The 144,179-nt window shown below is 35.9% G+C and overlaps 1 long non-coding RNA gene and 1 pseudogene across 1 annotated transcript; both read left to right on the forward strand.

Annotated features, from left to right (window-relative positions):
- Positions 1-8,333: 8,333 nt before the first annotated feature.
- Positions 8,334-66,359, forward strand: LOC107520881. The gene is made up of 5 exons (XR_001599453.2): positions 8,334-8,820; positions 16,483-16,681; positions 20,880-20,954; positions 42,372-42,464; positions 65,993-66,359. It is a non-coding gene; the product is annotated as an uncharacterized LOC107520881 (long non-coding RNA).
- A 3,724-nt stretch (positions 66,360-70,083) lies between these two features.
- On the forward strand, positions 70,084-73,920 carry LOC107520873 (annotated as a pseudogene).
- The last annotated feature ends 70,259 nt before the right edge of the window (positions 73,921-144,179 follow it).

The following is a 144,179-nucleotide window of genomic DNA, read 5'->3' on the forward strand; positions in this document are numbered from 1 at the left end:
ATGGTGGACTCAGTAAAGAAGACTGTGCTCTCCAGTATGGGTGAGCATCAACTAATATGCTGGAGGCCTGATAGAAGAAAAGGCAGAAGGAGGAGGAATTTGCCACTTTTCCCCTGCCTGCCTGCTTGAGCTGGACATTGCATTTCTTCTCCTCCTGCCCTTGGACTGGGATTTATACCTTTACTGCCCCCTGCTCCTAATTCCTCAGTTCTTTTGACTTGTGCTAAATTATACTACTGGGTTTTCTGAGTCTCCAGCCTGCAGATGGCAGGTTATGGGTTTTTCTAGCCTTTATAATCATGTGAGCAGATTCCTCATAATAAATTTTACATATATACACACACATACATGTGTGTATGTGTGTGTGTGTAGCTATCTATCTATCTATCTATCTATCTATCTATCTATATATATAGAGAGAGAGATAGACATAGATCTTTCTCTTTTTTTCTCTTTAGACATGTATCTCCATAGAGAGAGTGAAATATGTCTCTATAACTATATATCCTATTGTTTCTTTTTTTTTGGAGAATGCTGACTAACATAAGTTATTAAGCACTTCCTAATCCAAAACTTTTTTAAAAACATGAACATTATTTAAACTTATTTTGTCCTACCAGGTGGGTTCTATTATTATCGCCTCATTTTACAGATGAGGAAACTGAGGCACAGAGCTATTAAGTCACTTTAGCAGTCACCCAGTTATGAAGTGATAAATATTTGTCAAACTGAACTGAAATTGTTGAATTTACCATGTGGCTTGGCTAGCAAAGAAATAGGCCTTTTGTGTTATGAAAAAATCAATTGCACCCCAAGGTTATAAGAAATAGCCACAGTCAGAATTCCTCCATTCTCCTGAAGCTTGTATTACCTTATGATAACTCCAGTCTGCAGAATTACTTTACCACCATCAGCATACATAGTTGAATGTTCATTAGGAAAATTAATATATTTAAATTTGTTTAGAATTGAGATGACTACTAATAGCTTTTATCATCAGTAGAGCCTTTATATGTTATTCTACAACTTAAGATCACTTTAGTGGCCAATAAAATTGCTCTTTAGGTCCTAGCAGTTTTCAGATTCTGAAATTATCGCCAAAGATACTGTTAATCATTCTTAAATTACCAGCAGCTCAGTATTGACCTCTATATTGTCCAGTTCATCTTTACATTTGAGAAAAATAATAAATATGACTTCCTCAAAGGTAGATTATATACAAGGCAGGTATACTTTTAGATTGCTATAGAATGAAAAGCAACTGTACTATGTTTATATGGATATCATTGCATATAAGTTTATGTATTTAACTGACTTCGAGGGAAGAGATCAAAGATTTTACCATTGTAAAGTTGATTATGGTAATGGCATTATTCAAGTGTTTCCCTATATAAATGGATTTTTTTTATCAAGTTTCCAAAATATTTTTATTTATTTCTATTTTACTCAATGTATTTAGGGAGAGATGTTTAATTCCGCATTCCTACCACTGAAATATGATAGGACAGTAGGCCTTTAAATAGATCTATGATCATTTGGAGATTAAACATCAATTAAGACTGTTTATCTAAACTCAAGTTATCCCATCAAACACTTCCTAGCTATGAGTTAAAATGGAAGAACTGGAAAAAAAAAAAACAGTGCTTGTAAAAAGATGTTGTGGCCACTGTATACAAATAAAGTGATATATTCTGAACTCTCAAGATGGAGATAATGATGCTCTTGAATCATGCTTTTCAAATACTTTTAAGTATATTGACAGCAATGTGTAGTCAGCATTAGTTGAGCTTTCAATCTAGGTAGATCCATGCTGAAATTGGGGTAACTGAATATGTACTTTTAGGGATATTTCTATGACTTTAAAAAATCATATTAAGTACATACTATTTTATTTAGCTAACTATATTTAATCTGAAAATTTCATGATCATTTTTATAACTCCTTTAAATTCAATTGACTAAACATTATAAAATGCCAGTTCTGTGCAAGATAATGTATTTTGTGCTGTGATGATACAAAGTTAATCAGATATGGACCTTATCTTTAGGAGTTCAATCAAGGGAGCAGACAGGCAAAATCCTAATCATGAAATGTGTACCTGCTAAACAGAGGTGCAAAGTCTAGTAGGAATGAAGAGGAGGCAGAGGGTAATTCTTTTGATTGAGCAAAGATGGGAGTCCTTCAGGGAAGTAGCAACATTTGAAGTAGGCAACAATTTTGACATGGGAAGATGTAGTTGTGAAGACTTGCCATGAATTTGATATCTTTTCATATGAAGTCCAGAAATCTTCTAGAGATGAGGAGGGATCACATAGTATACAGATTAATAAGAGTCTGAACTAATGTAGGGCACCCATAAGCCAGCAACTTCTATTTGTGTGACCTTAATTCCAACATCTATTATTTGGCTTCTTTCTATGACTTCTTTAAATCACAGTAAATAGGCTTTGCTTTACCTGGCTTACTAACATCTCTAAGCCTCCACTTCTGATATAAAAAGTGGAAGTGAAGCACTTAGTATCACATAGAAGTAGCCTGCCATTATTAACTCATAGTCTAGGCTTTACTCTCCTTATAAGGGATGGCTTGCCATTCCTTGTAGGCAAAATTCATTAAGGCACAGATGATTTTTAGTTAGTTGTTAGCATCATGGGAGAGGCTAGAATTAGAGTATCACAGCTTGAGGCCTTTACACCCTGAAAATTGATCCGGAGACAGTCCAAGATTCCAAATCAAGGATTATTCCCTTCAAACTCCCCAAGCCTTCTCCCCTAACTGGCAATAGTAAACCAGTGAATCAGTAGATGAAGATGTGTTGGATGTGGGTTCCAACCCACTTTGACACTGAAAGGACACACCTTTATCTACTTTCTCCTTGTGCTGAAGATGTGCTCCATTTACAGTGCATTTTAATTTGGCTCTTTTTAAAAGGCCTTTGTCTAGTTGTAGCATCTATACCATCTTTGACTTAGCCCAAGGAGCCCAATATTTCTATTTAACCTATGGCTATTAACCTACATCCATAAATACCCATTAGGTTGTTACTGTACTAATTTAATTTCTTATGAATGAGAAATTCTGGGTATAAAAATTGAAATAATTTTTAGAGAATTGGTCAGATGCAGCCAGATTCATTGGTCTTGGTCTCTATCACCTCCATGGTCCTTTGGTCCTCACAGCTTTAGATCCATAAAAACTCGGTGATCTTTGTCAACTTTTCTGTATGATCTATTATGATAGAATTATGGCATTAAATTTCTCATGTAAACAAACATTACATTATAAAAACAATCATTTCTGTGACAAAATAGGGAGTTTCAGGATTATAATCATTATTTTTTTCCACTGTAATGCTTTAATAAAATTATTTTTATCACCAGAAATGAATTTTGTTGTTGCTACCTAAAAATAATACTTTGATTCATGAAAACTGACAAAACACACACCTGGATGCTTCCTCATTCATTCTTCATACCACTTCCCAGAAGTCTCTTGGTTTTCTTGGTCATCTTTAAATTTGATGTTACAATTCTGTTTATAGCTCAGTTCTCCGCAGGCAAACATAAATAGGAGAATAAAAGTTGTTGCCAGTGAAGAAGTCCATAATCAAACAATGCCATAATAGGTTTTTAATATCATAAAATATATTTTGCTACTTAGGTGGGGCTAGATCCATGTGGGGAAAACCATAGCATTCAAATTTTAGTATACATAAGAATCATTAGGATGTTTGTCAAGCATGTAAATTCCTAGCCTTATCCTAGTGTATACTAGTGGATATGGACAGCAGGTAGGAATCTGCATTTTAATTTTTTACAACTTCCCCAGATGGTTCTGGTACAGTTGGTTTGCAGAACACTTTGAGGAAAAAATGCAAAAGTGGCTACTCATAATTAATCAGCTCTTTTATATCCAGTTTGAGTTTTTTTTTATAAATTAATGCTATAGAAGGGCAATCTTGGTTTCGTGACTTCTAATGTATATCTAAATCTGCAGTTAAGAGAAACTCAACTTAAATGCCCACAGTGCCCTGTGATTTGTCTTTTCAACGACTTTATGAACCGTACAGAATCCCTTTGAAGATTTCCAATAGGCTGTAGACCACACTTTAAGAATCACTTTTCTCAGCTGTCTTAAAATTATGGAAGAATGCCCAGAAGCTGATATTTAACAACCATGGAAATATATCTACTTGAAATCTTACAAGTAAAAACAACTTTGAGAGGCCAGTTCCCACTTCAGTATTTGGCACTGGATAAAAGTTTCATATCCACATTGGAGATCCACATTCAAAGGCAGAGACACCTCAGTATTCACATTATTTTTATTTACCTAAAAATAACAGCTAAAGAATGCACAGCTGATGTTGATCCCTGGCGGCATTTAGTTTGTTTACGCTCTCTCTTGGCTGCGCCCATTATCATGTCTGCAGCCCAGCCTTTGGACATACTTAGGGGAGCCATACAGATTACAATCTAATTACAGAGAAGTATAAAAACAAAAATCTCTGCAAGCAAATACTGAAATATTCTAAGTGAACAAAAGCTATAATTGCTCAGATTTAAAAGTAGCAAGTGAGTAAGCAAATATATATAATATAAAGTGATATAACCTCAGGTTATTTCTGTGTTTCATTTTTATATTCTTAAACTTTTTTTTTGCAGTGTAATTGACATACAATAAATGGCACACATGTAAAATATATAATTTTATGTTTTGACATATATGTATACTTGTGACACTACCACCATTAAAGTAATGGACGTATCTTTTTCCCTCTTCCTTGTCCTCTACTTCGTTTGTCCTTAAGCAAGTGCTAATCTGCTTTCTGTTTGTACATATTAGTTTATACTTCCTAAAATTTTATATAAGTGAAATCATACAATATATACTCTTTCTGTCTTCTTTTACTTAGCAATTCTTGTCATACAGTTTACTTTTACATGTTATAACCCCCACACTAGTTTTATTTTTGTTTAACGAATTATCAGCTAGAGATTTAAGTGATAAGAAAACTGTATAATTTACCCATTTCCAGATTTTTAAAACTTTCCTCAAGTCTTTTTATTTGATCCATGGATTATTTAGTAGTGTGTTGTTTAGTTTCTAAGTTTTTGAAGATTTTTCTATTATTTCGTATTGATTTCTAATTTTATTCTGTTGTGGTTGGAGAATGCACTCTGTATGCTTTCAATTTCTTTACATTTAAGGACCAGGGTATGGTTTATCTTGGTATCTATTCCACAGACCCTTGAAAATCATGCGTAATCTCTTGTTGAGTTGATTATAAATGTTGATTAGATTCTGGTAGTTGATGTTGAATTCTTCTACTTCCTTGCTCATTTCCCATGTAGCCGTTCTATCAATTATTGGGAGTGGTGTTGAAATATTCATTGTGGATTTGTCTATTTCTCCTTTTAGTTCTATCAGTTTGCTTCATATATTTTGCATTTATGTTAATTGGTGCATACACATTTAAGATTGCTCTGTCTTCTTGGTAGATTGACTCTTTAATTATATAATGTTCATTTTGGGGGGAGGTAATTTTTTTTGCTCTTCAGTAAACTATTGATATTAATATAGCCATCCTTGTTTTATTTTTAATGTTTGTATGATAGTATGATAGATTTTTTTATATCCTTTTATTTTCAACCTATGTCTTTGTATTTGTAGTGATTTCTTGTAGTTAGTATATAGTTGGGTGATTTTTTAAAAATTCTAATCTGCCAATCTCTGCCTTTTAATTGATATATTTAGATCATTTAATGTAATTATTGATATATAGGAACTTAAGATTGCCATTTTATATTTTGTGGGTTTCTTTTTTTTGTTGGTTTTCTGTTTCATTGCTCTGCTTTTTTCCTTGCCTTTTTGTAGGTTACTTGAATATTTCTTAGAATTTTCTTTTGATTTATTTATGTTTTTGAGTCCCTCTGTCATCTGGCTTTTGGGTGGTAGTTCTGTATATCTATATTTATCTCTATCTCTATCTGTATCTTGTTGCAGTCTACTAGTGTTGTCATTTTATCCTTTAGAGTGAAGTATAAAAATCTCACCTCCCTTTATGCTTATCTACATTTCTCCATTTATAATTCTTAAATGTTTTCTCTATATACATTTAGAATCTCATCAGACAGTGTTATGATTATTGCTTCAATCATGAAGCATACCTTAGAAAATACAAGAAAAAACTCTTGTATTTACCTAAGGTTTCGCTTACTAAGTTTCCCCCCACCTTCCTGATGTTCCCAGCTTTCTTCTTTTATTATTTCTTTTTGTTTAGTGAATTTCTTTAGTCGTTATTTTAGGGTAGGTTTACTGGTGATTAGTTTTTTTTCTTCATCTGAGAATGCCTTGATTTTACCTTGCTTCCTACAGTATATTTTTACTAGCTATAGGATTCTAGATTGACAGGTATTTTCTTTTAGAATTTGAAAATATCGTGCCATTTCCTTGTAGCTTCCATGGTTTCTGATAAAACTGCTGTCATTAAAAGAGGTTCCCTCTATAAGATGAGATATTATTTTTTTCTGGGTGCTTTCAAGGATTTTTGTTTTAGTTTTCAGAGATTTAATTATGTTATGTCTTGGCATGGATTGGTTTTACCTGTTTGGTGTTCACTCCTCTTCTTGAATCTGTATGTTCATGTGTTTTGCTATTTTCTGTCATATTTACATATTTTCTTTTGAGCATATCTCATTCTCCCCTTTTGCTAGGACTCAGTGACATGAATGTTATATCTTTTGTTATAATCCCATAAGTCACTGAGGCTCTCTTTATTTTTATTTTTCAGTCTATTTTCTCTCTGTTGCTCAGAGTGGGTAATTTTAATTGTTCTATCCTCTAGTTCACTGATTATTTCCTATGCCATCCTCCATTCTGCTGTTCAGCCCATTTACTATGTTTTTATTTCAATTATTATATTTTCACTTCTAAAATTTCTATTTGATTTTTCTTTATATCTTTTATTTCTTTGTTGAAAACAACTTTTTAAAAATGAAGCTTCTCTCTTCATTTGTTTCAAATTTGTTCTTAGAAATTGTTTTTTAAAAAAGCATTTTTATCAGGGCTGCTTTAAAATCTTTGGCAGGTAATTTTAACATCTCTATAATGTCAGAGCTGGAATTTGATTATATTTTTAAATTCAGTTTGAGATTTCCCTGATTCTTGTTATGATGAGTGATATTCAATTGGAATATGAATATTTTTGTATTAGGCTATTAGACTCTGGATCTTATTTAAACTTTCAGTTTTAGGTAGCTTTCTTTGACACCACTCATGTTGGAGAAAGGGCGCTTCATTAGGGTGGGAGTTTTATTTTAGCTTCTTATTCAGTCTCTGGTCACACCATGGGGGAGGAGAGACTTGTTACTAGTTTGTGGAGATGAAAGACCTGGCTTCCTTCGTGGCCTTCTCTGATACCACTTTCCCCCCAACTCCCACCCCCAGCAGGGGTGTTAGAGTGCCCCATTAGGGCCTCACAGGGGTGGAAACCTAGGCTTCCCACTGGCCTTTTGCTGGTACGGATGTGGAACTGCAGTTTTTTCTGTGCTGTTCCGCCAGAGTAGAGAGGTTGTCTAACGTTGTCTGTCTTGCTGAGCTGCCCCTTTCATGGTCTTCTGGCTGAAAAGAAGAGATTTTGGCTGATTTTTTGTCTGCAGGTGTTTCTGTTTTTGGCTTGTGCACTTGTTCAGCATCAAGTCTGGGATATATGAGGCAAAAAGAAAACCCAGGGAACTCATCACCCTGTTTGTTCCTTAGGTCCTGAGTTCCCTAGCTGGTTTGCCACCTTTTCTCTGCCTTCCAGAGTTGTCTTACGTTTGTTTTATACATAATGTACAGAGTTTTTAGTTGTACTTAGTGAAATGAAAAGGGAAAAGTCTAGGTCAGTTTCGATTGATGGCATTTTTAAAATTATTATGGGTGATATTTTCCTGCTTCTTTGTATACCTGATAATTTTTTATTGGATACCAGGCTGTGATTTTCATTTCATTGGTTACTGGATATTTTGCATACTCGTAGATATTCTTGAACTTTGTTCTGGGACTCATCTAAGTTACTTGGAAAGAACTTCAACCTTTTAGATCTTGCTGTTAAAATATTTTAGGCAGGGCCAGAGCGGTATTCCACCTAGGACTAATTATTCCCCACTGTATACAAAGTATACAAAGACAGACCCCTTTGTATACTCTACCCAGTGCCCCATAAATCTTAATCCATCCTCCTCTTCTGGCTTATGGGAACAGGCACTGTTCCTGGTCTAGTGTAAGTGCTGGGTACATCTTCCTAGTATTCTTTTGGGTGTCCCTTTCCACATCCTTGGACAGTTTCTTCACAAGTATATAAAGATAGGACTCAGCATAATACTACAGGGGACCTCTGTTGATCTCCAGAGTTCTGTCTCTGTGCACCTCTCTTCTTTCTGGTGCACTGACTTGCAAACTCTAGCTGCCTTGGTCCCCTGGCCTCTCAGTGCCACATCCACAATTCAAGCATACTATTGGGCTCTGCTTCGGTTTCTCCTCCCTGCACCATAGTCTGGAAGCTCTCTCAAGACAATAAGCTACGGCAATCATAGGGCTCATCTGTTTGTTTCCCATCTCTGTAGGATCACTGTTTTTGATTGACTAATGTCTTAGTGAAAACTGTTGTTTTATGTAATTTTGCTTATTTCAGGTGAGAGGGTAAATCTGGTTCCTGCTACTCCTTTACGGCCAGAAGCTCAATATCTGTTTTTGATGTCTGCAAAATGTGTGACTGGAATAAATCATCTCTCAGCCTGCTTCTAGCTCTATTATCCTATGGTGTTATAATTTGAGGTGAGTCTATGGTGTGAATGGGATCATTGCTCTCCCTTTCTATATGTGGAATGCCTAGTCACAGGATAGACTTTTAAAAACAAATACTTAAATAGCCCAGCTAAGTGCTAGTTACTGTTTTAAGTTCACAATCCTTTATCTACAACCCTTCAAGCCAATTTTGTATTTTTCTATTTTATAAAGGTCAGTATACCAAATATAAGTTTATACTCCAAGCTGAGTCTGAGGCAGCACTCTGTAATCAAATACATTCATATTTCTGAGGAAAAAAAAAAAGTGAATGTTAACACTTAGTGGGATAAATAAGGATTATATATTAGCCTAATTTTAGTTCAGGTCAAGTTCTGCTGCTAAATAATCTTGTCAGTTCTTTAGGTTTTTAGCTGTTTGGTTTGAAAATTTTGGGGTGTACTAATTTAATTTTCACGATCAACCTTTGAAATAGGTGGTATACTTATGATCATTTTATAAATGAAGCATAGGGAGTTAAGTAACTTGTTCAAGGTTGTACAGCTAGCAAGGGATAGGGCCAAGATTCAAATCCAGATATCTTGGCCTCAGCATCTGGGGTCTTCATCCATTGTATATTACTGCTTCTCCTCAGGGTTCTTCCAGCCAGGGAAATCTATGAAGTCAAGCCTGGCCCTCAGTATTTTTCATGGCAAAGAGTTTCTTAAGGACTAGATTAGTCTGCACTAATCTAAACATCAAGCAAGCTTTACATGCCACATTCCTAGAGCTCTAGCATTATGCCAGACCACACATAATACTATACATTATTAGTTACCGAAGAGAGAAGTAGAGAAAATGTGGACAGTTAAATTCAGTTTACTTTTGGAGGACCATTTGGATTTGCATTTACTATGTTAGGGAAAAGGGATCCATATTCATCTTGCAACATTTTAAATCAGTTGACAGGCATATTGTCTCTTTGTCTTCATCTCTGCTAAGAAAACTAGTTTGGACACTTGTTTTTCTATAAACTATTTTCCCATAATTTTATCTTTGCAACTCACTTTCTTTAATTTAATTCTGTTACTTAAAATTTATTCAACAAACATTTCCTTTTTGGTTCCTCCCTTCTATCCTTCTTAGGGGGAAAAAGTACATTTCTAGATCTCTTACATTAGGAAAATGTTAATTGTATATTATGGCCCCAGAGAACACATCACTTTATCAAACAAATACTATGGTTTCTCTCCACCTGTGGGTTTGTGTATAAGGTTAGAAATATCAGAAGTTAGGTGATGATGGCACATGCGATATGTTATTGGTGTTAAGCTTTCCTTATTTTTTCAGGTAGAAATGTAATTGTCTATCAATGTTTATTTAAGAATCATCTAGGAGGGTCTTGATAAAAATACAGATTTCTGGACTCATCAGGGGCCTACTAAATCAGACAAGAGTCCAAGAATCTGATTTAAAACTCAAATGCTGAGAAGGCAGGTGCCATTTCTTTACTGTTCCTACCATCTCCTTAATACTGGAAATAATGCTACACATAGGACGGTTGCTGAACAAATGTTTTTTTGTTTGAATTTTCTTTTGTTACATTAATGTTAGGTAAGGTGGAGCTATTTGAGTAAACAACTTTCTTTGCTTTCAGACTGAGTTTTAGAGGTCTATTAACTTCCTTCTGCATAATTAGTACTAGAAAATATCCTTTACCAGCTTGCCATTATTGACAATGACAAAGAAATTTGCTTTTCAATAATGCATTATCACAGTATGTGAAAGTGTTTGGAGGGTGGGGAGCAAACCGTTTTCTATTCCAGACAACAATGCCTTGCCATAACCTTGACATGATGTACATTAATTTTACATTATACCCAGGAGTCAGGGAGAAAATTAAAGCTCTTGTTATTATCTCTCAAAAAGGACTGATAACCTTCTGGCAGGAGGCTTAGGCATGCCAAGACTGTGCCTATCTATCCATCTCATTATGATCTATTAACTAGAATGCCAGCTCTTGGACTGAAAATCTCTAACATAGTCAGCTCTCTGGCTTTCTCTTTAATGAGCATTTATTTAGCCTTTGGTTAGAAAACAGTAAGTTCAGAGCTATGAAATCTGATTCTGACCTATACTCCACGTTTTTTTTTTTTTTTTTTTCACAATTCCTCGCATACCTAGATTTAATTTTAACCTGGGAACTATATGGTACAGGGAAACTGAAAAATAACGATGACTGGATTTTTTAACACTAGGACTAAATAAATCAACTTCATGAAATAAAAAAATTGAGTAACCTACACTTCACTGATTCATCAGCCAAAATGTCTATCGTTAAAAAGGAAATAAAATAGACAATTTAGATTCTCAACTCTAAGCCTAGATATTTGCTGAAAAATAGTAGTATATACTTGATGAAAGGAAAATAATCTTTTACAAGAACTGAACCAAAATACTTAGCAGTTAAGAAGATTGTAGCATTATGCGGTTTTCCACTAATTATTCAAATAAAAAAGCTTTCTTTGTTAGTAAAAGTGTAGTATAAGGTGTCAAGGATTTCTGAATGGCATGTGACATTTTGCACTGAGACTACTAACAATTTCTTAGAATAAAAAGAAGTTTAAAATATAGATATAAAAAAAATGTTTATCTGCTCCTTTCAGTTTCCAGAGTTAACATAACAACATTCCTTTTGTCTGGTTTTTTGGGTTGGATGTTTCTATTATAAACATGTACTAAATTATTTTGTAATCCATCCAGAGGCAACACATTATCAACACGGCAAAAGTTTGGGCCAAATTTGTACACACTTAGCCTGGGAACAGACAGAATGACTCCACCAAAAGAAACAGTGATGGTCATCCCCTCAAAATGCATTTTAGCTTTTGTAAGTTCAAAGAGACACTTCTTAAAATAGAATTCTTCTTCATGAAATAGACTTCTTTACTTTTTTTTTTTTTAACTGATGAGGTTGTTTGTGTCTATATTGGATGTGCCAGATGGAAAGGTTTACTCATTAGAGGCAGCTGTTTTAGCAAATTACCTCACTATAGCATAATGACAGAGTTACAACAGACTATTGAAGAAAATCCTTTCTCTTCCCAGTGAGATCATGAAAACTAGAAACAATTTCAATGAGAGTTTTGATTTACTTTGGAAATGGCTCAGTTGGACACTTGGGTGATAAGATGAGGCCTTTTTTGTTCATATTTCATTCAATATTTATATATAACCGTGTAAATATAGGATATAGATTTACAATTTGATTTCTTTTTCAACTAATGGATTCATTATCTTTGGCGGATGATCTCATTAGTTCCTTAAGTATGAATGATTCTACTGGGGAAGATTTCTCCCTTTACAGTATCCCATTTAAAATATGTGTGCCTTTCACATGATCGTAGATCTCCCTTTCATGTTGGAGCCGCACAATTATAGCGTTACTCTTGAGAGTCTTATAAGGTAGAAATTTTCCACTCAGGGTTTCCTTGCCTGGCGAAATCCCTTTAGTTCTTAAGGTAAAATTTTCTCAATAGGATGCAATACTTAAATAGAATTTCCACTGATGCACATAGAATGTTAACAAGGAGGTAGAAATAGTATTTATGTGTATATGTTCCTACATATACAAATTTAACTACAAATTTAAGTTATAGTGTTTGTGTGTGTATACCTATTCTCTTGTATTCTCATAATAACCTTGAGATGTAATTCTTCCTATCTAACAGGTGGAAATTTCAAGTTCAGTTATATTTGATGACTTGTTAGGCCAAAGAAGCTATTAGGTGGTGAAGCCACTCTAGGTAATTTTCAACAGTGGTCAAAATCTAACATTATCTATAGGCATCCAATTAGAGCCATAATATCAGGAAGCATTCACCTGAGATGTGAAGATGCTTCATTTCTTTTTTAAATAACAGACACGCATATGCATATTACTGCTGTGAACATCATGATATGGTAAACTTGGAGAGTCTACTACTATGTGTGTAAATTTTTATGATTATGGTCCATTTTGTTTTCTATAACACGTTGTGAGTGTCCATGACAAATATCACATAGTTTAGTGGGAGGGTGGACACCGGGGTGCCATAACTGAACATCCTGAACATCAGAGTTTATCCACATGACTTTAAATGTCGAAACGTGGCTATGAGAATTCAGGTTGTCATTCAGGGTTCATTATTTTCCCCAAAAGCTCAATTATTGTTATAATAATTTAGACTCTAACTCTAGTTACTTCCTTTGATGGCATTTAGTAGAACTAAATTTTATAAATCTTATATCTTTATGAGGAATCAAGTTTATGTGATCTCTCTGCATATATAGAAGCTTCAGTCTTATGCATCAGAGTAGTCTCTCACCTATAGAAACATATAAATAGATAGAGATATATTTGTAATGGCCAAAAGATAAGCAGTTGAAGGTATTAAAATTCTTTTATCCTCTTACTCCTTAATGGACATTAATCTTTTGGGCTCCTATCCAAAGAAATGATGGTTTTTCTCCAGAAAATGTGGAAACTCTGCCTCAGCAGGCTGTCCAGAGCATCAACACAGCAATAAGGAACACTGGCTCACTAAAGCTAAAGAAGCAATGGAGGTGAAATCAAATCAAATGAGTGTCCTACAAGGCCCTGCAAATCAGGACAAGTCACATGGGGAAGTTCTACCTCACTCCTGAGGGACCCCTATTGCTATGTCTCTTTTCTCATGCTTTCACATTCTCTTGAAATATAAGAGCTATCGGAGCCCCAGTGCTGTGTTAGGAGCTTTCCTTGGGGTCATGGTTACTACTGACAGCAGTGGGACAAACAGGGAACGATGCCTCCCAGACCCAGTGATCACGAAGGTTAAAAAAAGAAGAAAGAGCTCCACCCAGGCTAGCAAATTCTACTGCTGGGATTATGAGCAATTTAAGAAGGTTCCATATTCGCTCACAAGTTAAAGTTTCTAAGAAAATTTTCAAAATGCAAAGTAGCTTAACATTCAGTACAGCAAACACTTCATACTTTCTTTCCTATCTTGATCATTCAGGAAGCAGGGTTTCATTCTTTCGGTCCCAAATTGCTTTGAAGTGTCTTGCATGAGAAGGCCATAGCTGGGGGGGGGGGGCGGGTACACTGTGGAGATTTTTAGCTGGGTTCGGTTCTGGGTGTCACATTTAGGCACAAATTAGCAAAGTCGGAGGGGTAAAATAATCGTTGCAGGGAAGTCTGACATGGTGGACAAATTAAGGAAGAGTTCTCAAATACTAGAGGCAACAGGGCACTTAAAATTCAGTCACAACTTGGCTGGAGTTGAGTTAGTTTTATACAGAATATCTACTAGTTCAGCTAGTGCTTATTTATCAACAAAAGTATTACAGCAATTATCTGAGTTCTTAATCAAATTTAGTCTGCTCCTGAATATTCAGAAATGATTCTTCCTGAATAATGCATAGTTTCTCTCATCATTTTCTTTTTCTCTGAGAGGCTCCAATGCATCCAAATCCTTTTTTATTTTTTTCCAGCTTGTTCATTTTAGTTTAATATGTGGTTTCCTTAGATTTTTTTCCTACAATAGTTCATTATCTTCCTTAATCTTTTAATTTTGTCATCGACAAATTCAGCTACTTCTCACCTCATCCATCTTCTAGGTTGTTAATATACTGAAGAATAGTGGTCTTGGTATTGATTGATCCCAAGGGAGCTTTCCTATTAATCACTTCAATCCTAAGGTTAGCCATTTTTTCTTACTCTCTGTGTTCTCCCCATTAACTACTCTTTATACTATGTGCAGATTTTAAATATTCACATCAAAATAGTTTCTTTTTACTACATTCTTAGTATTTCTCATCAACAATTGTCTAGCACTTCCACAATTTTCCTGAATCTTATGAAACTAAGCCTATGTATAATGAGGGGTTGGACTGGATGACCTCCTTACCCTAATATTCTGTGATCTATCTTTGTCCCAACTAGAAACCAAACAAGTGCTAGGGTCTGTCACAGAAAAGAATAATTAGCACGTCCATTAACTTGGGTCCTGTTGGCACATCGAATGTTAACTCTAATTACCAATAGATTTCAACTGAGCTCTACTGTCTATAAGTGACTGTGAGTAAATGATAATATATTTTATTTGACATCATACAGACTAATCCTTGATCTAATCCTCAGTCAGCTTTCACAGAACTACTGATAAGAAGCTGAAGGTTCTAAGCTAGCAGATTCAAAATAGACATGAATGCCAGTGATACAAGAAAATGAAATTAAAACATATGTTGCTTTTTTTGATAAATCAGAACATGGAACTTATCTATAATACTCTGCTTTTTAAAGTGTTTATTAAATTGGTTCAATTTTTTGTTTTTTAAGAAGTGATATAACCTATTATTAGTAACACAAACCTATAGACTGGCCAAATATATATATATATATAATTTAATATGTATATAATTTAATATATATAATATATACATATATATAATTTAATATGTGTATAATTTAATATATATAATATATACATATACATATATATGTATATATGTATATGTATATATGTATATACACACACACACACACACACACACACATATATATATAATTTAAAACCACTTTTTTTCATTGATTTTGGAGATAACATATGCATTCCTGCCATCACAGGAAATTATGATGATGCCCTGTGGTTCTCCTGTAGAAAGGTTTGCTGAGCCCTGGTATGATGACAGGTACAAATCACAAACCATGTCTTCCTGGCCCAGAAACTAAGGCTTTTTTTAGGATCACCTCCCCAGGCAGATACCAGAGACTACCAAATTCAAAATCACTCTTGACCTTCTCTCGGAAATATAGTGTCCTTTGGAAGGGAGACCCTTGCCCCACATGTGCTTGTAGTTCTGATTTATTTATAGTCTGCAGATCATTCTAGCCACTAATAATATCATTGTTGGTGGTTATAGTAGTAAAGCACTCTCTCAGTCCTGATCTGCTCATTTCATATCACTAGCTGACTGGGCCTATGGTCACACTTATAAAGTCAATAGTGCTTATTGTTATGTTGACAGTGATAATTCTAAGCACCAGGTATTGAGGCCTTTGGGCTAAGTGCTGCCATACATTATTTCAGTATTCCTGACAACAGCATTATAAACAACATATTGTTATTCCTATTATTTGATATTGAGTCCAGTGAGGTACTGAAATGCTTAACTACTTGTCCAAAGTCTGAAATTTAGGCCTTCGTGTGGCTGGGTCTGGAACTCTAGCCAGTCTGATCCTAATGTAGGTCCTTTACACTTGACCAAACTGTGAGGGGCTTTTAGAAAATAGCTCTATGAAGACAGATGAATTATAAGTAGCAGTGTTTATATCTTCCTTTTTTAAAGTATCATTAAAAATATTTCACAGAAATTGTTCTAAAATGTACACTGCCTTACATAATTGAACAGAAACTTCTCAGGGTCATCCCCAAGGAGAGCATCACATACACTTTGACAATCTGGGCTTCAAAGCGGAGCTTCCCAGTTGTGTGACTGAGCAAGGATTTAATCTCTTGGAACCTCAATTTACTTATCTGTGGAAACTGGAAACAATATCAGCCACTTAGTGACACTTCTTTTTTTTTTTAAGAGATGAGATGATGTGTGTCGAGTGCTCAGATGAAAATAACAATTATTCTCCATTATTGTAAGTCTGAGCTACAGTGATTATTTCCATTTGCCTTACAGATCTTTTTGTCTTAGAAAGCTATACAAAGTATGGATTTATGTGTCCTGGTGCCAGAATTGGTCAGATTGGAATATATGGTGCTCCTGTTTGTTTGTGAGCCACTGTGGAATTGGAGCAGCACCCAGCAGAAAACAGGCGAGAAATACTCTGGCATCCATCATCCCTCCAGCCCTGCAGAGCCCACTATGACCAGAGCCAGTGAGTGATTTCATTCCCCAGACATTTGAAGCCTCAGGATCCCCCAGCTAGTTTCTCCGACTGTGGCAGTCCCAGAATCCCCTCACAGAAGTGGGTCTATGCTAGAGTGAGGGGCAGGGGACTTTTGGGAATTTGATCAGAGCCTCCTCGGCAATTCAGCTCTGTGATGCACTTTTGGGTCCACTAGGTCAAAGCCTAATCCTGCTGCTCAAAGAGGGGGATGATGGTCATTGCTCATGGTTTATAGCTCAGGAAGTGTACCGGGGGGGATGTGCTGGGTCCAGGCTCAGCATTTCTATGATCTGGCTCTGTGACCTGGGGTAAATAACTGTGCCTTACTTTTCTTCTCTATAAAATGGGTATAGCAAGGTCCATATCACTGAGCTGTGAAGAGAATAAATGAGTGAATGTGGAAGCTCTGTAAAGTTAGTTGCTGTAACAATGCACTACTTTCCATTGTTCCAGCTCCACCTGACCCACTAAAAATCTTATGAAGTAGTAAATTATTATTATGATATTTGCTGTTTTACAGGGTAGGAAATAGGGGCTAAGAGAAATTAAGTGATTTTCTCAGGGTTACATGGTGAGTTAATGTAGGGTTGGTTCTACCGCAGCCTGTTTTCTGACCCTGGAGGCTGTGCGTGCTCTTACCAGAGCAAGGAGATCCTCTTGAAGTTGACCTTGCACAGTTAGTTGTCTGGCATGCTCCATGTGCATCTTCCCAGAGCATTTGGTTGCTTTGTGCTGCTAATGGTAGCAGTTCCTATGCACAGATGTCTGAGAACTCTTGCCGTGGATCATACTCTGGAGCCCTGCTCAACAACCCTTCTCTGATCTCTCCTGTCAATAGCAATTAACCTGGGAATAATCGCCAGACCTGGACCTCTCTTTAACTACTGCATCTCCTCCAGTTACCTTCTCTTCCCTATTGCACACACATTGTGCAAAATTCCAATTTTAGACTCTGTGGAGCTCAACCCAATGCCCTATGCTTTTAGCTCTCTTTATTCTCCCACCACATCCAGAACACCTGCACCTTCTGTGTGTGTGTGTGTGTGTGTGTGTGTGTGTGTGTGTGTGTGTGTTTAATTAATTAACTTTATTTTTTAGAGCAGTTTTAGGTTCATAGCAAAATCAAGCAGAAATTATAGAGAGTTCCCATATACCTTTTATCTCTACATGCCACCTTCCTTTTTTGGAGCTAAGATAACAATGCAACTTTCCTTATGGGCTCTTTGTACATGAAATGCTACTTCTCAATTGAACCACCATAGCGCAATGCAATAAAGAATCCATAACAATAGCTGTTGAACTGTACCTTACTATTCTAATCATATACTTCATTGGCAGCCTTATACCTCCTAAAGCCAGCATTTTATTAGCCTCCTTTGACTTATAGAAACCCTGCCGCTGTGACAACGGGTAGTAGTAAAGCTAATGGTCTTTTCCAAATTCCTTCTTCAATTCAGAGCAAGAGAGAAAGAAAGACAGAAAAATCATACAGTCATTTCCAGCCATTTATGTTAAAATACAAAGAAAACAAGGCACATTCAAAAATGGTGTGCCGGCCAGCCTCCATTAATATTTATTTTGGCATTAATATTGATAAGAAAGTACTTTGTAGCTGGGCTTTGCTGTCTCCCCCAGTGTCCTCAGGCTCCCTGTTCTTGAAGCTGGTGGCCATTAGCTCACGTCTTCCTCTGTACCCAGAGCCTCTGAGAGGCTTGGCAGGCCTCCAGCTCACTTACGCTTAAATGGACACTCAAGCTCCGACGGACACACAGCTAAATAGAGGCCAATAATTCAATACAGTATGACTGTACTGGGGCTGCTAGTAAATCCATCAAGCAGTAAATATCATCTGAAGCCAATGCAAGCTTTTATCTTTCCAATTTTTTTGTATGTCTGAGCGAAGCCCAGGCATTCAGCGAATCATGTAATTTATTCTGCAGTGCTGAGCCTCGGCTGTCTCAGACATCATATTGACTTTTTTTTCCCCCCCATCTGTCAGGGGCAGTCAGCAGCTCTGCTATTGTGAGAGCGCATCACATTACATCTATTTATTTATTTATTTCTGCTGCTGCTTTGTAGCATGATTGGGCAAGAACGCATTATCTCAGATCAACGAATACTAAGAAAAGCATCTGAACATCATTACGACAGCATGTTAAACATTTGTCCTATCCAGTTTGTTAAATCAGCAAATGTATTTCCAGCAAATGCTTGTAATTGTTCATAAAGGGCTCCCTACTGCAGGGTTTTATTAAGCTGAAAATATGGCCTGTTATTTTCTTCAGCTCTTTAGGTCAGCAGTGAGGCCAGTATATTGTAAATAATGCTGAACAGCTGTTGTATTGACTGTGTCTCTCTGTGTGTGTGTATGTGTGTGTGTGTGCGCGCGCGCGCGCACACAGTCACATACCTAGCTGTATCTCTGAATGTTGCACACATATTTTGTGCACATGTGTAGGTCAATATGATATAAAGTACTATATGTTTACTTGGCAAAGTTAATGGAATGATTAGGTTAATGATCAGGTTATGGCTTACAAAGGCTAGAAAATCTGCTTCCTAGTCAATCAAAATTCAGACCGAGAATAAAGCTCTTTTAGTTACTATTACTGTCTTACTAAAAATGTAAAAAGCATAGACCTTAAATTTGAATGTTCTGTAGGACTCTCTTAGTCTTCCTTCTGAAAAGAGGCAAAAAGAAGATAGATGTCCCCAAAGTCCTTGCTTCACAATGCTATCTAAGACTGCTAAGGACAGACCTAACCTGTTGTACATGAAATGATAGGATGGTGACACCCCAAGTACAGCCTGCTTCCCCCAGAAGATATTTCTCAAAGTTACAAGCCCTTTCTTAAAGGGCAACTGTTTTGTTTCTCAGATTCAGCTGGACTTTGAGTTGATTCAATTTGGATATCATTAGTGTCCTACTCTAGAAGCATGCATCACAAAAAAGTATTTTAAATGTAAGTTTCTTGATCTTCTGTAAGTAAATATGCATTATAAATATACTTCCTAGAAGCACCGATACAGAATGTATAAATGGAGTAGTGCCTCAGAATTAGCCGCTTTGTTTGTCCAACTTCTTAAAAATAATGTTTAAAACAAAAAGAACAGACCTTTTTATATATGGCTATAAGTGAGGCAATACATATTTTTAAAAGCAGCAGAATCAACATTGTTTTGAGAAACCGGCTCCTCCATATGTATGATCAGATTTTTAAAAAGATAACATTTCATTTCTTTGGAAGGCTTTGCATTCTTTGAAAAAATACTCATGGGTTGTACTTGAGAGGAAATATCTCCCTGTGGACTGATCGTGAAAAATGACTTTGTATTTCATGCTCCATTATTAGTGTCACTACCTCAGAAAATATCAAATTGGTTTCTACCGCAACATCTGAACAGAAGAAATCTGGGTAAACATAAGTCTTTTTCTGAGATAGGATAAAGTCATTGCTCACATCCTGGGTTGAATAGTTAGAAATATCCTTTTCCTCCACGTGGCAGAGAGCATCAATGCATATGTTTAGTTCCCCTTTATTAACCTCCAGTTAGAAAGTCCTACACAGTACACACTGCTTTTAGTATTCCAAAGAGCAGCCACACTGTCTTTCCAAAGAAACACATTTAAAGGCAACTCACCGAGCCGTTTTCTAACACCTGAGAGCAATTAATGTAGGCAGAGACAGGAAACATCATCAATTATTTAAAATAAAATGAATATGTAATGCCGACCTTCTCCAACTGCCATCACTTTTATACTTACACCTGAATAAACTCAAGGGAACACAAAACCCACAAGGCACTTCCCACTGCAATCTGAAGCAAGGCTGGTGCTGGTCATAGGAAGAACTGCCTGGTGGCTGCATTCAGCCCAGAGAGGGCAGTGTGGGAGCCTGAGACACCTGCTGAGGGTGGGTGGGACCTCCAGCTGCGGGAATGCATTGCCACCTGAGATCGGCAGCTTCATGTATGAACTCTCGCTGCCCACCAGCTTTCCCAACTGTTTTCACTTGTTTCCAATTTATTTCATATTCCTGCCATCTTAAAGGAGCGGGCTAATATTTCTGTTATATATTCTGAATATATTTATATATATACATATATTCCATTACATTTATTTATATTCATATAAAGTAATTAGGTTTTTTCTTTCTTTTTTTTTTTCTTTCTTTTTTTATTTTAGAGTTAGCCTTCTCTATCCTGGAATAAAATGAGAAGTGGTAAATGTGGAGCATGCTTATTTGGAAACCCCAGAGTGGTATGTTTATATAGCTGCACTAGCCAGTTGCTGGAATTAAATGATTCATCTGCATTCTGAACAGAGGGTCTTTCTGCAAATAGGAGAGCCTAGACATTCTCTAAGGGCAATATCACTGACTCGTGATGGGGGAGGGTACATCACAGGAACACGGAGTTTATTACCTAACATAATTGCTGTGAGTGACATATGGCGTAAGCCAGGATTTGGCACAGTAATGGTGGAAGATTTTCAGAGCGAAGCGTAACAGAAGACAAAGTACAAAAAGTCCTTTGTGACTGTGCAAGCTAAACGAGGCTCGAAGTGCTGGTTCTGTTTTTCCCCTGACTTATATTAGTGATTCCAATAACTCACAGAGGGTCTTATGCAGAATGACACAAACTTCTGACTGTGTCATCCTCTTATGATTCTCCTATAGACATTCTTGGACTTAGGCTAAGAGTGTCAATTGCAGGATTCAGTCATGACTATAGAGGCATAGTTCATTATTAGTTTCTGGGACCAGATTTATCGCAGATCTGTTCCTCGGGCTGTTATTAATAATCATCCTGATTTTCTGTTATAAAGCTTTTATTATTTTTTTTTTTAGGAAGACAACCATTCATATTGGCATGGAGCCAAATGGCAAACAGGTTTCATCTGAGAGGCTTAAAAAATCAAGGAGAATCATTTGCCAAATTATAGATAATCAACAATAAATTTTTAATGCTATTTCCATAATCTTATGGCCAAAAAAGGCTTTGTTCCTTTTAACATGACATTATACATCTTAAACTTTAATGTGTATAAATGACTTAGAGGGAGAGCTAACATGAAACATGTTTTCTTCATTGCTTTCTTTATCATCACCACAATGATGTTCCCTCTCCTGTAAAAAAGGGGTGCTAGGTTTTAGAAATCCATACTAAGAAGCAGAGCTGGGATAGCGTAAACAAAATTCATAGACAACACAAAACTATCTTCCTACCCAGAAATTCCTGGTTAATTAGCCATTGGTGCAGGGATATTCACCACTAAAATGTTATGAATTCCTATTACTTTAGATGAAAGCACAACTTCAAGGTAAGTGATAGATTCTTAAATATCATATATCCAGTTATTTGAATGACATGTACATGTCAGTGTTCATATCTAGGCATGAATGGTTAAAAAAAAAAAAACTCCCCAAATCAAAACTCTAGGTTATTAAGGTTGTGGAATAAATGTAGAAAAGAAAAAATGTAGTTTAAATATGTTAGAGACAAAGTATGATAGTTTATAATTCTGAGAAATTGGGAGTTTTATTCAGGATAAACAACTAGGAGGTTGATTATACCTCCATCCAAAAGCCAGAGTTTAATATAGAATTCTTTCATAGATTCTGTGTCACTCCGAACTACTGAGTCCAGGAATCAGGTAATTAGAGAGAGGGACATTTCCCAGGTCATGGAATCTCAGCCAGAATTGTAAGGGACATATTAAACAAAAACTCAGTTTTTTAACTGCTATCATTGCAGAAATCTCTGCAGAAACCATTACTTAAAAGCATAGCCCCTCACTGTGGCCTTGAGTCAACTCAGAACAACTCAGCACATGGAGAGACAGAATTCTTTGTGACCAGAATCTTCCCAATGCAGAGCAGGTGTGTGAGGCAGATGGCGGGGGCCAGGATGAGACAAGTGAATGAGGGACGGCACTGGGATGGGAAGGACATTTCCTTTAGTCGTACAGGGAAGAATCCTTTCCATAAAGAGATGGTGCTACCAAAAATTTTTTGCCAACCAGAGGAGCAGCTTAGCTTGGTCTTAATATCAGGGAAAGTAAGAGTGGAAAGTGGGGAGAAGGGGTGACAGGGCCATAAGGGACAAGAGCCTTTGTCGTTTTTTCCGACATTTATGGAGGAGCCAGCGCATAAGAGACACCGACCTTTGTATGGTCTTTGCATTTGAACTTGGAATGATGTACTTCGTTCTGCCTCATTTGATATTTTCTTTATCACAGATTAGCATCACATCTGTGTATTTGTGTTTTGTTTGTTTTTGAAAAAAAAAAATGCTATTTGGTATTACAAAGGTGTCCCAGCCCTTCCAACTATACTTCTGGCTGAGGAGTTATATCCCCGAAAAGTATGCTAGTTGACAAAATCACCTTGAAAAGACCAAGGTCTCTTGAGAATTAGTAGATTAAGGGAAAAACGAAAACACATAAAGGTCCTGGAAGGCATCCAATCCCCAAATCAAACAGCTTTACAGCATCGTGAAACTTCCATCTCCTTCAGCAGTTCAGGAACTGTGGCACTGTGGGTCCCTCAGCCCTCTCACCTTTTATATTTCATGCAGGCTAGACCATTTCTTAATGTGTTTGCAAATAAGAGAACAAATTGCATGTTAAAATTTTTTGATGTAAAATATAAAGCTGCATTATCTCAAAGCAACACTTTACTGGATGGAAGATTACTATATATTATTGTGGCATATAAAGCTATATACTATATTCATGCTTATATTAACTACTGAGTTGATATAGTTATTTCTCTTTTTAGGATATAATTTAACCATTACAAATTAATGATGCTATATTTCTAGTTCTGAGTTGGAGGCCCCTTCTAGATATTGCTACAGATTGCAAGGTCCATCCCACTGTAGAAGTATTCCAAGAGAGTGAAGAGCATGTGCGAAAGAATGGAGGGAAGTAGCATGATATATTGGAAGGATTGAAAGGAAGCCATGTGGGGTAGATGGTCTCAAACGGAGTGAGGAAAGATGGGATCTGAGCAATAGGCATGTTGAGACCTTGCAAAGTCCAACTAGACTTTTAATAGCAGTGGGAGAGTAGTGAAATAATTCCAAGCCTAGGCTGGGAAGAAGGCACATATACCAATAGAACTTGGTGCTGGATTGAGTATGGGGGTAGAGGGGAGAGAGAGCTCAGGGAAAAAATGCTCAGATCTCTGTTTGATTAGCTATATGTAGAGTGTCTTCATGTGATACAATAGAAAACTGAAAGTAGGCTTCCAAGAAAGACCCTGACTTTAGTTTTGGATGTGATGGACAGCTTTGGAATATCCAAGTGGAGATGGCAAGGGGCAGTCAGAAAATAATGAAGCCTATCAATCCCCATAACACACAGAGCTACATATCATGTAACCTGCTAGGCAGAGAAAGAAAAATTCTCCAGAAGACAAAAGCCTTAATACTTGACCAGTAGTTTGGATGTTTTTAAATGCATATCAGCTCCCCTTTTAAATGCCTCTTTCTAAGTTTGCTAGTGTCTGGAGCCATCCTTTCCCTTTCTAGTCTTTTATTAGACTCCTTTCTTTAACTTGAGTTTCACACCCTTTGTTTCTCCTGCTTACCTCAAGCATTTTTCTGAGAGCGTATTGATTTTACCTGATAAAAGAGAGCCTGTCATTGTGAAGAAGCTGAGGTGTGATAGTCAAAGGACTTTTGGCTGGCGAAGGTCTCCCTTTATTTAAAGTTACATTCAAATTCTAAATCTAACCTTATTTTCCCACAACGAACAAATCTGGTCAGAAGCTCAAAGTAGATATACATTTTAAATCACCTATGTGTAAGTGGTAATTGAAGTTGGGCCCTGGATGAAATTGCCTAAGAAAAGAGACTAGCATGGTAAGAAAGAAGCTTCCAGAGTTACCACCAATTACTTTTAACCCCTCGTATTTAAATATACTGGTCATTGCATCATCTAGACATAATGTTCCCATGTTGAATTTTACCACATATTCAAGTTATCAGCACCACATGATGCTAGCTTAATGGCCTTATAGGTATTCTATTAAAAGCATCATGCTGCTTATATTATTTTATTAAAATACATTTTTTTATATACTTTAGTATTTTATTCTTTGGCGAAGAAGAGGAAGCATACAGACGCTGCAGCTGCCATTAGACCTTTTAAACAGGGGATCTAGATACTAGTATATGCAAGGATTTTATTTTATACACTATGGTAACTGCTACCAAAATGAAGAATCGACTGTAAAAATGTATCTCTTTTTCTCTTTCTGCTGAAACCTTTTAAAAACAGAAACAGAGAGCATTGATAATCTGAAAATTAGATACTCTATTACAGGATAATCAAGAGGTGATTATATAAGCAAATATTAAGGATTTTATAGATCATTACCCATCAGAACTCTTATCCTTTGAGCTTTTCAATACATGCACTCTCTTTAGTGCATATACTCACGTGAAGGTGAAGACTCCCATGGGGATCCTGTAAACTACTTTTCGAAGAAGCAAATAGAGAAAGCCTCATTGGTCACAGAGCACTGATTGTTTATGAATGGAGGCTAAAGACATCAAAATAACTGTTGCTATAAAGTGAGCTTTAGTGAGCACATCTTCATTAGGCAAGCCCAGTCTATGATACAATTATTATTGGACCTGGATTTTAGAACTAGGTCTGCTGAAAACTGTGTGAAACGGACCCTTATACACCATTTCTGTACCTGTGTTTTCATCTCTCAGATAATGGATTTTGTTTAAAAGTCTCTAAAGATTCTTTCAGTCTGGATGTTATCCAATTTAAATACTTAAATATAGAGGATATTTGGAACATTCTAATGGGCTCATGGATATTGCAGACCATCCTACCTTGCCTCCTTTTTGCTCATATTGAATCATCTTTGTCCTCAAACATTTGTGCAGCTGGTAGCTGAATTGGCCTATTGTGTTACTAACCAACCATGTTCATGGTTATTTGGTTGATAATAATTTCCATCATAGATAAGTTGTTATTTTAGGATTTTAGAGTGACTGGCCAAGATAACCATAAGCACCTTCTTCTTTGCTTTGATTAGTTAATCTAGCCTGGAAATATCTTTTTTCATTCTTTCTGATCTCATTATTTCCATATTGCCTCAATTTTCTGTCTAACCCAAATGTTATTACTCTACTCAAAAACTTAAATTGGTACCTCGATTTGGCTAAATACATACATACATACATACATACATACATACATACATACATACATACATAAATAGGGGAAAACTCCTCGGCATGCTGTCCTAGGCTCTTTACTCTTAAATTTCAAAGCACTTCGAAAGTTTCTGCCATCTCTGACCTTAAACTATTCTAGGCTCCTCACCTTTCCCAAACAAGGCCCTTACCTGTATATCATTCTGTCAGCTCTGCTTCGAACGTTCTTCTACTTTTTTTTTTTTTTACCAGCAAAACTCTGCTTATTCTTCCATGTTTTACTCAAACATCACCTCTTCTGTGAACCTTTCCTTACCTTGCAGATTAATTTCCCTTTCTGCAGTTGAATATCACTTAGTTCATATGTTCATCCCTCTGGTCCATTACTTATCACAATCTGAGGTGTCTTATGTCCATTGTGCCATGACTCTTTTGGTGGAATATGAGTTCTTTGGAGACAGGATTGGTGTCTTATTCATTTTTGAACCCTTGGCATGTAGAATAGGGCTCACAAAAAACAAATGTACTGAATTAGTTCAAGCTCCTAAAAGAGTACTTGGAGTTGGGGCCGGAGTTTTGTTCTCATTTGTAACTGATGCCATGGGAAAAACTGTTGGATGAATCTTTCTTGGGGCACTTGCTGATTCTGTTATTTTGAGGAAATTATTTATTGCTAATATTAAGTTTCATCATCTATAAAATGGTCTCAAGATAATGATTACTGACTGATATCCTGATTCTCTCTAATTCTACAGGTACAATTGCATTTATTAGCCCCTATGAAGATCGGTGGAGTCATGTGACTAATTCTGGACAATGATTTATGAAAGGGAGGGGCATGCATTGTTTCCCACCAACACATTTAATTGTTGGTACAAAACTCTCAAAGCTTTCTCTTTTATAGCAACTGGTGGCATTCAAGCTAGTGGCTGCTTTATAAATCTGGGATGCTGTGTAACTAAGACAGAAACCACTTTCTGTGACCCACGATGCACATATGGCAGGAACAAGAAACAAATACTTGTTGTTTTTAAACCACTGAAATCTAATCCTTGGAGATCAGCCTGATAAAGATCTCTTAGTTAAGGAATCTCTTCTCCCCTTCCATCCTGAGCTCTTCCTGTCACGAGGCTCATACTGTATTGTAAGGACTTGTTCTCACATACATGGATACATGGTCTTTGTTGACTTTTTGTTTTTCCTGGACCAACTGTGTCTGTATTACCAGGAAAGGTTATCAAAGGTCAGATTCCAGGGCTCCAACCAAATACTAATGAATCAAATTCTTAGGAAGTCTTGCCAAACAATCTGTATTTTCAATAAGACCTCTCACCATTACACGTTTCATGAGGAACCATGTGTCTTGCTAGGTTGAATTAAATGAGAATGTCGGCTCCTGGAGGGTAGGAGTCTTCTTTCTCTTGTTTGCATCCTATTCCAGCATATAGCACCAGGGTGAGCACATGGTAGCTAGGTATTTATAAATATTCATTGGACAGATAGAGGACTATAATTCCTGCCCCTCATATGTCAAAGGCATTCTGTAAGAGAATGTCATAATGTGTGAGTCTTAATATAATTCAGAACTCTGCCTCCAACAGAAGGCAGCTAGAATTCTGGGGTTATGTTCAAAATGCTAACCAACTCACGTAGCACAAGTAGCAACACAGTACAATAAACCCTTGCTGTATGCCATACCAGTGTTTACAGATAGGAGTCCAGTCTTCTGCCCTTCCCACTTTTTCCACATGAATACATGGCTTTGACCCAGTCAACTGGGTCTTCCTGCCTGGGATTTTCTGTATTGGGCGAAAAATAAAAAGGTAGAGGGCTTGTTCAAATTCATCCAAGCAACTGCATCAGTGTCCGGTGGGAACAGTATCCAGTGGTAGGTAACGATGCTGCAGCTACTCGACAATGCCCAATGTCTGTTTGTCCTGGCAAAACTATTTTTGTTGAAAAATCATTTCAGTGCTTCCTGCTTCTTGGTTCTGCCTTAGTTCCTGCCTTTTTCCAAGCCTGCTTCTCCCTTCCCATATGCTCTGTAAACTTGCGACACTTTCTCAGAAAATCTCTTTGCTCTTAAGATAATCGGGTCTTATAAGTTTATGCTTTTGTGACCAAGAATTCTGGCTAATAATGAACTGGACAGGCCTAAACTGTCTGCTTTATGCCTCCTTTCTCCTTGGCCAAGCCTTGTCCTAGCAAATCTTGAGAAAGTAGAAGGAAGACCCACACAGAAGGAGACCCACACAGAAGGCTATCTTTCTGTACCAATCACAGGGATTTCCAAGAAAAAAAAAAGTGATTCCTCTCTGCATTCCTCCTCTCTCCTCTGTCAAGGACTATCCGCAGGAAATGTCTGTGTATCTCTAACTGAAAGCCACATGTTGTTTTTGGGAGATGTAATAGGAAAATTTTATTTGATGTCTTCATAGACATTAGAGTTTGTCATTAATAGCAAATAATTTTGCTTTTGAGGATTGATTGCTTAGAAAACATTTACCCACTATTTGGCTACAGTATCTTATTTACTATGGCATCCAAGTAGATATTCTATATAAAAATCATGTTATTTCAAAAACTTATGACAGAAAAGATGCATACACTCCATAAAAATATAATTTGAAAGAAGAAAAATGAGGGTAAGGAAAAATATACATAGACATGAAATTGGGACACAAATTATATGCCAAGAAGTCTTATATTTACTAGAAGTGAGCCATGAGTTCTACAAGTCAATTTTATAGAACAAAACATAGTGTGATGTGTATATTAACCTATCAAGATAAATTTGAAGATTTAGGTAATAAGTGTTTTCTTAAATAGACTGGGCAATTTGTTTTCTTTCCCCCTACAATTAGATATCTAATAACTACCGCCCCTCAACATTGTCTAAGCATTTTCCAGCCCTGTAATCTTTAGCTGTCTAAACCGTTTTATGATTTGATGGTAGTACCTAAATATAGCTTTATCATGAATTAAAATTTGTTGTTCCAGTGTTATTTCATGTGACTCATTTAGTTTGGTTCGTTGGATTTGGTTGGGGTTTTGGAGAGTCTAACGGATTAACATAGTCCCTTTTCCCCTCAGAACCCCATAACTTATAGGTGACAGTTGTCAAGTTTTAGGTGTATGTCACCTTGTTTTTAAGGAGCCATCAGTTAAAAGTCATATTAACTTATGGAAAAGTTACTCGACTATAAAGAAGCAAAATTGATATTTGAGAACATTGTAAATCAATCTAAATTCCACCTGACTCATCATGGAAGTAGTTACAACACCCCTTACTAAAAGGGCATGCCATAATCATGCCCACTAAGACCCAGGCAAGCAGGGGACTTTGGTAACAAGCAGTCCTGTGAGTAAGTTTCTGTGTGACACAGAGAAAATCACTTTACTCTCTGACCCTTGATTTTTTCATCCATAAGTGAAATGAGTAATATATTCCTCAGAGAGTTTTGAGGACTGAACTAAATAACATATTTTTAAAAACTACCCTCTACGGTCTCTGGCACAGAGTAGGTGATCTTTGGATGTTTCTTTTTTCTCTTACCCAATGGAACAAACCAACTCTTCAGTAACTTATACCTAACAATGTGGTTCTGTTGTGAAGAGGCTTTAATTAATTAATTAATTATTATTATCATTTTTTGCAAAACAAAATCCCAAATGTTTTTTGTGGGTAGTATTGTCAGATTTGTACAGAAAATGTTCAGGTTTGATAGTATAATTAATATCTTCCATTAGAAGTGATAAACTGTTTACCACTTCTATGAATAGTGAAGAAAAGATACATTGTAGCAATAAAACAATGATATCTTTTTCTGTTCTTTGTGAAGTTTATATATGTCACTCAACATAAGGTAGAATCCTTGGCTTGTGTATTTCTGTCTCTGTGTTTCTCTCTCAATGCTGTTGTGTATTTTAAATTTCTGAAGAATTTAGAAAATTTAGAGACTTCTAGCAGCATTCTGAAGAGGAAAATTAATATCAGGAGTTACTGAGTGACAGCACTTCATTTAGAACTTATTTGCCTCTATACTGATCTGTGGATACTGATCTACTGTAACTCTCAACCTTAGTTGCACACTAGAATCAGCTAGGGACCTTTTGAAGAATACTTATGCCTGAGCACTATCCCCAGGAATTCTGATATGAATGGTATGGGACCTGGACTTCCTGAGATTTAAAAGTGCTTCAGGAGTTTCTAGTGTGCAGCCAGGGTTGGAATCTACTTCCACAAGTTTGTAGCTGACTCGTCTCTTTTATGTCTCTTGCTCCCCAGATAATTGAAGGAAGACTATCCCTTTCACAGGTGTCCTCTACACACTCTCCCCCCTCCCGATGGGTACCTGTGCTACTTGCTTCCCTAAGACTCTGCACTTTCCCTGTCATAGCACATATTACATTTACTGTGGTAGTTTTCCCCCCACACTAGACCGTAAGCTCTGTAAAGGCAGGGACATGACAGTATTTTTCACCATTATCTTCTTGGCATGTGGGAGAAACCCAATGACTACTAATTGATGTTTACTGTTGAAAAATTCTGTAAATGCTTTTTTCTCAAAGGAGTCAAAGTACTTCCCATGTCTTCAAATATTTTAGTGTGAAGATGTTCAAAGACTGGCTGCCAAGGAGAGTGAAGATGAGGAGATGATGGGGATGGGATGGGGAGGAGGAAGAGTAGCCGCCGCAGCAGCAGCAGTGGGAGAAGGGGGTGAGGGCAATTAATGCTGACACAGCTAGCTTAGAGAAATGAGACATGGGCATGAATTATTTAGAAATGAATGTGCTGGAAACTATGTTTCATACTCTGCAGAATGAACCCCACAGAGAGTCTCAAGATACTGATTTGGTGTCTCTGTGGTGAATTAGGATAGAATAAAGTTGGTGAATTTTTCATCACCTACCTAGGTGCCTCTCAATTCCTTGATTTAGAACCTTAATTAAATCTGTTCCACTTTGCAAAGGAGTCACCAGGGACAACGTGAGTTTGGTGTATCGGGGACCTTGGTGGTCTATTTGCAAGTCAACTATTGACTCTACCTCATCAAGGGATTGAATTTTCAATGTCTCAGTTTACCCACTTGTAAAAGAGTAATATCTGCAGTTAAGCAGAGCAAATCCAATTCACTGTTGGCAGAATATCTACAGAACTTCTGACAGATTCATTTAAAAAGTGAATAACATTTTACTGATTTGATTGCAATTTAGCAGATACGCATTTAACTCTTCAATTATATTAATCAAAATGGAAGTTTTCACATGACAGTTTCAAGCCAACAGTCTCAGTATTTGAACCTATTTCTCCCTCTTCATTAGAGCATTGAGTTTGATAACTGCATAATTATAAAATAAAAACTAAGATCTCTGTTTCTGAGATTTTTTTTTTTAAAAAATTTACTTTTATTTGTCTCCTAAGCAAATGAAAGAGTATTTCTATGTTGTCCATGGAAGAAAATGACTATCTTTCTCATTTGTGTCACCCTTGCCCTGTGGTGCACTGCTCTGTGTTATTTCTATGCACATTGATTTTGCTGACTTGACTTAGAGGTTTCTCTCAGGCAGGAGCCGTGGCAGTGTTTCAATTCATTTCTACTAACTTGAGTCAAACTTGGAAGTCCTTTTGAACTCTTTGCTCCTCGGTTCCTACATCACACAGTCCTGCTTATTTTTTAAAATTTGGCCACCTCTTCTCTCCGCTTTTTAATGACAACCATTCTAGTTAAGTACTTCATCATTTCTCTCCAAGGAAAATTCAATAGTCTCCTAACTGGTTTCCCTGCTTCTGTTCTTGTCTTATCTGCGGAATTTTATCTTCCATAGATACCTTAGATACTAATCTATAATGCAAATTGTAAAATACACCTAGGGATAGCAATTACTTGAAAGTTCCATATTTGTTTTTCTTAATGGGTTTCTGCATTAGCTTTACTTGAACAAAAGTTGCTGAGATCAAGGCACTGTATAATCCCAGCTTCCTGGGCAAATGGTCCAGGGGACTATCCTTGTAGTCTCTTGGCCAGACAAGGAAGCCTCCCAATTATATGAACTGCCTGTCATTTCACACATAGCTCCCAACACAAGCAGCTTACACATTCTCATTCCCACCAGCTGGAAGACCCCTATCCTCTTTTCTTTGCCTAATTCCTACTCCCCTTCATCACCCATTTCAGGTGTAATGTCTTCCAATTGGCTTTTGCTGTTTACTTCTTCCAGAACCCAAGCCAAGTCAGGTGAGGTCAGGTGAAGTCATGCCAGGTCAGGCCACATAGCTCTCATCACACAAATGCATGCCCTTTACTGTACTTGACATGTATTGAAGACACCTGGTGATAGATCTGTTTCCATCATTAAGTTATATACTCCTTACAGACCTAGGACCTAGTTTTATTCCTCTCTATATCCCCAGTGTCTAGTACATGGAGTCATTAAGAAAATGTTGAATGAATCAGGCTTGTTATTCACAGAGTCTAGTGAATATGAGGTAGTGTTGAAAAACTATTGAAATTTTTAGGTTTGTAGACTTTTTGCATAATATAAGAAAGGAAACAACATCTTATCAGAAATGTTAAATCATAACGTGACATCCATTTGTTAGAGACAGTACAGGGGTGGATTGGAGAAGTTTAAGGTGTATTAATCTCTGGTCTTCCCTATTCTAAGATTCTGTGAGTCTTGGAATATTCCAAATTGAAGGATATTATAATCAACTTATTAGTCTGTATCTTCACATTAAGAACACTATTAAGAAAGTATATAACAACAACAACAAAAAGCGCTTGTAAAAGTGGAGTAAAGTGGACCCTCTCTCTTTTCCTTCTTGGCCCATCTTCTAGTCCTCCACTGTTCTTCAATCTACTGAGCTTTCTATTTCAGCCTTTAGTGGGCTCCTTTCAGGCCTTGAAATGCTGATTTTCTCCTCCTCTGTTCAATGTATCTGCTCCTTCAGTAGATCCTCAGCCATCCTTCTAGCTTCAATCTACTCACACTGACAACTCCTTAACCTAATTCCAAATCAAAATATCCAGCAAAGCATAAAATGAATATCTAACTATTTCAAGTCTTTACTTGCACGTCCCACAAGCTCCTCAAACAACATTCTATAAACTGTAATTTTGTCTCTCCCCTAGACTTTTCCCTCATTATTTGATCACTATTGTGAATGGGAACAGAATTAATTTAACTTTTTTTCTTTCTCTCATGTACTATACCAAATTAATTTCAAAGACCACTGATACTACCTCCTTAACATTTTAATTTCCTTACAGCCTTAATAAGCCAGGAGTTGTAAACTGGTGATCCTAGGGCTAGATCCAGCTTACAGATAAGTTTAGTTTAAAATTTGGATGTAAATGTGTTCAGATGGGCATATGCTCTTCAGTTTGCCGCTGGCCCCCTTCACTCCTTGTTGAGTGACCCTAGTCCACTACCTGCAGTTACATCATCTACCTGGTCCATTTAGGTTTCCCTTGGCTCACAACCACACTCTCTCTCCTATGTGACTAAACAGTCTGTCAAACTGACTTCTAGACACCCACAAAATGATCATATCCCCTATTCTCCTATTTAAAAACTGCCAAAGGCTCCCCAGTGCCCTAAACAATGATCTCAACCCACTCTGCACATCTGAATTATCCAAGGAACTTTAAAAAAAAATCTCGCCCCAGATCAATTAAATTAGAATCTCTGAAGACAGTGCCTAGGTCTCTATTTTTTAAGTCCCCACAGTGATTCTAATTTGCAGCTAGGATTAAATCACAGACCCATAGAATAGACTCCCAGTTCCTTAACTGACCTAGTGTTGGCTAGACTCATCCACGCATGTGTTCTAGTATTGTCTGCGATTCCCTTTGGTTCTCAAGAGCACTGAGTGTTTCAGGCCTCTACAGAGGTCACAGCTCATGCTTCCCTTCTCCCTACATTACCTTTACTTCTTATCACCTGAGCAGACATCAATACGTGTCATAAGACCCAGCTTAGGCATCATCCCCTAGGAAGCATCTCCAGAAAACCTACTCCCACTCCTGGGGAAGTGACTTCTGCTCCCTTTGTGTCTCATGATGATACTGGCTGGCTGTACATCTATAGCAATACTATATTGCTGGGCTTCCTGCATTTTAAGGTACACGCCAATGCACATTTGTTAAATGCAGAATGTGATTCAGTAGGGATGGGTCCTACCACTGCATCTTTAACAAGTTCCCAGGTGAGCCACACATTGAGTACTAAGGCTTTATTGCATTTATGTTTTTAATACCTACCTTGCTTGGCTTTCTTGTATGCTTCCTGAGAACAGTGACCACACTATAGTCATCATTTTATCTGAACTCAATGCCTGGCACATAGTAGTCACCCACTGAGTATTGCATACATGAGAAAGAAGTGCATGGCAAATGATTAAGTGAGCTAGAAAAAGAAGGAAGGAGAGAAAGAAGGAAGGAAGGAAGAAGTAAAAAGACAGGCAGTTTTTACGAATCTCTCTCCACTGAGGCAAACAAGTACACCTTCCCTCAAACCAAATTTTTGCAGAGCCCTTTTCAGTAGCATTTGAATGATCGTGCCACAAATGATAATCTCTCAGAAAGCAGCTTCTTTCTGCCCTTCAAAGGAAATAGTAGTAATATTTCTGAGAAAGAAGGATGCTGGATTATGGAAACCAAGAACTTTAAAGCACAAGATATTTTATGGCTTTGGAGGAAAAATATACATTGCCAAGAAACCATGAATGATGATAAAGTACATGATACTGACTTACAGCCAGACAGCTACATGGCTAGTATTTTTAAGCAATGTCTTCATTTTCCCTGGAAGAGTATGTTTATGTAGTCAGACAGGAGGCAGTGAGGCAGGGTGCACCAGCTTTGGTGCTCCTGCATGATTTTTGATTCAGTGAAATACAAGCTATGTGACTTTACCTCTACATTACCTCTACAAGCTGTAGTTTCTTTATATATACAACAGAATAATATAAGATTAACATTAAAAATTTAATATTAAAGAATTTGGTAAGGATCACATGAAATACTGTGTGCAAAGGACTTGGGTATATTAAAAAAAAGAAAACTTTCAGTAAATGTTAGCAATGGTATCTGTAGGATCTAGAAGTTAAGATCATATTGATTCCTCATTCCATGTAGATACACTGATGGCACACTTCAGTTGAAGAAGTATAAGCATTGGGACCGAGCAACTCCAAGCTAAAATACTAATTTTTGCTATTTATTCACTGTATGACTATGAGCAAGTTACTTAAATTCTGTGAAGCTCAGTTACTATGAAATGGGCAAAATGGTGTCTATCTGGCTGCATTCTTGCAAGAAAAAAAATAGGTAGCATTACATAGGTTTGATTTATTTGTTAGACTTGAAGTTATCATTGGAAAAATTTAGATGTAGCTTTCTTGCTACTTACAAAGAAACAGCTTGAAAAATAAATGTATTTTATAATATAATGATATAACGTACTATGACATATGATGGCAGAAAGTATATGTTCAGTTCATTGGAATGATTTAAAATGACTGGCCACTCTGTTAATATAGACTAGTAACATATAGGGCAGTGGAGATGCGAAGTGATCTCAACTAGGAGTCAGCAAAGTCTCCCATATGTCAAATCTGGCCCACCACCTATTTTTGCAAATAAAGTTTTATTGGAACACCCACACGCATTCACTTATGTATTACCTGTGGCTACTTTCTTGTGCAAAGGAAGAGCTGAGTAGTTGTAACAGAGACTGGCATACAAAGCCTAAAATGTTTACTGTTTTACAAAAAAATTTGCTGGCCATTGATCTAAATTAATAAAATACATAGAAATATTTCTGTAAAACAGAAAGATGGTGGGTTATAAATATATCAAGATTAAAATTCCCAGGATAATGGTACTGCTTCAGAAGATCTAGTGGTATAAGAGCCTTGGAACTCTACATGGGGACTTGAAAAAGCTGTACAGACCCTGATTTGTAACCTGTCTCACAATTCTTTATCTACAATCAAGATACTCAAAGAATCAAAAACTAACATTTTATGCTGCAGTTTCGAGAGAATGGAATTCAGAAAAGGTTTTATTCAGCAGAGACATTTCTGTAAACCTTCAATTATTTTCTGTGATTGATCTGTCAATAAGGTATGAATCTGCCTCCCTTTCCCCATCCCTGCTTCAGGGTACTAGATCTCCTTTTATGGTTAATTCATAAGAAATTAAAATCTGCTTATTTAAAAAAGTGATTTTTTTCTTTTGTAAACAGATAATAATCATCACTAATGATCAGGGAAAAAATGAAGCTTAAAATCAGAGACAATTTTTACCTCTTCAGTTGGCAAAATTAAAATATCTGATAATGCCAAGTATTGAGATGGTTTAGAATGGCTGAATGTTTTATCCATTATGAGTGGATATAAAAATTGGTGCAACCCCTTTGGAAAATATATTTCCCCTAAAGCTGAACACTCATTACTTATGACCTGGCAATTCCACACCTAGGAATATATTCAAGAGTAACCCTTGCATACATAGAACAGGGTCATATTAGTGGATTGAAGTTCATAATAGGAAGTAAAACAACCTGGAAACAGTCTACAGCCTATGAGGGAAGAGTAGACAAACTTTGGTTATAGAGCAACTCAAAACAAATGCAATGCAGTATCATTCAAAAAATATAAGCATATCTTAGTAATATATGAAGTAGCAAAAGTTCCAAAAGATTACATACACCATGATATTTTTTCATAAGATAAAAAAAAAGCAATATAAAAAAATTAACTTTTTTTAGAAATAAGGATGGAATAAAAATAAAGGGAAGCGAAGGGTTGATGACCAAGAAATTTGAGGTGATGTTTACCTTAGTTCTAGGGAACTAGAGAGATGGGATGGGAGATCAGATAACTATTTTTTTGGTCGTTGTCAAGATATTAGATTTTATTTTGAGTTGTAGAGTTACAGGTACTTATTTTGATCATGCTAAGTGAAGTAAGTCAGACAGAAAAGTTGAGAACCACTTGATTTCACTCATGTGTGGGATATAAGACAAAGCAACAAATGAACAAGACAAACAAAAACTCATAGACACAGATAACAGTTTAGTGATTACCAAAGGGAAAGGGGGGGGAGGTAGAGAAGGGTAAAGGAGGTCAAGTATATGGTGACAGAAGGAGATTTGACTTTGAGTGGTAAACACACAATGCAATGTGCAGATGATGTATTATCGAAGTATACACTTGAAAACTATATAATTTTGTTAACCAATACATTTAATTAAAAATAAATAACCAATTACATACGTAAAAGCCAGCCATGGCCATGCTTCAACAATTAGAACATTATTGTGACTTGAGAATGATGATTATCCATTCTGTGCTCTTGAATTAAAAAACAAACAAACTGTAAAATGGTTAGAGTGTGATTTGGTAAGAGTAGTGACTTCAGACTCAATAAATAGCAGCTTACCTCTTTCCAACTTAAAGATTTATCCAAAATATAAAGTATTTTATACCTGAATTTGGAATTACATTTTCACCTCACCCTTACAACTCCTCCCATTTCCTGGCAAAAATCCAAGAAAGAAAACAATAGGTAATCTAAAGTTGAGGGAATTCAAGCAAAACCATTTAATTCTTCTATATTTGAAAATATCTCATGAACTAAGTTAATGATGACCTAAGGTAAATTGTCTGCACTCCTGACATCTCTCAAATTTATATCCCAGAGCCATGAGAATAATGTCATTTTAATATCTGTAATTTCAGTCAAGAGCAAGATTAGGGTATATCACGTGGTTTTGTAACCATCTCTGAATGATGTTATTCCTTTAGCCAGTAATGATTTATATTGGCATTCTGTCAATAAGAACACAGATAATTTAGCTATGAGGTATTAATACTTTCCATAATAATCACTTAATTAAAGAATGCGGCTCATCTTTTTAAAAATAGGATATCCTAATTTTCTCAGTTTGAGTTCAACAGAAAGCTATACACATCTGATTATAAAGGCACCTTGAAGTTTTCCATTTTATCACACAGCACTACACTATCTTACACATAATGATATCCTGGCTTTTAAAATCAATAGCAAGTGTCATCATCAAAATAGCAGATTTCAAAACAGTGAATAGCAGCTACAAGTATGTACTTTACATCCAACCTGATCGACTTCAAATACTGGCTCTACTGCTTACCAGCTTTTTATTTGGAGCCTGTGATTTAACTCTCTCTACCTGGATTCTTTATCTTTAAAATTAGATAATAATACCTACATCATCAAACTGTTGTGAGGGTTATGTGAATATATATGTTATAAACATGTTTCTATGTTTATACATTACATATTATATATTATGTATTATATAATGTACATATTTAAGTGTATATATATGTTATAGATTTATATATGTATTATATGTTTACATATGGTCTAAATTTATATATCTATATATCTAAGAATAGTACCTAGTGCTCTGTAAATATTACATAAATGTTTACTATTATTGTTAAATATATGGTTTCTGTTAGCTTCTAAAGTATAACTAAAAACAGAAATATAGGGACGAGGAGGTGCTACTGTTTCTAGAGATACCAATAAAACAATAACATGGGGCTTTGGGAAAGAAACTAACGTTCATTGAGTGGTTACCATAGACCAGGTATTGTTTAAGGTTATTTACATGTCTTATTTGATCCTTATCCTGTCTCGTAAAATAGCAGGTATTACATCTATCTTACATATGAAAAAGCTGAAAACTATAGAGGCTTTTAACTTCTCTGGGGCACATAGTGACTTAATGGTAGCATTGGAATTTTATGGCTCTAAATAACCAGAATATTAAATCAAGCATCAGTCTTTTTGGTTTTTAAAATTGTCAATGACATTGTTGTTATCATAAGTAAATATCAAAATTCAGTAGCATATGCTCTCTGAAATCAGGACAGATCTGTGTTTGAACCACTCAGCTTGCTGGCAGTGTGAATTTGGGCAAGTGACCTATTTTTCTGAGCTTGTTTCCTCATTTTTAGATAGGGCTGTTAAACCTTATTAATAGGGCTGCTGTGAGCATGAAATGAGATTATGCATGTAACATTCTTAGCATAGAACTTCACATATAAATAATGCAGAGCACATGATAGCTGATAGACTTATTTTTATTATCATCACTATTGTTTCTGCAACTTCACCTCTAACAGGTTATCTGCAGAACCACTCACATGCACATGTGAATATACAAATACATATGCACACAAATAACCTCTTTCATTAAGATGGAGGACTCATATCATAGGCACAAAATAATTAATACAACCTTGGGCTCTTGATGAGGTGAGGAAGATGTGGGATGGTGGATGACAGAGTTGCTGACAAAGTGTTAATGACTGCTATGCACTAAAAACTTTTTCAGTTCTATTAAGCTTAAAAATTGCTCCTTTTCAAAATCTATGGCTAAAATTAAAAACTTTCCATAAATGTTAGATTTATGAAAAAGTAACAAAAATAGTACAGAGAGTCCCCTGGTATTCTTCACCAGGTTCCCCTAGTGTTAAAGTTCACATAACCATGGTATATTTGTTAAAACTAAGAAATTTATATTAGTGAAATACTATTAATGAAAGTAATACAGATTTCATTTGGATTTCACCAGTTTTCTCACTAATTTCCCTTTTCTGTTCTTGCATCCAATCCGGAATGCTACATTGCATTTAGTATGATTGATATGATTGATTTATGAATCAGTCTTTTCCTCCACTATCTCTCTCCTACAAACCACTTCCTAACTTTTAAGAATGGGGAGCAGCAGAGAGAGAAAGCAATACACTCAGACCGAAAGGGCCCGACCAAAGAAACAAACAGCTAGACAGCTAGAGCAAGTTCTTTGGAGCATCTCTAGACTGCAGCTTTTGTACAAATTGTTACAATGGTATGTTAGCTTGAGCTAAAGAAATGTGGTTGAAATATGAGACATAAGAGGGAAATAATATAAATACTGAGTAGCTATTATTTGTAAATTTGTTCAAACAGGAATGTTAAAAAATGAAATATGTCATTTAGTTAAAAGTATCATACCAATGTTAATTTCTTGGTTCAACAAATATAAATGTTAACACTAGGAAAGATATGAAACTCACATGGTTGTGCAGACAAGTAATATTTAACAATCCAGTCAGTGAATGTTTCTGTTACAGAAATTCTTCCATGGTATGGAACCTGAAGAAAAGCTCCTCATCCCTCTCCGTGAGGCTAATTTTATAGGCTAATGTTAATGCACCCATACTAGACCTATCTCCTTTGTAAACAAAGATGCAAATATCTAAATAAATTTTTAGCAAGTTGAAATATGAATGACATTGTAAGGATAATTTAACATTAGGAAATTCATAGATGAAATTCATTAATTAATAGATTAAATAGATTAACTGGAAAAATCCATATAATCAACTAAAGAGATGACTAAAAAACTCCACTTGAAAAAAAAATTTAGCCCTCATTTTTTAATTAAAATGTATCCACTAAGGAGAAAAACCCATTTCCTAAAACTAATGAAAGCTCTTTACTAGAAACCTATAATGAACAAAATATTCGATGGTAAATCATTAAAAAATTTCCTACTAAAGTCAAGATGTATACAAAAATATCTATCACCACTAGTCTTCAATACTGTACTCAAGGTTCTGTCAAATGTAATAAGAAAAATGTAGGGAAATATCGATATTGGAAAAGAAAAGAGTAAACTCAATGTATTTACAGACATTAATTTTAGGCCTACAAAATCCAAAATGTTGAAAAAAGTATATTAGAAATAGGAGAATTCAGTAAGTTGCTGGATATAAGATGCATACACAAAAAGAAGTTTTTCTGCATATCAAAAATAGTCATATAAAAAATATAATGAGAAAAGAGCCCATTCACAATAACCAAAAAAAATAAATCCCACAAAATAACTAAAAATAAATCTAACAAGAAGTTGTAATGTATAGAAAGAAAAATGTAATGCTTTACCAAAGGACCTAAAAAAAAAACCCGATTGAATTGAAACATTGATTCTTTTAAATATTTATTCCTATAACATTCTACATATTTAATGTAATTTTAACCTGCTTCCAACAAATTTTATAATGAATATTTATAAATTGATAAGTTTATATATTGGAGAAAATTCATGCAATTAGTCAATGACATTTTTAAATTGGATATAATTGATACATATCATTGGTTTCAAGTATACTACATAAATGATTCAATATTTGTATATATTTTGAAACAATTACCACAATAAGTCTAGTCAACATCTATTACCATACCTAGTACAATATTTTTTCTTGTGATAAGAACTTTATTATAGTAATTACAGCAGTGTGACCTTGGTACATGAATAAATACATAGATTATAAGTAGAAGAAACGGCTTGTACATGGATTGCATATATGGGAATAGTTTATGATAAATGAGGAATTTCAAATCAATAGAGAGAAGATGAAGTATTTAGTAAGTAATTTGTGGCAAATGGGTAGTAAAAGTAGACCTTCAGTTAACACCTTACACAAATATCTGATGATTACAAGAACAAAGCATGAGAAAATGTAAAAATATAAGAATATCTAGAATATTTTTTAAAATTTTGAAGTGATAAAAGATTTCGTAAATGAGATCGAAAAGCCAGAATATATGATAGACCTCTTCTATGAAAAACCATGCACTATGAGCACATACACAAAGCTATTCAGATACCATCACTTCTCTATTCAGAAACATCACTTGCATTGGCCAAGGATTAGAAAAATTATAAAAATACATCATGGAAATTAAATACATTCTAATATTTCTGTATTTGAAGTACTATTTCACCATTAAAATAATGAACTTGATCTGTATGTGCTGATATGAAAAGGTAGCTGAGACATTAAAATTTAATTGCAAAATCTACAATATGATTCCATTTAAGTTTTTAAAAAATGCCGAAACTTTTCTAAAAAGAAGTGCCAATTCAAAGCTTTAGGCTGATGGGTGGAATATGAAGGAGAATAAAATGTTCAAAAATCACATGGTGAGAATATTTTTGTAATTTATGCCTTATGTACCTCAACTAAATGTTCTCCAGAAAGCCCAAAACTAGCATAGAGAAAAATTTCCCCCTAGCCTTTCATCAAGCTAAGACTGTCCCAGCAAGATTGTGGAGGGAAGAAGTAAGAAGTTTGCATGTCTCTATTTCCTTGCTGCAAAAATTGAGTATGTGTTAACATCCATTAATAACTTTCTTTTGACTTGTCAATTACAGAGTAATAATTTTCTGCCCAATTTGGTTATAGAGACAAGTATACAAAAGATCAAGCAAGGATGTCTAAACAAAAGGGCTTCAAGTGGGGATTTTTCAAGTGTTTCAAGATTTTCCTCAGTGCGGACATATAGATTATTTCTTGGCAAGGGCATGTGGCTTAGGTGTATTTTACTTAAGATTAGTGATCACAATTTGTCTGATCTGTTTCCAACTGTCTCATTTTTAGTTGGTGGTGCTGATTGTTCCAAGAATTCGCCACAGAAGATTTTTAATAGATGCAGATCAAATGTCTTATTCTCTATTACATCTCCAGTGCCTGGTAGGTACATAACATGTATTTGTGGAATACGTGTTAAGTTATGAAAAACTAAATGAATAGGGAACAGTTGATAATAGAACCTTAAATTTATTTGTGGAATATAATTATATAAACATATATATATATTTGTTCATATATGACTGTAACAATATTAATTTATTATGTTAAGTGAATTGTATAAAATTTACATTTATCATCTTTAAAAAACACGTTAAAGAATTCCTTCAGGTGTTGTTAAAGATAGCTCCCTCAGGTGTATCAAAGGAAGAAGTGTAAATCTAGTCCTCATACCCAGAGTAAGTATACCAGATGAACAGTACTCTTACTGCCAGGTAATATTATACCTTACAAATCACCTTAGATTGGTTACTTTATGCTTGATAGGTTTTACATTTTAACAGTATGAATGTCTCTCAGATTAATGTAAAATGCCAGATAATTTTTTGTTTTCTCTTACTCATTTGAAAAATTTTAACAAGATAGTACTTTCCTTTCTTAAATTTGCACTGCAAAGGGAAATATGGGCAAGGCAACCATGATTTCTCACAGTTTTAAAATGGCTATGGGAACCACTTAGAAGAAAGGGTGGGTTTGATTATATCCCTAATCCCTTCTAGTTTTAACATTATATGACCACTTCAACTGCTTGACAGTACAATCAATTAGGGCAATTATTGCTATTAGATTAAAACCTACAGAAAATGTTTCTTTTTTATGAGACATTTTGCCCTCAAGCAATCTTTCTCAGGTGTTCATTCTAATAGTGGACCAATATAGGGACATTTTCTAATTAGGCTGCAACCTGAAATTTCTGGATTGTTTTATCGGTGGGAATGCAGTTCTCTGCAATGGATAGACTGAATCCCAGCCTTTTAGAAGACTCTGGATTCTAAATTGGGGTTCACTGCTTATTATCTATGTGGCTTCTGAGCTTCAATTTCTTGTCCTAGAAAATGGAATTAGTAACATGTCTCATAGGGTTATTGTGAGCATTTACATAACCTCAGGAAGCTTTAAAGATCCTTGGATAGTGAGTTTGAATTTTAAGATTTGTGCTTTTGTTCCCAGTACTGCTTGGTCTGTAAGAATGCACAATGGCCAAAGAACCCTACAGTAGACCCATAACAAGTCTACCGCATCAACAGAATCATGGAAATGGTCAGCCTTAGCTACTCGCATTATTAGTTTATTTCTACATCCACCAGTCCATAGATAAACCTGTACATCTCTGTAATACAGAAATTCATCTGAATATATTAACCATATGTTAGAAACAAATTTTAGCTCTGAGAAACTAAACACCTATTAGTATAGCTCAATGAAAAAAATCTAGGTGGCTTAGTGACGTTTTATCAAGGACCAGAATCCAGGAATTTACCTGGTATACCTGTTCTAGCATTTTATCTTTTTGATAGTCATCCTTAAAAATTATCCATCAAATTGTTTTGGTCCATCTGAGCAGATTTATTAAATATATCCCAATGTAAAGCTTAAGATAAAGAAAAAAATCTATGATCAAGGTTATTTCAGAAGTCATATAGATGAGTAGCACAGAAAATTGAAATTTAAAATGAGTATTTGAGAATAATAATTGAAATGGTCAATGGTTCTAATTATTGCTTCAATAGCATTGATTATTAAGAATATTTATTGAACTATAATAAGTATTATATATAGGGCTATCTCTTAAGTAAAACTACAAGCAATAAATGTATAATTACATTCCTATTAATTTATAACAATTGTATGATTTTTTAGGCATGTTTTGTTTAACAAGATAGCTAAAGGCAAATTAATATCATAAAGCAATATTCCTAATATTGACCATAAACAGATGTTCACCGATATATTATTATAATATTAATAATATTTGGATTACATATGTAATGATGATATAATTGGGATTTGCTACAACATAATGAGACTCACTTTTTTTAACAATAAATAACACCAGAGTCTTTGAACTTATTGGATAGTACCTACAGCTGGTGTAGTTTTAGCATAAAGCTTTAGGAGTCTGTTCTCACAATTGAGCCCTTCAAAATGTAAAGCACAGTATCTTTCATCCCTTGGCCAATAAGGCCATGTAAGTCTAATAATTGATAATCCTTGCATAGCAATACAGAATATATAAAGTGCTTTTTAAAATTCTTAATTAAAATCTTGTCGTGTAAATGTTAATCAACACATAGCATTATGCATAATGGATATAGTACAACAAAAATAATTGCCTGCAATAAAATTTATCATATTCTAGTTCAAAAGTATTTCTATGCTGCTCTTATGAAATCTGGCTTTGTTTTATTTAGACATATGTATGTATACATATAAAATATTTATTGTAATACTTGTATTCTCAACCTATTTTAAACTATAAGATCATTTCGGGATTCAGACTTACTCAGCTTGACAACTATGTGGTTTCTAGAACAGTGTCTTCCAAATAATTGGAATTCAATGAATATCTGTCGAGGTGAATAAGTGATTTAACATATTTAAGAGATGAATTTACACATATGATTGTCAAAGCAGAGCTAAGCACAGGGTACTTATTATTGAGTGTGCAAATACAGTGTCTTTCATGGGTAGATTTTATTTTTTATTCCTTTAGCATCATGTTTACATCTGAGGCAAATCTGAAGGCATGCTTTCTTATAGTGACCCTGATTCATTTCCAACAGCGTGTGTGCGTGTGCGTATATACACACATGTGTGTTTGGTGTGTCTGTGCACATCTATAAAATTCAGCAGCTCTGCTGGTTTCTGCTAATGAGGGCTCTGAACACAGAAGAAATGTTCCTTTAAATCAGACTGGAGAGTGATTTATTTGGAATTCATGCCTTGTTTTGATTCTTTTTCTCTAATATCTAAGGCATTACTTTGTGTAAGATGCTGCTGCTTCCCATTGGCTGTCAGATATTCTCAGGAGACTGAACTCTGCGATAACTGCTTGAGAGAAAGTTTCTCCAAAGTTGAGGGATGTGTGTGTAAAAGAGAGGGGGGAGAGGGTAGAGAGGAAGAGAGAGCTTTTCTAGCAGAATTTTTCAAATTATATTGAAGACTCTTTTTTAATGTAAAAATACACAATTAGGTAAAACATCTGAGCTACATATACACTTTACAGATATCATGGATGCATCTCTGACAAGAAGAAGCATAATCTGACACAAGGTTCACTTAGGTCAAGATCCTCAGTAATGACATTGAAGAAGTCTTTCTGTTTTCTTAATGTTTAAAACTTACTGCATTTCATAATTGACCATTCATTTCAGTCACGGATTCTGAACGGGCACATTTCCATGTTATCTGCCCAGCAGGAAGGTGATTACCATAAAACTGAAGAAAAAGCAAATAGAGTGATTATAAAATGTATCATGTTCTTTATGAGCTGAATAATAACGCACACACTGAAAGTTACCCAAAAGGAGATGATGGTGTCAGCAGTAGTCTTGGTGGACAGATTAGATTATTTGTAGAAGAGTGAAAATGGCAATCGAGGCTGTTAATGCAATGTATTCACACCCTCTTCACAAACAACGTGTGTGATATTAAATACCTGCGCACCTCTATTTTGCTAGCTTTTTATCTGGTTATATATAGTCCTAGGTATTTTCACCACTAAAAACTGCAAAACATTGGGAAAAGGCCCTTAAAAAAGAAGCTATAAGCAAACCTAGATTAGGTACAACATTGTTCCTTGTTTCAATTCTTATGAAATAGTATCAAGGCCCCAAAATAGGACAAAGCCGTTTAATGCACAAAATAAACAGAGAGGAGAACCTTTTCCTAATAAAAGCTGTGATTCAGCTACACTTGCTGAAACCAAATAAACAATCTTGAATTGACACTCAGACAGAAATGTGTATAAATTATTCAGAATGAAATGTTCAAGTAATATTAACCTAAAGGTATAGTCATCAATTTTGTACTGACGGATGGCATTGGGTAGTTAGTATTCAAGTGTTACTACATAAATAAAATTGATTTATGCTAACTGAGAAGACTGAGAAAAATTTTTATCAGGATGCCCAAATTCTGTTCCTTCTGGCTTGATCAATCACCTCTCTACTGAACTGTGTATCGTTTTCTTGCAAAATTCTTAGCCGAGAAATTGGGCTAAGGCAAAATGAATAATACATTTGCTGCAGTGTTAGACTAATGACCCTTAAGTGCTTTAAAAAAAAATGAGCAGCATTGACTGCTTCCCTTATGAACAGATTCTGGCTTTCTTTTTTTTTTTTTTCTTCTCTCTCTCTCTTTCCCTCTCTCTTTTTCTTAGAAAGAAAATAATTAAGTCTTGACTTGGTCGACTGTTTTGGAGGTAGAAGTGATGAGAGGGTGAAGAATCAATAAAGCCAATCGAAGCATATATGGAATTACATCCATTTGGTTTCCTTTCTTTCCACCTATCTTCTTGCTTTTTCCCACTTTTCAGTCCCATTTTGGGTTGCTGAGTTCTCCTTTGTGTTAATCATCTTTATATTTCCTTTTATTATGTTCATCATGCTATTGTGTTATTATAAAGACATTGATCAAATGGTGACAGGCAAGACACAAAGCTATTTACTTTGCAAAAGTAGGAGGGATCTCCGACAGGGCTGCACTGTTAAAATCTGCTTCGACTGGCATTTGTAATGCACAGACAATTTTTATCTCTCCCTGAGTGGGTCCCTAAAGAGACACAGTAGTGGCTCAAGTTTCTGTACCCAAATGTCTTGTAAAAATTTGCATAAAGCCACAAAGGAAAGACAAATGCCTATATTAACCATGCTTTAAAAGGAGCTTGCTTGCACAAGGATAGTTAAAGGTGAAACCTCTGGCAGTGTAACGTAGGATTATTTTGAATTAAGTTGTTCTAAACCTATTGAAGTACTTGAGAGAAAATCAAGTATTTTTGGATTCATAAAGGAGGGAAAGGTACAACCACTATCTTCTGTGTGTGTGTGTGTGTGTGTGTGTGTGAGAGAGAGAGAGAGAGAGAGAGAGAGAGAGAGAGAGAGAGAGAGAGTGTGTCAAGAATGGAATTGTTAGACAACTGCCAAAAATGGAGTTGTTCTCCAAGGAAGTAGTCATTTACAAACTAGCATGGGGTCAAGTAACCTCATCATTCCTTTTGCAGTCCCCATTGGGTCAAAATAGCAATCCTCTTACCATCGCTTTCATCTTAAGAAGCATGGGCTAGTTTTGCCCTTTTAACTTGAGCTTTTTATTCTAGGGAAGGATTAGACTCCACATCACCACTGTTATTTTTTCATTTCATTGTCATTCTATCTTTAGAAGAAATCAGCCTCACATTGTGTTACTCTTATGTCCCTAACTAATGTTCCTTAAAAAAAAAAAAAAAAAGATGAATCCCTTTAAATAAAGCAGACCTGGTTTGATGGAACTACCAAAGTAAGAAGAAAAGAAAAGAAAAACTTCATTATTTGAAAAAGTGACTTCACTTAAGTCTAATGGTGAAGTCATTGATGTATTATTATTCTAAGGCTCCTCTTCTTGCAAGTAAAAATGTAAAGAAAACAATTTAAACCTTAAATGATATCATTGGATAGGAGCTAAGAGACATACCTTTTTCCTAGTGCCGAAGCTATGAAAACATATACCCTAATTACATTTAGCTACCAGGTCTTAGTGTCAGGTTTGTCCTAATTGGAGACACTCATTCACAAACAGACACACATATAGAGTCAAATACGTATACATAGAGTTTAAGATGGACACATTCCCAGATCTTCCTAGGTTCCATTGCCCCACTTTTTTTTTTTTGCCTGTGCATGACTGAGAGAAACATATTACTAGGTATTAAATCGGAGACATAATAAGACCCTCTAGCTAATTGTAATATAGCAAATGCCACCAACCTTTCCACAAAGCTACATAAATGTCGTTCAAACACCTGTTTCCTCCTGCCACTTTCTCATTTCCTCTGTCATTATGGTCTAATGATTTTATTATAAGGATGAGTCTTTCTACAGAGGTTAAGTGAATTCAATTTACATATAATGATATCATGGGAGAGGGGAATGTGGAGGGAAGTAGCTACTCCCAGTAATTGATTTACTAACCCCTCCTTCAAAATTCAAACATTAAAAAGCTCCTTTGCTAAAGTGATTGCTGACAAAAGAATCTTATTTATTTACTTAAATAAGTAAAGCATTATCCCATTTGGATAATAATTTTCCATTAAAATATAAAAGATTGATATTTTGATTTGCAAGCACAGTTCCATTTGGAAAAGATATAATTTAGCCAGATATCAAAGTTTCCAGTTGCCAGTTACAGCTGGCTATAGGAAAGCTGGGCTCTAAAAGAGGGGAGAAAAAGCTAGAAATATTACATACCTCAGCATTTCTAAAATTTGAGATTACAATTACCCTAGGAGGAAGAATACAGCTATCTTTTGTGAGGATAGGTAGGATGGGCTGTTTACACCAAGGTTTTAATGTTTAATTAAAAGAATATAGGAATAAATATAAATCAGTAAAATCCCAAGAGAATGGTAAGTGCTTTTTATCATTGTTATTGCTTGTTATTTTATCAAAGGAATGTCCTAAATGAGGATCTTTTGTAGTAGTGACAGGAATAGTGTTTTGTGTCTTAAACGATAAGATATTAGTCCCTAATTTGTAAGAATAAGGTGTAATTGCCTCTCTCACAAGGAATTTGCAGGTAGGAAGGGCAATATGGAGATATGGAGAGTCTAGCTGCTGGTAACCTTATCAGTGTCCATTTCAGAAGAACTGTGATGCAATTATATGTATTAACATCACCTCTCCCTTCCCACAATGCCACACCATGCAGGGACTTTCTGTCTTGAAAATATCTTCTTAGTAGACATTACATGGCTTTGGTTATACTTTGCCTTATTTTAGCTTAGTATTTCCCAGAAGGGCATTTTAAAACTTAGGAGATACCTAGTCTTGATAAAATTAAGGAGATACCTTAGTCCTAGCAGCAAAACATTTATGAATCATTTCCAGGGGTCTCATTTCCTCTACATAGCGCTCGTTTTTGCCATTGTATGTTGATGCTCATTGGCTTCAGTTTTTAAAATGCTTTAAAATCTTGTCCCAAATCTAAAGGCATTGGCAATTTTGCCTCATATTTTCCAATTTACAGACACACATGAAACTGTTAGAATACATGAAATAATAAATGAATGCTTTGTGACACCTAGAAACAGAAAGAATAACATCAACATCAAAAAGCATTGTTGGTATTTGTGGATCAGGATTCAGTGCAATTTTTTTTAACCTGTAGGTAGCTTCTCCAGTTGAGATAACTTTAGCCTCCTACTGCTGTTTTCTGCATACCCAATTTTGTTGTTAAAGGTCTCCAGCTGTAGTTGGCTTACTTTAACAGTTTAGTTTTATGCTCTCATCTCTTATCTCTGAAGTAATTGCAAAGACAACGGAACTTGAGACACTGCTTAAGTGAGTAATAATAAGTCTCTCTGCTAAGTAGCAGGCCACCCTAAAGCTTCACCTGTATTTATTAATTGTACAAGAAAGCAGAAAAATCCAAGCAGCTAGTCTGTATCTCCATTCTTATTTTGCAAAATGCATATTAAAATAGAATGTCTAGCCCTGTATCAACATTATTTAGATCAAACTTGGTTGTGTAAGTTTCTTTGACTGTCATAGGTTGAATCTAGTCAATGAGTGTGGACACTTACCCCTATTGATGCACAGATGGTTTCAGATATTTCTTTCCTTGTTTTAAGACAATGCACCATTGGACATCACATTTACTAAACTTCCTTTCCTTTTCTAACTCCTGGAAAGTCAGTCACTCTGTGAGTACCTCTTTTATTTTTTTTGACACCCATTTATTGGGACTATCGGGGCCAGGGACTGTTCTCAATATAGATGATACAGAAGTAAAAAGGTGGCTCAAGAACCCTCCTCTGAGGTGGTTTACAAACTAGTGAGGGCATGCAATGAACTAATAAAGAGATAGATAAATACAATGATTTCAGATAGTGATAAGTGCTAGGGAAACAATAAAACAAGTTGATATTACAGAAAATGAATTCAGGAGATGGGGAGGGGCTATCTTAGATTGGCTTGTCAGAGAAGGTTGTGCTGAGGAAGTGGTACCTCATTTTGAAAAAGCAACACCTGAACCACTAGAAGGATGAACCCACATGAAATTAAGAAGAAAGATGTGGAGGAAACAGCTATGTTTAAAGAGCCAAAAGCAAGAAAAAAGAAATATGGCTTTTGAGTAGAACTTTTTAAAAATTAAAAAAAAAATTTAATTTTAATTACAGTTTACATATAATATTATATTAGCTTCAGGTATACAACATCGTGATTAGACATTCATATAATTTACAAAGCAATTATACCAATGTTTCCTACCATCTGACACCATACATAGTTATTATAATCATATCAAATGTATTCCCTGTGCTGTACTTTACATCCTTGTGCCTGTTTTTATAACTGGGAATTTGTAGTTCTTAATCCCTTCATATTTTCACCCATCCCCTCAACTTCCATCTGGCAACCATCAATTTGTTCTCTATTAGTTTGTTTCTATTTTGTTGGTTCATTTATTTTGTTTTTTAGATTCCACATATAAGTGAAATCATGCGATGTTTGTCTTTCTCTAACTTTTTTTACTTAGCATAATACCCTCTAGGTCCACCTATGTTGTCTCAAATAGTAAGATTTCATTATTTTTATGGCTTAGTAATATTCCATTATATATATATGCACCACTTCTTTATCCAGTTGTCTATTGATGGGAGCTTACTTTGCTTCCCTATCCTGGCTATTGTAAGTAATGCTACAGTAAACATGGGGATGCACATACATTTTAAATCAGTGTTTTAGTTTTCTTCAGATAAATACTCAGAAGTAGAATCTTTGGGTTATATGATAGTTCTAGTTTTAATTTTTTGAGGAATTTACTATTTTCCATACTGTTTCCATACTGTTCCATAGTGGCTACACCAATTTACAATCTTACCAACAGCATGTGAAGGTTCCCTTTCTCCACATCCTCGCCAGCATTTGTTGTTTGTTGATTTATTGATGATAGCCATTCTGACAGGTGTGAGGTGACATCTCCTTATGGTTTTAATTTGCATTTTCCTGATGATTAGTATTGTTGAGCATCTCTTCATGTGTCTTTTGGCCATCTATATATCTTCTTTGGAGAAACATCTATTCAGGTCCTCTGCCTATTTTTAATTGGATTTTTTTTTTTTTGGTTTTATATGAGTTCCTTATATATTTTGGATATTAACCCCTTACTGAATATATTATTGGTGAATATATTTTCCTGTTCAGTAGATTGTCTTTTCTTTTTATTGATGGTTTTCTTTGCTGCACAAAATCTTGTTTATTTTATAGTCACATTTGTTTATTTATTGTTTTGTTTCCCTTGCTTGAGGAGACATATCCAAAAAAATATTACTGGGAGTGATGCCCAAGTGTTTATTGACTTTGTTTTCTTCTAAGAGTTGTATGGTTTGGGTCTTAAATTTAGTCTATAGTCCATTTTGAGTTTATTCTTCTTTATGGTGTAAGAAAGTGGTTCAGTTCCATTCTTTTCCATGTGTGTTGTCTGCTTTTTCCAACATCATTTATTGTTTTTACCCCATCATCTATTCTTGTCTCCTTTGTCCTAGGTTAATTTATCTATCATATAGGCATGAGTTTATTTCTGGGTTCTCTGTTCTGTTCCATTGATCAGTGTGTCTGTTCTTATGCCAGTACCATGCTGTGTCGATTACTATAGCTTTGTATTATAGTTTGAGGTCAGGTAATATGATACCTCCAACTTTGCTCTTCCTTCTCAAGACTGCTTTTATACTTGGGGTCTTTTATGGTTCCATATAAATTTTAAGATTATTTGTTCTCATTCTGTGAAAAAAAATGCCATTGGTATTTTGATAGGGATTGCATCGAATCTGTACATCACTTTGGGTAATATGGACATTTTAATGACATTAATTGTTCCTATCCATGAGCACAGTATATCTTTTCATTTATTTGTGCCTTTTTCAATGTCTTGTAGTTTTCTGAGCACAGGTTTTTTTACTTCCTTGGTTAAATTTTTTTCTAGTTTTTTTTTTTTTTTGATGCAATTGTAAATGAGATTGTTTTCTTAATTTTTCTGATAGTTCATTATTTGGTGTTGAAAAATGTAACCCATTTCTTAATATTTTAATTTTGTATCCTGCTACTTTACTGAATTCATTTATTGGTTCTGATAGTCTTTTGGTGAAATCTTTAGGATTCTCTATATGTAATGTCATGTCACCTGAAAATGACAGTTTACTTCTTTCTTTCCAATTTGGATGATTTTATTATTATTATTATTTTGTCTGATTGCTGTGGCTAGGATTTCTAGAATTACATTGAATGAATGAATGTGGTGAAAGTAGACATCCTTGTCTTGTTCCTAATCTTAAAAAAGCTTTCAGCTTTTCCCTGGTGAATATGATATTAGCTATGGATTTGTCATATATGGCCTTTATAATGTTGAGGTGTGTTCTCTTTTTCCACTTTGCCGAGTGTGTTATTTTTTTATCAAAAATGGACACTGGATTTTTCTAATTTTTTTCTGTATCTAGTTATGTGAGCATGATTTTTATCCGTCATTTTTTTATGTGTTGTATCGCATCAATTGATTTAAATCTTGCATCCTGATAATAAATTCCACTTGATAATGGTATATGACCTCTTTAATGTATTGCCAAATTTGGCTTGCCAGTATTATCTTGAATTTTACATATGTTCATCAGGGATATTAACATATTTATCTATCTATATAGAGACATATATGCCAATATATGTATCTATATGTATTTGTATATATAAATACATATATATGTGTGTGTGTATATGTGTGTGTGTGTGTGTGTGTGTGTGTGTGTGTGTGTGTATTTGTCCACAAATATATATATTTAGTATCTTTGTTGGGTTTTGGTATCATAGTAATTCTGGCTTCATATAAAGAGATTGAGAGCCTTTTCTTCTCTCTAATTTTTTGGAACAGTGTGAGAAGGATAGGTATTAATTCTTTGAATGTTTGGTGAAATTCAATCTTGAAGCTATCTTGTCAAGGACTTTTGTTTGTTAAGAATTTTTTTGATTACTGATTCAATTTCATTCAGAGTTATCAGTTTGTTCAGATTTTCTGTTTCTTCTTGATTCAGTCTTGCCAGATTGTATATTTCTAAGAATTTATCCATTTCTTTCAGATCGTTTAGTTCATTAGCATATAATTGTTCACAGTATTTTCTTATAAGCGCTTGTATTTCTTTAGTGTTGGTTGTCACTTCTCTCTTTCCATTTCTGATTTTGTTTACTTGGGTCTTCTTTTTTCTTCATGAGTTTAGCTAAAGGTTTATTAATTGCTATCTTTACAGAGAATGAGCTCTTGGTTTTATTGTTCTTTTGTACTGTCTTTTTAGACTCTATTTTGTTTATTTCCACTCCGGTCTTTATTATTTCCCCTCTTCTACTCACTTGGGGCTTTGTTTGTTTATTTGTTTGTTTGTTTATTTCCTTTGGATGTAAGGTTAGATTGTTTATTTTAGGTTTTTTTGTTTGTTTAGTTCTCTTTCTGGTAGCGCTATGAATTTCCCTTGTGAACTGCTTTGGCTGTGTCCCATAGATTTTGAGTCATGGTATTTACATTTTCATTTATCTCAAGGTATCTTTTGGTTTCTTCCTTGATCTCATTGTTAACCCATTCATTGTTTAGTAGCATGTTATTTAGCCTCCATGAGTTTTTGTGTTTTTCAGTTTTCTTCTTGTAATTGATATATAGTTTCATACCACTGTGATTGGAGAAGATGCTTGATATGATTTCATTAGTCTTAAATTTATTGAGACTTGCTTGTGAACTAACATGTGGTCTATCCAGAAAAAATATTCCATGTGTGCTTGAAAAGAATACACATTCTGCTGCTTTGGGGTGAAATATCCTAAAAATATCAATTTAATTCATCTTGTCTAATATGTAATTTAGGGCCACTGTTTGTTGATTTTCTGACTGAATGATTTACCACTGATATCAATGGGGTGATAAAGTTTCTTACTATAACTGTATTACTCTTGATTATTCTCTTTATGTCCATCAATATTTGCTTTATATATTTAGGTGCTCCTACATTTGGTGCATGAATGTTTATAAGGGTTATGTCCTCTTGTTGGATCACTCACTTTATCATTATGAGATGTCCTTTTTGGTCTCTAGTTATAGCCTTTGTTTTAAAGTCTGTTTTGTCTGATTACTACCCCAGCTATTTAAAAATTTTCATTTGAATGAAATATCTTTTTTCATCCCTTTACTTCAGTGTCAGTGTTTCTTTTGATCTAAAGTAGATCTCTTGTAGGCAGCATATGTAAGGGGCTTGTTTTCTTATTCATTCAGCCATCCTATGTCTTTGCATTAGACCATTTATTTCATTTACATTTAAAGTAATTATTGGTAGGTATTGCCATTTTATTGTTTTCTGATTGTTTTTGTAGTTCTTTATTTCATCTTTTCTTCTTTTCTCTTGTATGTTGATAACTTTTTATAGAATTCTATTTGGATTTTTTTCTCTTTATTCCTTGTATATCTCTTGCAGGTGTTTGGTTTGTAGTTATCATGTGCTTCATATATACCCAGCTACGTTTATTGCAGTCTGTTTTAAGTTGATGGTCACTTAAGTTTGAACACATTCTAAAATCACTACCATTTTAACTCGCCCCCTCCATATTTATATTTTGTCACTATTTTTTACTTCTTTTGTGTGTATGTTGTGTGTATCCCCTAATTTATGTTTGTAATTACACATGCTTTTCCTATATTTGCCTTTTGATTTTTGTTCTAACTTTATAGCTATGTGGTCCACTGCTTTTACAATATGTTAGCCTTTGTCAGTGAGAATTTTTTCCTATATGTTCTTATTCATATTTTTTAATTTTTTCCTTAGAGAAATTCCTTTAATACTTCTTGTAACATTTGTTTAGTGGTAATAAACTCCTTTAGCGTCTTGTCTGAAAAGCTTTTTATCTGCTTTTGTTTTTTTATTCTAAATGATAGCTTTGCTATATAGAGTAATCTTGGTTGTATGTCCTTACTTTTCATCACTTTGAATATTTCATGCCAATCTTCTGGCCTGCAAAATTTCTGTTGAGACATCAGCTGACAGTTTATGGGATCTCCCTTGTAAGTAACTAATTGCTCTTCTCTTGCTACTTTTAAGATTCTCTCTTCATCTTTAACCTTTGCCATTTTAATTATGATGTATCTTGGTGTGGGCCTCTTTGAGTTCATCTTATTTGGGACTCTCTGTGCTTCCTGGGCTTGCATGTCTATTTATTTCACCAGGTTGGGGAAGTTTTCCATCATTATGTCTTCAAATAGATTTTCAATTCCTTGTTCTCTCTCTTTTCTTTCTGGTACCCCTATGATGGAAATATTGTTATGCTTAATGTTGTCCCAGAGGCCCCTTAAACTATCCTAGTTTTTAAATTATTTTTTTCTTGTTGCTGTACCCATTGGGTATTTTCTCCAACTTATCTTCCAGATTGAAGATTTGATCCTCTGCTTTATCTAACCTGTTTTTGATTATCTATAATATATTCTTCATTTCAGCTTTTTTATTCTTCATTTCTGACTGGTTCTTTTCTATGGTTTCTATCTCTTTGCTGAAGTTCTTGCTAAGTTTATTTATTTTTCCCCTAAGTTCATTGGGCATCCTTATAATGAGTGTTTTGAACTTTATCTGACAGTGCTTGTTCCCCTTTTATTTAGCTCTTTTTCTTGAGTTTTGTTATGCTTTTTCATTTGAGACATGATTCTTTGTCTTCCCTGTGTGTGTTTGTATTTATTATGTAGATCTACTATGTCTCCTAGTCTTGGCAGATTAGCCTTATATAGTAGGTATCCTGTGGGACCCAGTGGCATAGTCTTCCTCTTCACCTGATCCAGGTACTTCAGAGGTGTCTCTTATGTGTGTTGTGTGTGTACTCCTGTTGTAGTTGAGCCTTCATTGCTGTTGATATGTCAGTGGGTAAGATTGACTCTCAGGTTGACTGGCTTTGAGGGCTGACATTGACTGCAGTGGACAAGCCGTTAAGTGGGGGCTGACTCTACAGAGCAGGAGTTGGTATAGCTGGACTCTTGTGCTAGCTGGGTCTGTCCTTCAGGTATCTTAGTTTTGGAGCTGGTTGGGTGGTGCTCTCATGTAGTCTGAAGCTGGCCACTGGGTATGTTATTTCTGGAGGCTCTGTGGAGGTTCTCAAGTGCAGGGAAGATCAGCCACCTTTTGTTCTCAGCTTGCAACTACCTTGCAAAGGAGTCACAAAGTGATCTGTAACTATGCTGGGCTCGGAGGCACTTGTGAGAGGCTATGCTGTGAACCAAGGCTGGCTGTCACTAATGCCAGGCTAGGGACCCTTTGGTGGGCACCAGAATGTGAACGTGTGAACTGAGGCCAGCTACCTTTTATGCCATATAGGCGACCACTTAGTCGAAGCTGCATTCTAGGCCAAGGCTGACTATTGCTTATGCCAGGCTTGGGGCCTCCTAATGGGTATTACCATGCAAGTTGAGCCTGGACAAAGATTTGCTAGGCTTGGGGCCACTTAGCAAGAGGTGCAGGGAACACCAAGGCCAGCTAGTGCTTGTTTGGGGTCTGTGGACTTTTGAGAGATTGTTGGAAAGTCCGTAGTACAAGCTGAGGCAGGCCAGTTATGTGGAAAAGCCTCTGGGGCCTGGTGGCTAAGTGAGAGTAGTGCTCAACAAAGGAATAAATGGTGCCTACCAGCACTTCTGTCCATGGAGAGAGCTACCTCAGTGCCTGCCTCTCTAGCCCTCACCCTGAAGCCAGTTAATTCAGTTCCTCTCCATTTGTCCTTCAAGCTGCCACTCCAGCACTCAAACCTAGAGCAGGTGAATCTGTACATGATCCCTTAAGAGGAATGACTGGGACTCCAGCAACCCTCTGTCTCACTCAGATGGAATTCTTGCTCATTTCTACAGTCAAATATTATGGAGACTCCTTTTTCTGGCACCGGTGCTCCAAGCTAGGGAGCTGGGTGTGGGGCTGGAACCACTCAATCCTCCACAGCAGAGATATCCCTCCCAATTATTAATCGCTACTCTATGGGTGTAAGAACCTCAAGGCAGGATTTTAAGTGGAGAGTGATAAGAAATAAGGTTGAAGCAATAGGACCCAGATCATGTAAGTCCTTGAAGTCTTATCAAAGAGATTGAGTTCTACTTTATTTAAAATGAAAAGCCACTGGAGTATTTTAAGTAGGGATGTACTATGATCTGAGTGAAGTTGGAAAATTTAATTATGACTAGTGAGAAACTGAAGTAGTCTGAGCAAAGATGATGTTGGCTTGCACAACAAATGATAGCATAGAGGGGGGAAAAGTAAATGGACCCAGGCATGTTTTCGGAGTCAGATTTCAGAGGACTTATTATTGGGTGCGTGGTGGTGCCATTTACTGTAACGAGGAACACTGGGGAAGTAACAGGGCGGGAGGTTGGGAATCAAGTTTTATTTCGAACATTTGAGATATTTTGAATATTTGAGAGTACTCTTAGACATATAAGTGGAGATTTCAGGTAAACAAGCATATTACAAATCTGGAGTTTGAGAGATAGGTCGAGGTACAGGCATATATTTATGAGTCAATGATGTAAATCTGGACAAGATGAGATCTTTTTTAAGTTTTCTCTACTAATTCCGTATCTTTTTTTTTTTTTTTTAATCTAGCTTATCTCCATTTATTTTACTAGGGTTGTCTTGAAAATCCCTTTTATTCATAAATTTTTTTTCTAGGTTAAATAGAAAGTACAAGTGGTGGATCCAATTGAAATCTTGATGACAATATAGTTATTAGTCATCCCTCAAATACCAAGACATTGAAGTCTACATACAGGATAATTAGTAATTACTGACATATCCTGTCTTAAGATCCTAGTAGGCAAAGAAGTGTTTAATTTGGTTTGCAGAGAGACTATATAACCTCCCGTGTATGAGGAAGTGTAATAAGTATTATTTAATAGAGACAATGATAAATGAATCTAAATAAATAGCTTACACTTTTAAAAGGACTTTCAAAATATTTTCTTTATCAAATGTGAAATCCAGTTTGTTTTCATTATGCTTTTACTCTGAGTTGTTGATAATGTCTATTAAAATCTTGTAAAATAAAAAATCTTTTTTTATTCTTACATTTAGAGGAAAAGAATTATTTTTGGATTACAGTAGTTAGCCCTTATTGTATTTTTGTTTTCACGTACCCAGGGTCAACCATGGTCTGACAATATTAAATGGGAAATTCTAGAAATAAACAATTCATAAGTTTTAAATTACGTACCATTCTGAGTAGCATGATGAACTCTTGTGCCGTCGTCCCATTTTCTCCAGCATGGGACATGAATCATCCCTTTGTCCAGCGTATCAGTAGTCTACATGCTTTCTGCCTGCCTGTTATTCACTTAGTAGCTGTCTCAGTTATCAGATCAACTGTTCTGGTATCACAGTGCACGTATTCAGGTAGCCCGTATTTTACTTAGTGATTGTCCCAGAGTGCAAGAGTGGCGATGGTGACAATTCAGAGATGCCAAAGAGAAGCCGTAAAGTGCTTTCTTTAAGTGAAAAGGTGAAAGTTCTCAACTTAATAAAAGAAGAAAAAAAAAAATCTTATGCTGAGGTTGCTAAGATCTACAGAAAGAACAATTCTTTTCTCTGTGAAATTGTGAAGGACAAAGAAATGTGGGCTAGTTTTGCTGTTGCACCTTAACTGAAAAAATCGAGGCCACAGCATGTGATAAGTGCTTAGTTAAGATGGAAATGGCATTAAATTTGTGGGTAAAAGACATGAAAGAAAATATGTTCCGATTGATAGCAATTCCTTGCGTCAGAAAGCATTGAACCTATATGAAAACTTCAACAGGGGATCCCCTGAAATGAGTGAACACATTCATAGAACTTTTATTACAGTATATTGTTATGAGCTTATTTTATTATTAATTATTGTTGTCAATTTCTTACTATGCCCAATTTATAAGTGAAACTTTATCACAGGTATGCATGTAAAGGAAAAAACATAGAACATATAGGGTTCAGTACTATCCGTGGTTTCAGACATCCGCCTTGGATTTTAGATTGTGTCCCCTGAGGAAAAGCGGAAACTACTATAACTACCAAAACAGTTACTTTACCAAGTAACAACCTATTTCAAATCAGTGGGGGAAAAAAGTACTGTGATATCTGTGTAATTTTATGCCGTTGAGCAAACTGATGGATTTTTTTTTTACATTTTTAATATATTAGATATCATTCAATTCTCCCTGTTCTATTGCCTTTCCCCATCTTTGCTGCATATTTCTAATTAACATCATATGGATTGTAATTTTGTAATTAAAAAATTAGAAAGTGCATTTCAACATATACAAAGCACATATCATTTTTAAAACTGTCTTCCTGCCCACCTGCTTATTTGCAAGGCTAATCTAGTATGCATCCATGAAGAATGATCAGGCTATAAAGAATTTAGTACAAATTTCAGCTGAGGTTGTTGATGTGGTAAGAATTAGCTAAAGCAAATATAAACAAATAAAAGACTTCATCTGCAGGAGCATGCATTTCAACCATGGCAGATGATAATGCCACACAAGAGATGGTGCTGGCGGAAGTAAAATTCAATGAAGCCAAACCACTTGGTGAAACAAATCATTTGACTCACACGTAAACAGTCTGGTCTAGAGACTTCCAAAGAGTTCCAGGATCTTAGAAACTTTATGGGATAGGCAGTATGTAAAAACATCATATTTATTACACATTCTACTTGCAGCTATCATAACAACACTGGAAACATTCCAATCTAGCAGTGGAAGGAACTAAATGTCAAGAAAAAGACTTGGAGATATATGGCCTGAAGGCAGCAGAACATTTGGGTTAAGAGAGCTGCAGTTGGAGATCTGCTTTTAAATCTTGTTGTTTTCACATACTTAGAAGGAGTCACTCTGTACCCTTCACAACCTCATTGACTGTGTCACATGCAAGATGAAAGGAATACTAGTACTTACTAGTGTTATATAGAGCTGTGCGATGGTTAAATTAGATATTACAGTGAGTTGCTTATCACGGTGCTGCACACATAGTAAACATAAGTGGTATTTATTATTATCATCATTAATTATGTTGACTGGAAAATATAAGAGGAAAGACTGCAGGTAACCCCTAAATCTGTTAAGCTGTAAGAAAATATTCAAAACTCAAAAGGCAAGAGGCATTTTTTCTTACATATCATTGAAACGTTTGTGTTTATTGCAGACTGCCTTCTTGAAGGTTTCCTTCACTGCTACTAAAATTACATACTTGTTCAATTAATATTTATTCAGTCTACTTATTAGGAAAGATCAAGCGTTTACCTCTATGTCTAATCTGTGATAGGCATCGATAATTTAAAAAAGGAACAGAGCAGAGTTTCTATCATTTAGAAACTCAGAGATATTGAGGGATATGATAAAAACTCTAATTCAATACAAAGTATTAAGGGAACAGAAAGGCAAGTGCTTAATTCTGCAAAGGGAAGCAAAGAGAACCTTCCAAGGGAAGTGAGGTTTAAGCTGAATATTGAGGTTTTCTGTGCAGAAAAGAATAAAAGGCTATTTCTAGTAGAAAAACTATCACATACAAAGGTGAAAATAAAAGAAAGGTATTGGTTTCTTCAAAAAACTACAATCAGTTTAATATAGCTAGAGTCAGGTGGAAAAGAAGGTAAACCTGGAAAGTTAGACAAGGACAGACCTGTGCTATGCTCAGAAGTTTCAACTCTGTCCTGAAGGCAATGCTAAGCCATTGAAGGACTTGACTTGAACAGAGGAAAAATGCAGTCAGCATTGAGTTTTGGAAAGAGTGCCCAGGCCACTGGATAAAGCTTGAATTAGAGAGAAAGAGCTAAAGAAAGCAAGATGATTAGTGAGAGTCCAGGTAAAAAGTTTGCGAGATTCTGACATAAGGCTGTGTTGGGAATGGAGAAGTAGTAGGAACTGAGATTGAATTAGAGATGAATTGGATAGGACATAGTCACTCTTCAGATGTGATATCTGAAGGAAAAAGAAGAGTCAAAGAGAATTGCCATTAATGGGTACATGTGCAACAGGTTGTGGGAAAAATAGTTTCATGAAAAAGTGTTTTAATTTCACTCTTTTTAAACTTTGATCTTTGTGCTTTATATTGCACATAATATAGTAAAAGCAATTCATGTGAATAAGCTACATAAACATATGTTCATTGGGACCGTATGTTCAAAATTTTTACTAACAATGACATACAATTAAAAAGGTTTACCGATCACTGCCTTAATAAAACCTCTATTTTTGGATAAAATTGGTATTATTAAGGGAAAGCATTTCTTCAATTTTTATTCCAAAAGTTATGCAGCATATTTTAAAGAGTTACTGTTTCCTCAAAAGCTTACAGTCTAAAATGGAAACCTCTAAATTCTTATTGTCTTTCTTATTGTCTAATGTGGAAGTGGGATGAGCAGATAGACATGTTTCTCCTTTGCCTATAGCTTGGTTCAACTTTTTATTATAACTGCCAGCTTAAACTAATGAAACTTTTTTGTGTGATTTTTTTTCTTCTTTGCTAAATGATTTTAATAGACATATGAGCTGTGCATTTGGACACTAGCACAAAGAACTGAACCAATACACAAATGAAGAAACTATCAATTTATATACTCATTAGCCAGTGGAGTGGGCAAAAGAAATGGGCTTCGACAACATCAATAGTATAACTCTGGAGGATAGATTAGATAGTCCTGCCAGGATTCAAGTTAGTAAACTTAAATGGAAAGAAAGATATGACTGAAAAAGGCACACAGAGAGATGGTTTTTTGATGGTTTGCTAAATGGAATTCTAAAGAAAGAGGAAAGGGATTGGCTGAGGCTTACAGAAGATGAAACCTGTTGTTTAGACTTAATACCACCCTCCGCCCCCACCGCCCCATTCCAATCCACATTCTTCTTTGCTTTCCCTCTTGACTTCGTACCTTGAAACAAAAATAAACTTTTAACTTATCCCATTTTAAAAAGACTTGTCCTAGAGGTTTCCCAAACCACTGGAAATTCTGGACTCAGCTTGTTGATAAAAATAATAAGTAATAAAAAAATAGAAATTTATGCAATGGAGAGATATTTCCAGAAAATAAATAAAGGAAATACTTTCAACTAGATATTGAGAAAAAGGAATGGGTGAGGCCAAATTAGTCAAGAAATTTGAAATCTAGTTCTAGACCATAAGGAGAGAGTCAACGAAATAGTAGTTGACTGAGTCTGGTGCAGGAAAGAAAAGCACAAAGAAACTTTGTTTACATGACTACATAGAAGAATTCACCCAGGTAATAAACCAGAAATATACATGGTGAACACCCACACTACAAACTTTTCTAAGAAAGAATGTGTCAGAGATATAAGGATCCAGTTCCGTCAGCCTTCTTTCAAAAAACAAGCCCTGGACAGGATAATCTGAGCTCCTATGACATAGAATAAGGTTCGGTGAAAATTCAAGTACCTCTTGACCAAATCAACTAACATGAGAATGTCAGAAGTAGATGACCCCATTTATGTGTAAGTAGACATTTAAGTTCTTATTACACAAATGAGAATATTAACAGGGCATTAAGAGAGAGGAAATGCTAAAATATTAGGAGCTTATTACTTTTCAGAGTAATATATGGCTTCTGTAAAAAAAAATTTGAAGAACTCAGTAAGAGACGCTCAATACATTGCTTGGTAAATTTTATCTTTCACTCAGATCTATATCCAGGGAAATTTTTTTTAAAAAAGGAAAATTTTGTTTAAAAGGTCATTAGGTATAAACAATATTGAGAAGGAGGCATTCAACATAGCTCTGTACCCTTTGGCAAAGGAGGAAACAGAGGTTAATTTGAAGATTTGGAAATCATGTCCATAGGAGACAATCAAAATGTTTTCATGGGCAGAGAGCAAGACAAATGACCATGAAGTGCACCTCTGGTTTATAAAGCCTCGTTGTAAGCCCTGAAGTTGTTGATGCTGCCAAAATTTGAGGAACAGAAACATGAGCTTAAAGTGGGGAAACTACCTTTTATTTTAATCACCAATTATTTAATCACTGAATTATTTTTATCTAAAGAACAAAACAAACAAACCTAACATCTCTTCTGATGCTTCTAAGGAAAGCCTTCAAGATGGCACATGTTAAGGTGAAGATGTAGTTGGCTGCCCAGATCAAAGGCTGCAAGAGGAGTCATTATGAACTCAGAAAGATTCATCCTACAAAGGGAGAGTAGGCATTGTGTGACAATGAGATATTTCACAATTAAATACACAGACTACTTGATTTTCAAATAGAAGTTGATCATGCCCCTCCCGTGTTAGTGACATCAGCCAAGAATTAAATGTGATATTTCCATGAACACAGAGATTGATTTTTAAATTGCTGTCTGTATGAGATATGATTAGCACTTCTATTCAAGCTGAGAGGCACAAACTCAGGTGCAAATTCAAGTGGAAAATGCTGTGCCATTATGGTAAGTGTTGATTCATGTCAGATTAGTGATTACAGTGCCATCCATCCCACCTAATACTACAGACTATAAATATGGGATGGGCAAATTGTCACTGTCTCCTGGGCAAGTCTTTCATCTGAAACACAGGTGGTACCTGGTGTTCATTTCAACATGAGCAGGAAATGCTAGGGTTACTGGAGATTGGACTGGTGATAAGCCAAATTCTCTCAGTGAATCAACTATTCCTTTCAACTACCAGTAGACAATACACAGAAACTTCCAGTTTACCATGCTAGCATTTAGAAAGGTTTTCATTGAGTAAATTGCCTTTCCAGTGTACTAAATTGTACCTAGGAGATTGGAAATAGTAGTCACAGCTTCCCCAAAATGTCTAGTAGACAATCAGATAGTAACCAAGACATTAAAAGAATGTGACTCTACTGAAGAACAAGAGAACCAAGTTGTCACAAAGACTTGGTCCAATTGCCATGTTTTTCCCACCACTGGGGAATAAGAGGAGACCACCTATTGTTTATTTCTTCACTTACTCCAAGTGTAGTGCTTAAGCATATAGCTTTACAGCTAAACTATCCAGTTTTTCATTCTGTTACCATTAGGAGACAGGACATCTTATTTACCCTATCTATGTCTCACTTTCCTCAACTGTAAAAAAGAAATAAAAGTATATCTCTGAAAGACTTATAGTTAAATTAGTTAACATATGTAATGCTTTAAGAGCATAGCATTTGATAAGTGTTAGCTGTTACTGTTCTCAATATTTATTGTGTATCAGTTACATACATACCCAGACAATTAACATTTAGTCTCTATCAGTCACAGTGGATCTACTTTCAGTCATGATATCCATACCTTCTTGTATTTAATTAAGTTTTAAAAATATGTATAAAGGAATGAGCTAACCTCTCCTTGCATTAACATTATAGCTAATAATAATTTGAGATGAAGAGAGAAATAAAGGTGGAATTTTATAGGCAAACAAAAACTTGTTCTAATTTTTAATGTTCTTAAACAGTTGTGAAGGTTTCCGGTAAGGGTCATATGAGAGGAATGGTCTCCCTTGTGTTGAAGATTGCCCTCAATTAAATTCTCTCCCCCAATATATTTTGTCTGCTTTTTTCTCTTCATTATACTTTTTCTTACATCTCTGGCCTTCTGCTTATTGTTGTCACTGCAATATCAATTGGGATTCTTTTTGTTGCAAGGAGTGGAAAATCCAACTTAAGGAAAGATAATTTACTGACTCAGGTACATGTGAAGTCCAAAGGTTGGGTGGTTTAAGTGCAGCTCATATAATATCCTCAGGACCAAGGCTCTTTGCTTCTGTTGACTCTATTCTCCTCCATGTGGGCTTCATTCTCAAGCTCCACATGGTGGCAAACAGAGTTGCCAGAAAATCTAGCGCTATGACCTCCCAGATTTAGGTCTAACAAGAAAGATCCACTACCTGTCCTTGAATGCTTGACCACCTATCCATTCTGAACTAATCTTGGTGGTCAGGAAAAGCAATCCTTTTGGTGCCAACTCTGAGTCATAAGGTTGCCCCTGGAACTGAGAGTGAAATGAATTCTATTTGAAGTACAAAGCCTAAGAAAAGGGTAAGGAACATTTACATAAAGGAGACTTAGTGTGTTGTTATCAGCAGATAGGTGAATGGGCAGCAAATACAATACCGGCTCGCTATACCCACCTTGCAGCTCTACTCCTGCGTGATCTATCTTCAGAAATTTTTTTGCCTCTTGCATAAAATCCAAAGACATTCAAGACTTTTGATCATCCTAATTAATTTCTTACCATGCTTCCTCTTGCATTCCAGGCTCCAGTTTATTTGCAAAATGTCTTTATCCCTTATGACTTTCGATTTTCTGCCTCCCCCGTCCATCTTGTCAATATTCTTTATAACATTGAGCATTCCACTCAAATACTACCTCACAACAAACCAGTGAAGTCAAGATTATTATCTTCATTTTATAGATGAGGAGACTGAAATACAAAGAGAATTAGGAACTTAGTCAAGATCATACCATCAGTAGTCAAGTTCAGATTCTCCTCATGCATTCTGGATCCAGAGTCTTCTCTCACCTGTGGAAAGTAAGATGGACACCTTAATGATATCACATCTTACATCAACATAAGGTAAATGAAAGCATGTATAATAGAAGAGAATGCATTATATTTGGGATTTTGTTTAATCTGATTTTCTTTTCAAGGACATACATATTTCCTATCGATATTATATTTTGTTCCTGTCTCGGCTACAATTTGTAAAATTTAACATAGAAGCAGTTATTGAGAGCTGCATGTATTTTTTGAAAAATTAAAACATTGTCAGTATTTTAAAATTTTATCATCTCACTAATTTGAATTTAAAGGTAAAAAAAAAAAAACATTGTATACATATGTGGAATGTTTATTTTCTGCCAAATGTCAGACATCCTAAAATAACCCCCAAAGTGAAACACAGTCTGCAGTCTCAAGTTGCGTGTTGTCCAGTTAAGGAGACATAATTGTAAACAATTTCAATACTATTTAGTGTCTGTCTTACAATTTGAGGAAGGCAGTTGGTTTCAGTTTGTGTGTATATGTGGGCGGGGGGGGGGGGGGGTTCCAACCACCATCACCAAGATTTAAGATGCTTTACTATTATAAATGAATGGATAACTATCATAATCACATTCTTAAAATTTGGTCATGTTGCCATTCAACAATTATTTCAGGCACTGTGCCATGCGTTGGGTATAAGATGGTGAGCAAAGTTGACATTATTGTCACCTTCATAGCACTTACTTTCAGGAGGAGGACATAAAATAAAAACCTTATTGTTGAAAACCCAGCTGAGAATTTCTGTGAAGGAGTAGAACTGAGAGCAGTGATAGAGAATATAAGAGGGGTCATAAATATGTGGGAGTCACCAGTTGCCTAGGAATCACTTTTCAGTCCGTGACCGGAAGAATGGCAGAAAGGAGCCTGTAGAACCCTGAAGGGATGAAGGTGTATGGAGAAGGTGCTGATATAGTGAAGAACTTGGGGCATTCAAGGAAGGCCAGGATTTGCAGAGCAGGGTCTATGTCAGGTGAGCGGCTGAAAATGAAGCTAGAGGTGGAGGAAGAGTTTAAAACATAGGGTCTTGCTGCCATGGGAAGAAGCATAGATTTAAAATACAATGAGAAATGATTCGCAGTTTGAAGCAGGAATACATATTCAGGTTTTAGCAAGATTATTTTGCGTACCGTGAGAGAGATGATGAACCTGCCAATCAGGAGGGAGTTGTCCAATGCAGGGCTATGCTGAGGGGTTAGAGGTAGAAATAAAGAGAGGTGGATGCATTTGAGAACTACCTGAAACATGACATCAAGAATGATGTCCAGGTTCTTATCTTTAGTTATCAGGAGGTTTGAGATATCATGTACTAAAAATCATTGTGTAGTCAGATTCCTAGGAGTAGGGCAGATTGTGGGATCCAAGGTAAAGAAATTTCAGAACAAATGTTTTCTACTGGATTCTCCTTCTAGTTTTGAATACTGATCACATGCAAGAACTTCCTGTTGATTCTATGGCTTCTGGAGTACAGTCTAGTTTTTCCCAAACTGATCCTCTCCTGCCTCCATGTTGTTTTTCTTATCATTTCAGGCTGAGAACCAGCTGGAGAAACAGATGCTCTCTGTTCTGAGAGGATTCTCTTGCAGTTGCGACATTAACTGGCAGCCTTTATATTAGAATGTCTTATAGTGCTCCCACCCTCAGAGACCTTTCCCTAGGCTTTCTCCAGAAAGGTTAGTTCTGTCCTCTCCAGCACTCTGTTATCTGCTGGCTGGTCTCTCTCTGCCTAGTAGGAACAGATTTGTGAAACCTGTGTTTCAGCACTGTTCTGAATTTGTAACCATACATTCTTTGCACAAAAGATTGATCGTCTTTTCCCATTTCTCTGGTTCTAGAGGTAAACACTTGTGCCATGTTTGAGAAATTCTAATTGCATTTTAAGGAGATACTCTGATTCAGTACTCTGAAATAGGATCTGCTTTTTAATAACTTGTTCTGACTTTATAAGACCATAAGATTGTCAGAGAACAATTAAGATTTCCAATATTGTGAAGTTTATAAATCTTATGTACATTGTTATGCTATCGATTATCTCAATGATACTTAGAGGCAGACGTTATTATTACCATTGTTATATGAGACAGCTGTGACTCAGGGACTAAGAGAACTGTCCAGTGTTGCACAGCTAGAAAATGATGCCGCAGGTCTCAAATTCATGGGCATGGATCTATTTTTATTTTTTATTTTGCTACAGCAACTTATTTACTGTAAGAGGTGAAGAGGTCATGTTTCAAGATACCCTGCTATATTCTATTTGGATATAAAGTTTTCTATCAAGACCTCCAGAAATATTTATAGCAAGTATTCTAATGGTTCCAGAACTAGTCATTCAGAGTGGTAGAGACCAGCACTTAATGCTAGAAGGGTTAGTTTTCTTTGTACCAAGAAAAATTCTCTTCTAGGAGCAGCAGTCTTGACTCTAGCCAACTTATAAATTTATTTCTTAAGTTACTACAAGAAATAGGGCAAATTCAGAGTACAAGCTCTGCAGCTAATAGGGCAAACAGTTTCATTTTCATTTAGCAAAGGTAACAATTTCTATACCAAATGTCATGGCCACCGACCTCATCTCAAGGGAATGCAGGACCCATTAGGACAAGCGCTGACTTAGAATGCAGAGCATTGCTTCAGGGAAATCCCTCTTCCAAAGGGAGTATAAATTCTTTTTGGCTATTCATGTTTTTCAAAAGCATGTTGCATGAAAATAAACTCTTTGGAAATAAAGCAACATTTTTTAGCAGCTCCATAAATTTATGTTATTATTTCCATATTTTGTTTAAAATTATTTTAATATTACCACTTAAGCAATACAGAAATGCATAGATGAGAGTCTGACTCTGAGATGTTGCAGACGAGGCTTGTAGAATCGTTTTGATTCCCCCCTGAAGTATCCAAGTTAGATTGAAATTAGATGATTTTAGATCAATCAAGACTATTTCAGGAAAGTTCATCTTGGGCCAGTCAAGCATAATATTCTAAGGCTATTTGTTATCACTTGTTGTGAGGGTTATCTTTTATGTGTCAGCTTAGCTAGGCTATAAAAGCCATTATATAATTAGATATGAATCTAGGTATATCTGTGAAAGAATTTTGTAAACCTAGTTAACATTATCTATCTATCATCTATCTATCTATTTATCAATCAATCAATCTATCATCCATCCATCCATCCATCCATCCATCCATCCATCCATCCATCCAATTGGTTTTATTTCTCTGGAAACATCGACTGATAAAGATTTTGGTACTAAGAGTGGTTCTAAAGATGAGTTTTCTGAAATGGTTGTGCAGTTTCTGGAATTGGTTCTCTAGCTTGAATAGATTTAAAGACAGGAATGACTCTCTTTCCAGTGGTGAAGAGGTCACTGATGGTCCATGGTGTAATATGGCACTAGAGATACACAAAATATCACCACTAGATACTCCTAATAAAAAAACCCATAAGAGGCAAAGTTCTAGGTGACCGCTAATTCTTCTCAGGATGTATCCCGCCACTCCTCTCTGCTTTTAGATTTTTTTAATTTGACTCCAGTCCCAGCAGGCCCCAAAGGAGTGGGGCCCATATGGCCCATAAAGAGATATGCTACACTCTAAAAGAATTGCATAAGTTTCCAATTTATACAGACGGAAATCTGGGGAATATGTGTGGGAGTGGATATTAGGTGTGTGGGGTGGTGGAAGGAATATAAAGTTTGATCAGGCTGAAGTTATTGATATAGGGCCACTAGGCAGAGATTTAAAATTACAGCTTGGATGGTTAGAAAGAGCTTTAATTGGTTGGTTGATCAGCTGAAACATGCAATAGAAGGTGGCCTATTGTATGTTTTTGAAGTGCTGTACAGCACTGATATACTGTAGAGGAAGGACGGCCTTAAAGGCTTAGGGTGATTGGACTGTTAGAGTGGATTTGTCATTTAAGACCTGCTCACTCACCATGGGAGGGTCCTGAGGACACACCTTCCACCATGACTGTGAGAAATAAATTGGTGAAGTGCTATGTCTTCACTCTTTTCTGTAGGTCAGAAATTACAATGGGAACTGCTGTATCTAAATTTGGAAACCTAAATGCAATGGGAATAATTAGATTCTAGGGTGGCAGGGGCCAAGTGGCAGCACTCAATCACCAAAGGATATATGGGCATGGTTCCCAAATGGACAGCACATTCAAAGCAGCAATCAGAATAGTCTGACTCAAAGAAACCTGTGGCACTGGCTAGTTGATCATGGTGTTCCTAGAAGTGAAATAGTTAGTAAGCCTACTAGATTCTTACTTGATCTGTATAAGTGAAAGAGTTCTAGGTCAAGTGAACAAAAGTCTAACTTGAATCATAAAAACAGAGAATTGAGGCCCCTCAGACAATTCCCAGATCTGAGCTAGTGTACAGACCCAGAACCCCTTAAATGAAAGGGAGGTGAGGTCCACCTGAGGAAGGACACCAGCATACTGCCCAAAATTTAAACTTTTAATCTTTCTCCAGGCCTCCCCCAAAGGGAGCTATAGCCTTTTCCCAAAATGACTGTGCACTGAAGAAAAGGAGATACTTGGACTTTTCAGGTCTTACTGGATACTAGCTCTGAACTGACACTAACTCCAAAAGATCCACAGTGTCACTGTGGTTCACTAGTCAGAGTAGGGGCTTATGGAAGTCAAGTGCTCAATGGAGTTTTAGCTCAGGTCCATCTCACAATGGGCCCAGTTGTTCTCTGAAACCACCCTATAGTTATTTCCTCCATTCTGGAAAACATAACTGGAAAAGACATACTCAGCAACTGGTAGAATTCCTATATTGGCTCCCTGACCTATGGAATAAGGGCTATTATGGTGGGAAGGGCCCAATATAAGCCATTAAAACTGCTTCTTCCTAGGAAAATAGTAAACCTAAAGCAGTTTTGTACTCTTGGAGGGACTGCAGAGATTACTGCCTTCATCAAGGACTTGAAGGATGCAGGAGTAGTGATTCCCATCACATCCTGATTCAGTTCGCTTATTTGGCATATGCAGAAGACAAATGGATCTTGTAGAATGACAGTGGATTATCATAAGCTTAACTAGTTGGTGACTCTAATTGTAGCTACTGTACCAGGTATGGTTTCATTGCTTGCGCAAATCTATACATCCCCTGGTACCTGGTATGCAGCTATTGATTTGGCAAATGCTTTTTAAATCCATACTTGTTATTAATGACCACCAGAAACAGTATGTTTTCACCTGGCAAGGCCAGCAATACACTTTCACTGTCTTGCCTAAAAGGTATATCAGCACTCTTGCCCTATGCCATAATTTACTTCATAGGGATCTTGATTACCTATACCTTTCACAGGGTATCACACTGGTCTGTTATATTGATGACATTATGATGATTAGACCTAGTGAACAAGAAGTAGAAACTATTCTAGTTTTATTGATAAGACATTTATGTGTCAGAGAGTCAGAAATAAATTTGATAAAAATTCAAGGGCCTTTTACCTCAGTGAAATTTCTAGCGGTCCAGTGGTATGGGGCATGTTGAGACATCCCTTCTAAAGTGGAGAATAGTTATGTATGATCCTTACTACAACCCCCAAGAAGAAGTATAAAGCCTAATAGACCTTTTTGGATCTGGGAGGCAACACATTCCTCATTTGAGAGTATTATTTTGTCCCATTTACCAAGTAACCTGAAAAGCTGCTAGTTTTGAGTTGAGCCCATCCAGAATAAGAGTAGGCTCTGTAACAGGTCCAGGCTGTCCTGCTACTTGGACCAGCAGATCCAATCAGTGGTGCTTGAAGTGGCAGTGCTAGACAAGAGATGCTGTTTGGAGCCTTTGGCAGACCACTATAGGTGAGTCACAGCATAGGCCCTTAGGATTTTGAAACAAAGTCCAGTCATCCTCTGTGGATAACTACCCTTCTTTTAAGAAATAACTTTTGGCCTGCACCTGGGCCTTAATAGAGACTTAATGTTTAACCATGGGCCACCAAGTTACTATACGACCATGACCTGGTGTTACCTGACCCACGGCACAGAAATAGTCCATCATCAAATGGGAGGGGTATCTACGAGATTGGGCCTGAGCAGGCCTTGAAGACACAAATAAGTTATGTGAGAAAGTAGCCCAAATGCCTATAGTCCCCATTCCTGTTATAGTATCTTCTCTTTCCCAACCTACATCTCTGGCCTAGTTTCTTATGGTCAGTTACTGAGGAAGAGAAAACTCGGACCTAGTTTATAGATAAATCTGTACCACATGCAGGCACCATCCTAAAGAGTAGAGGTACCACACTGGAGCCACTTTTTCAGACATCCCTGATGACCAATGGTGGAGGAAAATCCAGTGGACAGAACTTCAAGTACACCTGGTTATTTAATTTGCTTGGAAGGAGAAATGCTAAAGGTGTGAATGCATATTAATTCATGGACTATGGTTAATTGTTTGTCTGGATGTTCAAGGACTCTAAAGGAACATAATTGGAAAACAGATGACACAGAGGTTTGTGGAACAGATATATGTGTAGACCTCTCTGAATGGATGAAAAATGTGAAGATATTTGTGTCCCATGTCAATGCTCACCAAAGGCTGACATCAGCATAGGAGTATTTTAATAATCAAGTGGACAGGATGACCCGTTGTATGGATACCAGTTGGCCTCTTTCCCCAGTCACTCTTGTCATCACCCAATGGGCTCATGAACAAAGTGGCCGCAGTGGCAAGGATGGAGGTATTGCATGGGCTCAGCAAGAGAGACTTCTACTCACCAAGGCCGACCTGGCTATTGCCATCATTGAGTGCCTAGTCTGCCAGCAGCAGAGATCAACAATTGAACCCTTGTTATGGCACCGTTTCCCAGGATGATCAGCCAGCTGGTGGCAAGTGATTACTATGGACTGCTGTCATGATGGAAGGACAGTATTTTGTTCTTACTGGAATAAACAATTATTCTGATATAGATTTGTCTTCTCTACATGCAATGCTTCTGCAAAAACCGCCATTCATGGACTTACAAAATGCCTTATTCTCCATCATGGCATGCCATACATCATTGCTTCTGATCAAGGACATCACTTCACAGCAAAGAAAATGCAGTAGTGGGTTCATGTTCATGAAATTTATTGACCATGTTCCCCAACATCCTGAGGCAAATGGCTTGATCCAACGGTGGAATGGGCTTTTGAAGACTCAATTACAATGCTAGCTACTTGGTAATACTTTGTGAGGCTAGACCAGTGTTCTCTGAGAGGCAATATATGTTCAAAATCAGCATCTAATATATGATGCTATTTCTTCCATAGCATGGATTCACAAGTCCCAGGAATCAAGGAGTGGAAATGGGAGTGGCACCACTGTTATTCCTAGTGCCCCGCTAGAAAAATTTTTGCTTCCTTTCCCCATGACCTTGTGCTTTGTTGGTCTAGAGGTCATTGTTTCAAAGGGAAGAATGCTTCCATGAGGAGACAGAACAGTTATTCCATTGAACTGGAAGTTAAGACTACCACTAGCCTCTTTGGGTTCCTCATTCCTCTGATCTGACAGACAAGGAAGTAGATCCATTCATATACTGGCTGAGGGATTGATCCTGATTACCAAGGAGAAGTCGGGCTACTGTTACACAATGGAGGTAAAGAAGAATACATCTGAAACACAGGAAGTTCCATAGGGCATATCTTAGTATTTCCATGCCTTGTGATTAAAGTTAAAGGAAAACTATAACAACTCAATTCAAGCAGTCTATCCTACAAGATTTTGGACTTGTCAGCCCCCAAAACTATGGGAGCTAATTCCTTAAAGTAAGTTTGTGTATCTATGTATCTATGTATCTATCTATGTATCTGTCTATAACCTATCTATATATATTTGTATTATATATATATATTTTATGTATTATACATAAATATAAACATTTATATATAAATTTCTCTCCACACATTCTATTGGAAGTTTTTCTTTGGAGAACTCCGATATAACCTGTAAATTATAAGTCCAAAATTTATTGCCCTTTCCCCTTTTATTTTATTATGTTTTTAATGGCAAAATAAAGTTTAGTTGTTTTAACAATGACAATAATGCAAAATTGTAGAAATAAAATTTTAATATTCTTCACTCCTTTTTGTATATCCTTCCACAGAACACACACAAATATACAAATGCACACTCATATTTGCATGCCTAGATTTTATTTTGTTTCATTTTTTAAAAGTGGTTGCACTCTACACAATATTTTATAACGTGTTCTTTTTTTAATTGAGTAATACATTATATAACCACCTCTATGTAAATACTTAAATAATCAATTTTAAAATTGTCTCATCCTAGTCACTATACCATTTAACATTTCCCTATTGATGGCCTTTTGGGTTTTAATGATTTTTACCACTTCAGATAATGGTGCATTGAACTTGTACTTTCAGGTTTATATAGTCATGTTTTTATTCTTGTATATTCTAAAAACTGGGATTTCTAGGCTAAAGGATATGAACACTTAAATTTTTAATTTATATTTATAGATAACTTTTATAAATGTCATAGCAATTCATTGTTCTGCCAGCAAAGCAAGTAGCCCCATATCCTCACCAGCACTGGATATTAGTTTTCAGTGTTATGAATAAAAAATGAGATCCCATTTATACTATATTTTTAATTTCCTTGTTACTAAAATGATTGACTGTATTTTTATGTGGTTAAGACTGGTTGACATTTCTTTTTCTATCACTTACTTCTTCATTTCCTCTGCCCATTTTTTATAGCATTACTTTAAAAAAAAAAACAGTCTCTAAGAACCTTTCATCTTTAGTGAATATGGTCTTTTAATCTATATAATGTATCTATAAGCATAAAGGAGTCAGGTCAATGTTTATCTAGATGGTTGCAGTTTAATTGCACCGACACCATCCTCCCACCCCAGGTGAGAAACAAAAAGATCAGCAGGAAGTCGATGATATGGTAGACCTTGACATTTTTGTCAGTGGTACAGCGACTAAAGAAATTCTAAAGAAAAATCATCTTGTCAACTTCCTCAAACTAGAAATGTATTTAGACTGCAATATAGCTCTAATGCCCAGCTTGCAGAATTGCAGAATTTTCCAATTTGGTGTTGCTCCAGGTTAAAAAACATACCAGCTGAAAAATGTGAATTGGAATCATTTGCCATCCGTTCCTAATATAATGACTGATTTCCCACTCTGGATTCAGCAAGCTGCAGGCAATGGGTTTGAACTGAGTCCAGGTGGAAGGCGGCCAGACATATTAAATTTAAGGCCTCCGTTGCACAACTCCCTACAGAAATTGTGCAAATAATGTAGCTGAAGTGCTTTCTGCATGCTGTGTAACCCAACTCTTTTGGCAACCCCATTAATTTCTTGCCCTTTTCTATAGTATGCACAGTTAGGAAATACACTAAAAGGTGACAGAAACCATAATAGAATCTGTCAGGTATTACATTCAAGATGTTATCCTCTTCATTTTCAGTTTAGAAAAATTATTTTTCAAAAGAGTCCTCATGAAGCTAGGATATAATTACTCCTCAGTGCTATTTCCCTTTTGTTAATACTACTAAGGACTGTAAGATATAAGCCCAACCCCAGAGCTGAGCTATTCTATATTTATGTTGTGTTCTACAAAGCTAAATATAAATATATACCCAAGCTTATTAAACACTGGCCCAGTTAATGCAAAACAGCTTTTGATTGTACCACTTTAAATTGGACCACCATTGTACACAGCTTTGTTTCGTGTGAATTCTCACACAGTCTGTGGAGACGGAGCTTTCATGCACACTCACCTGCTGCTTGTGCCTTTCCTCAAAAGAAGGTCGTGAGGCAAGGATTACTTCTGAGGGTAAATAAGGTTCATTTAATCCAAGATTTGAGGTAACTCCAGTTTTAGTCTTTACAAAGATGGAGGTGTTGATGTTGTCCAGGTTCCAGGGAGATAGTAATGCCAAGAACGACATGCCAAATTCTACCCAAGTCATCTAAAACCAGGGCTTGTCAGAAGGAACAAATATGTTAGGTAGATGGTTTTTTTTTTCCCCAAATGGAAATATTTTAGAGGTGTCTTCTACACTATTCTTTTTAACTTCTGAATTCTTTTTAAATTGCACACTGGGAACCAAGGGCTAGTTCACTATTTGGCAAATGAATTCTAACATATGACTTGGAAGTCAAATTGGCAAAAAGGGGTGCGCTGACTTGGTACAGTACCAATGGTGTTATGAGCACCTGAAAAACCCCAGTGAAGATTGTATTACAGGTGCTAGGAGGATTTAGCAGGGCATTGGGAGCTGAAGAAATGAGTCAGAGTGATTTTATTAGGCAACATACAGTCAGAGTTGAATTCTGCTTTTGTTTTCTAGATTTTGATTTCTAAATGTTTCCTTAGAGCAGTCAACTTGGTTTAAATAGAACTGAACAAACTCGGCTCCAGGAATTAGTAACCAATTTGCTTTTAAGTGTCATATTTCATGTTACACTTAACAGGTATCACATGTTTTTAGTTGGTCTTTTCTGCATATTGACGCTGGCTTACAGGGAGAGGAATTCAAATAATAAAGCACCGAGATGCTTAGAGCTTGTACCATAAATCATGCTTCACTATAACATCAGTGTGTGTTTAGGATATAATTATGTAGCATGTCATAAAATATTTGTATGTGTGTATGTGTCATTCATGTCTGAAAACACTCTTTTGGGGGCAGCAGTCTAGTTGTGGCCTGTCGACCTAAGGAAAAACATCTGGCAATTAAATGGGAACAAAATGTAGGGTTAATTGATATGGGAAGACTAATAGGAATCTGGCTGTGCTTGGGATCAGAATGTGACCTCTGAGATATCATGACTTGGAAACTGGAAAACATTTTAGATCTTTCACTCGAAAAAATATTTAAAGTGGCAGCACATGCCAGAGTTAATCGGTGTCAAAATGTATTACTCCACATCTTACTCTTACATGTAAGTAAAGGAATAAAAATAAGTTTGCCCTTTTGTTATTGATTGGATTGAGTCCTCCCCAGATTCATATGTTGAAGCCCCAACCTCCAATATGACTGCATTTGGAGATAGGGCTTTGAAGCAAGTTATTAAGGTTAAATGAAGTCATAAGTGTGGGCCCTATTCAAATAGGACTGATGTCCTTATAAGAAAAGGAAGAGATGCCAGGGATACACACACAGAGAAAAGAACATGTGAGGACACGGGGAGAAAGCAGTTCTGTATAATCCGAAGTGAGAAGCCTCAGAAGAGCCCCATCCTGCCAACACCTTGATCTTGGATTTTCAGCCTCCAGAACTGTGAGAAAATTAATTTCTGTCATTTAAGCCTCCCAGTCTGTTGTAGTTTGTTATGACAGCCCTAGCAGACTAATATACTTTTGTCTAGTAGCTTGAAAATAGAGTCTAAGGTACTATGGGTAAATAAAATGCATTGGGGTATACGTGGTGTCAGAACAGTCATCTTGTATTCTTGTGGATTTTCTGGAGGCAGATACAGCTCTAGCAGCTGGCTAGAAAGTCTTCTGATAGTATCGGAAGTGGCTGCAACAGTCATTAAAGTAGAGTGGATATCTGTTGTTTTGCTTGCCCATCTTCCTTCTTCTTCCCATCTAATATCGCTATAGCGTTTCTGTGAGGGATGACCCCTCCCTTACCTTAATCCGCATGATGTGTGTGGCTAACCCCTCCCCATGGCTCCAAGCTGGGCAGGTGACTCAGACCTGGCCTGGAGTATAGCAGCCTCTTGCCAGAATGATTATTTAGGAGTGGATGTGTGACAATCACAGTTACTTAGCATCAGCCCACACACTTTTCCTGGAACTCTTCGAAAAAGAGACATGTACTTTCTGCTGGATTTACTAATATGATAGGTATAAGCCTGGAGCAGCTGGTGTCCGTTTCTCAGAGAATCAAGTCAAAACAGAGGAAGCCCAAATCAAGAGGAGGAGAAAGGTGTATTTCCGATAGCATTCTTAGAGAACAACGTTAAGCCATCCCTGGGCCTAAACTAGGACTTTCCCATTACTAGAGCCAATGAGTCAGTCTGTTTTTACATAAGCCCGTTAAAATGGGGTTTGTGGCTTTTAGAGCCCAAAGGGATATTTTGATTATCATTGTGTCTGAAGATTAAAAGAGAAATTTAAAATTTTGACTCAAATGCCCTTTCCTTTCTTTCAACTCATTCAATCTTCTGTTAAGCTTATGTTAAGGCGAGCTCAGGTTCCATATTCTCTGTGGACAGCATCTTTCTATGGTCTCTCACCTCTTTGTATGGGTCTTAAGGTTCCCAGCACATGCTACCATGCCCTTTTGTGTCTCTGAGTGTATCAGTCTGAAAACCCACAACCGAGAGCCTCTGGAAAATTACCAATGAGACTATCCTTTGTAGTTTAGTGGGTTGGTCCATTGAGAAGATGGAAATGGAAGGCTGTCACTGGACTGAAAAAGTTCCTCAGGGCCTGCATGAGCTACATAGCAATTCAAGGTAAAGGGGGTCATGGTGGTAGAACACAGCTGGTCAATTACTTGGCTATTGAGTAGGAGAAAGCAGGAGTTAAAGGCTACTTTAATCACTTATTTGTAGTTTACTAATTTAGTGGGTTGATTTGTGCCCCTCCCTCACCAAAATTTATGCCCATCTGGAACTGCAGAATGTGACCTTATTTTGACATAGGGTCTTTGTAGATGTAATTAGTCAAGGATCTCAAGATGAAATCATTCTGGACTTGGGTGGGTTTGGAACCCAATAACTTGTGTGCTTCTGAGAGAGGAGAGGACATAGAAACCTAGGCAAGAAGGCCATGTGAAGAGAGAGGCAGAGGCTGGGGTTATGCTTGACCATTAGCCAAGGAACACCAGGAGCCATGAGAAGTTGGAAGAGGCGAAGAAGGATTTTTTCCTACAGCCTTGGGAAAGAACATGGCCCAACCCGAATTTTAGACTTTTGGCTCCAGTGGTATGAGAAAATAAAATTCCTATTGTTTTAAGACTCCAAATTTCTGGTAATTTGTTATGGTGTCATAGGAAACTGGTATATTAGTGAACCTGTAAGTGTGAGAAAATGTAAAGGAAGCTGAAAATTCGAAGAGATGACTTTGCTAGAGTAGGGAGAGTTCATGTCAAACTTCATTAGCATTGAGATCACAAAGAACAGTACTATTCTGCATGTAAGTTCTACTTTGTGCCTTTAATCCTAATTAATCAGATGCTGACAAGGCTGATATGTCACCTGCTGGCTATTTCCAGTCAGGAAAAGCAGAGACTTACTGAGCTCTTTGCACTTTTCTGAGAAAGGGAAGGAATATAAAAATATGGAACACAGTGATTTTACGATGGATATTCTGCGGTGCGCGCTGGCATCATGACAATTTGGCCATCTGCTTCATGGAGGTAGTCCAGCTCCATCAAAGAGACAGTATAATTTCTGTCACTTCTTAAAAAAGCATCCTTGTAACACAACAGTCATTTAGTGAGTTCATTGTGTGGCGGTGTAAATGTTGGTGATTAGGATCACTATCCATCCTGGTTTGTCTTGGACAGTCCCAATTTATGGATGCTGTCTCAGCATACTTCATTATAGCCATTCCCTGTTTTACGTTGAAAAGTGCCCCTGTTTGGATGATAAATTATATAGCAAGTGTAGTTATGACACAACCCTTTATTTTTTTTAAAAAAAAGCTCAAAAACTTTGCAAAATTGATTTACTTTCCTTTTCTTGACAACCCCATGAGATTACTTAAATGTTTTGGAAACAGAGATTATTATTATTTTTTTTTTTTGAGGGAGTTTTGCTCAGGAATGAGAAAAGGGAAGTTTGTAATTGATTTGTTTCCTAAAGACCGCCTCCCCGACCCCTGTCTCTGCCCCACATTCCTCCCCTACCTGCTTTTTGCTTTGGCCATCATAGCAGTGCCTCTATCCAATGAAAGGAATTTGGCTGCTTCAGCAGTGTGACCAACTGCACACAGCCATGTCTGCAAAGCAGGTGTAAGCTGGCATTCTGCCCAAGCCTGGCCAGACAGCTTCATAAATCCTGCCCTTACCGCAGCCCCAAATTACTTTTCATGACACAAAGCCAAGCTGTGTTATTCACCTAATGCCCCGATTTACAGTTCCCAAGACAAAAGAACATACAGATAGAGTTTCAGGGCTCTGTTTGCCTTCACGTTTATCTAAAGGTTAGTTTCAGGTCAAGCTCAAGAAACCTGACAAATGGTGGTGAATAAACCTAAAAATAAATTAAGTGCAAGTGGGAAACTTAAGCATTCCTTGTTCTTGTGCCAAAAGAAAACTCAACCCAATTTACATTCTTTTAATATCTGAAACAAGCAGCTGTTCTCTTATTTGTGGCATACTGGGGGATTATTGTGCTCCTCTTCAGTTCATATGCATATGCATGCATGTGCTTATACATAAGGCACACACATATACACGCACGCATACACACACACACCCACACGTCGGCACAGCCCCTATGTAGTATTCTTGTGTCTGCAAGGACTAGTTACATCGTGAGAAAAGTGCTTGTCTGATAGAGAGTTGTGGTGGCCCTGTAGTGCCATCCAATGTCCTCCTAGGCCCAGGAATACTAGGACTTCCGAGTAAGAAATCTCATGACTCTAAGGACAAGAAAATCAGATGTAGAAAGGCAGGTACTAAGAAACAGAGCTGCTCATATATCATTTCCATGAGGGTGAGGGCCAAGCACTTAACCTGAAGAATTCTTCTTGCCGAGGCTTGGGACTAAAGAACAATAATGTGCTAGAGGCAACTCACACCTTCCATGAATACTTAGTTTGTAAATTCATTTCTTTGTTTAGGTTTTTAAAAATAGATACATTTGTATTTCCAGGCCACCATTCTTACTCACCTGTATCTCTCTTTAGTCTCTCTCTAGCTCCCTCCTTCTCACCAACCCCATTCTCAGGAGGCATTCAGGTGATATGTGAGAAATATGATATAATTAGTAATATAGTTTTAATGCTTTTTCTGATTTTATAAAAGCAAAGAAATGGAGCCCTGGAAATGAGTGAGCCTCTGAAATTGAAAATGCCTTTGCATAACCTCAGGATACAGAGAAAGTTTGTGGCCAAGACGCTCACTCCTGAGGGGCCACTAGGACAGCATTTAACTCTCCAGGCTCAGTAAAGGGTGTGTCTAGGAAAAACAATGGACGGCAACAAAAGTCTACCATCCCTGCTTCAGAAAACTATAACGAACATTGAAATCTATCCTACTTCTTTTTTTTTTTTCTAGATATAAACTTGCTCTATGATGTAAAATTTCCCTTCTCATTCCATCCTTATTGTTCTATTCACAGGATTGGAGCGAAAGTCTCAATAAAAGAATAAGATATTTCTAGAGAATAAAGTCATTGATCCCATCCAGATTTCACAGTGGGTTTATAGATTCCAGCTGCCTCTGTTAGAGAATTACAGAATAATCCCCAGGTTTTTCCTAAAGCCCAAGTCAAGTAAAATCTACCACTGTCAAACTTCTGAATGCAGAGGAAGTGTGCTACATGACTGCATTTTAGTGATGGCTTTGACAAATCTGCCATATGGCATCTGGACAATTGAGGTAAAAAGAAGTTTGTTGAGTGAATGACTTAGGGAACAATTCATCCTATTGGCACTGTTAGCAGTCATATTTGCTCTATCCACAACCTCTCAGCTCTCCTGCACATGCTCACGGGGTCCTGCTGCAAGGCTATTTGTCTGTTCTTCTAACAGCTTACCTTGATCCACGAATAGTCCAGGCCAGAAGTGCTGGGATTCCATTCCTCTAGGAGCAGCCCTCGGCCAATGGCATACGGGAGTTGGAGGATAAATACCCCAGGGGGGAGAAAGGAGATATGTTTTGCATAGGCTCCCAGCCATCCGCAGCAAGATCACATCCCCATTGCCCAGGACCATAACTTGCTCAACAGTGCCAACTTGAATGGCTTCTTTGCTTTCCTGGCTCATTCCCCTCATCCCCTTTCAGGTGCTTCTTGAATCCTCTCACAAATAAAGTTCTTGTATTCAAACCCCTGTTTGGGGTCAGCTTCTGGAAGACTCAACCTAAGAATTACCAACGTGAGGTTTTGTGAAAAGGCAAGGTGAGCCTATGGGAATTACATACCTTGCTTTGGGGAAGCAGTCCGCACGGGGGATTGGAAAGTGGCACAGAGGATGTTGTCCAGAAGTATTCAAGTAGATACCCAGGAGTTGTAGGACGTTAACCTCCAGATCCAAGTGTGCTATGAAATGTGTAGTATGTGTGTTGCGTGTGCATGTGCAAGTGGTGGAGGAGGCGGTGGATGGAAGGGAGAAACTATGTAAGGATTTCTCGCCTTCCATTATTAGGATTATGAGTGGGAAGACAAAGTGTTGCTTTGAGATTTGTCTGTGTGTTTGAAAAGGCGGTTGAATGTTATTAATGTATTCCAGGAAGTACCGAACACCAACTTGAAGCTTTTATCAGCTTTCTTTGCTCTAATTCTAAAGCAAAAATGCCTTCCCTCCAAATACTCTATTAAAAGAACATATGAAATTAATGAAACATATCATTACTTTTACAATGGCCAAATTGTAGATTTGTCACAGTACAGAGACAGAAACTCATTAAGCCATTGTGTTTCTGCTTCACATTTTATAGTGTATTAAAAGAAAAGAATTTTCCAAACCTACCAAACCTTTTTTCCTATTGTCTCTCTGAAACTTCTTTTATAGTTCATGCTGCAAATCATCTGACTTATCTCTCTGTGCCTATAGTACAGTGAAACAGAAATTAAGAATAGCTGTGGCTGAAAACAAGAATCTCAATTTGGGGTTGTGAATTTCACAGTTTATTTGAGAAGTAGGATAGAGTTGACAAGTCTTACATCTTTTAAAAGCAGATGTGGACAACAGCATTCTTCTTTATCAACTCGTCAGAGCCCTTCCCTCATATCTTTCAGGGAAGCTGAATTATTCATTCCATTGGCTTTGGGCATTTTAGCAAACGTCAGCACAGTTGCAGTGTGAAGCCAAGCTGATCAGTTCAGATACCTACGCATTATACTGAACAATGCTGTGTCTTTTGAGTGGATGGTATGAATACAGGAAAGAATGGTATGAGAAATCAAGTGTGAATTAAGGTAGAATCTGTCAGTTCTCCTTTCAAACTCCATCCCTACACTTAACTGCATTTGAACTCTTTGAAAGAATATGAAAATCTCACGCCTATTCAAACCAATGCTCCTTAGTTGCTTTTTTTTTTTTAAATTAGCCTATATTTTTAAAAGTGTTTCACAGGGAATTTGACATGAATTATTTTTAAATATCCACAAACTTTTTTCACTTAAAATTTCTCATGAGGCACTTGATGAAAATAGTATATTTATGACCTTAATCATGGAGCTTTGTTCTTCTTGCCTTATTCTGAAAAGTCATATAGAAAATGACCTGTTGAGGGAGAGAAATACATTTCCTTTGGTCCTTTCCCACCTTCTCTAAGTCACTGTTTGTATCAGGCAAGGTTTTCCAGAGAAACTTACTTTCTCTCTCTCTCTCTCTCTCTCTCTCTCTCTCTCTCTCTCTATATATATATATATATATATATATATATACACACACACACACACGCGCGCGCGCACACACACACACACATACACATACACACACATAATCACACATATATATATACACACATATATACACGTGTGTGTGTATATATATTATATGTAATCTATATATGTGCACATGGAGAAAGAGAAAGGAAGGGAGGGAGGGAAAGAAGAAGGAGGAAGGAGAATAAGAGAAGAAAAGAAGGAGAGAAGGAAGGAAGGATTTAAATTGGCTCATATGACTGTAGGAGCCAACAAGTTTAAATTCTGTAGGGTAGGCCAGCATGTTGGAAACTTAGGCAGGATTTATGTAATAGTCTTGAGACAAAGTTTTTTCTTATCTAGGAAACCTCAGTTTTTACTCTAAAAATCTTGAACTAACTGGATGAGGCCTGTCCTCACACATCATGGAGGATAGTCTGCTTTACTTCAAGTCAACTGATCATAAATGTTAATCATTCCTACAAAATGTCTTCACAGCAACATCAAAATTAGTGTTTGATCAAGCAGCTGGGCACCATAGCCTAGCCAAGTCGATACATAAAATTAGCCATCATACCCCTCAAAAGGAAACCATTGCCTTCATGTTTTATGTTATATTGAAGAACATGGTATTTCGAATGAGAGAGACTTGTATTCAAAATCCAGGTCTGCCACTTACTATACGGCCTTGAGCAAGTGTAAAAACTTTTTGAGGAGTAGTTTTTTATTTATAAAATTCTGCATATCAATTAAGATTAGTTCTGTTTCAAGATATAGAAAAAAACAATGCAGTCAGACTCAAGAAAAGAAAGGGGGAATAGATTGGCTCAAGTGGCCAAAAATTTGAGGTGTTGGCATGAATTCAGGATTCACTATGATCCAGGGCCCAAACGATGTTGTGGAGACTCTGTCAGGATCTTGTTTCTCTCTTTCATGTCTCAGCTCTCTTTGTTTTGGTTCCATTCCCTTAAGGCTGTGCCCCTCTGGTGGCAAGCCATTTCTGTCAGCTTCAACCTATAACCTTCCAAGTTAAAGATCATTCAACAGCACTTTTCTGTTCTCTCAAGACATGCCCATCCCTGGCTACTTCCTGTATGTAGGGCATAGAGTGTTTGGCATAGCCAGCCTTGGTCACAAGCTCCATTTCCTGGAGCTGAGGATAGTGCTCCATCCAAACAGATGGACTGAGATTAGGGAGTGGTGGTTGGATCTCCAATCAAAATTGTGAGCCTGCTTATTTGAAAAAGGGAGATAGATGCTAGGAAGCAAAAGAAATGTGCACTGCATGATGATTTTAGTACTTGACCCTCAGGGTGGTTATCAGGATTCAATATGTGTTTTTAAGGCCCCTGCAGCATAGAAAAATTCAATGAGAGGCTGTTGCTGTTTTTGGAATGCTGCATTATGACAGGAATGGATACACGTATTTTAGAAAAAACATTTCAGATGCATTTTTTAAATGATGAGCTATTAGGGGCTTTGTCTTACTTTTATTTAAAGATGGCCACCATCATCTTGGTATATCATTTGTGTGTAATCAACCTGTCCTAAAGAGAATGAATAGAACTGATTGGACATGAAATTTTGGCAAATTAAAGTGATAGTAGAGGATAATTTTTAGTTGAAATTGAAATGAAGAGAGTTCAAAGAAGGAAAAAAATGAACCATAATGGGAATTCTGAAAGGTTCTATAATCAGCTTATCTTGAGCAAAAGAATTAGAGCAATTAATGGAACAGATTGGCTCATGTGGTAAACTTAAACACAATGCTTACCACTCTCAGTTTTTTTCTTTCTTTCTTTTAGTTATATGTCCCAATTTTTTTCCCTTCTCCTGTCCAACTTCTCTTTCAGGATTTTTAAAATATTTCATTTCAATAACACTTTTGGACTTATCAATGGCACCTGTAGTTGTCACTTAATCTCATTTTTCCTCAGGGAAAAGGTAGGTGTATGTGTGTGTGTGTGTCTGTGTGTTTGTGTGTCCGTGTGTGCCTGTGTCTATCCGTCTGTGTGTCTGTACTGGTGATGGGATGGGGTGATATTAGAGATATTAGAGTTAGAGATTCTGGAAATAGAAATTATTCTATTGTCAGTATTATTTTGAGTAAATTGGAATGAGAAGAGAGGATAGGTAAGAATATTTCTAAAAATCAGCTGTGGCAGTCCAGGCATCCAGCAAAACCTTAGACCCTCACTTTGACTGAGCCCAAGAGGGTTAAGTGTTATTGTTAATGTGAAATAGGAGGAGTGTGTTTTAAAACTTGATCTACAGGAAGGAACGAGGAAATCACGTTTAGAACAACAGGGAAGAATGTGAGGTGGCAAAAGACAGTTGATTCCTGGGAAGGATTTTAAATTGCCACAGAAAGCCTTTGCCAAGGCATTTCTGAATACTTTTTTCAAATCATTCTAATTTATATTTTTCCCCAAGTTTTTGAAAGTTGTGGACATTTGCACAGTCAGGTGTTTTTTTCTGCTGTGCCAGTAGCCTGTTGGACAGTCGAGGGTTGCTTCTGCTTCCTGGGTTGCTGGTGCCCGCGTTCAGTGGGATGGGGAAGCAGGGGTATTGAAATACTATTTTGAAAAAAAAAAAACAGATTTATGGACAAATATTTAGAAGTAGATAAAATCTAAGTCCTCCCAACCTTGGCAGATCTCCATATACATGGAATTAAATTAAAATTGAGAAAAAATCAAATGAGGGAAGAAGAAATAAAAACTCTTGAAGGAAAGAACTGTGTAGGATCTAGAAGAGTAGTGTTTACTTCTCGTCTACATCTCGAATCATAACGCAAATAACAATTAGTTTAAATAATGAGCTCCCCTTACAGCGTTAGTTTGCTGGCAAGCACTTGCAACATTTTGTTTCCTTCTAAGTATCTCAACAAGACTTGCTGCCCATCAGCACTGTTACAGGGCACCATTATGAACATAGGCCAAAGTGACCTTGGCACCTTTAACTGAAACAAAGCGATTAGTGTGTTGACAATGATTTAAATTTATCATGATCATAACTGCCCTCTAGACAGAAAGGGAGAGAATCGTTTAATTTATATCAACAATGATAATATTTATGGAGTGCTTACTAAAAACGAAGTATTTTTCATATCCAATCAATATTTGTATCAACCATCCAATGGAAGTATAATTATCTCCACTTCTTCAGATGAAAAAGCTGAGGCTGCAGTAGATGAAAATGACTTAGCTACTAACAGAATTCCATCCTAAAAACATCTGACTCCAAAGCTCATATTTTTAAGCACTCATGCTATACTCAAGAGTAGACTTTGGCTAATACTGATTTTTACATGAACAGACATAGTCCTGGCCTGATTTTGAGATGAGAGAAGTAAGTAGCAATGTCAAAGCCATTGCACTCTTCTTAAGCTGTAGAGTGAAGACTAGAAGTGCCTTTTCCAATTCGCTCTAATGGAGTATTAGTCAGTTTATTGAGTGTTTTAATTGCAACTTCCCTCAATTGTGCTATAGTGATGATTCTATTTTTTCTATAGTGAGATCTTGGTCAAATTTCTTAATTTTCCAGCCATTTCTGATTTAAGACATTCCCAGTTGCTGTTTAAGACTCATTGTTCATTTTATAAGCTCAACCTCAAACCCAGTTCCAAGCTTGACTTCTTCCCTGACCCTTACCCCACCCACTAAGGCCAGCTTTGGTTATGGAAACAGTGGCTTGAATTGTGGTGGAGGAGAGGCTTCATCTCCCCTTTTAACACTTCCTCTGTACTTTCTCTAGTAGCAATACTTTTTCTCCTGCCTTTGGACTCTATCTTTCTGTGGCCACTTTCTTCTCCATCACTAGTGAGTAAGAAAATACTCTACTTATGAGGCTGTAGTATGTCAATTCATGAAGCTGTCTCTGGTTTGCTCTAGTTCTATGCAGTCCTATTAAATACTACAAGCCATGGTTGATTCATAGTCCCCCTGTTTCATGGAATAATAGCCTCTTTTGTTGCTGAAGAACCATCTTCTTTTCAAAGGAGCTGTCTCCTTTGTCTCTGTCATAGCCTATCAGTGTATGCATCACAGTCCATTTCCTGAGTTGGGTGTCCCTTTACTTGGCTCAGTAGCCGCATAGATTCTGGGTAGGTTCCTGTCCTCTGTCATCCTAAATTTTTTAGCATATGGAGCCAAAGGAGATGCTTGGGTTCCTTTCTATGTTTTTCTGAGGACAGCGAAAACTGGGAGGACCGCCTCTTTTTATCCAGACACCGGACATGGTTTTGCAACCTAATACAGTGAGCTCCTCCAGCAGGCCTCACACTGATAGAAAACCCTGGACCAGGTTCTGTATTCAGTAATTCTCTGAAATGTTTGGCAGACATTTCCTGCCTCTCTTTCCTTTCCTATGGGGAAGAAGGCCTGGTAGTCACTTAAAATGACAACAAGCTAGATACTGAGGCTTCCAAACATCTCCCCCAAGTATATTGTCACCACACCTCAGTCTGGTGGCTGCCCCAGGGCAGGCCTGTGGGTGCTGCAGCTTAGCACTCATCCAGGGGCTGAGGTGCCAGTCTCTCCTTCTTTCAGCACTGCCACCTCTTAATGAGTGACTCTTGGAGACTGTTCCACCTTCCACTCATGCCTGGTTTCACAGAGAAAAGCACTTTCTCTTTAAACTTTAAACACAAAATCCAACCGCACTCCTCTCTCTTTCAAGTAAGTGGGGTGGATATGAAGGCGATCCTGTTGGTAGTGGGAACACCCCAGTGCCTCCCTCGGGAACCCCCACAGGTAGACAGCTAGTCTAACTGCTGGGGGCTCACTGGTTTCTCTCCAACTTAGACTGTGGAATAACTAGCATCTTTTCCCTCACCTTTGGGCTTTATTCCCAATTAAGAGATACAGAAAAATCTAACTGGATATCTTGTTAGTGTAGATATACTTTTCATTGTATATTTCAGTCTCTCAGAGTTTAGAAGATTTTTCAATAAATTGCTCTCTAAGCAATGGCCTGATTGTGTCAGTCAGGAAATACCTACTAGATATTTGCTTACTATGGTATATATTTTAGAGGCCTGCCACTCATTAAGGAGATACTATTTTTAGGGAAGTAGTTGAGCCATGAGGCTAAATTTAACTGTTTTAGTTTATTCTGTAATAATCAACAATCTAATAATAGTGATACTAAACAGAAGGGAGCTAGGGAGACATCTTTTAATACTATTCATCTTCACACAGGAAGACTTTAAAGCACATACTGACTCAAATAGATTTTAGCCCTATTCACTAGTGCTATTTTCAGAGGATATACAAATGTAATCTTCAGGCATGGTTAAATGTGTGCCTAAAATTGGTACTTGTTCTTTATTATGCTCAATTCCGACTTATGTTACTAATGACCCAAGAAAACACCCTAAAGACTATAGCCTAATGCTCCCAATGGCTTTCTCATTAGATTTTCTATATTGGTATTATGAGACCATTTATCTTGAAGTTTATGAAACTTCAAGGGTGGTTTCCACAACACTATTCAGACATTATCTTTCACTAATTAAATCCACAATTATACTACATTGTTTTACTATAGTACATGAGCATGTTTTTCTCTATTCTATGCTTATTCAAACTTGTGCTTTCCATTAAGATACAGGTCAAATGTTACCACTGTCTCTGCATGGTTAATAGAATCCACTTCTCTGACAGGGTTAGTGAAGTTCAAATGGAAGAGAGAGAATAGAATCTTTGTTGGAAAAAATGTTTGATCCATAGGAGTCACCTTAATTCTTTATAAAGATGGAGGAACATGTGTATATCTGCATGACATTTTTGTTCTATTGTTGATATTTTTTTTAAACATTGCTTTATAAAGAAAGAAATGATGGGGTAAAAAACAACTAACTCGAGTTTCTAAGGGTTTGTGGAAAAGAAGAAAGTAATAAACTGGTCAAAAGATAGGAAAGGGGACTGAAAGGAATAAAGAAACATCAAATGAAAGAAATTACAAAGAAAAATGTATTAATTTTTATTTAAATTGGAGTAAAGTTTCACATAGACTGTAAAAGAGGCATTAGATAAAACTGATTTTTATAGAAAAAATAAGAGAAAATGGGAAACAAGTTTATTGGACTTCATAAAAAGCTATTAAAAATACATCTAAAATATTTGAAAATTTGAAAATTTATAATTTTTGACTACAAAATAAATAAACAGAAAAAAAATCCTGCCAAGTAATAATATTTTTTTAAATTCACATAAAATTAGAGATTTATTCAAATATGAGCTAGAACAAAAAGATGGTATTGAAAACTAAAGAAACAAGACAGTAACTCAAACTGTTTAGGGAGTTTTGGACATGAGTTCAAAGAAGCCTACTGTCTACAAATGTATCAGACCCTTGTCTTTGGGAATCCAGGGCTATTCTTGTGTAATAATTCTAATTTTAATTCTAAGAATAATAATATAATACATTTGAAGAAAATAAGTCTGTAACCTAACAACACAAAGGGATTATTGTCAGATGATGGACAGTAGCGAGCCCAAATTTCCACTGGAGACATACAAAGTACATTAACCTTCGAACAAAAGGAGGAGGAGGAAATGGGCGGGAAGAGTGTGGAGGAAGAAAGTGCTTATTTTTGGCAGGCAACTTTCTTAATCCCTAGGGAGTCTTTTTAAAAAAACATCTTTTTAATATTAATGCTCTGTGTTGGTGGGGGGGAACCATAATTTTTATAATTTGTCTATTATAGAAAACCTAGAAATATAGCAAAATACAGTTTTCTCTCCTACATATAAGAATGATTCTTCTAAAAGTTCTACCTTCTACTTATTTTCAAATAGTACATTATTACTTGCATGTTCTTTAAATATCCAATAAAATGTAATTGCATTATGTATCCTCATTGTTTTGGGGGAAATTGAATAGTTTTTACTCTTATTTTTTTTAAAAAAACCACTATTTATGAACATCTTTTGCAAAGGTTTTATACTCTTCTTTCAATTATCTCTAAACATTGAATTATTCAAAGGATAAGAACTTTAAATGTCTTTAAGACTCCTTACTTGCAATTACAAAAATCTCGATTTTGGGGTTGATTTAGAGCAGTGTTAGTCTTTGTTGAGGATTTTCAGAGTTATTTAGACAACCTAAAATAACTGAATTATGTAAGTAACCCAGACCCTTGACTGCACATGCTCCCCTCCCCCACCTCTATTTCTATTTACTCTGAGATGTATGGGATAATTAGGATCATTTTGGGAGTCTGCCCATTAGCAAGCATTTATTCCCAGAGGAGATTTTGGTGGAAAAATTTTATCTAAACACTATTTATATATCAGCATTTTTGTTTTGTGGATAATAGTATCCCCTAGATTCCAAAGTTAATATAGGTTTTGATCCCCCTCCCTCTCTTTTGTTTAATGCTATCACTCATTAAAATGGAAATCCAGGAAGATGTATTCAAACTCTTTAACTACCTGTAATTTCCTCTGAAATTAGATATTCAAAGACACAAGCAATTTAATGATTTAAGTTAAAAAATTATAACTTTAAAAGGCTTGTCCAGTTATCATACTTATATACCCAGATTATAGGATAGGATATAGGTGATTTTAAAATACCCAGATTTATTTGTCACCAGCGTACTGACTTAGAAATTTAGAAAAACTTTGTGTGGTCCCCCGGAATGTGTTTTAAACCTTAGTTTGTCCTAAAATCTAAATTCAGAGATAACTTTGTAGACAGTGAATCTTTCATTTAACTCTATCCTTTGGCAAGGAGAATTTGCCAAGAAAGAAGGACATTCTAGGATGAGACCAGGCAACCTCAAAAACCACAAGGTCCTAACTACAAAATTCTCTCCTCACAGCTACCGAAATGTTCTCAATTCCATCTTCCTAAGACTAGCAACTGCTGATTGGTTGATTGTGAAATCAGGGTTAATTAGAATGAATGATGTTAGAGCTGAGGCAATTTCTCAACAAAAGAAAGAAACGTCTTAAGAGACATAGAACAAAATGGAACATGTCGGGCACACTTATCCAGCCTCTGTGACCACATCCATCAAATCCATTGGATAAGCGCCCGTGTCTACACTTCAGAAGCCTCTTGTCCTCTTGTCTATTATCTCTTACTGGGGCTCCTTTTACTCGGTTTGGTTTCATGCCTTGCTCTCTGCCTCTCCTACCTGTTTAGCTTCTGACCCATGTGTCAAGCTCACTCATACATTCCTCTAGACTCCCTCTTGTCTCCTATTCTTGGGAAGCAGTATGTTTTCCCGCTTCAAGTCCTTGTGTGTGCTTTCTTTTTCTTTTTCTCCGTGAATCTCAAGATCTTTTGCAAAAACTCCCTATACTTTTTTCTAAGTGGAGTTAAATCATCAGTTAAATAGAATGTTTAACCTATCTAGGTGAAACTTGTGGGGGAAAAGCTTCCTATGAATGTTCTGGCCTATATTTCTAACTGTATAACAATTATCTAATTTCCCAGACAAGTTAAAATTAAGATGTGAATTTACTAGAATGTTGACATAACATGTTTTAAAAAGAAGGCTTCTATTGAAATTAAAAGAACAGTGCAACCTGACCTGCTTATATCAGAAGAATTTTAGTTTGGCTGGACGTAGTATCATGTAGTTCTGAGAGCTTACTTTCATAGAATACTTTGCATTTTTGATGTCCACCATGGGGGAACTCTTTCAAGAAAGCTGGCTTGTAAGGTTATTTCAATGCTTTTGAAATTCAAGATGCAGAGCAAGTTTTGCCAAATAGAGCACTACCTGGTTCAATGATCAAACACTATGTAGTTGGAAAGGAGAACTGAAAGTCTGCTAATTGTTTGCCTACAGTCATGACAACCAGATATGGCATCAACAGAACCTTTCTGATATAATTCGTAGCTTTTGCTTCTTTTTAAATAATTAATTATCTGCATATTTACCTATAACATTTAATCCACCAAAAGATATGTTCATAAAAGCCTTCACAAGTACATGTCTTAAAATTTCAATTGATTGTGAATTTCAGGGAAAACTCCTTTGGCGATGTTCTGATCTCCTGGGGAAAGTACATTAGGCTTTTGGAAAGTACATACGTTGATTTATTGGTTCTATGCCTCACTAACAATCTGTTTCTGCAATTTTGTTCTTATTAATTGCCAGTTCCACTTACTTTTTCCCCTTGTTGCTATATAGGTGTACAATTGTTGTCATAATTTAAGAAGAAAAAACTGAGACTGTAAGTCACAAGCCTATTAGCTGAATTCAGCAGGTACATGTTTGATTTGATTTGTAATATTTAAAAACAAAAATTAGCTGAAAAATCTGAATCTCCAAGCTTTGTCTGGAAAAATCCAAGATCCTTAGCCCACCACCATAGCATATGGCATTCAGAGCCATATTTTATATGTCTGTTATGTAGAATGAGAAATTCATTTTATAGGATAGGGTACCCAAAGAAGTCATATGACTTTTCCAGGTCTTTTGAAAAAAAGTATGAGTAAAAGAAAGAATAATATGATGATGAATTGGGTCAAATTAAGCCTATATACTACAGGAAAAAAATCCTATTAAACTGAATCTCATGTGAAATGCTTTTAAAAATACATTTATTTGATTTGGATAATAAGTTGCTAGAGAGCATACTGAGCATAAATGATTTTGCACTAAAGTACCAGCAGAATTTCATCTGGCACACCTAGATGTTATTCAGATTGATAATCCCTAGGCAATTCCTTGGCCTTATTTAGTATATTGTGCTTTTTGTTATATTTTCATCAGTTTAGAAGTCTCAGGTCTTTGGCTTAGGATATCATGAACCTGCAGTCAAGTGTCTGCAGGGTCTGCGGTGTCATCTAAGGCTTGATTAGGCAAAGTTTTGTCTCCCAACTCACTCTGGTTGTTGGCAGAATTGCAGCTGTAGTACTAAGAGCCTCAGTCTCTTGCTGGCTGTCACCCAGAATTTGATCCTTGGCAACGAGTGGGCCACCTTTGGTTCCCTGCCACATGGGAACTCTCAAAATGGCCATGGACTTACCCAAAATCAGCAAGATGGGTGCTTCCATCTTATATAACAGAAAAAAATTCACATACAAGTAATTTATATACCACGTCAACTTTGCCATAGTCTGCTGATTGGGAGCAGGTCACACGTCCCACACAAACTCAGAGGGCATAGAGTGTGAACACAGGAGGTGGTTATAATGCCAGTAACCTCAGAGGCTGTTCACCACAACTCTGCAGTATCAAAATTCTGCTTTTGAAAAATTTGGTTTAGATACGAGAAATTGCCTAAAATATGACATTAGTTTTTTAAAAGACAAAAATATAATATGAGCTTTTATGTTAAATACATACACAAGTTTTATTAAATATATATACGAACATACATAGCAAATGCTCAACAATAGACATTGTTGATTCCTGGTTTATGGTGACTTTACTTTCTTTGTATGTTTCAATGTATTCCAATTTCTCTATAGTTAACATTTCTCTTAAAATTAGAAATAAACATATTATTTTTAAACTCATAATTTTGAGAATTCAAAATTAAACTCATTTAATTATAAATTTCCCTTATTTTCAGCATCAAAATAGGCTAATATTTTTCGTTTTACTTTTTGTAGTCTGTGGTAAAATCCAAGTACTTCTTTTCAGTAGAATGCTTGGTTGATTGCCAGAACATGGTTCTTCCACGAACTGGAGCTGGCTCATCATCAGATCTAGAAGCCTTTATTTTTGGTTAATTAAAAGAATAATAATTTTAAGAATTAAATTACTTTTTTAAAGATTGCTTCTTTAGAACATGATTATATGTGGCTGCTGTTATCTCTTATTCCTATGGTCATTCCATTCTTATAACAGCGATGGTGCCTAACGTTGACAGGGTCACAGGTTTCTCAGGTGCTTGCGTGCAGTACACATTTTCTGTTTCAAAAAAGATGGTGTTAGGCAGACCAGGATCCAAAACCACCTTTAACTTCTTTCAGAAGATTGGTACTTCTCTGATGAACTAATAACCTCAATAAAACCAGAAGACACCTAAACAAGCAGGCTCTCCTAGGGAAAAAGGTATTTTAACATCCATTCTGTCTACAATGGATTATCCTGTACTAGTACTATTGGGGTTAGCAAAGTGGTAGACTTAAGCTGTAAATATATAATATATAATGTGAAAATTTTGTTTAAATGTTGCTAAATAATTATTTAGTGAAAACCTTCAATATTGTCATTGACACTTTTTTCCAGTCCCTCTAGTTACAAAGATAAAATAACATGCAGTCTTATTAGATAATTCTCAAATAACCTTCACAAAAAATTTGCAAAGAAAAACTGAATTTTCTTCTCAGCTTTTGAGTTAAATCTTATGGACCTTAAGTCTCAAAATTATTGCTTGAGCCCTTTCTGTGTAGATGTTTGGAAAGTATACTTTGTTTCCCAAATCAAGATTTTGTAGAGGAAGAATGTTAAGAAAAATAAAGAAACAATAAAGACAAATTCTTTCAACTAAAGTGACGTTTTGGGGAGGAGTTTGTTTTGTTTTGTTTTTCAGATCTCAAGTCAAGAATTGTTATTTTTCCCCATAAGAGCCTCATTAGGGTGTCTGACCACAGTTCTTAGAAGACTTATTCGGTACTGCTTAGGAGCTAACACTTGTGTGTTAGAGCTTCCTGCCAAGTCTAGTTGTTCTTGGCAATTAACAAAATTACTTGATGTGAACTTAGGTCAAAGCTGCTGTCCAAAGTCCATGGCCTACGTGAAAAAAAAAAAAAAATATCGTAGAGGAGCTAAAGTACCTCACCAATAGATCCTGAATCTTTGTCTCTTTCTTTTCTTTTCTTTTTTAAACTGCAGGCTGTTAGAGGAATTGCCCTGTTCTCCCCCCACCCCCCCCACACACACATTTTTGTAGAGTTCCAGTATTCTAAAGTATGGATAGCTCTGGAATAAGAACATTTAGGAAGCACACTTTGGGCTGTTGAAATGTTGATAATTGGGACAGTTAGGTGCTCCCTGTCCTGGCACCATGTTCTTGTTCACAACAGACAACAGTCCTGGCTAAAATGTATTTCAGCTCACTTCATGTGCTCTGTATAACACAAAGTATATGCTATTTACATGTCTTCAAATGAATTAATTTTTTTTAAAAAGGCTACGAGAAGAGGAAAAAAAATGGCTTAGATGATAGAGGCTCTGTTCATCCCTCTAGCAACCAAGTCAAAGTTGTGACAGAACCAAGGAGCAGCAGCAAGGAAAAAGCACCTGGGATCTAGACGAACAGAAACAAACAATCACCCTGCAATGGCAGAAGGTAGGAAGGAGTGAAGACACGAGGGTGCCCAGTCCCAAAGAGCTGAGAGGGACGGAGGCTGCCGCAGCAGCAGAGCCTCTTAAAGGGGCCACGGATTTTCGTGGTGATGGACCTACTCACTCTGAGCACCAGTGCCAATTCAGCTACGCTCAGGGGGCACCAGGAAGACCTTCTTGAAGTGAGGGCCAAGGCGAGACTCACTCAGTACAGAAGTGCTGGTGGTATCCATTTTTCCTTGTTGAGCCTCCCTGCTCCCAGTGCGCAGTTACAGTGCAGCCATTGCCGTGACATCATCAAACTGGATAACAGAGGTCGCTCCACCTGGAGGATTCCCTGAAACCCTGCCTCCCCCAACTCATGATCCCATCCAAGCCACATCCAGGTATCTCCTGAGCGAGTCAGGTGTTCTTTGCTGAGTAGCACCTAGACTCCCACTGGAGGAAGCAGCCTCAGTTTCTGGTGTAGTCTTTTGAGGCAACTATAAGCACAGCATCTATAGATTGCTTGCTAAATCTTAACAAGATGGGTAGAGGCTTGGACTAAGTTTGGCCTGCAGCTGAACCCCTTTCAGGACTGTGCCACTAGACACCAACTTCACAAATCCAAACTAACAAGACCGGGAGACTTAGGAGCTTTTCTGAGTACATAGAAACAGACACAGAAAGGCAGCCAAAATGGGAAGACAAAGAAGCAGAAACCATATGAGAGAAGAGAACAGAGATCCAGAAATAATGGAATCAAGTAATCTAACAGATGCAGAGTTGAAAAAATTGGTTATAAAGATGCTCAATGAACTTTTGGGAAGTGTAGACAAACCCAGCAAAAATAAAAAACATAAAAATGGAAATGGAAATTATAAAAGGGAACCAGTCTGAAATGAAGAACACATTATTTGAGATGAAAAGTTTATTAAATGGAATAAACAAAGGAATAAGTAAAGTGAATAAAGAAGAGGATCAAATGCCCTATCTAAAGGATAGGAAAGGCAAAGATAATCAGAATGGCAAGAGATAAGATGCCAAGAGTATAAAAATAATTTAAGGAGCATATGGGACACTATTAAGGATCCAAATATCTGTCTGATCAGTGCAACAGAAGAAAATCAAGATGTTGAACAGCTGTTTGAAGAAATAATGATGGAAAATTTCCCTAACCTGGTGAAGGAAATGGACATAAAACCCCAGACAGTTCAGAGATTTTCAAAACTCAGGGATCCAAAAAGGCCTACACCGAGACACATTATAATTAAAATACCAAAGGTTGAATACAAAGAAAGAATAAATATTAAAAGCAGCAAGAGCAAAATAAATAATTACTTAAAAGAGAATACCCATAAGATTGGCAGCTGATTTCTCAAAAGAAACTATGCAGGACGGAAGGGCTTGGCAAAAATAATATTCTACAGGATGAAAACCCAGGATCTACACCCAAGAATAATTTATCCCACAAAGCTATCATTTAGAGTTGAAGGACAGATAAAGAGCTTCCCAGACAAAAATAAGCTAAAAGAATTTATCAACACCAAGCCAGTATTATAGGAAATGTTGGAGGGACTTCTTTAAGAAGAAAAAATACAAAAGACTCACTTCAGATTAAAAGACAGACACACTCTAAAAGGAAGGGTGTAGATAAAGATATTGCATTGATGGACCTAGAAGGTATTTAAATCAGATAGGGAAAGATAAACACTATATGATTTCATTTATACATGTGAAATCTAAGGAATAAAAAGAACAAACTAACCAAGAAACAGACACAAATATAGTGGACAATTTGATGATGGACAGAAGTAGGGGGATTTGGGAGGTTGGGTAAATGGGGTAAAGGTTTAAACAAGTACAAATTAGTAGCCGATGGATGGTCACGGGGATGGGGAGCACAGCATAGGGAATGCAGTTAGCATTAATATATTAGCTAGATGGAGGGTCAGGAGAGGGAGGGAACAATTGGGGGGATCATTTTATGAACTATATAGATGTCTAACCAATGTACTGTATATCGAAACTAATTAAAATAAAGTTTTAAAAAGGTTATGACCTTGAATCACAAAGAATTAATCCATTTTACATGTGTCATTCTAAGTACCTGCTAATTTCTGAATCTAAAACCTATTTGCTTTTATATGAAGTATGAAAAAAGTTGTCCCAAAGCATTTAAAAATTTTAAGTCGGGACACTATAATTGATATAATCATACAAAAATACTATTTTGTAGACTTAACACAGGCAAAATTTCTTATCAAATATTTGATAAGCAGGGATTTGGCTTGATTTTTAAATGGAGCTAAGCTCATTTTTAGTGGCTTCTAAACTCATGACAAACTAAGAAAGAGAGAGAAAGGAAATAAAAATAAATCTTAATGGAAGGAATCAGAAAATTACTTGGAAACTGTAGCTGAGTGAAGAGACAAACAAGAAAATAGAAAAAGAAAATGAATTTTGCTTTTAATTAAACCTGACTCCTCTTCTTTGGTACCTAGTGTATATTTTAGATGTCATTTAACTAAACTCTTTTATAGGCCTTATGAATCTATTTTATTGCTCACTACAACTTCCAAGGTGGTTTTAATATGATTTATATATCTGTTACTTCAGGGGTTAACGCTTTCTAAATTAAATTACTGTTGCCTCACGCTAAGAGGCAAAAGGGTCCTTTCAGGTAAAATTACATTTTATTTAAATTAAATAACTCCAAGTTTTTCTTTTTTCAAGTGAAATCTTTGTTTCTTTAAGTTTCCAACGCTATAGAAACAAAGATAAGTGTTAAAAAATTATCCTCTCTGTGATTTCTTTGAAACACCCTTTGCTAGAAATATCTCTATTTTTAGGTGTCATCTAGGATTTGCCCTAGGTTTTGGGTGTTCTTAATTTCTTTAACAATGATTTATAAGCTAGAAAGAGCTAACTTAATTTTTTTAATTTATAATTTTCATAATGGGAAGGTTTTTCCTCACAGAGGTTTTGGGAAACTCACCCCAAGCAGACTTGTGTGTGGCTTTCCTAAATGGCAGTAATATAACATTGGGTTGACAATTGGTAGGGGGAAAGAATGGATCTCAGGTTCTTCCTAGGATTTTTAATTTTCTTCTCCAGGACACAGAAATATCACTGATACTGACACAATACCTGACACATGCAGGATTCTTGGTAAATGACATATGCCTAACACGATAGACACTCAAGAAATATTTATTGAATCTATGTCCAATGAATTGATATACAATGAGCAATCATTTTGTAAATGAATGCCTACAGTTCACCTCTTGCTGCTGTTTCCTAGAGATCCGTTCTCCTGATCAGGAAAAATAGGAACATAGCTGTCGCTGTAGAGGAGAGTCTCAGATGAGCTTGTTGCTGTTTAGGCCTCCTCCCGTAGGCACCCTGATGTCCTGTGTCTGTCTTTACCAAGGCTGTTTAGCCTCTCTGTCTTTACTAGACTATTCAGGGAGAAATAAATAGCTTGGGATGGGGACTTGGGATGGGGACTTATCTTCCTAACGGTGGTAGTCATAAACTCTGAATCTATTTTTCTATTTTGAAATGTATTTTATACTTAGCTGAAGACATATGAGTGTGTTTCATAATTTATTTAGTTTACTTCATGTATTTTTCATAGAGGTACTACCCCTTTCAATGTTACCATTTGATTTTCTTCTGATATTTTGGGGCACCAAATTGAGATTTTCGATGAGTGGATAGGGGTTGGAGAGGATGTGTGGGATTGAATTCACTGTTTATCCCATTTCTAGAATTACTCGAAGGTGTTTTTATTCTTTGACTAGCCAAGGGCCTGTAACAAATTAAGTACCTATTAAATATTTGTTGAATTAATTACTATCTTTAAAAAACTGGTTGAAAAGATTGAAGAAAGAATTTTTTAAATTGAGGACAAGGTTTTGCTTTAACCATGTTTCTCTAGGTACTGTTTTTGTGGACAAAGCCCATTTGCTAATTGCTCAACTTTTTCTTCAGTTTTATCTCTGAAGACAGAGCCAGGGTCCTCAGGAATATTATACTGATTATTAATATTTGCTTAAGTATTTCCACTAAGAATGAAGTATATAATGATATAGAAGTATATGGACATAATTTTGGTTGATAAATAGAAAAATGATTCTGTTTTCATTATTTCTCATGCTACTGAACTAAACGTATTTTTTGAAGACCAGCTACATTTCACTGTGAAAATTTTAGTATTCTGTTTATCAAGGTCAGGTTAAAAGGCATTGCCAGGTTTTATACAGGCTAGAAACTATTGTAACACTGATATACTGATGTCTTTTTCTACTATGAATGGAAAAGTGAATGCAAAACAGAGGAATTAAGTAACTAACATAATAAAATGGCAAACATGAAAAACACCAGATTGGAAAAAATAGCTGAGCTGGTGTTTTCCATTCCCTTAACAACCAAGTAGGCAACTCGATTAATGGTGCAGATTGCAGACAATTCAGTGGCCACCTGAATAGACATAAGCAGATCATAATCACCTGACAAATTGTGGTTCAAATATTCTTCTTGTGCAATGGGAACAGCTGACATTAGAGCTCACACACTAGCTGAACCAAAGTACTAATTAACCTCAAATTAGACACAGAAAGCAGCCTTAAAGACCTCTAAGGCACAGTCCGTTTAAAATATAATACTGATCTCCTGCATTATCAGGAAATAAATTAAGAATATAAATTAATTTGTAAATAAGAAGCCCTGAGTGGGAAAATACAGATATATTCTCATCAAATTCTTGCCTTCTTTCTCAGAAATATAAACAAGATGAATGATTTGATATGAATTGTGGCCTGATGAATCAAGAGCAAAGATTGGACACACGGCAGGTCTAATAATGCCTGCCTTTTGTTTAAAATGCACAGTTCCTAGACTCCTCTGATTTTCCATTTCCTCCATTTTGAAAGAAGTACAGATTACAGAATAGGAAGTTCAATTAAACAGCGTACTTCTTGTAAAACAAGAATAAAGGTGCTGGGTAATAATAGTAATGCAATTCTTTTTACTGTCTTTTAGTGTTTCATAAAGGAAGTACCAAATCTTGCTTGTACAGAGCACATTATAGTTATTATTGATCTTATGTATGAGTCCGGCTTTTTTTTGCCGGGTTACACAGCACCATGGGATGAATGAAACATTCAACTGAGTGACCGAAGGGCTTTTAGTGAAAGCCTGTGTTTTGTCTGAGAAAGCCCAGAAAAGAATATGTTAATGTAAAAACCTTTTAGAAAATAAGTTATTTACCCATTAAGGGTTTATAGTAATTAAGTGGGCAATAAAAAATAATTGAGATACCTTTAAAAATATGAAAAAAACACATAATAATATAGCTAATTTACAATGTATAACATATGAAACTACATCTTTAATTCTGATTTGTGCAAAGGGCTAAACAATTGCCCAATAAAAGTGTGACTTTCTAGAATACCAGCCTGGGTCACTGAGAGCCAAACCACCATTGTCATTATTCTTTTGATATTTTACTACATGACTCATAAATACATTTACCACAACTTCCTGCTTCTGTACCCATGCCTGGTCAATGATATAGCTAGGAAATTATAACCTCGTTTCTCATTGAGCCAAATAACCTCAGCATTCTTCCCAAAACACTCCTCCAATTTAGTCAGAATCAGCATAGGCTTGAGAGATCAATTGCTGGTCATTTATTGTGATATAGAGCAACTAAACCTCTATGCCTCAGTTTTCTTATCCATTAAAAGTCCGATGTTATGATAACATAAAATAGCATATACAAAACACACGTATTGAGTACTGGGTCAGGAAAAGAGGACCCACTCTATGTACACCAGGTTTAAAGATTTTTACATAACAATTAGAGGCTTCCATTGGAAGAAGAGAGATAGCGAAGATCAGTGAGCCACCTCTGAAGTTGCAAAGAGCTCCCTGGAAAGCTACTGCGAATCTCTTGACTATCCATATGTCTGGCTGCTAGTGTCTCAGAAGAATAATGTTCATTCTTTTCTCTCACTTCTCATTTTCATGTAAAGGCCACTCACTGGAAAATTCTAACTTGGAATCATGGAGAGATGGGAATTCTGAGAGATGTAGATCCCAGTTTCCCCTCTGTGATGCCAAGAGCTTGCAAGGAGGTGGTGATGATGTTAAATTAAGCAAAGTAAATAGTTAAGCAAAATACCTCCCACAAATAGGTACTTTGGAGGCATTTGATTAGGAAGATCAGTATGGTAGAAAAAGCATCGAATTTAGAGTCAGATAGGCCTGTGTACTAAATTGATTTTGTCACTCACTAGCTCAGTGGCTTTGAACAACTAGTATAACCTTTCTAGGTTTTAATTTCTTTATTGGTTACACTTTTATGAAAACTAAATGAGATAATGTATGGATTGCAGATTGACCTTACTGTGTAAATATGGTCCATTTCTCTTACAGATATTTGGCAATATCACAGACTTAATATAACATTTACAACGGGACATTCAAATATTCTATTAGCCTACATTACTATTATAATAAATACTTTGGAAAATATTTGGTTACAGAAGTCCTTACTACCATACCATCATTTTAGTTTTTTTTTTCCATTCATTTGTCCATTCATTCACTCTACAAGCATTAACCGAATGTCTGTTACAAGGCTTAAATCAAAGAGGAGAGATTATCAATTAATCAATATATACTATCATGTGGTGACAAATAAAAGGCTATTTTAAATAGACTTGTCTTACTTCTAACTTCTGAAAAGGCAATATTTAAGCAGAGATTTGAATTAAAATAAGAGAAAAAACATGAAAAGATTTAAGGGGATACATTCCCAAATGAGGAGGACAAGTGCACATGTGCTGAGATGATACAAACTTGGAGTGCTTGAGGCAGAGCTTCCCTAAATATAAGTACTTATGAATTTTACCAAAGACAGTTATACTTTCTATGGATAATACATAAATAGTATAGATTTTTCTAATTCATCTTTTATTGTCGAGTAGAATTCGGTTTTTTATTTTAGAGTTTAGTTTTATATTTTTAACCCATTTCCCATTTTTTTTTTTTGAAAGTGCAGCTTGCTGCGAGTTTTAATTTTACATAAACGTGCCCTTTGAAGCTGAAGCAAATCTAACTGGTTTCCAATGTGAAAATAAAATATAAGAATTATTCTTGGAGTTATTTCTAAACAGAATTTGTCTCTAATCCTTATGTAACAGAAATGTATTATGCATAAATCAGATTCATCAAATGAATCTCCAGCTAATAATTCTTCAGGAATGATGTTAACATCACGTGTAGGAATGTTATGTTTTCTAGGATTTGACATTTTCAGGGATCGGGAATTACTATATTTTGTAAATGGAAATATCACTACTAAAAACAGATTGCTATCAATAGAATGATATCATTTGTTTCCAAAGACTATCGATATACTGGAGTGATGCGAGAATAATAATAAAAGTGAGATATTTCATGGCAAAATTTGGGGTACAGTTAGGCCTGTAATCTGTAGTTATCTCAAGGTAAATGTTGCAGCTCTAAGTGCCACCAGTGAGTATTTTCAGGCAAATGGAAAATGGATTAAATAATTATTTAACTATCAGTAATTAATTACACTTACTGACATATTTTTATCAATTTTGGCTTACTGTTTTTCCCATTCAATAATTTTTCACTTTATTTTTCTTCTTGTTCAAATGTATTCTTTAGTCTTTTAGTGAAACTCTTGATTTTGTTGAGTCTGCTTTCTGGGGTTTTTTCATTGTTTTTGTTGTTGTTGTTGTTATTATTATTATTATTAAGTGATAGCTTATCTGGGTATTAAACTTTAGGTTACCAGTAATTTTCTCTCAGCACTTTGAAGATGCCATTGAATATTATTAAATTTCTTTCTGTTGTCTGTTGTATATGAAAATTTTGCCAGTTTAAGAATTATTCTTAGTAGATAAATAGTCATTTCTCTTTGACAGTTTAAAAATTTTCTCTTTTCCTTAATATTCTGCATTTTTCAGTACCATCTAGATGTGGAATTTACTTATATATCTTTTCTTAGCATTCAGAATGCAGTTATGATATCAGGATTCATGAATTCTTCAATTACTAAATACATCAGCTATTTATCTTCAAATATTCTTCATAATTCTCTCCTTTTCTTTTACAAAGCAATTTGGGCTTATGTGAGAGCCTCCCAGATTATTCTCTGGCTCTTAACTGCTCTTCATTTTATTTATCTATCTGTGATGCACTTTGAGGACATTCATCAATTAAAATTCACCAGTTCTACATTTGTGACTCAACATTTATATAATTTATTGAGAGTTTCAACTTCATTTTTTTCTTATTCTCTAAGTTTCTAATAAGCTTTTCATATAGCCACTGTTTTGAAAAAGATGAACTGAGCATTATAAGTATTGTTATTTTAAAGACAAAGTGTTCCCTAAAATTAATTTTATTTGGAATAAATCAGTGTTTTACTTGTTGATTCTCTTTGTTGTCAACAGCACTTTTGTCTGACCTTTTTACATGATGGGTTTGAACAGAGTCTCAGCTTCAAGTCCTGGCTTCTAGACTCTGTTAACTTTTGCAGAAACCAAGATTCTAGACAACCTATCCCAGAACCCAGAAAGTACTGAGTTTAAGCTCCACTATTGCTTCCCATTTCTTTTTTGGTTCTACATGGAGATATTTACATTGTTTTTCGGGTTGAGTTATTTCAAATTGATTTTTATCTGCTTTCGCTGTTTTTGGAAAAGAAGTCATATCTTTAAGTGTGAACTTATGGAACCATCTTAATTAGACTCCTTATTGAGACTTATTTAAATGTCTTATATTCCAGAATTTATTTCTTTATTCAGAGATTTTAATCATTCATGACTATAGGTTTCCTGTTGAATACACTAGATAAGCTGTAGATATTATGAACAGTCTTAATTTTAGGTACTCTGTTTCAATAAAGAATATACCTGTTGTAACTAAATTTGTTTATTTTTATCATGCTTTATTCCATCAGACATTATAAGTGCAATCTAAATGTGATTTGAGTTACATTTGTTTCTTAGCATTTTGAAAATAAATTCAGAAATCAGAAATGATTTTTGACAAAATATGTAGTATAGTTTTTTAGTCCTGCAAAAACAACTTTATTTTAAATCCAAAGCAAATCTACACAGCTCTCATGTCTCAGACAATTACTTTCTTATTTCTCACTTAAGTTTCAGCCCTTGCCACACACGACAATAACCCATTAAATTAAAGACTGGAGTGTCTGTACTTGTAACCTGACTGCACCAAAGTCTGCCTATCTTCCCACTTCACTAGTACTTACTCAAAGATGCACCACCGCAAATCGTGGAATCAGCCAAACACTGCTCATAATATTTGAAGTTGCAAATCTATTTAGGAAAAAAGTCCATTTTCAATGCAACCCAGAATTCTTCATACTAAAATTGGGAAGTGTGAGAGCTCTTGGTTGTTCCCAATTCGGTGTCCTAAAGGAAACAGGTACTTATAAACTTTGATTCGTGCTAATAAAGATGTCTACCTCATTTGAAGCAAGTCTTCTTTATCTCCTGTTTTGTTTTATCCTAAATTATTTGAGCCATTCACATTTTAAGAGTAAAGGATTTTCAAGGCATGAGTATCATTCGGGCTGAAAAAAATTACTGATTTCAACAGTTGATTGTGTAGCAAGTGGATTAATCTAAAGGGAGAGATTATCAGTTTTTTTTAATACCGAAATTAATGTTTAATTTTTTAATTTGTTTTTTAAGTTTTTCAGTTACAGTAAATGGTAACATTAAAATAGAATTTTAATGAGAAGGAGTCAGGGAATATTATTTGAATTTCTTGTAATAAACATTAATCTCAGTCAGAACTTTCAGCGTCATTCTTTTGTGTGTAAAATACTTGTTATTAAATATTTTTCTTTTGAATACGTATTTCTAATTGATCACAGTCTGGGCTTTAATATAGGAAAATCTAGCTCAAGGCCCTAAATTAAGCAAAGCATGTAGGATTTTTAATTTTTTCATGTCTAATTGGTTAGAGCATCTTAAATGTTTTATGAGGGTAAGAGCTACAGTAGAATGGAGCTTCTGTGGACCTCTTACTGAGCATCTATAGGCCACTTCTGAAAGTCTGTCATTTACAGTACTGGGAGTCATCATCACTAGACTCAGCAGGCAATAGGAAACTGCCTAGCTGATAGCATTGCTGTCATCTCTTTTAATAAAAACTTAATTTCCTTTCTTCCTTCTTAGACTGTCAGATATCAGCCCCTTATTTATTTTCCTGACAGCTACCAGTCAGCATGTGAGAAACCAAGACTTACTGTTTGTATTCCCACCTTTTCGCCTTTCTACCTTTTCATCCTCCTTTCCCAGCAAAGCCATGAGAGAATGTGCGTTTGGGGCAGTTTCTAGGCAGAACCAGAAGTTTCCATAAACATATCACAGCTTGGCACAAAGAAGATGCCGAAGGAGTAGCCACAGCATGTACAGCCAAAAGCACTTGTGGAAATCCCTGGAATGTTAACCAAAAGAATTGCCCTGAGTCCCCGAATACTTTTCTCACAGCATACTTAGCACACTGTGTGACTGGACAAACAGCCCTTTCAGCTGTGTGGAGCTTTCAGCCTGTGGTTTGAAGCATGACAGGATGTGGCAGCCTTGATTCTGGATAATGTAGTACGATGCAACAAAATGCATCAAATTAGAAAATGGAAACTTTTCCTTCCCCGAACTGTAATTTGGCTGTCACTTGGCTTTAAAGCAGCTGAAAACAATTTTTTGAAAGTAAATGTTTATTTCCTGAAGTTTTGTGAATAATTATAGGCCTGCGCTCTACATACTCGACATTCCACCCACATTTCCCATAACTCTGTCAGCAGTGGCAGTTCCTAGCGCATGCATATGGCGGTCCTTTGCATTAAAAAAGGCTGCCAATAAATGCATGGCACCTTTGATCAGAAGCTTGTGACATGCTTTACCTACAACTCTTTCATCAAACTCAACACATTCTGTCAGCATGCGCACGTGTGTGTGCGTGTGTGTGTGTGTGTATGTGTGTGTTTCCAAGTTCATTTTCTAAATGCTATGAGAAGGATCTACTGGAAAAATTCCTGATTTTATGTCTGTCTTACCACAGAAAGAGAAGGGCAATCTAATGAATTTTTTATGAGTCTCGTTGCCTCATGTTCACTGAAAAACCTTTGCCTTTCTAGGGGGAAGCTTTTGACCCCCAAGTGGTGAGAGTTAGTAACTTGATGCTATTGTTAGAATAATTATAGCCTAAGGTTTTCCTGTCAGCATCCAAGTTAGCTCAGTAAGGTTACATATTTTAAAATTCTTGTACCTCATTCTCTAAAAATATGTGCTCTGCAAAGTCAGGTGGTTGAAGGCCAATGAGTTGGTTATAAAACAGCATTCATATCATAAAGGGTATGATTTAGACATGTGTGTATCGTTTTGCAGAGACAAGTGTTATAAACATTAAATAGAATTATTGATGGAATATTTATCAGGATTTACTGATAGAAAATTCAATTAAGTGTTATTTCTGCTGAATATTAAAATTAATATTTGGAATAAGATTGTTATTATAATTAATAACATAACTCTTACATTGGCATTGCATGACATTTTAAATAAATACTTTTTATCAGGTTCTTTAACATAATCTCTGTTTTTCACTATCACCTTTAGGGGAAAATGTTATTCTTATTTTCCAGAGAGAGAAACTAAAATTCAGGGAAATTTCATAGCTCTTAAGTTAAGCATGCATATGAGAAGATTTTCAGGATGCTCCTCTTAAAATATTAGGTTGGTTTTAGGGTGAACAACGTTTGCATATCACCAAATCCAGCCTTTGATTTCTGGTGTCAGTTTTATGAATAAGCAACAGTAGTTTCCTGTTTTTTATTTTGCCATGCAGGACGGTAAAGGCTTGTTGCTTTGTTTGTACATTTTTACAGCTTCTAATTATTTAAAAACTCATTAGATTCCAAGCCTCCTGTGTTATAGAGATATAATCAAAATGTTTGGCAATGAGAACTTTATGCTAGTGTCTGTTGGTTTGTGCAGTTCTATGAAACTAAAGGTACTTAAAAATTAGTACAACTATATATTGGTTTAAATTTAATACCAGCAACATCTTTGAGCAACTAAAGTGAACATTTTAGAAAACCAGTATTGGAAAAACACATCCCTAATTTTTATTCCCATAATTGTGAATGACAACAGTGTTTTACTTTTGTCAAACTGATTCAGTTGTAATAAATGAGCATTTAAGGCATTGTTTTCAAGAACATACATTTTATATACATATCTATGTGTGTGGGGGGGAGCTTATAAAAAATCAGATATCTGTAGATATAAGATACTGGTATAGAATTAAGAAAGCAAACTTCTGACCATTGCTCAAAAATACCTACCTGTAAAGGAGAGATGGATTGTATTGTTGTTTTTCACCCAAATTATTTTCATAGGACCTAGCACTTTCATTTTCAGGGAAATATCTTTCTATTATACTTCGGTTTTTGATACCCATTTCACTGGAGAAAAAACTAAATTAGGGAATGGGGGAGGAGGTCAGTGTTAAGAAGTAAATTTTTCTGTTGAACAGATATTCCTAATATAAGTCGAAGGTGGTGAAAGCAGTTCCACAAGCTGTCTCCCCTTATAATCACCACCTTGACAATTTCACACAAATTAGTATGGACATTGAGCTGTCGTATCATTGAATTATTTTGCAGTTGGAAAGTGGGTTGTATCGGCTACTATGGTTTAAAGCCATAATTATGCTCCAGTTCATATCTCACATCCAAATTTCAGAATTGCATATTCAATTGTTTACTCAATATCTCTTTGGATATATAAAAGAAATTTCTAATCTAACATGCCCCAAACTGAACTACTGATCTTTCCCCTGATAATTGTTCTGCCTTTGTTTTCCCCATCTTGGTTAAGTGGCAACTGCAGCCTTCTGGTTCCTCAAGCCAAAACTCTTGAAGTTCTCCTTGTTTCCTTCCTTTTCTCATACCCTAAGTCTAATCTATCAGAAAATTTTCTTGATTCTACTTTCCAAACATATCTAGTATCTAAACTGCATTTCTAGAGTTGAAATAGGTTGACACTGCTACCACTGTATTTCAAGCCACTCCCATCTCTTAACAATAGTATTACAATAGCCTCTTAATTGTTCTCCTTGCTTCGATATTTTTCTCATAAACCAGAATGAACCTTTTAAAATGAAGATCAGATCTTGTCATTTCTCTGCTCAAAATCTTGCATTAGAATTGGATTTCCACTTCACTTAACTAAAATGTCATTTCTTTCCGGTTACTTAAAGAAATGAACAGGAAAATACTCTTCCTAACCACCCCCCACCCCCGCCACACACACACACACACACACACACACACACACACACACACACACACACACACCCCTTTTAGTTCTCTGATCCTTTTCTCTTCTATTCTTCCCTTTACTCACTCTGCTGGAGGCACACTGGCCTTGAACTTGGCATATCAGCTTTGATTGTACTCCAGGGATTTTGCACTGACTCCTATCTCTGCCTAGAACACACCTATTTAGCATGGCTCTCTATCACCTGTTTTAGGTCATTACCTAATGATCACCTTTGCAATGAGACCTCCTCTGACTTAAAATCTCCTCCCACCAACTCTTCAATACCATTTATCCTGTTGTTTTTTTCTTTTGTCCCCCATAACCTTCCATATTTTTAAATTATTTATTATGTTTATTGTGTAATATTTATCTCACTCTACTTCAGTGCAAGCTCCTCAGAGGAGCTTGGTCTATTTTGTACACTAATGCATTCCAAACATGTAGGGCAGTATCTGCACATAGCAGATGCTCAATAAATATTTGTCAAATGATAGAAGAAATTAAACAAGTTTGGGCTGGATCTGTGTTACTTGCATTTGAAAATTCCCGACTTATACTTTTGGTCACTGCTTTGGTCACTACCTTCCATACTCCTCCTCACCATTAATTGTTCAGTGGACATGTGAGTGCTAATTCACTACTACATGTTTTACAATATTTGGAGATATAAACTAAAAGATATACTCCCCACACTCTAGGAGGAATAGGTTATTGACCACAACAAACAGAAAACAATAGCACAAGTACTGTATAGTGCAAAGTTTTAATTTCCATAAGAGTTCAGAGTTAAAAGACATAAGTAAAAGAACAATTATAGAAGGCTTCCTGGAATAGAAAAGGATTTTAAAATTGAAGAAGACTATAAATAATATAGCACATTATATAATTGTTTTAATAAGGCTATGTCATGTAACCATTTACGTTGTCGTTACATGGAGTTTTGGTTTTTCATAAAAGGAATTACTACTAGTAGCTCCCAAAGTGGCTGACAAGGGCCTCTCACCAGAAAGGAAGGCTCATCAGCAGATTTCACATCCTGCTAAACTCACCTCAAGAATAAGCTGCTTGAAGGAAGTGGAGGGGTCTATGTGATTTTTTATTCTGTAGTAAATCAGCCAAATCAAAACTCAGGGATATGATGCGGCAAGGACTGTAGGAACCTCAGGCATGTCAAGTTTTCCCTGGAGGGAAACAACACAGTCAGGCGAGCACAAAAGCCACATAATCACCTTATTCATGACTTTGAGTTCATCTCTGCTGGTATCGATTGGCAAGCACTTGGAAAGAAAAAGTAGTGAATGCCACTCTTAGAGAACAGCTTAAATATATTAGCTGGATAATTGAAAGGCTTTATCACACATAGGCTCCAGGCAACCTAAGAACAAAACAAGTTGAAATTTATCATAGTTGGAAATAGAAGAGAGTCAAGATCATCCCCAAATGCATAGTTTTCATAACTTTTAAGTATTACAACCTATTTCTTGTAACTCTTCTCTAGTGTGTATGTTTATGAATATTTTTCTTATTTACCGTGCTACTATAATAGAATAAAGTAACAAACCATGACTAAAGAGTAGTTTCTCTTGTAGTGTTCATGAGAATGCAACCATGGAAAACTATTTGATTCAACCCTACTGTGTATTGCTAGTAATCACATATTTCAGTTTAAGATTTTTCTGGCTAGTTAACATAGATTTAAATAGCTTGGCCCCTTCTATTATATATAGGAACCCGCCGAAACCAAATGGCTTTAGTTTATCAAAATAAATATAGAAGGTAACTATGGTCTTGACAGAACAGGAGGATACTTCAGTACCAGGGCAGCATAGAATACACGTTCCTTCATTTATTCATTCACTCAACAAATATTTATTCAGTCCCTTCTATTGCATATGTGACATCATGATTTGACAAGTGAGGATAGGAAAAATACAAGAAATTCAAGGATGAAGAATTAAACATTCTGTGTCTTAAAGTAGAGAACATTGCTATGAACAGAGTACCGTCATAATGGTGCAGTGAAGATCCCAGACAGGAAGGAGGAAATCCGGATTAGGGGCAGGAAATAGAAAAGTTCAAGCTAGGGGCATAGCAGGGAAAAAGAGGGAGGGAGAAAGGTAACAGGAGACAGTTATGGAACATAAATAGGCTGTAGTAATGACTGGATGAGCAGAATGTACTTATTACAAAGTAATACAAACAGAAGCCTGATTCCAGGGCGTGGAAGAGAAGATAGAGGCAGCAGAAATAGGCTGCTTATTTGAAAAGTTGGACAGTAAAAAGGGGGAAAAAATTATAGCAATAGCTAGAGAGGGAAGCTGGGTCAAGAGAACATTTTTCATGAGAGCAGAGAATTATACCTGTTTGGAGGCATAGGGTGAAAGCTGTGAGGAGGATTTGAAGATGCCTAGCAGCCTAATTCAGATTTAGGGTCTTGATGGTACTAGTAAGAAGGAGCAGGGTCGTACAAAAGGGGCTCTGAGCTTTAGAGGGAGAGAGGGATTTGTTTCTTGAAACAGTTAAGGATGAGAAGTAAGAAAGTGGTGTTACTGAGTAACTGTAACTAAATGTGCCAACAGACAATGACTTGATCCTACTAGTGATATAAATGCTAAAGGCAGTATCTGAGGATAATAATGGCCTTCTCTTTGTTACAACTGTATCATGGCAACAAAAGCATATTCTTAGGCCCACCTATAATTAGAACATATCCTTCCTTCCACAGTTTGATTTCCACTGAATGTCTAACTCTGATTTTTACCCAAATTTCTTCTCTTTAGCATTCTTATTTTTTTTCTCTTCATTTTCATGTACTTGCCCTTCCAGCCCACGTCAACCTTCTGCGTGCTGCTTATGTATCCCTGGAATCACCTCTCCGTATATGTTATTCTGGTTTCTTCTCTTCTGAGAAAGAAATTGTCTTGTCTCTTTGGATAAAGATCACCATAAACTAATGTAGTTTGATCTTTCCCTCTGTTGTCCTCCTTTTTTGATTTTCAATTTGATTTTTACTTGGAGTACGATGTATTTGAGGATTAATAGTAGCATTTTTCTTTTCATTAATCATTTTCTGTTTTTACATTTTCAAATATAAGTCATTTAAGCCAGTGTGCTCCTAAGGAGGGGTGGGGAGCCACACAACCCAGTGGGTGAACAAGATGGAATACAGAAAGTACTAGAATTTCCCTCTTTTTATCTAAAAATAAGAAATAATTTTTTTCTAATATTTAGCATATAAAATGAACTAGGCCCTGTCACATTGTCATATGTCACATATGCTATACAAATATTCGGTCTATCATGGCATATTGTAGTTTATCATGCCTGGATTAGGAACTCATTGTATCACTTGCTTTAACAAAAGACCACTCTTCATTAGAAAGTGCAAATGAGTTTAAAAGATTCTAGTAGAGAAACCATGAATTAACAGTTATACTCATAATGCAAAAACAAGCAAACAACTAGACTTTGGCAGAGCTGTCACTATTACTTTTAAAGTGAGCTCAGCAACAGCCAATATTCATGAAAAATGTAAAAAGATCTTACAAGTAGTTAGTTAGACAACAAAACTGAAATTATTAAGAGAACTGTTTCAAATATTGGCTTGTGGGTATCATCATCAGAGTCGGCTGTAATCCCAAGTGCATAGTCTGCTTTTAGTTACTAGTTAATAATGATAGCACATGCATATAATTTATAAATAAATATGCACATATTTGGAGGATTTTGCTCAACATCATTTTACTAATAGGAGTATACCATAACAATTTGGAGACCTCTGATCTAGTGCGTTTTTTATTGGAGAATATGAATAGTTTTTCATGATAAAACATTAAGATCCCTAAAACTGTAAAATGTAGCTTTGAGAATAGAAGATTTTCATGACTTTTAAAAACATACTTATTTCTCCTTAAGAAACTACACAGCAGAATTTAAAAGAAGCCTCTCTACTGACAAATATTAGTAAAATGTTCCAAAGGTGAAGACAGACACTGTGGTAAACTGCCATATGGAACACAGGCACCGAGGAGGTTAAGTTACTGTTCTTTCTACATATCATAGTGTGTTCGCTCATGGGCCTTGATGGAAGGAAGCATGAACACTCTTTAGAAACTTGATTTCACTTCTACCTTAGTTTTTAATATCCTAGTTCTAAATTAGCTTTTTTAAAGGTGTTTCACTAATGGATATTCACATTTGGAGCTTAATTTTTCTCCTTAGAACACTTACAGGGGCTTATGGAAAGGAGCCTTCTCAATGGCCCCACTGTACTATGAGACAAACACACTAATAATTCTGTTCTCAAAATGAACAGAGCCCTTATCAAGAATTATAACCACCAGTCACACTTCATTTTCCATAATGATATGAGAGATTTCTTCTTTCCCATAGTAAGCATAGTGGGCACAATTGCAAATGCAATTCCATGGACTACTATTGATTTAAGTGGACTATTATATCCAGCAAGAATTCTATAAACTGTATTTTCCTTCCAAGATTGGAAATGCTGTACACAGGCTCCCATGTGTAGATATCATTATGTTCTAAAATTAAAATGAGCCAGTTTTACATTTTATTAGTGTTTTGTTTAGAATTTGAGACGGTAGATTCATGAATCATTAGCTAGTCCTCATCTGCATGGTGATGAATACTATGCAATTGAAGAGACTCTTATGATTTTTTTGAATTATAAAAATAATTTTAAAATTAGAACGTGTCTATGGTAATGACTGCTTAGATTTATACAGTACCCATTTAAAGGTTTTCAAAGTATTTTAGAGCCTTATTAATTCTTATATTTCTCCCTGGACTGGACAATGAACAGACTGAGAAAATTGAAGCAATGAAATCACTTGATGCTCCCAAGCTTCATTAGTAAGCAATGAAGAAGCAAGGAATATAATCAGGAATCACCTTGTGACAGAGTTCCACTAGGCCAAGAAGCTATCTAAATTATAAAATTAGAGTATTTAAAATAATGACATTTTAATACATTCTACTCTATCTAATAAAACCAGTATCAACTAAACTATGTACTGTCAAACTGTCTTTGTGTAGACTGCATAATTTTTTAAAACAGATTTTTCTTAAGTACTAATGTGATGTTATCTCTTAATAAATATTCAGGGATGTATCCTACTAGGATAAATATGAAGTTAAGCAGGTAAAATAAACCTCTTGGGACAATCTAGACTTTTACATGCAAAAGAGTGTGGGCCGGGCAGGAAAGCTCAGAGAACACTCTTTCCAGGTACTCCAGGCTTTACTTATCAAAAACTGAGTGAGAGTAGGAAAGAGAGCTAAGAAAACCACTCCAAAGAACTGAGGCTCTTTATGAGTGTACAGCCCTTTGCTTTCTAAAGAATAGAGAAGACAGGGGAAGAGTTGCAAAATATCTCCTGAGGTACTAAAAGTAGTTGGTGGTAAGACTGGAGAGCAAAGACACTGTAAAGAGTAACCCCAAATCTTATAACTGGATGGTAACATATGGTGATACCCTCAATGGTTCTGAAAGTTGGTGGATTGGCTCTGAGGCAAAGACGGATCTCTGGAGTGTTGTCAGTGATCGGATTTCAGTCCCTGTTGATAAAAAACTTGCAATCTCACCCTCAAAATATTGAAGCCAGTGGTGAACTGAATCAAAGCAGCAGCAAAGTTCAGACCCAGCTAACCCAGTCATCCAGCAGACTGACAGAAAAATAATCCTCCACCTTTCTGGAGGTAAAAATTTGCTTTAGATTCTACTCATCTCATATAAAATGTTTGGCATACACTTAAACTTATAAGACACACCACACGGCAAGAAAATGGCATCCATGGTCAAGAGAGAGAATAGTCAATAAAAGCAAATCCATAGGTGGACTAAGTGTTGGGATCATTAAGATAGTAGCTTTAAATACATATGTGATAAAACTGATAAGAAATATAGTAGAAATGCTTTACAACATTCAAAAAGAAATGATAAATTTTAGAAAAAATTACAAAATTTTTAAAAAAATTTAAGTAGAAATGCTAGAAATAAAAATATAACATCAGGAAGAATTTATTAGATGGACTTAAAAGCAGACTGCCTACAGCAGAGGAAGCTTTAAGTAAATTTGAAATAGTCTAAGAAAAGATCTGTGGGAGAATATTAAATAGTCTAAAAATGAGAAGAAAAGGAAAATGGGGTGTAATAGCTGATGAAATAATAGTTAAGAATACTCTAAAATTGATGAAAGGTCCAAGCCACTTAGCAAATCCGAGTAGGGTAAACAAATAAAACCACATTTTAGTCAATTCCTGAAAACCAAAGATAAAGAGCTTAAAAGTCGCCAGAGAAGAAAGACACTTTTACAAGTGCACAGCAATAGAGAGGATGGATGAGTTCTCATTACAAATAATGGAAACTGTAAGATAAAAGAAAGACATCTTGAATGTGATGAAAGAACAAAATAGACCTGTCGACTTAGAATTTTGTATTTGGCAAAAATATTTTTCAGAAAGCAAAGTAATGTAATGATATTTTCCGATAGAAAAAAAATAATTTATCTTCAGGTGACTTTCATAATATGAAATGCAGATAGAAATTCTTCAGGCCGAAGAGGATGAAACCAAATGAAATTCAGGTGCTTTTCTTTTGATTTTTTATGTCTTAGTTATATGTACTTATTTAAAAGACCAAGTGTTTAAAGCAAAAATAATAACAATGTGTCGTGAGACTGTTAACATATATAGAAATGAAATAAAAGACAAAAAGAACCCAAAGGATGGGGTGTACATGAACTACTACTAGTTTTATACTGTTTATACCGATTAGTGTACTATTATTTGAAAGAAAATATGATAACTTAAATATGCATATTATATTCAGATTCTCTATTAAAATTATACATAAAATGTATAGTTTAACAATCAATAGATGAAATAAAAGGAAATTGTCAATGATATCCATTTCTCCCCCAAAAAGACAGGAAAGGAGTTGCAAAGACTATATTTACAAATGGAGTAAATATAAAAGAAATACCAATTTGGGAAATTAAAACAACAAAATTAATAATTGTATTACATATAAATTGATTAAATGGTTCTCTTAAATGGCAGAGATTTGTAGACTAGATTAAAAGCAAGACCCAATTGTGAGCTATTAACATGAGACAAAGATAGGTATATGAAAACATATAAAAATATATACCATGTAAATACTAAATATAAAAAAAAAAACTAATGGTATATTAATATCAAGACCAAGAATTATAAGAGATTAAGAAGGATGTTCTATATTGGTAAAAAGATAATTTGTCAAGAAGACAAATATTCAAGTTAAAAATCCGAATACAATAAGCAATTACATTGCTGTAAAATAGCAATGATCAATTGAAGTAAAAAATTGAATTAAGAATTGCATTTATAATATCAAAAAAGCATTAAACATGTAGAAACAAGCCTAACAAAATATGGAAAAGAGCTTTTCACTGACATTATAAGACATTGCTGAATGAAATTGAAGAATACTTAAAATGGAAAAATATAAAATGTTATCAATGGGTAGAACCAATACTGCTCATTTTCCATTAATCAATATATAAATTCAAAGCAATATTTATCAAAATTCAAGCAGACTTTTTGGGAAGAAATAAACAAACTGGTTCTAAAACTCTCAGAATACAAAGAATCTAGAATAGCCAAAACTACACTAAAAAAATAATTTGAAAAACTTATATTCTCTGATTTCAAGACTTAAAGCTATGACAATTAAGATTGTAAACTTCAGCACAATGTTAGGTAATTGATTAATGAAAGAATTTTATAAATAGACACACAAATATAGCAAATTGAATTTTGATCAAAATACCAAGTCAATTTGAAAAGGGATAACTAAGTCTATTTAACAAATGTTGATGGGACAATTAGAAATGAACTATAATCCATTCCTCATTCCTCTCATGAACATTAATTTAAGATGGTTGCAAGTGTGAAACTCAGAACCATAAAGCTCCTTGAAAAAACATTAGAAGAATATCTTTATTACCTTGGTATAGGCAAAACTGTTGTAGTCAGAATACAGAAAGTATTATTCATAAAGACAAAATAGGTAAATTAGACCTCATTACAATTAAAAATATCTGCTCCTCAAAAGATACCATTAAAATGAATATTCAAGCCACAAACTTAGAAAATATAAATGCAGCAAAATAATGTGAATATCAAAAATTCAGAATAGTCTACGGCCATGCTATCCTGAACATGCCTGATCTCATCTGATTTTGGAAGCTAAGGCAGGGTCGAACCTGGTTAATACTTGGATGGGAAACCAACCACCTGGGAAGACTGGTGTTGTAGGTGTTAAAAAAAAAATTCAGAATATCTAACAAGATCCTACAAATCACTAATAAAAAGATAAGCAATCAAAAAAAAAATAAGAGAGAACTTAGCAACTTTACAAAAGGATACGTGAATGGTCACAAAGCTCATGGAAAGGGTGTTTAACATCATTAGTCATCAGGGAAATGTAAACTAAACAACAGTAAGATACCATTTATAGTCATGAAAATGTCTAAAAAATAAAAATAAAACCAGAAAGTGACATCTCTAAATGTTAGTCATTAAAACTGAGTCTTTTTGTTTTTGTCTTTGGTTTCATTATAAAATAAATTGCTTATCTGTATACTCACCTGGATTTTTTAGCAGTCCCTCCTTTCCATCAGTTTCAGAGTTTCTTATCACTAATATGCAAGCCAAGTTAAGATCACTGGAAGGTACTAATTTTGTAGTAAGTTTTAACTGTTCTGATTATGCACACACATAAAAGGAAATGATCCCAGCATTTAAATTCTATCATTTTATCTGAAGGTTCAAATACATATACTTTGTCAAATAAGAGAATGAGTTTTAAAACATCATGCAATAATAATGTCATTAGACGTTATTTAAAATTATCTTGTTTATATGACTTATTTATCTACAGAAGAAAAAAATATCTTTTACTTTAACTGATAATCTGCCCACAACATACAAGGAAGAATAGATAAATAAAATGGGAAAAGAGCAGAAAAATAGTATAGAATTTCCTTATGATTTTTAATTAGGAAAAATTGAAAATCATTCAGAACATAGTGTTCTTATGAATAACATAAAGAAGGAATGAAAAAGCAAGGAAAAATGGAAGAGTGATTTTTAAATTCAGAATAATTACATTTCTCCTAATTGGCTTCATTTTTGTCCTTTCGGGTAAGGGTTCCTTAGAGTCTTTATTCCTAAATTCACATAGACGGTGAATTGCATCAGGGATCTGGGAGGTTCCTCTAGTCTTCCTACTTGTGACAAATAAATCTGTGATGAGAAATATGAAGTATTTATTAACACAGCTATTCAGTGTTATTGATGAAAAGGGAAGATCCATCACGTAATTCCCAGGGTGCTGAAGGAGACTCTACCTTATTGATTCAGTAGTTAATGGAATCAGTCATTTATATGACCTTTAAAAAATGATTCGAATTTGAATGATGACTTTTATTTGGCCACTTTGAGTTTTTCGGAAGTAGGCAAATAAAACATTTTGCTAAGATAAATATTTTGTTCATTTATTTTGAAAACTTAGAGTGCAACTCACATGGTAGGAGTGAGTTGAGTAGTAGTTAAAACAGTTACAGAAATCTTTTTTTCAAAGAAAGCTGGGTAAACAATTATTGTACTTTCTCTTGGTCATAACTTCCACTGTTCCTTCCATGCCTTCTTTACATTTCACTGCAATACATAAACATCAAAACTCAAAAGCATCCCAAGTGCCACAAATACAGTATTACAGTATCCCCTTACATAAGTAATCTGATCTGCTTAGTTTCTCATATTTGAAAGAACGTGGTGATTTTTGGTTGATTCTCTTATTGGTCTTATAAATAAGCATCTAAATTTGAGTTCTGAGAACTCTCCTACCTTCAGAATGTGTCCAAGTGCTACTGAACAAAGGTTAACAGCATGTACTTTGTTGCGAGGCAGACTTGTACCTTCCTCTTATAACTTATGCAAATCATTTAGCTGCCTAGCTCTTCAGTTCCCCTATGTATAAAACGGGCACACGGTGGTCGTTGTGGTTGGATCCCTCAAATCATTCCACTTTTAATGATTCATCTAAGACATTTGTTGCCCTCTAGGCATCTTACCATTAATTATTTCATGGATGGAGAGGCCTGAACTACTTGGGGCCAATAAGATATAGAAAAGTGGCTAGTTCTGTTGAATGTGGAGAAGGCAGTATGCTTTGTTGCTGGTGGCAGGTATCTCATGACCATGAGGCTTATAAGCTTAGGATGAAGCCAACATGTCAAGGGAGGATGGAAAGGCTGAAAGTTCCTCGATGATGTTCTTGAAGAATCTGATACACTTGAAGCCTACTCTATCTCTAGACTCTGGTTTTTATATAGTAAGTTTGAGTTCGTTTTTGGTTTTTTTTTTTCACTTACAATCAAAAGATCAATAATAAAGGAAAAACATTATAGACCTACTTCACAGAGCTTTTGTAAAGGTTAAAGGAAATAACACATGTAAAGCACTTAGCTGTATATAGTGCCTAAATTCATAGCAAGTTCTCAAATGTAGCTGTTGTTTTTTGTTGTCCCAGCAAAAAAAAAAAAAAAAAAAAAAAAAAAAAAAAAAAAAAAAAAAAAAAAACCCTGGGGAAAAAAGCCAACTCCACTTTGATTTTGGGAGGGGATCTAAGGAGAGGAATAGTGTTTGAGCCAGCTCTAATCTTTTGGCATTTCTCTTCCCAGTTGTAATGGGAATCTCTGATATACCCTCTGAACATACATTTTAAATCTTAACCTTTTCCCTCTGTTCTGGTATCCCTCGATTTCCACTAGGTTTTCTTCTCCCTAGAGTTTTTATTTTGTCAAATGCCCTGAGATGAATGTGGAATGGAGTTAATGATGAAGAACTAACTCGGTTATCGCTTTTTCTTTTCTGCTTCATGTTTTCAAATTACAAGATGATGTTCTCTTCCAAGAGATGCAGACAAGGCTGTTGGTCATGAGTTCTCTGCTTCCTTGTGCGAAGAATTAATGAAAGCTTTTGAGTTTCAAAACTAAAAAGAGTCATGTTGCTAGGTATTTGGAAAACAACAGCAGGCAGGCTTTTTTTAAAAAAAGGCACTGAGAAGACTGAGAAAATCAAGGTGAATTATCTGAGGGTAGAAAGGCTGGAAACTAGGTGGTCAGAAGAAAGGAGTGCTCTGACTACAAAGAGATGAATTGCATTCCTGAGGTCTGAGTTGGGGGAACAAATGACTGGTCCCAGGAGTTGTGTGGATCTGCTGCTGTGTGACTGGATGCCCTCATCCAGGTCTCTCTGACCAACAAATTATCATGCCTGTGGAAACCAGGACCAAGTCCTTGGTGGCAGAGCCTGCTATGACACCAACAGAGTCATTTGCCTTAAGGAGAATCTTGTGAGCCTAAACAATGAACAACTCACCAATTATCAATAAAAATTGCCATCAGAGGCCTCCCCACCATTTTTTTCTGAACCACAAAAGCACTGGAAGTCCTGGATAAGATACTAAAATTTCCTGAACCTTGACATTTGGAGCTTGGAGATAGATACGATTTTTTAGAATCAAGAAATGTGACATTTATGTACCTAAAAAAGCATAGGAAAATTCCTGCCTGTTTCAGACATCTGAAGTGGCGAGTTTGCCTGGTTGTCTAAAATCATCTGGTGGTTTCTGCTCTGATTGCACTACGCCAGGCCTTTTTCTTTCTGGACAACTCTGAATACTATTGTTAAGATTTTTTTTTTTTGTAATTGACTTAATTTTTATAAGTAGTCTTTTGAATATTAAAATAGTCAAAAGGAAAATTTTAATATTTCTTTCCTTTTTTTCTGTTTTCATTTTTCTTTCAATTTATAAACTCAAGATTAGGGTCAGATATTAGAAAAACAAATCAATTTCCTATATATATTAAGTAGCAATACAGTTACTACACCATTAGTAAGAAATTCCATCCAGAGCATCTCCTTTACCTGACAAAGTATTTAAAAAGGAAACACTTAGTGAAAGCTTTAAGAACAAAACGCATTTCAACTAAGGCAATGTGGTGTGCAGTGCATCAAAATATGGAGATTAAAGCACACATCAACTTTTCTCTATTACAAAACTGTCCTACTTGTCATTTTAAGAAACCAGCCTATCAAGCACATGCTTTGATCATTTATAATAAATTCTTTCTAACTGATTGTCAATGTGAAAATTAAAATGCCTAGTTGAGAAAGCATAACAGCAACTTTGGTAAAGAAAGATTAATCATTTGTTTCAAACAATAAAGGCATATTCACTAGTATAAATCAATCTAATATTGTAAGGAACTTCTGTTTCCTTTAAAAATCACATGCCATATCTAATATTTAAATTAAGATAAACTTACTGTATTTAATATTTCTGATGTGCCTTCATCTATAAATCTGGACACTGACTACAATACATTAATATAATACATTTTGTAAGGATAGTAAATGACTAGTAAGAGATCCATTCATGAAGAGCTAAGTAATTCACAATAAATTAATTATGCTGTTAAAGCCTGATTATATCTTTATCTTCTAACAAGTTAAAGAAATGAAGAAAACAAGATCAGCATCACACAGTTGAGCATTATATTAAGTATATTCTTTCATTAACAGTAAACCTTAAACAGTTTCAAAGAAAGAATTGACTTTCTCCACTCTAGTTAAAGCATAGAATACAATTTTTAATTTAAAGAAATTATCCTATGAAAGAAGGAAAAATATCAACAATATAACCCTAAATATTTACTTATGATCATTAAAAAGCGAAACACGTTATCTAGTTAATACAATCATCTACATCAAGGATATTTGACTTTTTCTTTATTTCTATTATTTAAGAAGCAATATGAGCATTTGATATGCTTATTTTATTTTTATTAAAAAAATATGTGACAAAATTGTCATGCCAGTCCAAATGATTTATATCACAGTTCTAACTTAGCATACATGATTTATGAATGATAGAACAAACTGAAATTCCTGATATAAGAATGTGAACATGAAGCACAGAAGTGATCATTACAGAGAAATAAGGTAGCTATCGGTTTAAACAAGAACACAAAAAGACAAGGTCAGATCATTGTGGAACATAACCAAATCCCTCACTTTTTTCCCATTGACTAGATAGAACTTTAGGTACAAGTGTCATTATCTGAGATACGGAGTTGCTCTTTCAGAATGGTAGAGAATTAAGTACTTGAGAGTTAAGCATAGGCTGTCTATAAAAGCATAATTTATATCTAGAACCTTTTGAATTTCATCGCTTGATATTTCTTTAAGGTTTCTAGCTGCATAAAATGTGTGGTCAACTTAGAGCAACTTGGAAATGGCATCAAAAAATGTTGACATGAATGCATAAGTCACTTAATACTTGTGGAACATTTCCTTCAGTGACCAGGTTGTATATAAAACATGAAGTCTGAAGTAAATCAAGGGACATGGGAAACTTCAGGGAGGTGAAGTGAAGGCAACTATTTCTAAAGTGGCTTTCTCCTTTAAAAACAACAATAGACTTCATGATCTCAACGTTGTCTTCCATGTCTGAATTTCTAAGTCATCAATACATAGGTTAGCACACTTTCTGAAAACATAGAAGGAAAATCAAACCATTTTATATATTCTTTATTTATGGAAAGTGTAACATGGTATTTTGGTTATTCCCTCCCTAGAAATATACTACAAATATGATACATGCATTCAATACGCTTAGCTATTAAGAAATGTAATTATTTGCCATATTTTTTTTTCTCTAGAAACTTATTTTCCAGCTTATAGTGCAGAATTGATATGTGAGAGGCTCTGGCTCTAGGGTTATATCTGTTACATAATTTGGATGAAATGCACATTATATGGACAGACAGGTGGATGTGTGCCCATCTGACTTACTCTCAAGAGGGCAGCTTGGGAGCCCTTTCATTGGAACCATTTCATTTTCTTGATTTATTCAGTAGTCAGTCTTGGCTTATATGGATTCTCCGCTAAGGTGGAGCTGTGTCCCTTGGGTTTACTCTATAAGAGTTGCGGTATTTCAGACTTTGCTCTTTGCTGTGAACAAGATTGCAGAGGCAGTCTCCAAGGGCTCTGAAGACCTGCAAGGATTTGATAGGGGTTTCAAGTTAAACTCAGATGCTAACATACAGATCAGAGGGCTTTTTGCTGTATAATGAACATTATGATGATTCCCTCCAGACAGATTATTGTATATAAAAGTGGGTCCACAAGCTCACAGTCAAAGGGAAATCAGAGCAAGCACCATAATAATCACTAGCATTCCCTAAATTCCAGTTACATATATCTCCCACATACTTTATGTGCATTCTTATGCTGGGAATAATCCTAAAAGCTAAGAGGTTCAGAGCGCCAGTGTGTCTAGCGTCACATGACTCATGATTCAAGTCCAGAGCTTGCAGACTGAAAAGACCAGATTTTCCCATTACACCACTCTCTCTCAAGACATCATGAAAAGGGAATTGTAAAGTCATCTAAGAAATCGTTTAGCCCAAATCCTCTCTTCACTTTGAAGTAATGGAAAATGGAAGCTTTGCCCAGAGTCTAGGAGAAAATTGGACCCCATAAATACTACACCTCAGTTTAGTATCCTTTTACCTAGCATGAGATTAATGCAAAATTTTAGAATAAATTCAATTTTTCTTGCACAATAATTATTTTCTAAGATGCTATATCCTCTATAGCTGCCTTAACACATAGCAGTTTTGTTCCAAGATTAATAAGAAACACAACAAAATTCAATTAAAATTATTATCACTTTCTGCACGTGCTGTTAAAAAGCCACCCTATGTCATGCATGCATCATTGATGATTTTGCCCTTGGAATAATGTGGAGAACATTTAAATTGCCAAACGACAAGCTAGAAAGGGTCTCAGAGAAGCCTAATGCAAAAGCTTTCCTCTGCAGATGAGGAAGAGAAGCCCAGGGAAGTTAACCCCACAGCTCAAGGCAGGATGGTGAGTTAGCCTTCAGGTTTGCCCTTTGATTTTCTGATTTACCCTAGGCCCTTTGTCACAGCACTTTTCTTATTTTAAAATTTACTTGTTTTTATCTCTGCATAGCTAACTCTATGGAAAAAAAAAATGCTCTAAAGGGGGGTGAGGATATACAAAAAAAAAAAAAAAGATAAAGTACAGGGAAATACAGAAATGGTTGCTGTGCCCGCAGTAAATCTCAGTGCAGTGTTATTTCTAACTCTTATTTTCTTTAGTGGAGAATTTGCCAGGAAAAAAATCCTCCTATTAGAGGTGTGCATTGATCTAGCTTCTGGCTTTTTGATTTTTCTTTTCAGTATCCAAGAAACAGCTACCAATATTAATAAATGGATCTCATGCTTTTATTTCTTTATTTCCACCAGCTGTGGCTAAGGCATTTTCCTTTCACATTCTTTTAAAATTCTCTAATGTTATAAAGCAATCTAAAAACATCATCTTCAGAAAGATACTAAAACCTAAATCTTTCACCAAACCTTCATGGTTCTACTACTTTTTACTTTCCAAACACTGTCAATCCTTCCATCTACAGATGTCACACACTACATCTTATAACATCCTGTTTTTTGGAAGACATGTCATTTTTTTATTGGTATAATCTTGACTTCCTCTTTACCTAAGTGAAGTGGAATTATAACTTCTTTGTCGTGCCTAGAGGAGAAGGTCTCCATAAACTTTATTAATACATGATATTTATTGCTGTGAATAATGAGCTGCATACCCCATTCATTAATGATTAAGTTCTCTCTGCATCAACACCATTTATTTTCTTTATGCGTGGGCATCCTAAAAAGTAAAACTGACGCCCAAATTCTTGGTTTAGTGTATTTTTAAATTGAAAAAAATCCACGCCTCTGAAAATGGGCACTCACTCTCAGCACCAATCACGCCATCATCCCCAAAGGCCTTCTAAACCCTTGTCTGACCTGAATACTGCAAACTGGCACTTGCCTCCACATTTCCCTTCCTCCCGCCTGTCACTTTCTCCAGACTCTTATTATCTGCAATATGAAATGCTGTGTGCTGATAGATATTAGCTGAACCTGGTTAAAATTCATTTCACATCGCTTGTTCTTCAAAGGAACAAAGATTTTTTTATTATTTTTTTTAATCCTAAGAACAGAAAACCAAGTTATCTTTGTGGTGTTAAGCATGAAACTGGGTCTTTGTTTGAAAGTAACATCTGATGTTTCCTCTCTTTTCAACTCAAACAACTGGGCACTTCTGTATTACGCGTCCCCGGTACCCCTGCTTTGGGATTTTTGTCATGTCAGGAGCTGCTGACAGCTGACAAACTGCTGTGTGAAGGGCGATGCTTACCCTCACAAAATTCCTCAGCCTGCAAAGGAAAGAAAAAGCCTCTGTCTAAAACAGGGCGAGTATATTTGCCTAGATTCTCTGTTCCTTTCATGTATCAGGAATTTATTTCAGGGTAAGGTGGCTCTCTCCATACCCAAGTAGAACATTACCTGGTATTCACCCTAGACCCCTCCCAATCTGCTCATCTGCAGCCACATTTGTGCTTCAAATCACTAACCGTTTGCATTGCCAAAGCCCCAACAAATTTCCAGTCAATTCTATATCACAGGAGTTCAGACTATAGATAATAATTGAAAATGTAATATCCGGTTAAGGCATTTAAACCCCCAACAAATGTGATAGCCAAAACATAAAAGCAATCAAACTAGTTTTCACTGATTGATTGACATGCATGGGTTTAGATTAAGCAACCAAAATGAAGATGATAAAATTAATCATTGCTTAGTCTTGGCACAGTTTTGTTTCCTGTCTTTTGTTAGTGCCCTGCATTAATGTGGGTCAATAGTTACAACACCTGTAATGTCTAGCACATGAGAAGTGTTGACTCGCTTATCACCATCTGTCATTTAAAGCGATATTATTTGAACTCCTATGCTGTCAACCTCATAAAAGACAATTTTTGTCCTTAAATTCTACATAGACTATGGAGGAAAACACTCCTGTAGCATTTTCAATTGAGTCATTGTTTTTTCCCTTCCTACAGGAAAAAACTGGCATGTTGCCCAGAAATATTGGCACAGCGAACATAATGTTCAGGCTACCCTACACAGAGCCAGGACTGGACGTTCCTGAAGACAGCACAATTGAGTGCTGATCACTTTCTTTACGTTTGATTTTATGCAAGGCTGCCTGCAAAATCCTTGAAGCCCAGTAAACAAGCAAAATAAATAACGGGATGCACTTACTGTGCTTACAGAATTATAGGGTTTTGAGAGATGGCATGGCATCCTGCTAGAAGCCATAAAAATACCCCAGCTGTTTCATAGTGTGGAGGAAATATATTGGTTTTACATTTTATAATTTCAAACTCTGTTGTCAACAGGCAACTTACGTTACTTTATATTCCACTCATCACAACCCACCATAATTCCTCATGGCAGAGCAAAGTAAAATATATTCCTCTGTGCTGACACTACTTATTGTTTTTTGTCTCCTATAAATGATTTGTGGCCTTGCTTTGAATTTTGGTAAGAAAGTGCATTTCCAGAAGCTTTTATAAGAAATAGCATTCTACAGCACAGGAGATTCAGTCTCTTAGGAAACAGGAAAAGGCCATTTGGCTCTTTCTCACGAGCCATTTATGTTTTCTCTCATTTCTTTCTGCCACTGTCCTTCAAACCTCTTTTCAGAGAAATTCAGCAAGCAGCTGTTGAATCTATTAATCCCTTGCTTTAGTGCCCATCAGCCTGCGTTTTCCTCAGGTAATCGTTGTAAGCCCTCTACAGCATCCTCTTAAGGTCCGAGTCAGACTATCTCTTCCATTTCCATTTTGTTGTTGATTCAAAGAATATCAAGTAATAATTGTCCAGAGCAGAAGAGGAGTTGACATAATTGTCTGGGAACCTTAAAAAGATTAGGAGTTCTGCCCATGGTTTTATATTTCATTGGTTTCGAACTTCTTAACTCAAACACTGGCTATCCGAGTTATAAAAGAGGCCAGATATATATATATTTTTAAAGGATATTGTGCATTCCACACAGAGATAGTATATCTTCATAAAAATTTTCTTTGGAGTCCTGAAGTCATAACCTGTTTGACAGGACTGTCTTCTCCAGGTCCTCAGGTTTATGTCAGAAGAGATCACAGAGAACAGAGCTATGAGTTAGGGCTCCCGCAGAGGGAGATAGAGGCTCCGTCTGTTTCAGGGGATTGCTCTGATGGTCTCCAGGGGTCTCACTGTAAAGAGGAAAATGTGCTCTTTCAAAATGTTGTAAAGTTAAGCCAGCTCAGTGTAAGCCTACCTTATTGCTGTTTATGGTGCTCCTGCTTATCTAAAGAAATAAAACTTTATGACAAAGAGGTAATCACACAATCACCCATATTTGTAATAAAATTACAAATCACAGTTGAATTTTCCATCTGAAAAACTTTAAGTTTTCATAAAACACTTTCATAGTTGGAGTTACATTTACACTGGTTTAAGTAATCAAAAATTACAAATAGCGACTTACACTGTTTTAAAATTTTTATCTATTTAGTTAAGCCTCCAGCAGTCCTATAATGTGGACACTATTATTTGACCATTTTATAGATAAGAAGGCAAGGCCCAGAGAGGTTAAGTAACTTGCTTGAGGTTACCCAGCTAGTAATAGCGGGGCAGGAATGTAAACCATGCAGTAGATCCATCAACTACATTTTAACATTATGGACACTGCCTACTAGATTATTATTGTGATATTTTCCTTGTACTTTGCAAATCACATGTATTTTACTTATTTCCTAAATTTTCCAGTCAATATTTTTCTGCTTTTTCAGATCTTTATTTTTGATAGTAAACACATAAATGAAGTTTTAAACAAAGTAGACAATCATCCTTCTTGAAGTTAAGGGGTGCTTATATTTGAAATGTAAAGAAACTCATCAATACCTCTTAATGTATATCAAGCAACCCAGAATTTTTATCCAGCAGGGCAGGGGAAAGTAAGGCAGAAGGAATGTTAGTGAAGCAACAGAGAAGTTGAAAAATTTAGCAATAGTTCCCATTCATTATAACTTTACTAACTGCTCCATAAACATTGTCTTTTCAAATCTGCCTATAAATGTTTGGTCTGGCATATTTCCCCCATTCTAAAAATAAGAAAAATTAAGTTTATTTTTGCACGGCAGTAAATTCCGAAATCTAGTTTCAAACCAATGTCCTTCTGCCTGTGTGCCTCCCTCTTGTCCATGCTCTGCACTGGCAGCAGTAAGAAAGGACCGCTGGACTCCCCCACCCAACGATCCTCAGGCTCACCTTGCAGAAAGCTTGAGAATTTGGTATAAAATTCAGTGAAGCAGTGTCATGCCGATTATGGTAGGCTTAAATCTCTAGGGTGGAGAATTATTTAGTTGTCTTCTCAAGGGAACATGCTCAAATTTATTTCATCAATCTGCAGTAAGCAACTCATATTTTCCCACAACCTCATTTCCATTCATTCAGCTGCATTGAACCAGTTTCCGTGGTTGGTTTCTTTGTTCAGGAGAGATTTCATCAACTAATTGAAAAGAACACAGCTCTGTCCTCAGCAGAGCTAAATACATACAACAATTTCACCGCCAATGCCAGACGCATTATCAGTGTCCTGATCTTTGGCCTTTGATACTTTTAAGAGATGTCCCAGGGGAAATCTTTCCCTGGAATGTTAATCTGTTGCTTCTCTGACCTTCTACACATGTACCACATTATTATTACAACCCACATGCTTCTCTTTTCATGCTGTCATTTTGACAATAGAACCATAGGGCAATTCATCTTTAGACTAGATAGCTGGAACGAAGCGCACACCAGTAAGTGAAATCAGATTGGCTAATGGTATTGTTTAAATGCAATAACATTTCTCTTCTGAAATCCACCCAGATTTCAAATGATATGTCATGCCTGTGGGATGCTCGGCAACAATTAGCTACTGGTGATTCATCAAAGGGTCTCAGTGTGGGGATTTCTTTTTAACTTTTTTTCTGAACATGCTTTGGAAACATAAATTAGTCCCTGAATTGGATCGGTGTGGATTTATCACTCATGTTTCCTGTCTTTACCTTCTTTCTTTCATCTGGCAGATGTTTGCCTCAGCTTCGGATTTACCGAAAGGAGAGCATTTAGCAATACTGAAAAGCCATTTTTCTTAAGACTCTGCTCAAATGTCAAACGTTACCTCCTCAGAGAAGCCTTCTTTTGACCACCCTTCATAAAATAACCCTCACTCCTATTAGTATCTATTCTCTTAATCCTGCTTTATTTTTCTTTGCAACACCTATCGTCACCTGTCACGTGACATATTTATTCACTGGTTGACTATTTCCCACCTCTAAAATGTAAGTTCTGTGACCGCAGGAAAATGGTGATTTTGTCCACTGCTCTCACCACCGGGGTTAGGAGAGTGCCTGCTTCAAAGCAGGGGCACAAAAATATTTGTATCTGTTGAGTGATAGAGAATCTTCTACCTTAGAATATACAGATAGGGTATTGCTAGGGAGGCACATGAACTGCAGATCTCACTGAGAACCAGTAGGCATTTCTCTGTTACAGCCTTAATAATGAAAGCAGAGGAAAGATTACATACAAATTAGTGCTTCTTTCCAGCTTAATCTTATCAACTGAAGCATATGAAAAATATGCCATTGGAAAGCACTAGTCTGTTTTGTTTTAATGGATTCTTTTGGCATACTGATCATCATTTTCAAACATAGAGTAATAGTTCTATTTAAAATATTAGGTAACAGTTATTATGATTAGAGTTTTTATATATAGACTTGAGCCAAATCATAATAACTGAAGAGTCTTCTAAGGTTGGCGGATGACATGTGTGTATATGCGCGTGTGTGAGTGCACCTGCATCTTCAAGCCCCTCTCTAATTTCTTTAAGAAAGCCTCTAAAATGACATTACATATTGCTTCTGTTCATTGCAAACAACCCAATAAAAGCCATTGTTGTAAGCCATAGTTACCTAGGCTTACAGGATGTTTTGTATTTTTGCAGGCTGACTTAGTGACTTGAAAGAGTTCATTCTGCTTCCAAAAGCAACAAACTCATAAGTAACAGTTTTTGTAAAACTGGTAGGAAATGATTCAGGACATAGTTTGGTGGGAAGGGTGTATGTGATTCATCATCCTTGGATCCTCCATAGACCATCGTTATTTTCTTTCCCTACTGAGAAAACAACCAGTCTTCTTGTGGTTGTGATAATTACTACCTTGGCATAATTACAATTAAGGAGAGTTGCTATGGAAATCTACAGTGCAATTCTAAGTGGTGGAGAAAATGGACCAGTTAAGGAGTCATGAAAAGGTACAGTTTATGATTACCTGATTATAATATTAAAAAAATAATTTCCTTTTTTGTTTAACAAGTTTACTCTTTATTCCCCTCCCTCAAAAACCTTCTTACACTCTCTTCAAAATATTGCTTAAATTTCTAGTAAAGATTAATGTCAAATTCTTAGTCTCATTGATTGGAGACAGGAATAAGCAAAAAGTAAGGAAGAGGATGTCAGGAGATGTAGGAAGGAGACAGAAGATATGAATTCTATTTAAAATGTAATCTTCAAAAATATAGGATAAAATGTTTGGGAGATAAAAGATGATCCCAAAACAGTAATCTTTAGAGATCCAGGCAGTCTCACACAGTACTCTTTAGGCTGATGAGAAAGGTGTCCCAGACAGTAGTGGAACAGAAACAAATCATGTGACAAAATTTAAATCCTAAGTGTCAAGGAAGACAAAGTAGAGGCCGAAGGATGATGAGAATTCTAGGCCCTTCTTCTACTTCTAGAAGAAATCTTACACACGTTTTGACTTTATCACAGTGAACTGCATGGTTTACAGTGACTTCTTCGAATGTTGAATTAAATGACATGTTTGCAGAGTTCAGAGAATGTAAGTGGGAGCAAGAAATGAATGCATAGGAGACCAGAGCTCAGCCACAGGGACTTGTCTTTTTGGGCAAGAGCTTGTTGTGTCCTTTCAAATCCAGACACAATATGTACTTTGCAGGGTTATTACTCCTAATCTTTATTGTTCACTCCCTCTAAAGAAATTTATAAAAATGTAATGACGAATCCCAGAGCAACTCAAACCTGCATGGAAAGCTTCTAATTTCTAATTCATCTCGATGAAGACAGAATTGTTCAAATCAATGTGTTTATTCAAGGGAGATAGAAATGGGAGAAAGTTGGTTCGAATTAGCTCTTCTGTAGAAATGAAACAAAGTTCATCAATTTAGTTTGCATGTCAACTTTTGTTTTATACTCAACAAAACATGTGAGATGGAAAAAAATTCCAGAGGAAATAAGTCAGCTTTTACAATTTGGAGCTTTTATGTGAGCATCTGAGGAGGTTGAAAAAATAGAGATGAGATCAAAATATAATAAGAAATCCTAAAATTCTCCGAATTATTTATTCATTCAGTATGTATTAACTGAGTGCTTACTATGGTTTAGACTCTAATAACAGCTATTTTGATCTGATACTTTGAGATTATCTGGGCAAGTGTTTAGCCTCTTTAGGTGCTCTTCCAAGCCAACTCTGACACCTTAATGTGGGCTCTGGACCTCATCCTCCATCACACTCTTACTTCCTATGGCTGTATTCTTTTCTTATGCTGCTGTAACACATTACCACAAACTTAGTGACTAAAACGAGATAAATTTTTCTTACAGTTCTGGAGGTCTGAGGTTAGAAATAAGTTTTATGAGAGTAAAATCAAAGTGTCAGCAAAGCTGTGTCTCTTCTGGAGACTCAAAGGGAGAATCGGTTCCTTATCTTTTCCGACTTCTAGGGGCTGCTCACATTCCTTGGCTTGTGGCTGTATCACTCTGACCTCTGTTTACATCATCATGTCTCTGACTCTGACCCTCCTGCCTCCCACTTATATGGACCCTTGTGATTACATTGCACCTATCCAGATAATTCAAGACAACTTTCTCACTTGAAATTTCTTAATCATATCTGCAAATTACCTTTTAATGTGTAAGATAATGTGTTCATATGTTCCAGGAATTGAGATATGGACACTTTTTTTGGGGGGGGAGGGTGTCATTATTCTGCCTGGTACAGGGACCAAACACCATGATTTATTCTTTCATTTATTGTTCAATGTTTAGCCTCATCCATCTCTTGCTTTCACCTCAGTATGCTTTTGGCACACTTCAAAACAGTTCTCAACTCTCCCAACCAGAATTACTTCTTCACAGAAGCTGATCTTAGCAAGTTTACCTTGATTCTCCCCCATTGTATTATCCTGATGCACTTTAAGGCTTATCTGTCTTAATATCTGTTAAGAATGACATACTGATGACCAATCTAGCCTTCTTCTCGATGATAATAAGCAACTCTAATTATTCAGTGTTTACTATCCTCTGGGTACTAAGCTAACACATTATAAACATTACTCCATTTGTTCCTTTTAACAATCCCACAAATTCATTATTTTCTACATTATAAATGATAAAACAGAGGCTTAGAGAAGCAACCTCAAGACTACCTACCACTTTCTAAACTCTGTCTCCAATCCACACTTTTCTTCCAAGTGACAAATCTAGACAACTGACTAGCTACCAGATATCTTCAGTTGTCCCATGCTCCTCTAATAGTTAACTTCTTCAGATGATACCACCCATATTTTACCAATTAGAAGTCGGGTGGTCACTTCAGATTTCTCCTTTTCTCTCCACCTCCGAGAAGTCTCCAAACTCTATGATTCTACCTCTTAAATATCCCTTAACTCTTTCTCAATAGCTCCATTTTCATGGCCGCTACCTTCATTTTGGCTTGTCTTGACTATTGTTTTCCTCTATCAATTACTAAACTAGCTTCTAACTGACTTCTCTGCCATGATTGTTACCCATTTGCTCTATTTCTAGTTTTGCGAATTTATTCTATACATTGTCTTCATAATAATCTTAGAAAAATATAATTCATTTCTATACTTAAAATTCTATAATGGTTCCCATTTGCTTTCAAGTCTTGCCTTCTCGTATCTCTGTACTTCTGTTCGGCCTATCCCCTCTTGTTCACACACAATCCCTTTTCTCTCCTCTTATTCCTTTCGCAGTAAACATAGCACCAAATTAATAAACTTGATAAATGAAAGAACATTTGGATAATTATTTCATATTCAATAAGAAGTAAAAATTAAAGTAATTTTGAGGTGAATTTTATAATTATTGAAAAATTTGAAATAATGAAAATACTAGAGTAGATTTAGCAAGCATGTAGACACTTAAATTGTTTAAGGCAGTGTGACTTGATTTTCCCTTTCTAAAAGTCATTTTGTTACTATATAACAAGAGCCTTAAAAATGTACATTTTACCTAGTGTTTCCGCTTCTAAGAATTTATGCTAAGAATATTCAGGAGTATTGTAAAATTATTCATTAGGAAAAATTTAGGGATGTGTTCAAAAACAAACTCATGATTTAAAAATTAAAATATGTAATATGCTCATATATTTTATACCAATTAGAAATCATGTCTTCTGAAACATAGCACAAGAAAATATTTATAATGCAGTTTTAAATAGAAAAAGTAGAATTTTTTACTCCATAAATATTTATCTATGTATGTACACAAAAAGGAAAGTAAGAAACAAGTCAAATAAACTGAATAAACTCAATATATTAACAGAATTACCTTTGTAGTAGGGTTTTTCTTGGTTTAAATTACTTTTTTTATACTTTAAATGTTCTTTACAGGGGTCAGAGATGTGGGGGATGAGTGGACAGGGCACAGAGGATTTTTCAGGCAGTGAAAATACTTTGTATGATACCGTAATGGCAATTACATGTCATTATACGTTTATCCCAACACATAGGATGTACAACACCAAGATGAACCATAATATACACTACAGCCTTCGAGGTGACTGTGATATGTTGGTGTAGATCTATCAGCTATAGCAAATGTGTAACTGTGGTGGGGGTTGTCAATAATGGGGAGGCTGTGTGGGGAGGGATGGATGTATATGGGAAATCTCTACCTTCCCCTCAATTTTTCTGTGAACCTAAAGCTAAAGTTTAAGTCTTAAAAGTTTTTTTTCTTTATACTTTTCAGTGTGTAAGTGTGGCCTCTGGGGACAGAGGGTCTGGCTTCAGGTTCATAACCCAGTTCAATTTCTTAATATCTGTGTGACTGTGAGCAAGTAACATAACCTTCATAGCACTCTATTTTCTCATCCTTAAATAGAGAAACATAAAATAAAAATAAAATATTTTTAACATTTATGTACTATAACACATATAAAGATCTTAGCATAGTGTCTTACACAGCTGAAGTACTCATTAAATAAAAGCTATTGTTGAAGTTATTATTAAATGCACAACTATCATTACTGATTTAAAATAATTCTCATTAATTGTATTATAAAAGTTAAGATTGCTAATAATATTTTGGGGGCTGAAATCCCATTTGTCTACCCTTATTTAAGGCCCCCGATGAAGTCCTATGAGGGCAAGGCAGATAAATAACTACATGGTGACATCTCAATAACAGAATATTTTCTGAAGGAAATGGAGTTTTGTTTTCTCTCAAAGGAGCAAGTGGTAAAAGTAAATGAGCACCACATTCAGAGATATAAACTTCTAAATATGGGATGCAAAGATCTCATTGGGGATGCAAAGATCAGGCATCCCTGGGCAGCCCAACCTGAGTATAGCATGTCTTGGCATAACTCTTAGAGAAGGCTGGAAGTAATGAACTCTATTTGTTATCTATTGTTGTGTAACAGATTGCCCCAAGACTTAGCAGACTAGACCAATACATTATTTCACAGTGTCTCTGGGTCAGGAATTTGGGCATGCTTATATGGATTCTCCAACAAGGCTATAGTCATTTCAAGGCTCAATTGGGAAGGATATTCTCCTAGCTCACTCTCATAGTCATTGGCAAGAATCATTTTATTGTGAGTTATTGGACTAAAACGTAGTCCCTCACAAGCTGTTAGCCAGTGGTTTCCCTTGGTTCTTTGCCATATGAACATCTTTATTAAGCATCTTACAACATGGCAGCTTGTCTCATCAGAGTGAGAAAGTGAGAGGGCAAGAGAGTATCAGCAAGAAAAAGAGTTTTAGCAAAATGAAAGTCCATATATTTTTATAATGTAATCATGGGAATGACACCCATAACTTTTGCAACAATTTTACTCAGCAGAGGCAAGTGGAGTCACTGGGAGCCATGTCTTAAGCTACATATCTCAAGAGCCCCAGTTAGTGGCCAATCACAGAGGCTGTCTAAACTAAACTGCTGTGACAAAGAAATGGTTTGTTAAATACTGTGGTGTTAACAAGCTAAGCTTTTAGGTGAATACTAATTTTTACCTCTGTTTTTTTCCAAAAGAAAATGAAAAGCTAAATGAAAAATGATTTGGAATAAGTGTTTATAAACTATTCACTTACCTAATTAAAAAAAAAAAAAGACATTGGGGATAAAGGTATAGAGGGCAATCCTAGCTCAGAAAAGACTCAGAAAAGTAATAATAAAGCTGATTTTTATATGTGAGAAATTTTGGCCAGATGGCATCCAGAAGTTCCTAAAGAAAATTAAGGGCAGAATAATTAAGATATTGATAAGAGTTTTCACAGCTACACCAAAAAGAACACTAGCTTCCAAAGACTGAAAATTCAGTGGTATTAAAACCTTTTATTTATGCAGTCAACAGAGATGCTGAGCACTGTGGGAGTTGTCAATCTTCCAGTCATTTCAAGCAACCCCCCATACTCTTCCTAAAGATAAAGTCGTGTAGCAGTCAGTTATACACCTGGAGAGAACAGGTCTGACTTAGGCCACTAGCTTTGCTACTCACAGATTGTGAGACTACTTAGAAAGTTATTTAGTCTTTATGAATTTTGATGAATCCAGCCAATCTGGAATGAATGCAAAGTACACAGGGCAAAGCATGGTATTTCTCACCTGGTTAATAAATGGTAGATACGAATGACAATTAGTGCAGAGTTTTAGAGCATGGGTTTTGGTGGTCAGATAAAGCTGACATACTAGGGAGTCAAATTCTAGCTCTAGTACTTACTATCTGTAAAACATTAGTCAAATAAATACAGTTTGTTTTAGCTTCAATTGTCTTGAATAGATATAGTATCTATTTTAAAAAATTTTTGTGAAGATAAAATAAATATTGTATAACTATATGGCCATTAGCCCAATGCCTGACATATGGTAAGTCCTTTTAAAAAACTATGATTAATCTTCAGAGAGTGAGTGAAACCAAATTAACTTGATGTGGAATTTTCAGGATGTTTCTTAGTGAATTATAAATGGCATAGAGAATTCATAATTAATGATGAATTGGAGATTAGCCAAACAAAAAAAGTTCTAGAGTAAAAGCGAAGAAAGTATTCTAAGCTAAGAGAAGCTAATAGTAGAGAGTTGAGAAAAAAGCAGTCAAAAGCATGGTTCACTAAAGTGAAATGAGTTGATTATTTAATAAGGACATAGCTAGTAAGTGGGCTTTTGAAGGTCAACACTACTTCTAAATACCTACCATTTATGGATTGCCGCCCACAACAAAGATGCTGAAAAGCTGATCAAATGAATCTTGTGTCATTCACGGTTGACTTGAGACATGTGGTTGCTCTGGGAAGACTAATAAATTAACACCTTTTATATGACATTTTCTTTAAATATTTGCACATACTTTTTTAATGGAAGCTAAAAGAAACAGATTTTTTTTTAATTAACAAAAACTGTATATAAAAACAGCTCCTTATTGACTTCACTAACTGTAAAAAAGAGGACTTAAAAAAATCCAAAATATTTTGCACATTTTATCTGTAGTATTCTCAATTTTCTCTTGCAGTTTTCTGGATGAGACAGTATCTTAGGAAGCAAATTGAGGGGTTTAACATTTAGATAATTAAACTAAGTCACTCATTCTTGGTAAGCAAAACAACACACATTATTGATTTCTGAACTCAGCCGATGGCAAGCTCGTGTACGATTCACAAGAGTACTCAACACAGACAGGTTGACACCAGCAAGGATTGAAACCAATTTACATTTTGTCAATTTATTCCAGTGATGTTTTAGTTCCCCTTTTAGATCTGCAGCCTAGGTAGATACCCAGCTTGCCTTCCCATTAATTTGGCTCTGACTTCTACTCCCAAATCTGTGGGTTATTGAAACAGGATGAAAAAAGTATACCAGAGATGTGACTCTTCTAGGGAAAGCAATTCTGAAGACAATGCTTCATAGGAAATTCCTGCCATTAGATTATCAAAAAGTGCTGCAGGATAATTGGCAGGAAGGCATCAGAGAGGCAGTGACTTTTACGGTAACCACAGTAATTAGGCCTGATGGGCTGCCCTTCCATTGAGCACTGAAATTGAATCCCCTGATTTGGTGTTCTCTTTATTTCTTTTTAAAGCATTCCCCTAGCTGAATAGGACGATCTTCCTAAGTGGAGGAAAAACATTCCTCCTTCCTCAGACCACAGGCACTTAGGTTGACAATGTTTCTTCAGAACACTTGGCATTTTGGAGGTGGTTAGGGGGCAAGAGTGAAAGATTTGACATGAATTTCTATGGTGAAAGATTATTAAGATAAAATAGATTAAGATTGGAAGGAAAATACATGAGTAGATATATTTTCCTCTTATACTCTTCCAAACATTTAATAAAAATTCGAATTTATTCCCCCAAGGCCTAAGTCTCTGTGTTCTATTCCTCTGAATTAATTTTGATTTTACAATTTATATCTTTCACCTGACCATGTAGCCTCCCAGATTCAGTTAGTAGTTTATGCATGAGAGAAATTCAGGTACAAAGATTTCACACTAATCTGTTGCCAACAGTAGAATATATTTTTGAAATTGGGAAAGAAAGTGGGAAGGAAATGACAAGACTATAAAACATATTCCATAGTTCTCTGAACTATTGTTTATCGGTCTCCTCTGCACTGAAATTACTCCTGAACAGTATATTGTTGCTCAGGGGGATTCACTGCTTAAAAATAAAAAAATGATATTACCACTGGTTGCATGAAAGAAGAAAGGGGCACTGGAAATTCTGCTTAATTCATCCAATTTTATTCTGGTGGATCATAACAGTGTTTATTTTCCATAGTCTTGTCAGATTCAATTTTTAAAAATCCACGTCTTGAAGAACCTCTTTGCCTTTCAAAAAATGTATGAAGTAATGCCATCTTGCTCTACCTTGAATCATTAGCTAGCCATGGCCCCCCTACCCCATGACCTGCATTGCAGAAACAATTGACAGAGGGAGCACCGAGAACATTTCAGGTTCTCAATTCTCATGATTATGAGCAACCTTAGCAGTATCTGATCTTTCTTCGTGAGCTATTTTTTTATTCTTTTCATTTTTTGATACTGTCAAGGCTGGGTCAAGGTGTTGTGACTACAAAACATACAGGGTATGTCTGTTTGGCAGCAAGCCTCTTCCAGGAATGAGAGAAGAAAAATTGTGTGTTTCATTCTAAGAGACAGTCTCCTAACAAACAGTAGTTTTGTGATTTCTCTTCCATTGTGGACAACAAAGGCTCTTTTGTTATTAAGTAAAATTTTCTCCTCCTGCCTTTACCAGGTGGTGCTACTGGAGGATAGGGATTCTTGTTATGTTTGCAGAACACTTCCATGCACCTGTTCCCATCTAGTGCACTGTGGCCAAGTCTATGGACTTCTTGCTACCCACCTCCCTCTCACACCACCGTCATTCCCTCTTCTCCTTCTTTTCCCGCGCTTGGTTCTGCTTCTGCTCTGGGAGGGAATCTGAGGTGGACCAAACTTGCTCATTAATAAGTCCTGGGTAAGGTCTCCTCATATTAGTGTCTCTGGCTTTATGAGAAGATGAGTCATCCTTTCACCTGACCATGTAGTCCCAAACTCTCTCCAAAGGACTTAGCTAAGTGTTACTTTAAAAAGCATCTGTTTGGACATGCCTTCTGTGACCCTAGCTCATTAAAAATAACTATAGCTACAATAATTTGCTAATGGATGCACAATATTCAAAAAAGATATAAATCGTGAAATCAAAAACAAAATTTTATCAGCATATAGAATTTTTTTGTATGTGATCAAACTTAAGTGTTTGTATATATGAGCATATAAAAACATATCTCTATGTATAGTTAATATGCAGTTGGAAATATTTGTATGACCAGATATCTCTTTATGGCTTCATTATCCCTATGTAAATAGACTGTTATAATTATAAGATGTTTTATGTAAGCCTCGTGGTAACCACTAAGCAAAAACCTAATAGTACACAAAAGACATGAATAAAATACCTAGAAATAAAATTAAATAAAGAGGCAATAGACCTGTATTCTGAAAACTATAAGATATTGTTGAAAAAAATTGAGGAAGACCAAAATAAATGGAAAGGTATCCCATGATCCTAGATTGAAAGAATTAATGTTGTTAACATGTCCGTACTACTCAAAGTGATCTACAGATTCAGTCTAATCCCTATCAAAATTCCATGACATTTTTCACTGAAATAGAAAAAAAATAATTCTAAAGTTCATATAGATCTACAAAAAAACCCTGGTAAAAGGAAAATAGCTGATAATCAGTTTGGTTGTTCACTTATTAAGTAAAGGTCAGAAGATATATTTAACTTCTGAATATCCAAGTTCCTATCTGTGAGATGGGAATGCTATCTAATCCCTTCACTCCTTCCAGGAAGAGTTTAATTGCAAAAAGAACTTTTGACTACATCATTCTAATAGACAGCATAAAATGTTTTATTTTTACTCAACAACCAAACAATAGATAAATGGGTTAGACCTTCATTTGTCCTATTAGAATCATTGCAACGAACTGTAGTTATCAGTATTTAATCTTTTTTTTTTTTTTTAGTACCCATGGTCAAATGATGGGGAAAAAAAAAAAAAAAGAAAACAGCTTTAAAAAGAAGTTAAGTAAATGAAAAGAGAAGCCAAGGACATAGTGAAGATATTTGCAAAATACCTGATAAAGGATGGTTATCCAAAAATACAAGGAACTCTTAGAGCTAAACAATAAGAAAATAAACAATGCCATTTAAAAATGGGCAAAAGAACCGAACAGACACCTCACCAACAATGATATACAAATGGAAATAAACATATGAAAAAATGCCCAATATCTTGTTATTAGGGAATTGGAAAATTAAAACAATGAGATACTAGTATACATTTATTAAAATCCTTAAAATCTAAAACACTGGCAACACCAGATGATGAAGAGGATGTGGAACTACAGAAAGTCTCATTCATATTGGTGCGAATGCAAAAATACAGCCAATCTGGAAGGCAGTTTGACAGTTTCTTATCAGACTAAACATACCATACCATCCAGCAGTTGTACTCCTTGATATTTATGCAAATGAGTTGAAAATATATTCACACAGAAACCTGTACTCAAATGTTTATAGCCACTTTATTCAAAATTGCCAAAACTTGGAAGTAACCAAGATATCCTTCAACAGGTCAACAGCTAAAAAAATCTTTGGGTACAGCCATACAATGGAATATTATTCAGCTCTAAAAAAGACATGGCTTTATCAAACCATGAAAAGTCACGGAGAAAACTTAAATGTATATTGCTAAGTAAAAGAAATCAATATGAAAATGCTTCAAACTGTATGTGTCCAACTGAATGATACTCTGGAAGAGGCTTTAGAAATAGCAAAAAGGTCACTGGTGGCCAGGGGCTGGAGAAGGAGGGATGAATAGGCAAAAATTTTCAAGGCAGTGAAACTATTCTGTATAATCCTATAATGGTAGATACATGTCATTACACATTTGTCAAAACCCATAGAATTCACAACACCAAGAGTGAACCCTAATGTAAATTATGGACTTTGGGTCATAATGACATGTCAACGTAGGTTAATTGACTAACAAGTTTTTCACTCCGATAGGCGATATTTATAGTGGGGGTGGCTGTTCATGTCGGGGGTAAGAAGAAAAGTGAAAAATCTCTGTACTTTCCACTCAATTTTGCTGTAAATCTAAAACTGCATGTAAAAAATAGTTTATTAATTTAAAAGGAGAAGGAGAAGCAACCTGACACCATTTCTAATTGTCTGGTTCATTCCTATGGCCACGCTCTTAGAAGCAAGATTTATGACTGTCATTATTGGTGTCACATAAAACCAAAAGAAGTAAGCCTCATTTCTTGACACACAAGATGTTTTCATTTTTTTCCCCAAAAGTGCATTCTAAATTTAAACATTTTCAACTTTTTCAAAAGACAAACATGACCCTTTCTCTAAATTAGATATTCAAAACACTCTCCCTGCAACAGTTCTTTAATATGGAGCTCTATTTTCTAGCTTCTGTTAGATTAGAGAGAAGTGGTCATGGTGGAGTGAAGCAGGGAAGAGTAAAGATAGACCCATGAATTAGTGAGATCATCACTATGCCGATTTGATCCATACCATTCACTTCAGAATGAGCTGAGAATCACAAAGCCTTCAGTTATGATGGCACCATTCTGAGCCTGTTTAATGAAGGACTACTCCAGCTAGAATTCTGCCCTCAAATATATTTGTTTACCTCAGCGGAGGTGGGAGAGAATGCCAGAAGAAAATGAGCTTTTTAAATATGGAAGATGAATATATAAAAATATACCCCTATTTATTGTTAATATACAATTAGAAATATTTGTATGACCAGATGTGCCTTTATGGCTTCATTGTCCTATATCATTCCTTTCTGCCCCTCTCCCCTCACAAAAAAAATTTAAAGCACTTGAGAAAAATTACATAAAAAGGGAAAAGTCTACTTACTGTAGAGATCCATGTTATATATTGAAATCTGCGTACTGGAAGTGCTTACATGTTTTATTCTAGGAAATAATCAAATTATTGCTCTCTCATCTGGACAGCACAGTTTTATAGGGAGGTTTGAAGGCAGAACTGTGTTTAGTCCCAGGCTTACTGACTTCTGTTCTGATCTATACATATACATTCATCCATCCGTTTGGCCTGGGGTATGTGATATTGGCTTTGGCTTTGTTGAGTTCTTCAGGCATCTTCATGTGGTCTTTGGGTATTCTCAAACATTGCAGAAGGAATGGTTTCTTAGACTACATTAGTTCTGAGAGAAAATACAAAGTGAATTATCCTCAGATCTAAACTCTGGCTCTCATGGTTTGGGAACCACACTTGAATATGAATTAAATTTCATATAGCATTATGGGTACAGTAATTTAACATAAACTGGGCCTCTACTAGAAGCCCAAGCCTGAGCTTTTGCTCTATGCAGACTTTCTCTCTTAGGCCTCCCGGGAAAGTTTACTGGGACAGAGATGCTGATCCATTGGTACTGGACTGTGTTATGGCTGGTCTGGCATTTCCATCCTTCTCCTACCTTCCTTAACATGTGTGCTGAGATTAGCAAATCATTTTGTTTCGGAATTCAGGAAAACCCCAGGAACTGTATGATCAAGAGATGCGGAACTGGCTCAATTTCACTCACTAGCCAGTAACCTCTAAAGTACAAAGCAAAGAGCTAGTCAACAATCTGTCTCAAAAGTTGATACCACACAGCTTCTCGCAGTGGCTGCTGTGAGCATTTTTATTCTGAAGTCCTATTGCTGGCTTTCACAAAGCATGAATGGGAAAATAATGAGGAAGAAAAATAGTCTAATGTGGGGTGGTTTGTATCAGAACAAGGGCAGCAAGAATAAGAAATGGCATCCATTCACCTCAGAGGGCTTGTCTGTAGGGGGCAGGTCAGCATGTTCTCTTTCAAGGGCAAAGATAAGGGCCAGCTGTTGAGAAGACAGAATGGTGAATTGAAGAAAGGGTTTTAAATTTAAAAAGACTGAATCAAAGAAAGGCTGATAGGCTATTGGAGAAATACATGGATTGTGTAGTAAAGGAGATAGGTCCATAGCCTCCTTGCTCCATTTCCAGCTTGCTTTTATCAGCAAGAAATCATTTCTTCCCCCCAAAGACTTCTGCACTAAAATCAAGTTTTCGTTCTCTTTGGCTATGGGGATAGCAACATCTTTGATCTTCAACTGCCTACTGTTCTACTTCAAAGTACGCTTTTATGACTTAAGGGCATTTTAATAAAGAGTTCTCCAAAACCCACTTGTGTATCATCAGAATAGTAAGGAGCTGTGTAGCTCATCAGGTGATAGAATACTAGAATTATGAGGAAACTGCAATAAGAAAAAACAGCTATGGATGTTAGAGAATAGCTCTTCAAACATTTATATTGGCTTTGTAAGGGTACAAGCTCCTATATTTTGTCCTTTCTCCTTGTTCTCACTTTTGCTATTTAGAAATCAAAGTTATACCCTCTAAAAAAGGATAAAGAGTTGGTTTGAAAGGATTATATTCTAAAGAATGTGTAAAAATGTAGCATAGAAAATTTTCCTTTATGTTCATCTAACATATATTAAATGTTCACAAATTGGTAGAAGCTTTTTAGGTCCAGAAAGGGTCTCTTCTGTTACGGTACATAGTTTACAAACAAGTCTGCACATTTAGAGTCATGAGAGAAATTACAGGTATTTTCTTTACCTGGTAGAGGAAAGAAGATGTTTCATTAGGTATGAAAGCAAGAAAATGCTGTAAGTCATCTTTACAATCTGCTTATAGGGGGAGCAAAATTTCAATGAGGTCTTCAAAGAAGGAAAAAGAAAACGTTTTCTAACTAGAGAAGTTTATGGTAGGCAAATAATTAAGGTCTAAGTTGTGAAGCATGTAAGCCAACTTAAATTTGGCAATAGATATAAAATTCAAAAATACCTAGATGGAAAAATTATAGGTTTTCACTATTTGGCCTATTTGGTCCAATATTCAAACAAATAAAATCATAGCAGAAACCAATTATCCACGTGGTGAGCACAGTCA

This window comes from Rousettus aegyptiacus, unplaced genomic scaffold, assembly GCF_014176215.1.
Source record: "Rousettus aegyptiacus isolate mRouAeg1 unplaced genomic scaffold, mRouAeg1.p scaffold_m13_p_8, whole genome shotgun sequence".
Lineage (NCBI taxonomy): Eukaryota > Metazoa > Chordata > Mammalia > Chiroptera > Pteropodidae > Rousettus > Rousettus aegyptiacus.